This window comes from Maylandia zebra, linkage group LG23, assembly GCF_041146795.1.
Source record: "Maylandia zebra isolate NMK-2024a linkage group LG23, Mzebra_GT3a, whole genome shotgun sequence".
Taxonomy (NCBI): Eukaryota; Metazoa; Chordata; class Actinopteri; order Cichliformes; family Cichlidae; genus Maylandia; species Maylandia zebra.
The window spans coordinates 10517127-10624408 of NC_135188.1; the positions used below are offsets into that span (position 1 = coordinate 10517127).

General features: G+C 46.3%; 10 protein-coding genes across 18 annotated transcripts in view; 4 read left to right on the forward strand and 6 right to left on the reverse strand.

The window, feature by feature from the left end:
- Positions 1–4056, reverse strand: part of palm1a (paralemmin 1a) — a 10204-nt gene extending 6148 nt beyond the window's left edge. For both annotated transcript variants that reach the window (XM_004557030.6, XM_004557029.6), the window contains exons 1-4: positions 4022–4056; positions 3555–3599; positions 1214–1259; positions 835–915 (exon numbers count right to left, since the gene is read on the reverse strand). In XM_004557030.6, coding sequence (XP_004557087.3) covers positions 835–915; positions 1214–1259; positions 3555–3599; positions 4022–4041 — 192 coding nt within the window. In that variant the 5' untranslated portion in view covers positions 4042–4056. The remainder of the gene's footprint in view (positions 1–834; positions 916–1213; positions 1260–3554; positions 3600–4021) is intronic.
- A 6927-nt stretch (positions 4057–10983) lies between these two features.
- Positions 10984–21590, reverse strand: map1sa (microtubule-associated protein 1Sa). Its single transcript, XM_004557026.5, has 7 exons — positions 21317–21590; positions 20150–20251; positions 17666–17748; positions 17346–17486; positions 14092–17257; positions 13673–13896; positions 10984–13596 (listed from the first exon to the last, which is right to left on the reverse strand). The coding sequence occupies exons 1-7, from the start codon at positions 21468–21470 to the stop codon at positions 13441–13443; spliced, it is 4026 nt and encodes a 1341-aa protein (XP_004557083.3). The 5' UTR covers positions 21471–21590; the 3' UTR covers positions 10984–13440.
- Positions 21591–21743: 153 nt separating this feature from the next.
- trmt13 (tRNA methyltransferase 13) lies at positions 21744–30657 on the forward strand. Of its 2 annotated transcripts, XM_076879820.1 has the most exons (13): positions 21744–21880; positions 21959–22152; positions 23769–23821; positions 23924–23990; positions 24077–24136; positions 24536–24605; positions 25026–25132; positions 25242–25427; positions 25711–25783; positions 25852–25926; positions 26222–26582; positions 27327–27520; positions 29874–30657. In XM_076879820.1, the coding sequence occupies exons 2-12, from the start codon at positions 22042–22044 to the stop codon at positions 27508–27510; spliced, it is 1347 nt and encodes a 448-aa protein (XP_076735935.1). In that variant the 5' UTR covers positions 21744–21880; positions 21959–22041; the 3' UTR covers positions 27511–27520; positions 29874–30657. The 2 variants fall into 2 exon arrangements, with proteins under 2 accessions (XP_076735935.1, XP_004557084.2); XM_004557027.6 differs by lacking the exon at positions 29874–30657 and having other exon boundaries at positions 27327–27610.
- Positions 26906–32826, reverse strand: lrrc39 (leucine rich repeat containing 39). Of its 2 annotated transcripts, none has more exons than XR_191345.5 (9): positions 32573–32824; positions 32130–32283; positions 31471–31579; positions 31240–31396; positions 31021–31157; positions 30775–30920; positions 30013–30165; positions 29617–29938; positions 26906–27879 (listed from the first exon to the last, which is right to left on the reverse strand). XR_191345.5 is itself a non-coding variant. In XM_004557028.4 (9 exons), the coding sequence occupies exons 2-9, from the start codon at positions 32264–32266 to the stop codon at positions 27842–27844; spliced, it is 1059 nt and encodes a 352-aa protein (XP_004557085.2). In that variant the 5' UTR covers positions 32267–32283; positions 32573–32826; the 3' UTR covers positions 26906–27841. The 2 variants fall into 2 exon arrangements, 1 of the variants encoding a protein (XP_004557085.2); XM_004557028.4 differs by having other exon boundaries at positions 29757–29938; positions 32573–32826.
- A 54-nt stretch (positions 32827–32880) lies between these two features.
- Positions 32881–39603, reverse strand: dbt (dihydrolipoamide branched chain transacylase E2). The gene is made up of 11 exons (XM_004557025.6): positions 39452–39603; positions 38344–38473; positions 38052–38127; positions 37216–37397; positions 37012–37139; positions 36675–36927; positions 36413–36579; positions 36251–36328; positions 35974–36165; positions 35812–35883; positions 32881–35157 (listed from the first exon to the last, which is right to left on the reverse strand). Exons 1-11 carry the CDS (start codon positions 39497–39499, stop codon positions 34990–34992), a joined length of 1494 nt encoding a protein of 497 aa, XP_004557082.2. The 5' UTR covers positions 39500–39603; the 3' UTR covers positions 32881–34989.
- A 2614-nt stretch (positions 39604–42217) lies between these two features.
- Positions 42218–51817, reverse strand: tubgcp5 (tubulin gamma complex component 5). 2 transcript variants are annotated; one of them, XM_004557024.6, is made up of 24 exons: positions 51794–51817; positions 50947–51243; positions 50819–50872; positions 50459–50567; positions 49821–49917; positions 49265–49344; positions 47847–47982; positions 47519–47636; positions 47247–47336; positions 47049–47142; positions 46715–46967; positions 46390–46592; positions 46192–46307; positions 45842–46110; positions 45452–45650; positions 44974–45162; positions 44708–44890; positions 44547–44631; positions 44343–44463; positions 44112–44263; positions 43651–43776; positions 43184–43266; positions 42979–43079; positions 42218–42415 (listed from the first exon to the last, which is right to left on the reverse strand). In XM_004557024.6, the coding sequence occupies exons 2-24, from the start codon at positions 51078–51080 to the stop codon at positions 42369–42371; spliced, it is 3039 nt and encodes a 1012-aa protein (XP_004557081.1). In that variant the 5' UTR covers positions 51081–51243; positions 51794–51817; the 3' UTR covers positions 42218–42368. The 2 variants fall into 2 exon arrangements, with proteins under 2 accessions (XP_004557081.1, XP_004557080.1); XM_004557023.4 differs by lacking the exon at positions 51794–51817 and having other exon boundaries at positions 50947–51691.
- A 217-nt stretch (positions 51818–52034) lies between these two features.
- On the forward strand, positions 52035–59057 carry chst7 (carbohydrate (N-acetylglucosamine 6-O) sulfotransferase 7). Its single transcript, XM_004557022.4, has 2 exons — positions 52035–53437; positions 57939–59057. The coding sequence occupies exon 1, from the start codon at positions 52170–52172 to the stop codon at positions 53418–53420; it is 1251 nt and encodes a 416-aa protein (XP_004557079.1). The 5' UTR covers positions 52035–52169; the 3' UTR covers positions 53421–53437; positions 57939–59057.
- A 917-nt stretch (positions 59058–59974) lies between these two features.
- Positions 59975–80363, reverse strand: slc9a7 (solute carrier family 9 member 7). The gene is made up of 16 exons (XM_004557020.6): positions 80020–80363; positions 77076–77278; positions 76925–77002; positions 76100–76176; positions 75910–76022; positions 75718–75823; positions 75450–75591; positions 74700–74805; positions 73696–73784; positions 72750–72863; positions 72062–72173; positions 71831–71984; positions 65881–65944; positions 65318–65400; positions 64476–64581; positions 59975–61675 (listed from the first exon to the last, which is right to left on the reverse strand). The coding sequence occupies exons 1-16, from the start codon at positions 80249–80251 to the stop codon at positions 61412–61414; spliced, it is 2043 nt and encodes a 680-aa protein (XP_004557077.2). The 5' UTR covers positions 80252–80363; the 3' UTR covers positions 59975–61411.
- A 3356-nt stretch (positions 80364–83719) lies between these two features.
- On the forward strand, positions 83720–89999 carry rp2 (RP2 activator of ARL3 GTPase). The gene is made up of 5 exons (XM_004557019.6): positions 83720–84032; positions 86818–87486; positions 88212–88326; positions 89045–89130; positions 89221–89999. The coding sequence occupies exons 1-5, from the start codon at positions 83868–83870 to the stop codon at positions 89302–89304; spliced, it is 1119 nt and encodes a 372-aa protein (XP_004557076.1). The 5' UTR covers positions 83720–83867; the 3' UTR covers positions 89305–89999.
- A 3247-nt stretch (positions 90000–93246) lies between these two features.
- Positions 93247–102653, forward strand: jade3 (jade family PHD finger 3). Of its 5 annotated transcripts, none has more exons than XM_012920757.4 (13): positions 93247–93491; positions 95038–95099; positions 95198–95257; positions 95935–96017; positions 96097–96254; positions 96766–96956; positions 97583–97794; positions 97940–98107; positions 98294–98410; positions 98589–99047; positions 99267–99384; positions 99964–100635; positions 102330–102653. In XM_012920757.4, exons 3-13 carry the CDS (start codon positions 95209–95211, stop codon positions 102392–102394), a joined length of 2292 nt encoding a protein of 763 aa, XP_012776211.2. In that variant the 5' UTR covers positions 93247–93491; positions 95038–95099; positions 95198–95208; the 3' UTR covers positions 102395–102653. The 5 variants fall into 5 exon arrangements, with proteins under 5 accessions (XP_012776211.2, XP_004557073.2, XP_012776212.2 ...); XM_012920758.5 differs by having other exon boundaries at positions 93250–93491; positions 99964–100095; XM_004557016.5 differs by having other exon boundaries at positions 93248–93491; positions 99964–102653.
- The last annotated feature ends 4629 nt before the right edge of the window (positions 102654–107282 follow it).

The window sequence follows — 107282 nt, forward strand, 5'->3', positions numbered from 1 at the left end:
AGAGAGAGTTACTCTTTATTTTTTCTGGTGAAAGACAAACTGATAAGAGTCATTAATGAAATATGATCTCATATCAAAGATCAATAATAGATGAGAGAATTTACTGGCAGAAATAAATTTTCCACAGCACTTCAGTCTGGAATATACAACATCTGAACGACAGGTTTCTGTCGTTGTTCTGAGAACACAACAGAGAGCCGCCTATCAGAATAAAACAGGAAATGACCACTGACCATCTGAAAGAAGGACATGAATAAAAACATCAGTGTGAAAGAGCTGGACTCCACAGAGCATTCAGGTTTTGGTTTCGTTTATTTAGTGCACAAAAATGTTTCTTTGTGGTTTGGCATCAATGTCAGCTTTGTAGCCAACTCCACACCGACTCGTCTCAGGTCCCGGCGTGGGACCTGAGGGAGGGAGGGAAACCTCGTTAACACAATCATCTCCACCTGCCCATCAGACTTCATGGCACAGCCCCTTGAGTGCACTGCAACACCCCTCCACTGCAGCGGAGCCAGAGACCACGCCCCTGCCATAATCAGGCCTGGATCAGACCCAGATCAAACCTGGATCAGGCCTGGATCCGATCTGGATCTGGTTGAGTCATATCTGGATCACACCTTGATCAGACCTGGATCTCTGCAGCAGTCTGTTTACGTGCCTGAACAGACTCAGAGCTCAGAGACATGAGGTCTCAGTCTGACTCGTGTTTCTGCGTCTTCACGCCTCCTAGCGGCGCGATTTAAAACGGTACGAAGGCTTCAGCATCTTGCTCACCTCTGAGTGCACCCGACCTTTAAACAGAAAACAGGAAACAGGAAGTGGTGGGCTCACCTTCAGGTGCTGTAGCGCCCTCCTGTCGTCCTCCAACTGACGCTTCTTGTTCTCGATCTCCGTCTGCCACTTCCTTTTCTCCTGCAGCATTATGGAAAACAGAACCAGCTGCTGATTGGGATCAATAATCCAATCACACTTCTGCTCTGAAGTAATCCACTGAGGTAATCTGATTACTGACTGCACTCTCTTAGTGTGGGCTTTTATTTTGAAATAAAATAAAAGTGTGTTTGTTTAGATAAAGTTTAAAATTCAGAGTCAACATTGATAACTTCGAGCAATAAAACTTACTGGGGTGGGGTGGGGTCTCACACACACATCTGAATCATTGATACTAGGTGTGTGAGATGCTGCATTCACTGACTGTAAGTAAACTCACCACAATGAGCTGCAGTCGATCCTGCTGATAGAGAACCTCGCTCACCCTGAGGGAGAGACAGACAGACAGGTTAATGATGTCACTGTGACATCACTGAATCGTACGTTTCCTTGTTCCGCTTAATACACAGATGCTCGATGCACAGCTCTGTTTACACTTTAACCTCACACACTCATTCATACACTGACTAGCTATCTCACACATACACACGCACACACTCTCTCTCTCTCTCTCTCTCTCAAACACACACACACACACACTCCAGCAGAGTCTTGAAGCGATCAGCTAACAAGTGCTCAACAGCGGTGAGTCATCAGTTATTTGCTGTAAAGATGGCTGCCCTTTATTCAGTTTGCTTGAGCTGAAGGCAGTGCGAGGCCTCAGGCGGTCTGTGCTGGCGGAGCTGCTGCTGGTTGGTGTAGCACTCAGGAAACCAGAGTTCACCAAACAAGGAGCAGCCAGACGCAGATGCGGCGTTGGTCCCGCCCTGATTCCTCCCTGAGTATAATGGGAGCATCGCACCCAAAGTAGACTTCATGTTTTATTCAGTGAGACTTCAACTGGAGGCTGAGACCATGAACTCATCGGGACAGAGGTCACTGGGTTCAGAGGTCAGCTCGATCCACCTCTCCTCTCTGGAGGACACACAGTATGCTTTACACTTTAAACTTTTCCTCTCAGACACCTCAAACAAAGCTTCACTTTATGGTCTCCATGGAGACCACAGTCCACTGCAAGGACCGACAACACCAGCAGCTAGAACCCGGCCCACTGGGAAGCAGTTCAGACACAGCGCCCTGACGAGGAGGAGGTACTATAAAGGCTCAAACTGAAGCTCAGGCTCTTTCTGTGTTTTTGTCCATGCCTGCTCAGCAGCAGTGAGATGTATTATAGAGAGGGGCATGGCAGGTAATGGGACAGGAGCTCAGACTGATGATTGGATGATATTAATTATTGATCAGTTTGTGATCCGTCTGAGAGGAAAGGGTTCCGGTCAGTCAGCAGGTGTGTGACTTTTAATTGAAACGCCGCATTAGAGGCAGACAGGAAGTCCATGCACTGCAGTGATGAAGTACTTGCAGTAAAAACAGAAGAGTACAAATACTCAGTTACATGTTAGAGTAAAAGTACTCTCAGCTTAGCCTTATAAAGTAAAGATAAGCGATAAGATCAGATAAACCTTTATTAGTCCCACATTTGGCACTAACACGTGGTTCTGCTCTGGGCTGTGTCCTTGTCCAGACACCACATCCTACTACTGCCTCTGAGCCTCCACCAGGCTGCAGCAGCTCCATCAATCCCACAGGCACACCAAACAAGCACACAGGAAGTGCACTTCAAAATAAAACAGCTGCTGGGATGAAACTCAACCAGCTCCCAGATTCTGATTGGCAGTCTTTTCTGAAGTCTGGGTTTATAAGTGGCTGTGAGGAAGGCAGGAGGAAATAATGAAGAAGTCACAAAGAAAACAGATTTCTGCAGAACATGATGGAAAATAATACAGATAAAAAAATTCCCAAAACACAAAGTGGTAAGAAACCAATGATTTATCTGCAGCTTCCTGTTTACCTGCATCAGTTAAATCTGATTATCTGATGAACCTCAAACATGACGTACAGAAACATCAGAACTCATCTCAGCACCATCTGACACCTGGATCTGCTCCCAGGTGTGACTCTTCCTGTGGGAATCATCCATTGGGTGCGTCTCTGCAGGTGTATGGTAACTCCATAGTGAGTGAGACTTTGTGCAGGTGTGTCAGAGCAAGTTTTATGTTGACGTTTCTGAAAATTCACACTTTGTGGTAATTCTTGTAATTCTGTAAGTGACATCGTGACATCATTAAAGAGCCTGCCTTGCTGAATTTAGAAAACTGAACCAATCGGACTGGGGCTTAAACCTTATATTGTGAAGAACCCCGCCGGAAGTCACCCTCTCCTCACACGTCCAACTTGACGGAAGTGACTGAGCTCAAATGAGGAACACAGAAACTGATCAATATGCAATCATAGACGCTCGTGCTGCTTATTGATCAGAGCTGGTGCTGCTTCCGCAGGGGAAAGTAGAGCACAGAGAGGTTTGATCACTCCGCGGGTCCGCACGCCCTTTAACCCATCACCTGCCGCTGCGGTGACTCGGACACCCCCACCACACCCCCCAAAGTCTCCAGTTTGGTGCAGTTAGCCCCCCACCCATCCACCCCTCGGTCCTGACTCAGCGCCCTGATGCCGCACAATGACGACACGAGTCTCAGGTACGTCACAAACACAGAAAAACAACCAGAAGAAGAAAAGAGAAGAAGGGAAAGAAAGAAGAGAGAGAAGAAATAAAGTGTACTCACTCCTCCATGTCCGACGGCAGATCAGTCCGCAGCAAAATCAAACATCTGATCCACATCCGAGAGAGCAAACAAACCCGCCCACCGGGGAGGACGGAGGACAGGAGGGAGGGGGAGGAAAGGAGAGGAGGGTAGGAAAGGAGAAAAGGGTAGGAGAAGTTTTGAATGTTGAACCTTTTTTGGTCAGATTTTGACGTCACAGTTGAAAGTGTGCTTGCAGATTCATAATCAAGAGATGAGAGTGAGGAAGACTTTTACTTTGAAATCAGTCCAACATGCAAAAACGCTGTTATTGAATCCCAAAAGGTTGATTCTGTTCATCTGGACGTTTTCAGTGGGAGAAACGTTTCGTCATCATCCAGGTGACTTATGCAGTCTCAGCTTACAGCAGGTCTCCAACCTTATAAACGGTTCCTCTGCACAATGACTGAAACTAGCCAGACAGAATCAGCCTTTTGGGATTTACTTACCTGGATGACTGAGCATGCATCAAGAGGCTGTTATTGATCAATTGACTAATGGATGGAGGATCGATTTTAAGAACTGTGAGGTGGACGGGATGAAGATGTGGAGCTCCTGGTCTCCATGATGACTTATTATTTTTATTACTGCAGCTGTCACGGGGACAGACTGGGACGTCAGACTCGGTAACAAAGCCTTCTGCTTCACACGAGTACTTCCTTCTGCACTCTCCATGTTTGCTCCTCGTCCTTCATATCATTTATCGTACATGTGAATCCATTTTTCATGAGCTTAAGTTTTATGAAGCTTCCTGCAAGTCATTCACATCATGAAAGTGATAAACACACGAATGAATCCAGAATTATCATCCAGTACCAGTAAGTACTCATACTTTAGTTACTCTCAGTGTAGTTGGAGTGCTTTTTAAACTCAGTGTTTCAGTAAAGCGCCAGGATGAGGCGCTTCATTTTGAATATAATGTCATATTTATGTCGACACTCCAGATATTTGGCAATGAACATGTTAAAGTTTTGTTTTTGGTACAGTTTAAAGACAGACATTTATCCCGAGGACAGTTTGTCTCATTTTCTTTTCATTTAATTAACACGGAAGGTGAAGCAATAATCCTGCAGCAACACCTAGTGGTGGTTGGAAAGAATTTTTTTTAATGGTCGACTTCCTGCAGACCATGCTTCTTACTGTACCATAGCTGGACTGGCCATCGGGCATACCGGGCATTTGCCCGGTGGGCCGCTGGCGATTTTTTTGTTTTTATGGGCCGATGGATATTTTTTTATTTTTTATTTTTATTTTTTATTTTTAGGAAGGGTATATATAATGAAAGGTGTTGGATTGGCCAATTGGTCATGATCGACTCTGGGCTGGACCAATTACAGCCGAGGAGGCTGGATGCACCCTCCCCCTTGTTTAGCAATCACGTGATTTTCGCGCATTGCATGCCGGGAACTCGTGGCAAAACAATCCAAGTACCGCATCAAATGCAAGCATTTGCAGCACCGCAAAACGTTCATTCTCCGGTTCCAATACCTTCTTTTTTTTCTTTGCCGCACAAAAAACTAATGTACAAAACAAAAGGAGAACAATGCCGGTCCGTACAAAGACAGACTCGACGAAAAGACAAAGAAAAGATACGAGGAAAAAATCAAAGGAGTGAAAGGGTCAGACCCTTACGAGCACACAGAGTGGACAAAAGACGTCAGTGTGCTGCCCACTTTCACCACGCTCAGATTTATAATTACACGGTTCTTGGAGTGAGTGCACACACTCATGAAGTTTAGTAACTTCAGGTCACTGCAACAAGCCCAGGTACAGTTTACCGACGGATGGGTGCAGGACCTTGAAATGCACCGTGTAGGACGAAAGACTATTGTACGTATCATAAGTTTACCAGTCTCACAAATCGTCTTCATAAATACACATTCATTAACAGTTTATTAATAGGACCTTTGAGCTCAACGGTAATTAATTAGTAGTGGAAATAATTTCTGGTAGTGTAACAGTGTTTGTGGTATTATTCCACTTGCCACAAATATCAGTGTAATGGGGAAACAGCGCCCCCCCGCTCTCAGTGTGGCTGGTTAGGTGAGGCTGGCTGCAGTAATCGCTGCCAGTCTGCCGTAGCCATACGAGAGGTGAGTTGTATTGTTCCGCACACAATATAGCTAAGTAGTACAGACACATAAAACATGTCTGATTAGCTGACGAGCACCGAGTGTAATAAGTGCTTAGTGGACACATGTCCAACACCAGTTTTATGTACTTTTCATTTGTGTATTACAGTTTTTTACAGACGCTAGGACACATTTCTCAATACTTAGGTCACGTTTGCAAAACTCCTCACACAGTGAGCACAACAGAAGTCTATGTGGGCTAAACTGAGGACCAGTTATCATTGTTTTGGCACAAAATGCATTCAATGACTACATCTCTCAAATTACATGAATCATCTTCTCACTCAGACACAACAACTGCCAAAAAGCTTTGTACGGACAGGACATTTTGCATGTGCTTACATACTGTTTTCAAAACTGTTAAACTCATGGTCAAAACAATAACACAATGCAAAACTTGAAAAGACAGCAAAATCCAACGGCAATATTTTACTGAAACATATTTTAAATCTAACAATGCAGTTTAACCAGCCACAGCTGATTCTCATTGTGGATGAACATCTACACAGTTGTTACTCCTTCAATTTTTCAACTCCTTCAATTCTGGCATGCCAGAAGATTCTTTCCTTGGTGTGTTGCCCAAGATGACATAAGATGTGATGTGGATGAGAACCTGTGGCCAAATGGAGAAGACCGAGTAGATTAGCATTACTATTGTATGTGTATCAGTGGATGGTGTGTATACGAATTCTTGTATTTTGGGATTACTTAGTGCAAAAAAATAAAAATACATAAACATAAATACATGATGTCTGATTCATTCCAGTAACATATATTGAAATTATAAACAGAGATGTGTCCTTGTTTTACACAGGAAAACACTGTGTAATGCTACATGTTGTTAGTGTTTTTTAGGTCATTGTTTTGTGGGTGACAAAGTGTGTTTGTCGGCTGTCAACCTTTGCTAGTGTTCTGGAGGAATGTTTTTATTTGAGACCTGAATGAAGTGTTTTGGTAGTTGTAGTGCATTTTGAATGTGGAATGAACTGCTTTGCCAAGCTGAGGGTCAGTTAGGAGAATTGTGTGAAGAGTTTTGCAAAAGTGACCTAAGTATTGAGAAATGTGTCCTAGCGTCTGTAAAAAACTGTAATGTGTGAAACTGTATGCTAAAGCGGAATGCTAATGAGATGTTCTGCCGTAGTGTGCTGTGCGGAGTGGTGTGTGGCGAGCCTGTGCACTGATAATACACCGTTGTTTCCATTCAGGTACATAATTTGTTGTTGCTGTTATTTTATTGTATATTAGAAATTGTAATATTGCTGCAGTAATCGCTGCCAGTCTGCCGTAGCCATACGAGAGTGTGCTGTGCGGAGTGGTGTATGGCGAGCTTGTGCACTGATAATACACCGTTGTTTCCATTCAGGAAATAAAGTGGCAACGATCGATCAGAGACTCCTTGTCTTTTTAAAAACACTACACAACGCAGAGTCGAGGAGTCTGTTTGGGCCGAACTGTTGCAGCGGGATGAAGCAGAAACCGGTTACAGTAGCATTACAGAAATGTAGCAGTGACAATAATATTGTATGTTGTAATCGCAATGGACAATAAGTGATACAAAACAACTGTTTTATCCTGTGAATAAAAGTATATGTTTTTGTCAATGTACCATGGTAATAACAGAAGCGAAACACAATATTGTGTCAGGACAATTTACTATTTATGCACAATAAATAAAGGAGCATAGCGCGACAATTTCTGTTCAGCGCCAGACTTGCTTGTAACCTATATCACCAATTATGTTAAGAAAAATGACGTATTAACTACTAAAAAACTCTGACCTTTGTGGGAATGCTTGGAGCAGACTAACATGTGAGCTGGAGTGTTCTGAGACGTTATATTTGGTATATCCAGACCATCCGTCGGCTCTTACTTCGGAAACATGGCTTAAAAAATTTCTCTTCAACGACGTAATCCGATAAAAAAAAAAAACGATCTCTTTACCCATCGGCTTCCCGTGGCTGTCATGCGACCGGCTATTGAAGTTAATAATACAACAGCTTCTTGCCATTTTTTGGGTTTCTTTTTATCACTGTGTAACTGAGTTCAATTGAAAGCCTGCGTGCGCTAGTACCTCTTGCCACAAGTTCCCAGAATCCTTTGCGGTTTTATCCCTGAATGACGTCACATTTTCAATCTTTATCCTGGTGGGCCGGTCTCTAGTCAAAATGCCCGGGCCGATTTTTTTGTCCCAGTCCAGCCTTGTACTGTACTGACAGTTTTACTACTCTCATCACTTCAGTGTGAGGAGTGGAGGTTCAGGCAGAGCTGGAAGATTGCTCAGGTCACTCTGAAGTCTGACAGGTACTGGAGACAGCTGAGGCTGCAGAATGGTTTATTCTGAGAAGAGGAGGTAGAATGTGAGTGGAAACAATGGTTTGGTTTCACTTGATCATATCTGAGGGCGTCTCTGATGGAAGCAGACGTTTCACGCATGGTAGGAAAGTTCACGAAAACCTCTGGACGGTGTTCCCTGCAGAACTTCTGACGCACCACGACCAACACAGGCCACCAGGGGGCGCTACATCAATATGAGCATATAGGCTGTGTTTAATGTGTTGTAATATAAGCGAGCCCCTAAGAATCATCAGCAGTAGCGGTTTTAGATTCGGGCGACAGGGGCGGTTGCCCGGGGCGGCATCGTGGTGGGGGGCGGCATCACGGGCATCGGCAACAACAAAAAAAATGCTCATACTCATACTGCCCGACGTCAGCCAGCGCATATTGGGAATGGCATAGGCACCAATCGGTTTTCTATCGCCCATTTGCTGGGAGTAAGGGCGCCCTTCGTTTGCGAGGTGCGCCTGATGCTTGCGGCGCAGAGAGGAGAGGGCGGGGCGGCGGGGGATTCTCTGACCGGCTGGAGCAGCATCTAATAACCAACTCGGAAAATAAAACAAAATAAAAACAAACCAACAAACACGAAAACACCAGACATTATAATACAGACTTATAAATTGCACCAATGTTTTTTCGAAATTCTATACACGAAAAGTGAGCGCGAGAGCCCTCGGTGCGCCTGCTTGCTGCTGAAGTCAAAGTAAACTTTATTGTCATCTCCGCTACAGTCCAGTATATAGAGAGACGAGATGACGAGGCTCCAGTTACAGCAGTGCAAGTAAACAAACAATATATATAAGAAGAGTAAGAAAATAAATATACACTTTAGGACTCGGGGTAAAGGGATCACTAACAATTTAAAATTTACAGTTTGATGATTTAAAGTCTCACACACAACCCGTCAAAAGGGGAGAGGGCCCCTGCTGCTTCCAAATAGAGCACATTTAATTTATAATGATGTAAATCCAAGTCCATTATGTATTCATGATTTGAATCCTGGGTTGTGTGAAATCTCAGAAATGCACCCTAGACAAAGTGAATCTGTGAACTAAGGTGTAGGTGTGTTAGATCATGTTGTGGTGATCCTCAGGTTGAGGGATGGGTGTTCATACTGGAGTGAAAAATTAAAACCAATGGAAGATGGACAAGAAAAGTTCAAAGCCATCAGGTCCTCAGTTAAGAAAAAAGAGAAAAGAAGAGGAAGAGAAACGAGCAAAAGATAAAGGTAAGCAGATATCGTCACCAGTGGGAAGCAGCTCTGCTCCAACACTGACCGTGTGCAGATTGTGAACTTTCAACGTAGTTTTACAGGTTTTCCTGTTAATAAAGAGCCCGCCTCATTCAAACAGCATCAAAGGAATTAAGTCACAGATAAACAATTAAATGGGGGAAATGTCCTTTTTTCACTTTTACAGTGAGTTCACAGAAAAAAAGACATTTTCTTTGAATGAGAACATTATATTTTATAATTACAGGACAGTGTGGGCAGTGAATTGCCAGAACTACTTCTGTAATTTTACACATTTATCGTGTCATAAATGTCTGGCCACATTAGGATCAACGTAGCTTGTACGTGGCCCATGAGTTACAATGAATTTGATGTCCTTGTATTAAAGCCTCTGTGAGTGATCACTCTGCTGTTGTTAGAGCAGGTGAAGGCATCTGAGGGTCATCCTGCCATCTTTTCATCCCGACTTGACTATTTTAGCCATATTTGCTCAGGTCAATCACTCACTACACAGATTTTAAACTTGTATTGTGTAAGTCTGCAGGGCATGTGCCTCCCTACCTCACCTCTTTATTATTTTCTCTGCTCTGCAGCACTTTTATCAAGCAGCTGTTTTTAAATGTGCTGTGAATTAATCTGACTTGAAATCAGCCTGTGTGTTGGGGTTGATCAGTTTGTGAGGACACAAATCACACTGCACGAGTGCTTTAAAGACCTGGATCACCTCTCATTTCTACAAAAGAGAATTAGGAATGCTAAAAAAAAAAAAAAAAAAAAAAAACTTTTTCACCATTCTTAAATAATAAAATAAGAAATACAAAAGCCCCCCGCCCACCTTTTTCCAGTGGTCTCAGATAAAACTAAGCTTATCATATTTGGCCCTACAAATCTTAGAAATATGATGCCTGTGAGGACTCCTGGAGCTGTTTCTGACCAGGATAGGTCTTTCTATGCGCATATTAAACAAATATGCAGGACTGGTTTCTTTCTTTCTAACAACTTCCTGTTTTTGCACTCGCTGCCTCTCCTCCATCCTCACTGATGCATCTTTAAATTTGTCTTCTCTCTTTTTCTCCTCATCTCTGTGCTCCCCTTCTTGGGCCTCGTTTCCTGTTAAAAGGGACTTCTTCATCCCCACTGTTGCCAGGTGTTGATATCGTGCAATCGTTCCACTTAGCAGCTTGAAGCTGTGTATTGGTGCTAATCAATGACTATAGAAAAGATGGCGAACCTGGCTGCACTTCCTCCCATTGTACAAAAATGAAGCCCGCTTGAAGGAGCTGCCATGTTGCACTTTTGGAGCCCGAGTCTGCACGGTTGTGACTTGAGGTAGAGCATCAGCATCATTCACCCACTGGACATGACTGTTAACACGCCTCCCTACACTTTTTTCGTAGCCCGGCTGCTCCGGTCCATCTGCTGATGGGTTTACAGTGACTCGTTAAATACAACCACATCACTATTATGAAAAAGACACAACTTATCATCTCATAGCTCTACAAGTTTTCTACAGTCAACGGTGCTAAATGAATAAAACTGAAGTGAATATAAAGGAATGACCATGACTTCAGAGTGGAACTCACTGGCACACAATCAAACTTTTACGAGACCTTGCTCTTTAACAGAAGGCTTAAGTTTAATTGAGTTTAATGTCAGCAGTGATTGATTTAAACTCAGATCAATTTCACTGATTTTCACAATAAAACACTGCATACACTGTGTGAAAGGGACATTTATTTTGAAAGACAATCATTGCAGTTAGTGTTTCAATGCACAAATGATTTGTGTGTGTGTGTGTGTGTGTGTGTGGATGTGTGTGTGTGTGTGTGTCTGAGATTATCAGTACATTTTTTTCAGCTCTCATGATTTCCAGCTCATTGATTGGTTGGATATTAAAAAATTGTCTGCAGGCACAAAGAAGAAAATCTGAAGAAAACAAACAAACTAAAGCTGAAAATCATTTCCTGGGTAAAAAAAAGATAAATTTAAAGCTTTGCGAATAAAAGTTAAAAGCTAAATGTTCACTGTAAAGATAAAATATCAGAAGGATTTGATTTTAACTTCATCTGTTTGTTCTTCAGTCGCTCCTCTGGGTGGGACGAACACAGCGGACTGTTCCTTTAACGGTTGATCAGCTCCATGCTGATTGGGTAGAGACGGGCGGCAAGCAGCTCGTACCAAACGTCACGTTTGAAGATTTATTTGTAAAAATGTTAAATTAAATAAATAAATTACCGATGAAATGTTTTGACTTTCAAAAATCAGTCAGAGAGAAAATCCATTGGTTCTCGAAGGACTACACTTCCCAGAGTGCACTGCAGCAGGCCAGCCAATCAGCTGGTAGCAGTCTGACCCACAATTCTCTGCACGGTGTGAGAAACACCCGAGGGAGGGGGTCAAAGGTCAAACTGATCACAGACTGTATTGAGACATGGCTTCTGAGGCTAGTGGGTAGTGTAGTACTTGAAGCACACCAAGGAAGAACGGGGGAAGATCTGTGCTGAGGTCAAAGCAGGAAATGCAACTGGACCAGAACCTTCAGGACAGGAAGTTGAACGACCGTCGTCAGGGAAACCAGAGACACTACATCTCCGGTTTCCCTGACAATCTTCTGAAGATTATCGGGAACGAAACACCACTACTTAATCAAACGCTTACAGTCCTGTGACCTCTGTGTGCTTTACTGTAACTGAGGGACAGGAACATTCCCACTGAGATAATCAGGTAATCATCACAAGGTCTGTCTTAAATCACTGCTGAGGTTAAAGGTCAGACGAGTCACGGAGTGGAGCACATCCACAAGCTAACCAACTCTCATCCTAACATCAGACAGACCCAATCAGAGATGTGAACAGCTGGTTTTACAACTACAATAAAAAAAAAAAAGGCTGTTTGTTTACTTCAGTGTCCGTGACCCGAGTTTGATTACTGTTCGTTACCCTGATGATGCCGATGGTAAACAGGAGGTGGAGCTTAAGTTAATACATTTTCATTTATATAGCACCAAATCACACCAGTCGCCCTTAGGCGCTTTAATGACACCAGCCTTACTGATGTCACCTGAACGTTGAAGTTATGTCGGATATCTGTCACAGCCTCACACTCTTTGTCGCTGACAGAATCAACCTTTGGATCTCGTGCTTGAATCTTCAAATGTTCTCTGACTGACCCGCGTCCACCATCACACCGGACTGCTTAACGAGCACACCTCAGAGACACAGTGAAGTCACCCTGATGGCGATGATAACGATGGCGTTAGTAATCACAAACTTGTTGTCGTTCTGAGAGGCTCATGGTCTCATTTACTTGCACAGCCCAGGATCAGATGATGGAGACATGACCAGGTGTTTATACGACCTGCATTAAAATGCAATAAAACTGCCTCCACTGAGGGGGCGTCGGTTCATTTTCCCCGCAGTGTATAAGCTGATCCAGTCGCCGTTTTACCTATGCCACGCCCCCTAAATCGCCTAGTTTTCAGTGTGTTCACGTAGCTCTTATATTTACAAGGTTTCACTGCTTTACCTGGAGCAAGTGCAAGACTCCATTTGCAAAAACAGGAAGATTACCTCGCAGAAAAGGAGAGCAGATTGTCTGATTGACTCGTTAGTCCTTTGGTCTTATAATGTCTTCGTTTGTAAGCTCACGAGTTTAGAGATAAACCCCACCTAGCGTGTTTCCTGTGAGGTAAAAATCTAATTGGCGGCTCTGACAACAGCGAGTCATTGTCGGGACGGTCTCCTCCACCCTGCAGGAGAACCTCGAGATAAGCTTAAAACGAAGAGGCAAGTGGGGGGAGGGGCTAAACAGAGAATAGTAAATCATAAGACACTGACACAACCTAACTGAACAGACACATCATGCCAGCGTCACGCTTCTTTGATAAAAATCTTTCTTGTCGTTCGCTTCTTTATAAAACACTGATTCATTTTAACCTCCGTGCCTCGCCCAAGCCATTGTGTTTACTTGTCACACGGTTTTTCAACTTTCTGTCATGCTACGTGTTAATGTTTGCTCTTAGGTGAGATGAAGGTGCTGATCCAGCAGGTGAGAAAATGTCGTCACACAGGTGAGAGAAAGTGTTTCTAACTGAGCATGCTCACAGCCAGCCTCCTCATCACGCTGGTCTGGGTGCAACCGTGGCAAAGGGGAAGGGGGTGGGGCTTCGACCTCAGAACTCGACCTTGCAGGCAGGGAAGGTTTCCTCCTGCATGGCGACGGTGCTGTTGCTGCCCAGCACGGTGACTGACAGCTCCCGCTGCCTGTCGTGGGTCTCCTGGTACCACTCGTGCATCGCCAGCGAATCAAACGTTGGGATCAGCGTCACCTGAGAAAAGCCCGGAGAAACACCAATCACAGAGCAGCTCGTGAGCAGATGGGAAGGTGAAGAAAGTGTCACAAACCTGGATGTCCGGCCAGCTGCTCTTCCCCTCCAGCAGTGCATCCAGGATGCTCCTCATCGCCGCCTCCTTCACCGGGTCGTCTCCACTCACAATGTAATATGAGGAGCGGAGGCGCCTGAAGAAGTCCAAGTCCACAGTGGTGGAGGCAGTCCCGGACGGCAGGTAGGCCAGATCCACATAGACCGCAGAACCCTCAGACCCGGAGGAACCCGAAGCTCTGGAACCTGGATCCAAAAGAAGAAACAAAAAGAACCATGATCATAAACCAGGGTTTTATGATCTGCTATCTTTATTTAACTCTGAGTGAGGCAGTTTGTGACAAGCACAATAAATCAGTGGCCATGCTTTTTGATTTCCTGATTAAGCCTCAGTGACTTCATGCAGCAGGTCACTGCGTGGGTTATAATCTGAAGGCATACCTGAGGATTGAGGTTTTGCAGCTCCGATTCTAGATCCACCCAGTGAACTCCGGGATGAGGGCTTGGCATCGAGGCTGGACGCCATCTTTAAGGACCCTGTGGAGCTGCCGACCTTCGACCTTCCATTCTGGGCCACTGTGCTCCCTGACGACATTCTCTGCAGCGGTTTCTTTGTCTTTCCGGCTGAGCTCTTCTTGTCAGGCTCTGAGTCAGCCATACAGGCTCCAGGCTGCGGCGGTAGAGGAGGGAGGTCCTTGACCGGCGCTGGCGGTGGGTCGTGCTGCCCTGCCCTGTGGGTAAAGTGTGATGTAGGATGTTCCTGTGGTTGGGTGGGTGGAAAGAACCCGCTGGAATCATCTTCAGAATCAATGTCGGCTGTGATGGAAGGACAGTCCTCTGTGCTGGGGGGGATATCAGAATCAGTGGTGGTGGGCAGGGTGCCGCTTACTGATGTGGGCGGAGTCTCCTGACTGTAGGCTGAGGCGTGGTCGCTGCTGCTCGCATCCTGAGAGTGGTTGTTGTTATCAGAGACGTCTGGAGACGTTCCCGTGGCGAGGCTGGGGCTCACGTGCTGCTGATGGTTCTCCGAGGTTCTGGGATGCTGGAACTCACATGGGGAAACCAAGCAGAGGTCGACGTCGTGAAGAACATCCGAGATGACCTCTGACATCCCATGGATGTGGTCCTCTGATCTGTTTCCACAGCACCCATTATGGGCAGACCTCAAGGCTATCCCAGCACTGGAGTCCAAGTCAATAACGTGGCCGTTGGTGCAGACTTTGGGGGAGGCAGCAGGGGGGGGCAGAACCTGCTCTAAAGACACTGAAAGTGATTCATCAACCTCTGTAGAGTGAGGTGAGCCAACCTCAGCCGGCATGGAGGTCATGGTTGGGGAGGAGTCCGGCATGATGTCCTTAAAAGGACTGAGGGTCAGAAGGCTGGACGGTTTATCTTGAGAGGATGTGGAGTTTTCCAGACCTTCAGGCAGGGAGCTGAGGTCAGAGGTCCTACATGAACTTCCCTGATTGTAGTCCTCAAAGCCTAGACTAGACCCTCTTGCCTCGAGGCCACTGTCCTCGCCCAAGCCACGAATGTCCTCTTCGAGGGACTGGTAGAAAGGGGTATGTCCAGCACTGTTTGGGGCAGAATCTGCAGGAGAGACCAGCTCCAGGGTCTTTTCCTCCATGCAGACATCGGGTCCATTTTTCAAGGATCTGTCCACTGGCTCATATGTGGTCTGGGTGAGGTCAAAGTTCACACTAAGATCACCTTTTGGAGTTTTAGCGACCAGTGAGGAGGCAGTGACCATATCATGATCAGTCTCTGAGCAGCGAAACTTCTCTGGACTCTCTACTGCGGAAGTCGGGTTCCCGTTGGACTTTACTTCGTCAGGATTCAACCCCCTGGACTTTGCACTTTTACCACTATTCCCATTCTCATCTTCCAATCGAAGTCTTTCAAATTCAGCCGTCATGTCCTCAGGTGTGGACACCTTAGAGCGAGCCACCTCCTTCTGGGTCTCCTGCTCCTTTGACACCGGTTTTCCTTTCGTCCCTTTGTTCAAAGTATCTTTCTTGGGAAGAGTCCCATCCTTCTTCAGAGTGCTGGTCTTCCCAGACGGTTTTCTTATTTCTGCACTTGCTGTTGAAGCTGCACTTGTGGCTTTCTTCACTTCTTTAATGGCTGGCTTTGCTGCCTTCTTCTCATCGCTCTTCACGTCCCTCTTCACGTCTTTTTTTGGTTCAGATTTGAAGTCTTTCCTTGGCTTCATACTTGGGATTTCTTTCTTTGTTGCTTCTTTCTTTTTCTCTCCACTCTCTTCCTTCTTGTCTTTCTTCTTCACTTCCTTCTTCTCTTCTTTTAAAACCTCTTTCTTTGGAATGAGCTTTTCAGCAGATTTCGCTGGCTTCGATTTAGCCTCTGGTTCCTTTGTTTTGGGCTTTTCTTCGGCATCCTTTCTGTCTTTAGGTACAGAGTCAGCTGCTACCCTAGGCTTGGTTTTCATCTCTTGTTTTTTGGCATCCACTCGTCCAAGTTTGTCTTTCTGTAAGGCACTACTGGGTCTGAAGTCCTTAGACTGGGACTTAAGGCTTTCTCGACTGTCTGCTCGTTTTGGTTGCTTTTCGATTTTGGATGTTTCCAGGTCCTTCAAACACACTGCTGGTAGTTTCAGGAAATCCAGATGTTTGAGTTTCTCAAGTCCATCCAGAATTTTGGTCTGAGGCGTGCACCCTGGGAAGAGCACACGGATGATTTTCTCCTGAGGGCTGGACGGGTGCCAGACCAACAAAGCACAAATGGAAACAAGGCATGGCAGTGGAAGATCTGAGCCCTTCACATTCGATCCATTGTTTGGCCAAGTCTGCATCAAAGCTTCGAGCTCTTTGCTACCGCTGACCGGATTCAGAGTGTAAAGCTCCAGACGACCAACTCCCATCTTTTGGAACAAGATCACGGGTTCTATGCTAGGTCCGTTAGGCCGGTTCAGGGGTTCTGGTCTGATCGCCAGTCTCTGCAGGTGCTGCAGAGCAACTGTTGCCTGATCGCAGCTCCGCAGCTCGCTTGGATCTTCCTGGATGAACTTCAGCCTGTCGGGAACATTGAGAAAGACCACCCCGATCTCAGGGGAGATGAGGTTTTTCATCCAGTCCTCTTCGGGATGGGATCCGGCAGCCTCGTCGTCCTGCTCGGAAACTTTTCTCAGCAGCAGACTGTTCACGCCCGGCAGATTGTCCACTCCGATGTGTGTCAACAGTACAGCGTCAATCCTGTCCAAGTGTCGAACCAGTTTCCAAAAGCTGGAGCGTGAGTCAGAGCCGCCGTTCACCAAGACATTAAAACCGTTAACAGCGAAGAAGGCAGAGTCACCCCTCCCGCCAGGGAAGATGTAGCAGCAAGGTCGAGACAGCTTCAGGAAGCCCACGGTGCTTGGGGGCTCCAGTAGGTCGAAGGGAGACTCGGGCTCCAGAGACTCCAAAAGGTACTCTACGAACTCTTGCAAACCCTCCATCTCGGGCAGGACTGGGGGAGGGTTGATCCGAATGTTTATGAAGTCTTGCAGATTGTGTTTCTCCAGTGCCGGCTCCTTCCAAAGGCCAGAGTCTGGACAGCTGAGGGTGAGGCTAGGCTTCACCGCTGGGCCTGCCGAGCTCAGCAGTTCACCGACCTGTCGACACAGAGTCAAGCAACTCGAACATCAGCAAGCACTTAAACATGCTGTGTAAACAAAACCAACAAAGACACAGTTTGCTTACCTCCTCGTCAGAAAAAATCTGGATGAGGTTGCTGAGGGAGAAGCAGCCTTTCTGCAGTACAATGTCGCCGCTGCCCTCAACACACTGACCGGCGAGAATCAGCAGTTTGCGGCGCGATGGATTGCAGACAAGCCGCCGCACCTGAAACAGGAAATGCATCATCGGTGCAGCTCAGAGGAAATAAAAACATACTCAGACACACACCTAGCAAACTGAGCCAGGAAGTATTCTCAGATATACAGGAGATCAGCTAATCTCCGTGTACGCGAGAGCCCGCCAACAGCTGAGAAAACATCTGTAAAGGTTCACGTCTGACTCACCTCTGAGGAAACAAACTCTGAGCCTGGATTCACCACGACTTGCGTGTCCAGGACGTCCCCGCTGTGCTGGAGAGTCCGCTGACCTGAAACACACAAACAGGACAAACGAGTGTCAGGGGGAGATCTTCCCTCAGGTTTGCCCTCATTCCTGCTCACTCTCCTGTTCTCTCCATGAGTGCTGCAGCTGCTCATTCATTGGCGGGACATCGCTCAAGACCACATCCACCCACCACACTGCCTGCCAGGTTCCACTGAAAATACATCCATTGAAACTAAAGCTCATCATCTGTGTGCATGCGTGTCTGTCTGTCTGGGTGCGTGTGTGTGCGCACGTATAATAATAATAATAATAATAATAATAATAGATTGCATTTATATAGCATTTTTCGGGGCCCTCAAAGCGCTGTACAATTCCACTATTCATTCACTCTCAAATTCATACACTGGTGGAGGCAAGCTACAGTTGTAGCCACAGCTGCCCTGGGGCAGACTGACAGAAGCGAGGCTGCCATATCGCACCATCGGCCCCTCTGGCCATCACCAGTAGGCGGTAGGTGAAGTGTCTTGCCCAAGGACACAACGAGGGACTCGAACCGGCAACCTTTTGGTTACAAGACGAACTGCCAACTCTTTGAGCCACAATCGTCTGTATGTCTTTGGGCGGCTCAGCAGAGTCTCAGCTGACTGTGTTTGTGTTTGGATGGAACAACCAATTATCTGTCTCTGTTTAAAGCCCCTCAGACTGATGACTTCACTCCGTCCTGTTGGATCAACTGTGCCACAGTCTGATTTACCCTCTGTCCGTGTTGTTGCCTTTAAGTCGCTGACCTGTCCCAGGTCAACTTTCCTCTTAGGTGAGGCAGAGGGTAAACACCTGGGCCATCAGCTGTTAGTCTTTCAGATGCACTGAAATGCCTCAGAGGAGCTGAGCAGAATTTGAGGAGCCTTCAACTCCTCAGTTTAGACCATGTGTTAAGATTGGGAGGGTCAAATTAAAGGAAAACACAGCAAAGTTATAAAATGTCAACTTTAAACCCTCAAAACTGATGATGATGATGATGATGTTCATCTTCTTCATCATTATTATGACCACCAAATTTTGACGACACTCAACCTCCCCATCACCGCTTTGCTCTGGACTCCCCGTCAGAGAGCTGCCCCTCACCTTGCCTTCATATTCATCATCTCTGTGTCACGGTGAGTGTCAGGAAGCTCGGCATCACGCATCACAGTGGACGGCAAGCTCAGTTTGGATACCCCATCAGTAAGGTCACAAGAAGTACCGTCTATCTGTGGTTATCTCAAACTGATTCTGAGGTCCACGTATCTGTGTCTATGTGTTAGCCCTGTGACAGACTGGCCACCTGTTCAGGGTGTACCCTGCCTCTTGCCCTAAGACATCTGGGATAGGCTCCAGCCCCCGCAACCCAAAAAAAAGAATAGGAGGAAGAGAATGGATGGATGGATCTTTGTTTATCCATGTTAGCAGGACCTGTCAGTGACAAGGATATCTCCCAGTCACAGGTGATATGTGACTGGTTCTCGATCGTTTCAGAACAAAACACGTGGAACATTCTGTAACCAGCATCCACAGAAACCTGTTCATTCTGAAGAAAACTCCACTCGGATCCTTCAGTGAATGAAGCTGGAAGAACGTCTGCAGAGGAAATTGGCAACTGCTGCACGTGAAACTGCATCGCTCAGACTGAGACGGTCAGGTGTTTTTAAACTGTTATGACCTGAGATGGACCCACATCCCACCCCGAACATTAATAATTTAAACTCAGCAACTAATGTCTGATCACTGTCCCGTTACAGAGCTTCCTGTGAGCTGACGGTGAGGTTTTCCCACTTTAACGTTTCAGCTAAAAGGGAACGAAAACATGAAGTACGGTTTCTTTCAGAGGTTCAGGGAACACACACACACAGTCTGACACTTGTGCGAACCTTCATCCGTTTGGTCACCCTCACAATCCTGCACACATCTAAAAGTCCTTGTGATTTTCTTTCAGACTCCAGGTCATGTGACACAAGCGGCCGTGTTTGAGGACTCGCGGTTCTTCACGCCTCCTGCAGAGTCCTGAGCTGCTGACAGTTTCTGTAAAGCTGTCCTTGCCACCTCAGTCTGAGGTCCTGTTTACAAAAAAACAGAAGCGCTGCCTCACGCCATCAGCTTGTGGCCATGAGCACAAGTCACAGGACAAAACTGCTTTTCATTTGATCTAAAACACCCCATCACAGTGTGCCATCATCCTGCTGAACAGAAATTAATGATGCTATTGATAAAGGCATCAGCGGGACTTTCCTCTGCTGATCGAAAGCATTTCATGCATTTTAAAATCCTCCGAGGCCGCCAGGCTCAGCATCAGAGAACACATCAAACATGGAGGTCCACAGGGTACTGGCTTAAGAGGCCCGGGTACAAATCCACCCCGAGTGTCTGACCACTCCTCTTTCCTCCAATCAATCCCAATACAGGCTTACCTCGCACTTCTTCTGACAGGAAGGCTGAATGTCTCGACACAAAGAGCTTCAGCTGTTGATCCAGAACGGAGACGTCCAGATCCACCGCCCAGCAGCGCACACCTGGACATTAATAAGAAACAAAAAAGGGCTGAACATTTTCATTTTAATGACATTATCTTACATGGCTGCTGTGAGGTTACTGTACTTAACAGGCCATCCAGGAAATCTGAGCTCCAGTTAATAAGTTAATAAGGGCTATTAAAGGATTTTGATTGGCTATCACTAATTAGCAGGTAACTAAGTCTGTACAGAGTCCACGAAGCAGTGGGTGAAATCACCGAGGTTACATCTTTCATATACAGCTTGTTGTTGGCGTGCTATGGCTGTGAAACCTCAGATATCAGCCGCACATCACTGTCAGATAGACCATTTCTACTGCAAACAGGAAGTCAGTGATATTTAGTAACACAACTTCCTCTTTTTGTGCGAGTGGACAGAGAGTGAGTTTGTACACGCACACTCATCATAAAACAGCTGTAATAAACAGGCTGAGAGACAAGTGTGTGTGTGTGGACTGTGATCAGTCTAAAGGTTAGACAGTGAATCAGCTCAGCGTGTTTCAGAACTCAAAACTCTTTCAGATGAATCAGAGATCGCATTAATCATATTGAACAGATATCAAATTGTCCTCCTGATAGTTGCTCTGTTCGTTTTCTGTGAACCTACTTTTACAGAAAGTCCGGAAAATTAAGAAACACAATTGCCCACTTCCGGCGAGACGCATTTTCAAAAAATAAAATAATGACTCAGTAGTATGCATTTTATGTTTTCGGATAAAATCCGGAAATAAAAAGCTTAGACCTCGTCACAGAGCTCAGTGTGAATCAGTCTCAGTTTCTGCGAGTCTCTAAAGTGACCCGAAAAAGAAACCTGCACACTGGACTCGTTAAACAGCTGCACCCGAACCGGAAAAGGTTTCATAAATGTCAAATAAAACGAGGTGCTAGTTACTCTTTACAATTATGTTCAAAGTTTCTCTGCATCAGCTTCAAAGCGATAAAGTCTCTAAAACTTCGGACCGGGCACAGCTCATTCTAACAACAGCAGCCTCCCGGACTTTTATTGTGAAGGGCTGTGGGGACCTCCGGCCCCGCAGCTCTATTCTCCTGAACTTCCAGAACTCACCTGTTTCTATTTGCTGCAGTACCCGCTCCAGCAGCTCCGCGGGTCGCAGCGTTCCCACCACCACTAGGACCGAGTGATCCGCCGCAGTCCGGGAGGCGCCGGCAGGAGAGCCGGGAGGAGAGCCGGGACCGCCGCCCCGCTCCGCCGCCATCATGGCATGGACTGTCCACCGCTAACGTCACAGCATCCTCAGCCACAGCCCCACCCCGCCGCTGCTAGAGGCGGGATAATGATTTAAATGGCACATCAGTCGGCCAAAGAGAATGGACAGCCATGTAGCTGTCCAATCAGAAGTCAGAGCTGTTTTCAGGGGCAGCTCGGGAAAAACGAGTTTTATAGTTTCGTAAACCAAAGAATAAAGATCAAAACGTCGAATAGTCTTCACCAAACTGAAGCCTGCTCAGAAAAGTAAACTCTTAAAGTATAAGGACACGTTTCTGCGGATTCAAATTAACTTTCGACTTTAGTGAAAAAAACTTTAAGAGCTGGATCATCAGATTGGTAATTTTAAATTGTTCTTTAAGTTGACCCTGAGAAACCCAAACGGGATCGCGAACCATACAGGTAAAACTACAGTAAAATCATTTCAGTGATTTATAAAAAAAATACCATCTATTAGACAGCCGTCATGTTTTTACGCAGTAAACCACGTGGTGTTCCTTCTTCGGTGGTATTTCCCACACTCCATCGGGCCCCTGAAGGCAGCTGCTTTCGTGTCCTACAACATGGCGGCCCCGGAGCCCAGCCGCTGCTGTTTCTTCGTGCAGAAGAAGAAGCGTTTCTGTAAGATGGTGGCGGGAAAAGGCAGAAAGTACTGCGGGGAGCACGCGACCATGGTGAGTTCACGGATACAGTCGCTTGCTCAGGTGTGATCTGGCTCCAGGTGGACCGGTCAGGAACAAGAAGGGGCCATCCCCAAAGTATGCCCACAAAGTCGCAAAGATGAAAGTGTCCAAAGTGTGTCGGTCTGCTGAAGCATGATGAGTTCCTTTCACTGGAACTAAGGGGTGGAACCCGACTCCTGGAAAACACCCCACACTCTAAAACCCCCTCCCCCAAACTTTACGCTTGGTACAGTGAAGTCAGACAAGTACCGTTGTCCTGGCAACCACAAACCTACTCTCATCCATCGGAGACGCGTGATTGGTCACTCCAGAGAACACGTCTCCATGGCTCTAGAGTCCAGTGGCACATGCTTTGCTATTTGTTTGGTGATGTAAGGCTTGGATGCAGCTGGTTGCCATGGAAACCCATTCCACGCATTGTTCTTAAGATAATCTGAAGGCCACGTGAAGTTTGGACGTCTGTAAAGGTTGACTCTGCAGAAAGTCTGTGAACTCTGTGCACCATGATCCTCAGCATCCTCTGAGTCCGGTCTGTGATTTGCATGGCCGACCACTTCATGGCTGAGTTGTTGTCGTTCCCAGTCGTTTCCACTTGGTTATAATCCCACTAACAACTGGCTGTGGATATCGCAAAGACACTTCTAGCGTCCTATCACAGCACGACGCTGGAGCTCACTCAGCTCCCGAGAGCGAGCCATTCTTTGCAAATGTGTATAGAAGCAGTCTCCATGCCCAGATGCTGATTTTATACACCCGTGGACATGGAAGTGATGGAACACCTGAATTCAAGGATTTGGACGGGGGAGTGATTACAATATAGTCTTAATATCTCACTGTCTGGAATGAAGTCGGATATCTTATTACAGATCAAACCACAGATCATGATGAGGTGTGCACTACATTAATGTAATGCATGCACACACAGAATGAAGATCTCTTTATTCAGACTATACTGTACACCTGTATATACGGCACACGTGTGGACATACCATAGGAATCATATAGCTTGCAATGGCATGATGATGATCACAAGGTTATGCCTGAAGAGTCTGCGGTGGCTCAGTGCAGGTGAGCCGTTTGTAGCTGCTAGAGTTGGATCATTTGAAGCTGCATGAAGAAATCTGATGCATTCATTTATTTGCAGGCTCAGTGCTCGTGATTGTGAGGTAATGGGGTTCTGTATGAGGTTTAACAGCACGGGTCAGTCTGCGCTCTGGACTCACTGCTGCAGATGTCTTTGTGGGGATTTGGCACTGGGCTTGCCACCGTACTAGAATACAATGGTCGATACCACGGAGAAGACTTTGATCCTATCCTGCAACAATAGAAGTGATGAAGAAGAAGTCGTAATTTTTTCTTAATTTTTCCAGATCCGAACTTGCCATGGACACACCGGACAACGTCCTGAAAAAAACTCACCGTGGAAAGCTACGAGTATACATGAAGCGATGACGAGTTCATCCAGATTTCAGAAATCAGTGGGGTGGTCTGAGCTCACATCTGAGCAGGCAGACTGACCCGTGCTGCAGATATCAGCGAGTTTGAGAAGATCAATGATGTCGATCAGCTGTGATGTCATGAGCCTGTGATGTGTTTCCTGTTTCCAGGAGGAGGACGGGGGTGGCAGCAGGAGGATCGTCTGTCCTCTGGACCCCAAACAGTGAGTGACAACACATCAGTCATCAATCAGGTCATTGATCGGCTGACAGGAAGCTCATCACTGGTAGCTATTGATCCTACTCTGCTTGTTTATGTGTTTCAGCACCGTGAGTGAAGACAAACTCCAGAAACACTTGAAGAAATGCAACTCCAGAGAGAAAGCCAAACCGGTGAGACGCTATTGATCCATCAGTTGATCAGCGATTGCGTGTTTATCCAAGTGTTTCCACAGAGATGAACGTTTGATCTCCTGCAGGTTTACTTTGTCCAAAACATCAACGCTGGATCAGCTGATGGAGATGAGACGCTTCGACAGGTAACGACTCACCTGCCCCGTGGCTATTTAACACGGAGTCTCAGCTTACAGAAAGCTGATTCGTGGTTTTACGTTGGTGTTTTGTGGTCGAATGCTGATTGATCAAAGAAGAACTGGTAAAGTAAAACATCTGCAGACGCTTTGATTCACAGTGCCTCATCCAGGCAGACATTCACTGATCTCTAAAGACCAACAGCAGCTCGATTCACACACACACACACTGTCAGGAAACAGTTTGTTTCACAGCAGAGGAAGCACCGAGAATGGACAGCAGCGTCTACACACACAATCACACACTTCTTCATTACGCACAAACCAGCACAGTAAATACTATAATAACCACTGATGACAGTGATGGTGACATCATGTTAGTGACATCATAATGGTGATGTGTTACAGGTGAGTCTGTCTGAGCTCAGCAGGACTGAGTTGGAAACTCTGGTGGATAAACTGAAGACAGCGTTCAAAGGTGAGCTGCTGAGATCCGGTGATCAGTGATGGCTGAAGTACTCACAATCTCACACGACTGCTTCAGTTTGGCTGATGTGACACAAAACATCACAAAACTGACAGTCTTTTCACTGAGTAGGTTAGGATTGGGATTAGATTCAGTTTATATTTAAACTGGGTGTAAATTAAGTTTAGGTCAGGGTTAAGTCAGCTTTAATTTGGGTTCAGATCAGCTTTAGTTTTGATTTATTTGGGGTTAGGTCTCGTTTTGGTTTAGTTTCAGGTTAAGGTTTAGTTTGAATTTAGGTCAGTTTTAGTTTTGGTTCAGGTCATGTTTAGTTCGGGTTTAATTTGGGTTAGGGTTAAGTGTGACTCATAAAGTTTTTGGACATTTTGTAAATCCGCGGATGTTCTCCTGGTGTCCCTGCTGTTGTTGTAGGACTGCAGTGCGATCTAGAGGACAGCGTCCAGTCTCACCCCGCCCTCCACGACGAGCTCCACAACCCAAAGAATGGAGACTCCGCCCACAAACACCTGAAGCAGCAGGTAGACTAGGTGACAGCACCATTAGTCTGTGTATTCATCTCATTTCCATGCTGAAGAATTAAACTGAGAAGTAAAACTAATCTCCGTCTGACCTGCCGGGTGTGCTCAGTCTTCCATCTTAGGTCACATGGAGGAGCTGGGGCTGCTGGGAAGGGGGCGGTGCTTTGTGGAGTTCGGAGCGGGTCGAGGGAAGCTGTCCCACTGGATCCACGAGGCCCTGAAGACTTGCGAGCATCTGAAGACCTGTGAAGACCTGCAGCTGCTGCTGGTGGAGCGCTGCAGCACCCGGTTCAAGGTACAGCCCTGATTCTGAAATCCACTTCACCCTAAACTCAAACCCAAACCCCCGACAACCCAAGTACCTTCAGAACCCCGCCTGCTCACCTGCTGCTTTCCATATTTTCATTTCTGGCTTTAAAATAAAAGTGGAAGCGTCGCTGTCGCATGTCGGCGTTCCTCCGATTCACACCTCACACACTGATGGTGTGTTCATCTTTTATGTAGAGACTGTGATCAAGACTGAAAGCAGCTGATCAGTTTGATTGATTGATAGGTGAAACAGGTGCGTTCTGTTGCAGGTGGACGGGAAACATCAGGATGCTGGAGTTCAGTTTGAGAGGCTGCAGGTGGACATTCAGCATCTGGATCTAAGTAAGACAGGAACATATGGACACTGTGGTGCTCTGACCTCTCCTGACCTGTTTCTGTGATGCTTTCAGGTAAAGTCCCTCTGCTCTGCGAGAAGAAACTGCCTCTGGTCGGAGTTGGTAAACACCTGTGTGGAGCGGCGACAGGTGAGAACAGCCAAAAAACTGTCAGCTCTGATTGGTGGTAAGCAACATCCGGCTCATAATTCCACAGTAACTGCTGCTCTACGCTGGTTCCTGCAAGCTCCATCCTGCTCTCTGATGGCAGTACACCTCCACCTGTGCTGAAGCATGATGGGTTTGGTTTTACCTGGCAGGGCAAAACCTGGAGATCAGTTTATGTTTTTCTCAGAACTTCAGCTGAAGTACACCAACATCCACCTGGAAACTAGCATTTCTGTAGTACTTGTCTAGTCTCATCATATTCTGGTTCCGTTCTCAGATCTGGCTCTGCGCTGTTTGCTGGAAACTGCAGGACAGTCGGAGGAAGAAGAACCGCCCCATAAACGCCTCAGACCATCAGAACCATCTGAGCCAAGGTCAGGAGGGGGTCTTGGATCAGCACCAACAGGTTGTGGTCCTGGCCCAGTGCTGGGCCTGACAGTGGCACTGTGCTGCCACCATCGCTGTGATTGGCGTCACTACGTCGGGCAGCAGTTCTTTCTGCAGAGAGGACTCGGGGCGCGGGAGTTCTCTGCTTTCTGTCGGATGTCCAGTTGGGCCACGTGTGGACTCAGACCGACCAATCAGAGAGGAGATGGCGAAGAGCACGAACCAGCAGAAGAGACAGACGCTGTGAATGGGTAAATATTTGACCTCTGCCCCTGAAACCTGTCACCGATGGCTGTATGGACCCAGCCCGAAGTAGAAAGTTTCTGTAGTTCAGAAAAAAAAATCAGATTTACTCAATGAAGATTTGTAGAAGTCTTCGTTCCTCTGGTTTTATTTTAGAGCAGCTTTGCATGATCCACAGTTAAGAATAATCCCTCTTTACTGATTCACATCAGCACCTTCAAACACCACATCGAGCAGCTTGTGCTGGGCTTTAAGGAGGTTTAACCAACCTATCAGCACAAGTCAGCAGCATGTCAGTGTTTTATGTTCAGAATCAGCTGCAGAGACAAAGTGAAGGACAGGAGAGTGGATTTATTTCAGTTCACACATGTGATCCATAGATTCATGAAGCAGCTGGAAATCCTTTTTCTAAATATTTATTAGCTCTATTCAGTGTAAGGTCTGTGACGAGCTGATGTCAGCGTGTCACACAGGCTAAACACGGAGGACTGACACTGCACATACTCTGATCTCATCAGTGAACAAGTGATGAACATGAAAATCAAGCTTCGGAGCAGGAGGGTCTACAGGAAGAGAAGGAGGGGCTATAGGATGAGATGGCGGGCCTACAGGAAGAAAAGGAGGGTCTACAGGAGGAGAAGGAGGGGCTAGAGTTTAATGTTCCTAGTGTATAATAATCAGGACTGTCTGCATGTTTACACTGAACTAACACACTGTTTGTGTGTCTGTGTGTGCACGTCTGTGCGTGACAGGTTTCTGTCGGCTTCTGAACGTGAGCAGCTCGGCCGTCTATGCAAACAGCTGATCGACCACGGCAGGTGTCACTTCCTGCAGATGAAAGGATTCAGCAGCAAACTGACTCGTTACATCAGCAGCGATATCACGCTGGAGAACGTCCTGCTGACCGCTGTACCCCTCACCCCCCACTCCTCCTGATTGTTTGATTGTAAGCTGCAATTTTGAGTTTTAAGTTACAGGAAGTCAGACTGAACATGCTCAGGTGTTTTCTGTTTATATTAAAGTGTTTTTTTCCTCATGTACATAAAACGTTTGCAGTCTTCCAACAAGCGACACTGAGCATGCTCACTAAAATCTGCCTGTCACATGGCACAATCATATATTATTCTATAGCTGGAAAACTTCTGGAGTTTGACTCGTCCTGCTTGTCCACTTAAAGTCTTTCAAAATAAAAACACAAGTGTGGCTTTGTGGAAGTGTCTTCAAGAGGGAGAAGCTCAGAAGAAGAAAAAAGACATGGGGCCGTATTTCATGCTGAGGATTCGTCATTGGACTCACCATCGGACTCTGAAACATTCAAAGAGAAAATCATGTCAGCTGAAACCAACAAAACATTCAAATGATGTCGGGTTGTTCCTCGTATACGGTGCCATTTCAGCCCCAAAGACAGAAATGAGGGTTTGATATAAACACGGGCCAAATATTCTGTATGCCTCCATTATTTTAGCCTAAACTGAGTCAGTGATCTGAGTTCTTGAAATCCAGACAAGCCCAACTTAGAATATTCTACACCACATTTTTGTATGAAAACACTTTTAATAATTAAAGTCTTTGTGTCGTGTCCCTGAATTGTTATGGAGATCCCTCTGAAAGGGTCTCCTGATTGGTCCTCTGGGACAGTTTCCCTCAATTACAGTGTAAACATGTTGAAAAACCTTGGTGTGGTCTACACGTGAGTAATAATGGCTGATTTAAGCATGAAATGTCCTGCTTGTTAATTTTTCTCACAGTAAAAGGTTATGCATAGTTTTAATGAAAGCATGAGTTGTGGGCTGCAATCTCTAAAACATTCTTTATATTCTAAACATGTCAGGCAGCAACAAAACTATTCAAAACTAAATGTTAATTATGATAAATTCAAAATGAACTGACATTTTTTTTATGTTGTGCTTTATATATAATTTATATAAAAATGTAAAGGGTAGAAATAATAAGCTTAGTGGCTGGTTGGGTTTTGCAGCTGTGCAGTGATACAACTAATGTAAAACTAGGAAAATATGAATTTATCATCAAATATTTATCCAGCCATCCTTTTATCCTTTTCAGGGTTGTGAGGGGGTTGGAGCCTATTCCAGCTAACATAAGGCGAGAGACAGGGTATGGCCTGGACAGGTGGTCAGTCTGTCGCAGGGCTAACACAGAGACGAACAACTGTTCACATTCATTCACACCTATAGGCAGTTTCCAATTAACCTAACCCCACTAACTGCATGTCTTTGTACTGTGAGAGGAAGCCAGAGTTCCCGGAGAGAACCCACGCAAGGAACAGTGCTAACCACCGTGCCCCCATGCTGCCCCAAATAGCTATGTAAATTTAAAGTTATACGTGTGCTGTTGGTATCAAACCCAAAAGCTGATACTGGTGAGCACCTTCAGTTTAACCTGCAGACACTGTGAGAGAGTCACTTCATAAATCCATAAAATTTAAATTCAGGTTTATACATCCAGCTTCTAAAGCTCTTTTAGATGTATTTTTTTTTTAAATGGTGAATTAAGGATGGTAAACACCTTAATTCACCATCTGATCTGATCGATCTAATGAAACTCTGTTGGGTATGGGGCGAGGTTCTCATTGGTTGTGTACAGGGCAGGGTTCTCTGTTTTTTCACAGTGAACTAAATAAATTTTTTTCTATGTATGTTTATGGTTAACTGAAGTGAGTAAATTTAATTAAAAAAACAGGTCAAATTTAATTCAACTTCCTTTTTAATCATAAAAACGTGAAGTGGAATGACTTGATCATTCCAACACTTCTTCAAACAGATTTACAGAGTAAGCAGGAACATTTCAGCTCTTAGAAAATGTAAATACAAAAGTGACGCCACATTTACAACGCTTATAAACCCCACTTCTGGAACAGGAAGTGCATATCCTGAGCTAGTCCAGTGTATTATTCTAGTATTAAGTAGCTGTTGTTCACGTGAAATGCTGAAGTGTGACTTTTTTCCCCCCGTTCTCACCCTGAAATGGTGCCGAATGCTAGGAACAACGCAGTGGTTATTGTTGACATCACTCTTTAATAACCTGAGGTCAGAGGGGGTCAGTTGGGGTTTAGCTTCCTGTTTGTTGACGTCATCGAGGGTCACTGCCCCCATGAGATGTTTGGCACACACACAGGTTAGCGTGTTAGCGCACGCAGGTCAGTGAGCATGCTCAGTACTAACGGTTGACGCAGTGCACGTTGAGCACGGCGTACGCTCTCTTTCGGGCCTCCTGGATGTACATGAGCATGAACTCTTTCCCGAACATCTCCCTGTCATCTTCCTCCTCTTCCTCCTCAGCCACCGCCTTCCTGCTCGGCAGCGTCACGTCCAGAGTCAGGGGGTTATCCCGGAAGTTCACAAACCTGCTCCGAGGAAGCGAAGAAGTGAGTGATGCCAGACAGACGGAGGGCAGGTGCGTGAGGATGGCCAGACTCACCTGAGGCTGGACATGCCCTCCATGAGCGGTGGAATGTCTCTCAGCCTGTTGCTGCTGAGCACCAGCGTGTCCAGGCTCCTCATTCTGGCGATGTTCTCCGGAAGCTTCTCCAGCTCGTTCCTCTGCAGCCACAGAGTGTGTAGCACCTCCATTCTGAGGAAAAACACATGATCACTGGCTGTTGACAGAAAGGCGGTTGAGTGTTAAGTCAAATTTTGTAAAATTTCTAAAGTCTTAGTTTAAACTATAGGATCAAAGACATTCCTTTGTCTGACCACCTCTCCAGCCAATTTGGTGCTGGGGGAGGCTGACGTGGGTTTTATTGTAGATACATCGTATCTGAAGGTTCTGTTTGATGTTTGGTAAGCTTTCTGTTTTTATGATCCTTTTGGTGAGCAGGAGGTCACAAGTTCTTGCACACGTGCTTACACGTGCACACACATACACACAGTGCCTTGTCTGTTAGAACCATTGGGGGGTTTTACGGTGGGAGGTGCTTGTGCTGTGATGTATATTGTAACAGTTTGTCAATAAATAGCTGCGAGGAGAGCTGCTCTTTGAAGGAGTTGGTCTGGAGACAGGTGAGGAGCATTTAGCTTCACACCCTGGTTCTGACCAAGCCTTTCCTCGTTAGCGAGTAAAAGACCGGTTGAAGATGTTCTGTCTTGTTTTTCGTTCTTCATGAGGAATAAGTCTCTAAACTAGCAGTGCCTGTGGAAACACAGACTCAACATGGAGCTTAGGCCATGTCCCAGCTCCTACCTGTGTATGTCTTCAGGTAAGTGATGCAGGCAGTTTCCTCCCATGTCGAGCCACTCGAGCGCCGGCAGGGCGAGCAGGCAAGCAGGCAGGCAGCTGAAGTCGTTCATGGAAAGATCAACATGCTGCAGCCGCGACAGCGTCCCGAGCTGAAGGTCAGAGAGAGAAGCACACCTGAGCTCAGACTGGACCAGAACCAGGCCTTACTTTTCAGGTGTACGGTAACGAGGCATAGGTTCAGGCACTCACCTGGTCTGGTAGCTCATTTAGGTCCCGGTTCATTGCCAGCTCCAGCCTCTCCAGGCTCTCACACCCGCTCAGCTCTGCCGGGACAAACGGGATTCTGTTGTAGCTCAGCAGCAGCTCTCTGAGCCGGGTCAGCTTTCCTGAGACCAAAACCAGGTGAGGTCACAGCACACAGAACCAGAAAACGTGGCTCACAGGCAGATTAAATCGAGGTGAGCTCACCGATCTGTTTGGGGATCTCAGCGACTCCGTTCCGGGACAGATCGAGCACCAGAAGGTTCTGGAAGCTAGAGATGAAGTGAGGGATCTTCAGTAGTCCGGTCCGGTGGATCTGCCACTCCTGGACCTGACTGAGCTGGATCAGGCAGCCTGGCAGAACCTGGAAACCAGAGCAGCGAGCTCACAATGCGCTGAAGTGACAGTTCAGTGTGCTTCCTGCGAGGGGGGCATTACCTTCCACTCCTCCTGCTCGATCCGGAGGACCAGCCGGCCGTCCTCAGTCTCCAGCTTCTGCTTTAGCCGGGCCAGCGCCGCTCGGTCTTCCCAAAGCCCGACTCCAAGTCTGGACCAAAATCACCAAGTGATGAAACCTCTTCGGTCTGACTTGGGACATCACTTCAGTTACCTTTTTTTCCAAACTTTATTATTTCGTTTTATTTTCTCGTCATGTTTTTGTCTTTAATGTGTTTGATCTTTATGACTTTATTTTTTACACTTTTTTGTTTTAAATAATTTGTTTCCCCCAGTCTTCTCCTTGACTGGCTGAAACATTCTGTCCTGATACAGTTTGACTGATGCAGAGATTCAACATGGCTGCTTTCAGACAAGACTGTATGTAAGAGATGGACATAACCACTGGGTTCATCCCCCCTCTGAAACTGACTCATCTTTTTTCAGGTTCACCAAATTTTCATTTACTCTATGGTAGAAACACTGCGAGAGAAACAGGAAGTGGGTGGGACTAGAGGTCCCAACACTGAAGATGAACCAGTTCAAAGGATTATGGGTAATTTTTATAAGGTTCATAGAGCAGTTTTTGGAGATCCCCACTTTGACCAGCAAGCACTGTATACCAACAGAAAGTGTGCTCAAGTGACTGGGTGTGGTCTGACCTGCCTGTGGCCCCGCCCCTCGTGGTCCTCCTCTTGTGCTCCTCCTCATGCTCCTCCCTCCTCCTCCTGATCCTGGTCTCCCACAGTGCTTTGATGGAGCTCACCGAGCTGCATGCTACCACCACGCCCACCATCATCACCACTTCCTGTCAGCCTTGTGATGTTACAGCACACAGGTGGACATGTAGGATAACCTATCTGAGCTGTAGCCCATCCCCACGCTGACCATCTTGTGACACTGATTATTGATCTCCAGCAGAAATCATGTTTCAGATCAATTTACTGACCATTAATTAAAAACCCATCAAATTCACTCTGCTCAAACATCAAAAACAACCAGAGACAGTTTCCAGCTACTGAAGCAGAGAAGTTTCAGTCCTGCAGTAGGAGCAGTACCAGTACAAACAGCAGTATTAGTACTGTAGCATTATATGAAGTATTACCTGCTGTAGTACACGGATATTACTCGTCACCTTGTGGCCGAGCTGCAGCTCTCCTCCATGCTGCGTCCTGTCTGCTGAAATCTGACCTCGGCTCTCCTCGATAATTATAGCCTTCAGGTGACACATCACATGACAGATTACAGACATGCGGTCATATGACCGGCTGTTACTGCATCTGAGAGACCCACACTAAAAATACCATCAGCTGATCGGGACCAGAGCTGCAGGTTACTGAGGGTTACCCCCCACCCCCTTTCCCCAACATAGGCTCACACACACACACACACACACACACACAGCGAGTCGTGTTCAGCTGTATTCAGAGGTTTTATTGAGTTTCACACATTTTGAATCCGACCCACTCCCAAACATACAAAACACTTTTTACACGTTTACATTTCATCTGTCGCTAAAACCGACGACGCTAACAAAAAGAAGACGACGTGACACCAACATAACCCGACACCGTGCTCTTTACCCAGCAGCCACCAGGACAGCGAGGAAGTCCAGGAGGACCGACCAACAGCTCTGCAGCGCTACATCATGGCTCCATCACCTCAGATATAGTTATCAGGTTATAGCTGAGGTTTAATTGAAACCAGCTTCCTGCTCTGATGTCCAGAGTCAGCGCGCTTCTGCCCAAGACACATAATGAAGGTCCGGACTGGCGTTACCGAGAGAATTTAACCTAATTCAGCTTTATAAACCTGATATAACAAAAGAAATTCTTACTATTTTTGAAAGCACAAAGAAATTCCCGAAATAAAAGATCCAGTGCAGTGTGAAGCTGTGCAGGAGGAGGGGAAAGAAAATCCCACATAACACCATTTACATTTAAAACGAACCATAATCCTTAATTTCAACTCTAATCTCAGATTATTTGCCGTGTCCATGCTCCAGATGCTGAGAAGATGGAGTTTAACAGCTGGCAGACTCAGTGCGGTCTGCAGTAACAGTCACTAATAAATACGACGAGCAAAAATAACGGAGTCAGGTCAACAGGAAGAGCTCCACAGCAGCAGCTTCAGAGGGTTAATGGTGTCACACCAAGGACACAAACCCCCCTCCACACTGACGATAACTGTCATTCCCACTGGTGCGCTGGCATGATACCAACAGTTTCCTGCATTGGTCACAATACAAACGTGGTCAAGGCTCATGAGCGGGACTGTGAGGAGGATTTTATAATCAAACAGAACCAGATTGACAAAATGAACTAAAAACACCAAGGCTCTACTCACAAACCGCCGCGATGATGTGAGCACACCACGGATTGCTCAGCAGCAGAGAAAACTGCCATCACCATCCGACCGACAATGAGTTTGCCTGACTGATCCAACTGACACGAGCACGATCCGATCCAGCAACGTTTGCTTCGATCACGCTTGGTCACATGACTTCACAGTACATGAATATGTGGAGTTTAATGCTCAGGATTTTAGAGTTTCAGGGCAGCTACAAACCATCGAGTCACCTCCTCCGAGGGTAAGCGTACGTGCGGATGCAGTCTGCAGGTTTAACCTGAACCCGGTGGGTCGGGCTTCGTGTGGGCAAGATGGAACAGCCTGTGTTAAAACTGGGCCTCGGCGGAGGAAATTCAGACAGAGTGAAAATGAATATTATTATTTAACAGTGACAGGACATCAGGTGTCTGCAGGTGAGATTCTGTGGATGACATCACGATCACATGAGTTTATTTAAATCTGCTCTCAACTCTGAGTGAAACCTTCTGACACGCTCACTGTGCAGCTACAGGTGTTTCCCCTCATCTTCCAGCTCATCTCAGACTTGAGCATCTCACCTGGACACCTGACAACAACTGCTCTGCAGCATCTGACTGTATATAAAAGATGGACAGAGAATTTAAACCTGCATTCTCTCCGCTGTTTTTTCTCTGCTAATTTTAGCATCACACCACAGCTTCTGTATCACATGGTATAAGGCTCTGCTCTTGTCATTTGTTGAGCATTTGTTAAAAACCCAATTTAAGGTGTCACCAACTGCTGGGTGATAGCATGGTAGCCATCTTTTATATACAGTCTGTGATTTTAATGCATTAAAACGCAGTAGCCTGCATTAATTTAAAAAAAGGCAAATTATCTTGATTTATTTCCTGAGGCTCCAGGGCAGGAACAGGAACTCAACAGGAACTCACTTCCTGTTTCTGGTCATTTCCACCAGACTGGACCTGCAGAACCCACAATCATGACCCCAGTTCACACTGTGTATGCCCTCTGATAGGCTGACCCCTTCTCCTCTCCTCACAGTGCCTTGCTTAAAGGCAACAAGGAAATGACAGTTGGCATTAAGGCCTCAGACAGAAACAGGAAGTGAAGGCAGGGAGAGGAGAAGGAGGCGGAGCAGCGAGGTCTGTTAGCGTGGTGTCCCGCCCTCCCCGGGACTGATTGGGAAACTGTTTATTTGAGGTCCAGCACCATGCTGGCCGGGTTCTCTAGGTACTCCCTCCACAGGTTGGAGAAGCGACACATGGTGGCGCCGTCGATAATGCGGTGATCCGCTGACCAGCTGACCTTCATGATGTGAGCTGGGACCACCTGACCAGCAGTGTCGAACCTCGGCAGCACCTGGACAGACAGACAGGAAGTCAGCAAGTGTTAAAAAACAAACAGCTGCTCTGTAATGCCACATCCTCAGCAGCAGGTAACAGCGTAGCTGAATGGATAAACTCCTGAATTATGGTCCATGCACCATCTCCTGCGGTTTCACAGAAGAAAGAAGAACATCAGGTGGGTATCTGAGCATGCTCAGAGCCTGCCAGCTGATTGAACAGTCACCTGATAGTCAGACGGTCCGGTTTAACTTCCTGTTGTGATTCACGAAGAAACCACAAGCACACCTTAGTAAGTTTTCCTTCCTCTGAACAAAATAACAGTTTATTTTTCAGAGTGAGGAACAAAACCCTCCTCCGAAAGCCAGAGAACATCATTCTCCTGAAGACACTGATTTAAATAATTTATAAAATATTTATAAATATTTATATGAATTTATAAAATAAATTCATATTTAATATTTTACAAACCAGGTCAAATGTTTTATATTCTTGAAGATATTGAAATAGAACAGGTAATCAGAGTCAAGGTGAGGTACACTTTAGACCATCTTCTTGTTCTTTATTGCGATCCTTGATATCTTGTGCTATTCACCCTTTTTCCTCTCATAGTAAACTAAAACACACCTGAGTCTGTCTGTGCTGTGTGTTCGGTCTGACCACGGCTCACCTGGATCTTTCCTAGCGCGCCGATGGCGACCTCGGGTGGGAGGATCACGGGCTTGGCGTACGTGCCTCCGATCTGGTTAGAACACAGCAAGCAGAGTGAGGTCAGTGCAGCTTCTCTCAGCACTGTTGTGATATTTTGTGTCGCTGTTGTTTTCAGACTCACAGATCCAATGTTGGACAGCGTGAAAGTGCCCCCCATCAGGTCGGCAGTGCCCAGCTGACCCGATGCTCCGAGTACCTGCAGGCGGTTCAACTCAAGGGCAATCTCTAACACGCTGAGCAGCTGGACATTCTTCACGTTGGGAACCAGCAGACCCTGACTTGTGTCCATTGCCAGGCCGATGTTGTGGGACGCCTGAATCACATGAAACACTACCATCAGCACTAATGACGCCACTGAGCAGCCAGGGAAACAAAGCCAGCTCAGAGCGTGCTCTTACCTTGTAGGTGATGTTCTGGCAGTCCTCATCCACCGAGGCATTGAGGATCGGGAAGTGGTGGAGACCGAGGGAGGCAGCCTGAGCCAATGAGAGCACAGCATTAACTTCAATACCAAACATGGGATCGATCGGCAGCTCGTGCATGGCGCCTTAACCCCCAACCTTGATGAAGAAGGGCATGTAGCTCAGTCTGACACCACGACTCTCGGCGAGAGGTTTCAGCTCTGACCTCAAAGCCACCAGGCGACTCAGATCAACCTCGTCACAGTAACCGAAGTGAGGAATCTTCAGCGCCACAGTCATCGTCTTCACCATCGCTTTCTGGAAACCTGAAGAGCCAATCAGAATGTTTACAGAGAAAAGAGATGACATGCAAGGCTCGCAGTGAACAGCGCAACACTTGGGTGTGACAGCAATCTCTGACCTTTGAGGGGCTCCGTCACGTCCTTGCCAGTGAAGACAGGTTTAGGAGTAGCGGGTGGAGGTTTCACAGCCGCCTTAGTGCTCACAGGCTTGGCAGCAGCAGGAGCAGCAGCAGGGGCCGGGGGCGGAGTCTGGATCTCCTGGAAAGGTGTTGGAGGTAAGATGGCTCCTGTTTGCTTCGCCAGGAAGTTCAGGATGTCCTCCTTCAGGATCCGACCATCTTTGCCAGTCCCCACCACCTCACTGAGCTTTATCTGAGGGCAAAGCGACACCTCAACTGGGAACACAGTGGGACAGACTGGGACAACCCGATGGGGACAAATAGGAATCACACTTACATTGTTCTCGATGGCGAGGCGTCTAACTGCAGGCGTGGCCTGCGTCTTGTGACCTTTGATCTCCTGGTGGGTGTGTTCTTCTTGAGCCATGGCGGGCGTCTCTACCACATCCTCCTCCTGGATCACCTCTGAAGGGTAACAGCAGTGAGACTTTCAGCCGTGAACTTGGACGGGCAGACGAGCGAAGATCTGCTGATATCTCACCTGAGCCAGACTCTGTTTCGATATCCACCAGCGGTTTTCCCACAAAGGCCGTGGCATCTACATCGTAGTAGAGCTTTTTGATGACCCCATCATAGCGGCTGGTAATGGTGACCGATGCCTTGTCGCTCTGAACCTCACAGATGCTGTCAAACTGAGAAACTTTGTCTCCTTCCTTTACGTACCTGCCAGAGGAATCCAGTTTTATTTATGCACTTTTAAATCACACGAACTGAATATGCACAAGGACATATCTTGGTCAAAAATGACTCGAAGGTTCCTCACAGTGTTATTGGAGGCCATATTTCTAAGATTTTCTGTCCCAAGTACAATAACCTCAGTTTTATCTGAATTCAGAAAATTAGAGGTCATCCAGGGCTTTAGGTCTTCCTGACATTCCTGCAGTTTAACTAATTGGTGTGTGTTATCTGGCCTAATGGATAGATAAAGTTGTCAGTGTGTCATCTGCATAGCAGTGAAAATGGATGCTATGCCTTCTGATGATACTACCTAAGGGAAGCATGTATAATGTAAACAGAACTGGTCCTAACACTGAACCCTGTTGAACTCCATATTTAACTTTAGTGTGTGAAGAGGACTCTCTATTTACATGAACAAACTGGAGTGTAACGAGTTAACAAGCTATACTTCATCACAGGTTACAAGTTACAAGTAGTACATCCTAATCGCTTCATATGTTCACCTGTTTGTTCTTTTACAAACTCTGGGGTTTCAGGTTTGCTTCATTTTAAAAACAAAATAATACCAAAATTTTGTCATGACAATAAAAACGGGTGCTTGAGCTGTTGGACTCTTATTTTTTGGGGGGGTTCACGTACCACTCCTTGACGGTCACCTCCATGATTCCCTCACCGATGTCAGACAGTTTGAACTGCACGATAGGTCCTTGATTCACTGCCGAACAAAACAAAACAGTGACATTATCAGAGAGGGACAAAACAATCTGCTGATGGAGGTCAGCGTACACCACCATGAGCGATCTGCCTCAATTCTCCCAGAGTCCATCACACAGCTGAAAACCCAGAACAGTTCACCATGATACAGATCTCCATGGCAATAGTAGAGAGATCAGAAGAGGCCAGGACTCAGGTGCTGCCGGTCTGGACTTACCCACAGCGACATGCAGCCTTCTGCAGCTGAACACCTGGAGCTTCCTGTCACACCTGAAGGTTATTGGCTGCAGAGTCCTGTCACATCTGAAGCTCTGCAGCTGGAAAGATCTGCGGCTCTGCTGACTCAGCTGATGGGAAAAGAGCAGATAACAGAGGTCACCTGGACCAGCCAACACACAGGTGCTTCAAAGCCACGCCCCCTGATATTCAGGGCCTGATGGTACTTCCTTCAGGTCCTAAATGTCAGACCAGCACCAGCACTCTGAAACTCAAACATGAAACTCCTTCAGGTTCTAATAAAGATGCATACAGGTGTTATTTTAAACAAGGTGGCGATGTAACCCTAACAGAGAAAAAATGCCAGGCAATAAACAAAACAACATGCCTCTGACACCGTGGCACCAGATCTATGTTTCCTCATCTGCATGAAAATGAGTAAACAGAGTGAGTTTACACTGATTTAGTCACTGAAAATAATGCTGAGCTTGACTTTGACACTTTCAGGAAGTGGGGGATGATGGGAAATGGCCTACAGGCTGTCACCTGCCGACAGAAACCCTGCTCAGGTGTTTTCTTATTACAGGCTTCCTCTGAATTTCTCGAAGCTGACTCACTCCCATGTCACTTCTCACTAAATAAGACAGGAAATTCGCTTTGAAAGTTATCCCCATCACTGGAGGACCACCTGTCAACCACGTCGTTTCCGTCGTTTGAAACCACATCTGCTCCTGACGTCTGGAACAAACACCTGTCCTGGTGGCAGCAGGTGAAGCAAGTTTCACCTGCAGGACAAACCCTGAAAATTACTGAGCTCAGATCTGAGTCAGAACCCGTACACAGCCGGTTCTGGTTCTGACCCATACCCTGACCCGGAAACAGCTCCTAACCGTCAGGAAGCAGTCGCAGTTGTTAGATGTTAGCCACAGCATGCTAGCTCAGAGGCTGTCTCATTCCATTAGGGTTAGCATCAGCTAGCCCATTGGCTAGCTATGCTAATGCACTGAGCTTGGTGACGTTGCGCACGCATGTCCGTTAGCATTAGCCGCAGGTCAGCATTAAGCGCTTACAGAGCCTTTGAGGAGAACACGAAGCTTGTATTTGCTCACCAGCAGCCGCCTGAACGCGCCGAGAGAGCCTCTGGTCATCGCTGCCATCTCTGTGCTCCGCCGCACGCCCCTCTCTGCAGCCAATCAGTGCGCAGCGCCGGCTCTCTTCTTCTGCTGCTTCCAGCAGGGCTCTCAGACGTCACACAGGTGTGATGGCGCCATGATCAGGAGAGCTAATGAACAACAAATTAATTTATCAATCCTTTTCTGGTTTTTACAGCCTTAGACGTTCCACAGTTTTTATCCATTATTAATAATAAAATGATTTGTTATTTATTTAAAGACGGGTCAGCATCATGACATCGGCAAGCTGCCGTTTGTGCACCTGTCCAGATAAGGTAAGATAAGATAAGACTTTATTGATCCTGCGGCGGGGAAATTTGTGCATTACCACAGCTCAGGTACAGATAGTAGAAGAATACAAAGAGTATACCAGAATATAAAGACAAGAAATACAAAATAAATAAGATAATACAATATATACAATGGTAGATTGTACACGCACACTCAGAATGTGTTCTTGATAGGAGTTGTAGAAATATGCAAGAAATAAATTAAAAACTATTTTACTACTACTACTATTACTATGGCAGAGAAATCAGACAAACACTGGCTTAAAAGTACTTTAGTGATGTTAAGCCTTTTAAAAGAATTTTGTAAACAACACAGTATTACAACAGGTTTTAACAGAACTTCAAGTATAAAATTTTGCCCCAAAGTAGCAAAAAAATAGAATAAAAATAAAATTGTGCACAAGTAAAAGAATTAGTCCTTTTAAGTCCAAATGGTACCAGTGGGGCCCATGACAAACAGGTGTATTGCATTAGAGTCCATCCAATGAGGAGTGTGTGTGTGTGATTGTCTGTCCTACCGTACTACTTGTACAGTAGAGGATTGTAGTCCATCAATGTGCAAATGAGTGTGCGTGTATATGTATATCGTCTCCTAGGATCTTGGGTTGGCTCGCCATCCAGTGAACACTGGAACACTCTGGGTTCTGGAATCGCTGACCTGGTCTTTGGATTCGTCCCATACAAAAACCTGACCGCTGTCAAGTGGATGGTCAGCGTCTACGTGAAGCCACATCTCAGTAAACCTTCCGGTTTCGCTCTGCCCTCGATAACAAAGTTTTAGTCTGCCTGCTCAACTCTCAGCTTTCCATCAGCAGGTCCTTCTCTACTGGAAATTAATCTATAAATATAACTTTACTCCTCACAATACCCCTATATGGAACAACAGGTATATCCGTCTGTGTAGGAAATCTGCGTACATGGATGAATGGAGATCTAAAGGGATTTGGGCTGTAGCTCATTTTATGGACAAGAATGGGGTCTTATTAAAACATGAGACGTTTTGTGAGAAATTTGATGTAAGATGTACTGCTAAGAGATATAAATCCCTAATAAAAGCCATCCCAGTCCCTTTGAGATCAATGATAAATGAAGATATTGTGCACTCTAAAATTTCTCCTGGACTGAGACAGCTCTGCATAGCCGGAGTTGAATTTGGTGACAGCAGGTTTACAAACAAGGTGATCAGGAATATTTTGATAAATGAAATTTGCCCTAATCCGGTTAAAAGAAATTATATTCTTAAAGAATTTGAGACCATGGAGGTTAAGGCGATAAGAAGAAAGTATATCTCACTTCCTCTTTCCCCTAAAGTAAAAGAGGTTAACTTTAAAATCATAAATGAGGTTTATCCAACCAATGAATTCTTAAGACGGAAATTTAACTTAGATGTGAACGCCTGCACATTTTGTGAAAATGATATTGAAAGTCTAGATCACTTGTGAATCAGTGCACTCCTTCTGGATTGACATGTGGAGCTGGCTACAGTCCAGGAGAATTCAGTTACCACATTTGACGGTGACAGTAATAAAATTTGTAATACTTGCTGAGAATGCAGATTTTGACTTGTTGATTAGGACGTTTTTGTTACTGGAAAAAATTTTTATTCACAAATGCAGATATTTTAAAGCTAAACCATGTATAAACAGATGTCTGAATGACTTTAAACTCTGGGCCAAATCGCTGAAACTTGTCAATAACAAGAAAGCTCATAAACTTGTTGTATTATTTAACAAGTTTAATCTATGTTAAAAAAGAAACCTCCCTATTTAATGATCATGACTGCCCTTTTTTGTTCATATTGATTTTTGCCTTTAGTTTCAAATCCTTCAAAGACTGTTCTTTCTTTTTTGTTAACTCTTTTGGCTTTGTGTTTGTTTATTGTTTAGTTTTTTCTTCCTCTTTTCTCGTTGTAACGCTCAACCGAGGATATTACATATTCGGATTAATGATGGTGCCTTGTATGTTATACTGTTGTTTATAAATAAAGTTCTAAAAAAAAAAAGTCTGCCTGCTCTGTTCGGCTGTAGAAACAAGCGACTGAAAACTTGGGAGGTGGTACTAAGGAGGGACAAGAGCTGCCAAGAGCTTCACCGATTGGCTGACACACAAGAAGTGAAGTAAAACAATAGGCTCTCATCAGAGCTCATCAACCCTCGGAGAAACTTAACCCTTGTTTAACCAGAACAAATATATAAATCAGGTGGACATGATTAAACTAACGGGGTTCCTCCCTTCGTAAAGTGAGGGTGGAGACTGAAGTGAGACAGTATGCAGACAGCTGGCGATTGTGTGTGTGTGTGTGTGCTGAACTAGGACGTTGTACATGAGTGCAAAATCAATTAAAAAACCCAGTCTGTCGGGTCACGGTCCTTTACACAACGTAAAGTGAATAACGGAGTCAAATGTCAGCACATATTGTCACATCATCTTTATTCTGCCTCGTCACAGACGTTATTAATATTAAAATACAAGCATTCGTGAAATTTGTGGAGAAGCATCAGGCCGGTCTGAGTCCGTCTCAGCAGACAATGATATCGTCACAGAGCGTGCTCGTGTCCGGCTCGTCAGCACTGCTCGAACCCCGCCATCAGAGAGAGCGCCAGAGACTCCACTGCACAACAAGAGACAGACGTCATCAGCTCCTCTCTGCTCACAGCATACAACAACACACCGGACATCTACGGTGGCCCAGAGGTGCCAAACACATATTTCACTAACTGGAAAGGTTTTCAATCATTCAATCCTGTGTGCTGACAGGATGACCAGCACAAACATCCTATTTCTCATTTATTACTTTCATATCCTGTTAAATTGACCTCGAAGGATCAGATTGCAGGAGACTTGTGGTTCCTGAGTCTGAGCTGATGCAGATGTCAATAACTGAAGGTTGGCTTTTGTTGGCCCTTGGAAGACTTTAACCGCACACGCCCGAGCCCTCGAAACGACATTTTCAGGCTGAAAATGTTGTGCGGATATCTCGTTATGAAGTCGATCCCCTCTGAACTGCGGACACACTCTGTATGGAGGAAACACAGAGCGCTGCAGCTGGATCCCAACAGCCTCGTAGCGTTGACCGATTTTACATTTAAGCTTTTCCAAGTCGGATGTTCTGCACCTTTGGACCACCGTACACAATCACTGCGTATGACATTATTACCCAGACGACAGACTCACAGTGAGGGAAGGAGCCCCGGCACACCGCCTTATTGAGGATCGTCACAAGGAACATGTGGCAGTTTTTGAAATCAGATTCCATTTTATCGATGGACTCGATCCTGAAAGAGAAACAACATTTAGCTGCAGAGCTGGTGTGTCGTCTCTGTACCTGGATGCGCATAACTGTCACATCAACACCACTGAATAGACGCATCACTCTTACTTCCAGGCTCCAGCCTGCCATCTGTCCGAGAAGATGAGCACGAGATTCAGAACCTTCATTATCGCCTCCTTCACAAAACTGACCTGAGAAAAGACAACATGTAGAAACAGGTTGAGTCTGAGCAGGGAGCCAAAGTGAGATTCGGCCCACTGAAGGTTCTGGTCCCACCCACAGTACAGTGTTTTACAAGTTTTCCTGGAAACATAAAGAATCACTGTCTTATCAGATCCAATTTATTTACTTGCCCGCCATCACACACTACAGTGAGGTAAGTACAAGCAGCAGTGCTGATGGTGCAGCAGCATTTTTTGTACTAAAGCAGGAAAACTGAGAAACACCTCAAGCTGCTCATCGTGTTCGTAAACGAACGAACGCTTTTTCATCATCTCAAACAAACAGGAACCTTCTTTACAGCTGATTGCGTCAGCAGTCAGACTGGTGGTGACGGCACCATCATAAAAGTTCACCTTCTCCCTCAGCAGGCAACGGTCGTGAATCGTGGCCAGGTATCTGTAATGGATCTTGATGAGCTGGTCCAAGTCCTTGGCTTCCTGCACTTGGTGCTGAAACTCGAGTCCCGTGCTGTGCAGAATCTGACGAGACACAAAACAGATGAAGAGCCAGAGTTGGTCAAACTGAGAGTGCAGTGAGGACTCACCTCATCCTCACCGAGCCTGGTTCTGCAGGAGGTTTCTTCCTGTTAAAAGGGAATTTTCCCTTCTCACTGTCACAATTGGCATGGTCATAGGGGGTCATAGGATTGTTGGGTTTTTCTCTGTATATTTGATTGTAGGGTCTACCTTACAATATAAAGCACCTTGTGGTGACTGCTGTTGTAATTTGGTGCTGTGCAAATAAAAATTAAGTGAATTGAATGTCATGGGTGCACTTCCTGTTTGCAGGAGGTCAGTTTGGTGGCTTGCCTCACCCTCGTCATGATGTAGTTGTGAAGGCTGTTGACAAAGTGCATCAGTTTGACCCTGAGCAGACACATCCTGTGGATCTGCTGGTTCACGCGCTCTTTGACCTTGACCTCCTCGGCTGTGGCGCCCTCCAGCTTCTTCGTGACGTCTGTAAAACCTACGAGTAACAACCATTTATCAGAGAAATGACTGAAACGGGCTTATTTTCAGTTTTCAGCTTCACGTGGAGCTCGTACCACTGAATCGAAGCGTGTCCAGACTGTACTTGGCCCATTTGATCTGCAGCAGGAGGAGGAACACTTGGTTGTAGATCTTCTGACACTCAGAGCTGATCACAATGTCCACGGGCCAGGGAACCTGTGCAGACACGTACCAGGAAACGTCAGGTGGCGGATTGAACAACGCACCGACACACACAAAGCACAGACTGCAGTGTTCACCTTGTAGCTCAGCGTGAGGACTTCCAGGTTGTTCACAGGCTGTTTTTTCCTGGAAGCGTCGATGGGCTCCAGAAACACTGACAGCCTGGGAAACAGAGATGCCTGATCAAACTCATTCTAACATAAATAAGGAACTGTGTCACAGCAAATGTGCACTGTACCTGCTGCTGTCCTCCGGGTAGCGCTGTCCGACCGCCTCTTGCAGCTGCACGTTCAGAAACGACGGCTGCTGCCAGCTCTCCTTCTCCTGCACCTTGTCAAAGATGGCCGTGTAAAAATCATACATGGTGTCTCCAGCTTCCAGCAGGAAGTAGTTCCTCATCGCCTGAAGGTATTCCAGCAACCTGCAGACACGCCACAGAGCTCAGAAGCTTCCCTTTCCCTGATTTTGGAAACAGGAAAAGCGTAGCTGAAGAGCCGTGCTTACCTGTAGTCTTTTGTCAGAGTCTTCATCAGGTTCCCACAGCACTCAATGTACCTCCTCTCAATGTGCGGGTAGAGACAGGAACGCAGTGTGAGCTCAAACGTCTGGCAGGTGACCGACTGGGACGAGCGGTCCACGCTGAAATCCCCTCCGGAGAAACACTCCTGGAAGTCGCTCTGCTCCAAGTACAGTCTGAGGAAGAGGAGGGCAGACAGAACGCACTCAGACTCGGGAATAAAGAAATCTCGCTCGTATCCGCGCAGAGCTCGGAGGAGTGGAAAACAGAAAATCTCACATCACAATTTGTTTGTCACGTTCAGAGCTAAAGACAAACTCTGAGCTCCGAGTTGTCCACTCTTCTAAGACGTGAACAGCTTACATTTCTGACAATCTGCATCTTTATCCTGCGATGAATCCCAGACTTTTTGTTGATCCTCGCTGGACATTTGCTCAGAGGCTTGTAGAAGAACTATGGCATTACCTGGCAAAATTGATGGCCAGCAGCGGGTCATGGACATCGTCAATCTCGAGGTGCCGCGCCATGATGGACTGCATCTTGATCAGACTCCTCCTTGTGGATTGCTGCTCCGTCATGCCATCCGCCGGGGACTCCTCTCGGCTGCAGAGGCGCGACTGCACGGACTCCAGAAAAAGCGTGTGCAGACTCTTCCTCTCTGCGTCTGCAAGCAAACATCCAGGACAGACAGCCCAGGTTAGTGAGGTCAGCTCATCGGCAGAGGCATGGCACTCAACACACCCTGAAGACATCCGGGAGAGCAGAAGCATAGAAAACCCCATCTGTGGTTTGTGTTGACCCGGTCAATGCAGCGCCTTCCTTTACTGAAACAAACAGACAGAACGAAGCACTGACCTCTGGAGGCTCGCTGCGACTTCTCTGCCTCCTTGCAGTCCAGATTCTTGAGCAGCTGCATGGACTTCCCGGCCATGATAATCTGCTTGAGGACAGGTTTGAGGAAGGACACCATGGTGAGCTGTCTGCCCCCCGAGGCCTGATCCCCCCCGGAGCTCCCGCTGGCCGCGTCATTCAGCTTCTCCTCGCTGTCCACCGTCTCCGATACGCTGTACAGCGTGTAGGTGGCGTACCAGAAGTCCCTGTGATTCACGGGCACGTCTTTGTTCCTGCAGCGGGAGAAAGAAACTCAGCCCACAAAACGCTGCTGAAGTCACATCACACGCACACACACGGTTTCTGCAGCGCACCTCTGGATGATGAATTCTCTGGCAGGGTCAAACAGATGGCCGTGAACGATCCACTCGTCTACGATCTCCAAATACGGCCGGACCGTCTCCGTCCACAGGGAGAACAACAACGCCACCTGGCAGACAGAGAGAGCAGATGCGTTTGTTTCCTTCCACTAAATTGCCCCCATGTCACAGTATCCCACGACGAGTGCTCACTGCCTGCTCCGATGCCTCGCCAACGCTGTCATACTCGATGATGGCCTTATAGAGGGTGTTGAGCAGGTGGGAAGCCCGCACAACGTTGGGGGTGGCGGGCGGCACTTCGGCGACACCCGTGCAAAAGACCCTGTGCAGCACTTTGATCTGAGCCAGGTGAGGGCTGAGCCGCTCCAGCACTGCAGACAGAGTCACTGTCTCATCTGCAAACAGACACGACGCAGATTGGGAATCAAACGAAGGCGGCCGGGCTCAGGATGACAGAACAAGAAAACCAGCACGAAAACAGGAAGCCTCAGTGATTCCTAAACAAGCTTGGACTTACCGTTGCATATGAGCTCCCTCTCGATCATGGTAAGCTCCTCCTTGAAACTTGTGAAGTACTTGTTGAGTGCCCACACGAAGGCCTGGTAGGTCCTGAAGGGAGGCTCGGAGGCCTTCTTAGAGCCGTAGGTGGACGCGGTGCCCGGCGGGCCCGGCTCCGAGCTGTGGCCTGTCACCTCGTCGATGAACCTCTGCAGCCTGAACACAGCCTGACCATAGACGGCGATGTGCTCGAGGACAGAGCGCAGGCAGTTCTGCAGCACAGAGGAGAAAAACACTTTTCACTACAGCTCGCATTGCACGTGCTCAGTGACCTCCGTCAGATGTGAACTCACGCCGGTCAGATGAGTCACCACCACATTACTTCTGACTGACACCTTTCCGTCGTGCTGCTGGAATATGAAGTGTTTATTGACCCCAGAGAGAAGCCTGCCGGAAGAAACTCACACAGTCAGCAGGACCCTGAACCCACTCTCAACACAAACCTGATCTCGGCGTGTGGCGACCTGCAGGCGACTGTCGTCATCTCTTACCACAGCGTTTCTCGAATTACTTGCGTCTCTGTGACGAAGGCCTTCTCTTCTGGCAGGTACAGTGGGTCCGTGTTATACAGGTGCTGATCCCTGAGGGGACAAATGCAGCATCAGCACCAAATACTCTAATTTCAAACTATAGCTCCTCCCCCAACTGCACCCAGGCATCCCTCTCCCAGCTCTTCCCCTGGGGGGGCTTCCATGTCCAAATGTTCTCCCCACAGGTAGGACGCTGTATATTAATTTTTAACTATCATTGAGGATGAGCTCACCACACATTGAGGAGGTTGGAGTGCAGATGCAGGCTGTGGGGAAAACGAGGTGCATGCGATGCCCAGTACGGGGTCACCAGATGCTGCTCCAGCCAGGCCCTAGCGTCAGGCTCCCCCACTGAGAGGAAACATGGGGAAAAGGTTCAGCGTGACAATAAAACACCCTCCATGTCCGAGTCGCTTACACTGCAGCGCATTCTGGGTAGTGACATCAACATTTTCTGTTCAGCTTTTGTGACTGAACAGAAAACAAACCAGAAGCTCCTTCCTCTCATTTGGTGGAAACGTTATAAAGACCTGCACCTTCTGCTGTGTGACTGCTTCGCACCTGTCCACGTGACTGGAACGGTTTTGTTGGCGTTGTCCTGGTCCTCCTGAGGCGTCCTGTCCAGCTGGATCCCAGAGTCCTCCCTGCTGATTGGCTGCTGACTGTCATCATCCTCGCTCTCCTCCTCAGACCACTCCTATGAAACAGGAAACACTGATGGGCACAGCTTACCTGTAATACGCCTGTAGGTACTGTGCTCAGTATAATACAAACCAGGACACTTCCTAAAATATATAAAAGCAGAATGCAATGATCTGCAAATCCCATAAACTCATATTTTATCCACAATAGAACACAGAAAACACAGTAAATACTCAAAATGAGACATGTTACTGCTTTGTGACAAATCTGAGCTCATGGGGAATTTGGCGACAGCGACACCCTAAAATATGGGACGGAGCAACAAAAGTGTGTGAAAGTCAGAGATGCTAAAGAGAAGAACAAAGGTGAGCTGGCAGCAGGTCGGTCACGTGATCAGGTAGAAAAAGATCATCTCAGAGAGGCGGAGCTTCTCAGAGGTTCACCAACCTATTTAAGAATCACAGTCCACGCTGTGAACATCTCATCATCTACACAACTTGACATCATCAGCACACTCGGAGGATCTGAGTGTGCTCTCTGTGCACAGGCTGATGACTGTAACCTTCAGCAGAAACACTGCTCTGTGATAAATCTGTGCACGGCTCAGGAATATTTCCATAAACCAGCGTCTGCGAGTAGCTCGGCGTGCCATCCACACATGCTGGTTACAGCTTCGTCATACTGACACGAAGCCACGTGTGACCATGATCGAGAAACGGCGCCGGCTCCTCTTTAAAATGGACCAAGGCAAAGCAGAAACTGATCTCAGGTCAGAATCATCAGCATGGCTTCAGAGGAGAAGAGTCTGGCCCACCTGCAGTTCAGACCTCTGACCGGCCGACAACATCTAGAGCGTTGTGAAACAGGATGAAACACAGCCGGGACTGCCGAGCAGCTGGAATCCTCAATCAGATCAGACCAGCTGCTGTCCTCAGTTCACAGACCATCACAGACTGATGTCAGAGAGGAAGCACAGACCTGTCCTACTTTACAGACGTGACGCTGCCGTCAGATTCAACATAAGTTCACGTTTGATTCAAAACAGCCTTTTCTGTTCTACAGTGAAGAAAATGTGACTTTCTTTAGGTTTTTTTAGCGTCTGACTTTGTTGGAGCTTTTCTGGGTTTGTACTTGTGGGTCAGAAATGAGTTTTGTTTTTCTGCCTGTGAACACAGGTTAGTGATGATGTTAAAGTCATGTGACTGTGGTGTGGTGTTCATGTTGCACCACACCACAGTTGCACCAGATCACCCTGAGCAAAAACCCGCTGACACCGGGTTTTCGATCAGAGAATCAGAAACAGCTCTGCATTCATAAAGGTGGGCTCGGTGACTCACAGGTGTGTCTGGGTACGGCCCCATGTCTGCATCCTCGCCCTCCATCAGATATTTAGCCCAGTCAAACTTGTCCTCCGGTTCTGCAGACATAAGACTGAAAGATTAACATAAACTGTGTGATTTTTAGCCTTCAAGGCTAAGTGCTAAGGTTATCTGGAAACAAATCATTTGGCCTTTGACATGAAGTGAACTTATAATCACTGCACTGATGTTGTGCAGCGAAACACGGTGGGCAGATTTCCTGCTGCTGAAGCTTTCGCTCTGACTCTGAAACAGAAACATGGGCGCGACTGTGACGACGTCACTGGAATCTGTTCATCTGATCCTGGTGTCAAAGCATCATTAGCATCTGTAATGTGGGATTCACTAAAACAAAGCTTTGGTTTAAAAGGTTCTACTTTTAATGAGAGAGAAAAAACTGCTTTGGAAGAATATGTGAAAAAGGTTCTGTTTGTACTGTTTGTGTTTCCAACTCCAACCTGAGAGAAGCAGAATTAATGAATTCAGAATGTGTTGACACGTTGGTCACAGATAAAGGGAAGAATGCGGTTCTCACCGGCCTCCTTCAGCCTGGGTCGCTCTGTGAAGTCTGTGTTTGAGGGGGATCCCGACAGGCAGAGCAGCAGTGACAGTATGCTGTAGTGTGCATCGGTCTGAGGAAACACAGATCACGTTTCACTGAGATATTCTCACATCATTGCAGTCATGTTTCAATGTTTGAGCCCGACACACCAGAAAACTGTGTGTGTAACATGTGATACTGACCCATTAGGGCTGCGTCATCTGTCAGAAAACTAGCGCACACTTTATTACTGTGCACTTTTCTCTTGCACTGCTGTGTCTGTATCGTTCTGTCTTTGTTTTGGTTTCTTGCACACTTTATGTAGTCTTGTGTTGATCGTCTGATATATGTATCACCATGGTCTTGGAGGAATGTTGTCTCGCTTCACTGTGTACTGTACGACGACGCATGGTGGGAATGACAATAAAGCTACTTGACTTGAAAAGACTAATGTGACTGTTTATTGATTGCAAGTTTACACTTATTACCTTCATCCATCCAAAATCCCCTCTGACTTTCGTTCACAAGTTTCACGCTAGAATATGATGCAGCATGCCAGCATTGACTGGTGTCTCGCATGAGTATTGATCGCGTATCCGTCTGTGATAGAGCAGAAAACAGCTGTGCGCTACCTTTTCCCCATCTGTGTTCGGTAAAGGTGAGTTCAGGAATTCTTCAGTCAGTCTCATCCAGCTTTCTGCTTTCTGTAGGTCCGAGTGCACCACGAGCTTCTCGTAGATTCTGGAAAACAGGGCAGACTGTCACTATACCATAACGTTAGCTGGAGACGAAGAGCGGAGGATGACGATGGAGCTGCCAGGCAGGAGGAGAAGAAGAACTCAGGGGAGGTTGGTGGATGTAGCGAAGGGGGACAAGCAGAGGGGTGCAGTGACAGAGGAGGATTCTGGGACAGGAGGACATGCAGAGCCCTGAAGGAGAACATACACATGTTTAGTTTGCTCAGACTTCACTGTTTTGAAGGAGTCACTCACCCGCTGACACTGCGCTCCACTTTGTGGCTGTCTGTGTCCAGATATCGATGAAACCTGAGGAGACACGAGGCGGATGTTAGGACGCTGTGTGCAGCAGCCTGCTCCCCCGCACACCCGTAAAAACTCACTTAAAGTTGGACCAGGCGAATTTGAGCGCCAGCTGGAAGTTTTGGTCCTCCTCATCCTCGATCCCGCTGAGACACCTGATCAGCCGCTTCGTCTCTCTCTCACTCTCCTTTTCGAAGGTGCTCCAGTGCGCCATGTTGACGCTGTCAGCCGGGCTGCAGTCCCCGTGAACGGGCACAGATCGAAGCGGCCTGTCGGTCTGCTTCCAGCCCGCGGTTTCCACCCGCGAACAGGCTAACAGCGCCGGAGATGTCTTAAATGCGCCATTATAGACAAATGGCTGTCTCCTCCATTGATTCCTACAGGACCGCGCAGTGTTAGCCCCACCTCCATAACAAACAAGTAGCACTGAGCATGCGCAAAAACAAATCAAATAAGTTTCCGTTTTTATTTTTTACTGTTTTAAAGTAGTTAAACCTCGTTTCTCAGTCGGTACAAAAAATGACAAAAACTGAATATTCCACTTTCTGTGAATCTACGTAGGAAAATGGCGGTAATGCATCCGTATGAGCAGCAGAGGCCGCACAGGCACTAGTAAACAAAAAGCACTGAAATACCTTAAAGGACTAAAATGAGTACGTGAAGATGCTTCTAGACAGCAAGTCCATGGTTTAGTTCTTGCAGTGACCCGGATAATGCTCGCACGGGTCAACGAGAGGACGCGCTATCTTCATATCGCCTGTTTACCAGGTGAGGAGCGCAGTCAAAAGCCCCCGTGGTGATGGTGATGATTCTCTGCAGATGCTCAGGTCATGCTCACATATGTACAATAGAAGATTTTACGAAAATAAAAGCCTGTAAATAACTTTTGATTTGACTGTATTTATTTCTCTATATTCGAATACTTACACATTCTTAACACTCTATGTTTCCAGAAGAAAAAGGTTCATAGCAGTTTTGTTCTACAGCTATAGACTCGCTAGCGCCCTCTGTGAACTCATGAGCTATGCTTAAAGCGCTCACAGAAGGCGGCGAGTGCGCTGAAACACTGGGGTTCCCATAATTCAGCGCGCTCACGGGCGGGTGCTTTTGGTGGACGCCTCTTTCCTTCGATGCTCTCTGTTGTCGGCGTCAACAAGTCCCGCCCCCACACTGCGCACTCATAACTCACAGAGACGGTGGACAACAGTAGTACCGGCGTGAGACAGCGGTGCTGGTGTTTCTACTCAGACGAAGCGGCAGGGGGCGTGGCTAACACTCCGTACAGCAGCGACCCTGCGCGGAGATGAAGAGGAGGCTAAACAAGAAGTACCTGCTGCTGATCCTGGCCTACACCGGACTGCTGCTGCTTCTGCCCTACGTGCTTGACTCTCGGGACCGGGCGACCCGGCCGGCGGCGCAGCTCCAGCCCCGCTGCCCGGAGCTGGAATTGCCGTGGGAGGACGCTGGGGGTCCCAACGGCAGCGAGCCGGCGACCGAGCCCGCCTCTAACCGCAGCCAGCCACGGATCCATGTCTACCTGCACGCCACCTGGAGGACCGGCTCCTCCTTCTTGGGCGAGCTGTTCAACCAGCACCCGGACGTGTTCTACCTGTATGAGCCCATGTGGCACATCTGGCAGGCGCTGTACCCTGGGGACGCGCAGAGCCTGCAGGGTGCCGTGCGCGACATGATGAGCGCACTCTTCCGCTGTGACTTCTCGGTGCTGCGGCTGTACGCGGGCGGGCAGAACGTGAGCAGCGCTTTCATCTTCGGCTGGAAGACCAACAAGGTGCTTTGCTCCGAACCGCTGTGCCGCGCGCACCGGCGCCACGAGGTGGGACTGGTGAAGGAGGAGCTGTGCGCGCAGTGTCCGCGAAGGGAGCTGCGCGAGCTGGAGCGCGAGTGCCGGAAGTACCCGGTGATGGTGATCAAAGGTGTGCGTGTGCTGGACCTGGGCACGCTCGTGCCGCTGATGCGGGACCCCAGTGTGAACCTGCGCGTCGTGCAGCTGTTCCGGGACCCGCGCGCCGTGCACAACTCGCGTCTGAAGTCGAAGCACGCTCTGGTGAAGGAGAGCATCCAGGTGCTGCGCAGCCGCAGACAGAGCGACAGGTACAAGCGGTTGCTTGCGCCCGCGAACCGTGCGACGCGCGCGGAGAACTACGTGTCGGGCGCCCTGGAGCTCATCTGTGACGGCTGGTTGCGCGACCTGCTGCTGCAGCTGCGCGCACCGCCCTGGCTGCGCAGCCGCTACCTGCGCCTGCGTTACGAGGACCTGGTGCTGAGGCCGGCCGAGCAGCTACGCAGGCTGCTCCGCTTCGCTGACCTGCCCGCGTCTGCCGCGCTCGAGAGCTTTGCGCTCAATATGACACGCGGGCACGGCTACTCTTCCGACAGACCATTCCTCATCTCCTCCCGCGACGCCAAGGAGGCTGTCCACGCCTGGAGGGAGCGGCTGAGCGTGGAGCAGATCAGTCAGGTGGAGGCGTCCTGTGGCGAGGTCATGAGGCAGCTGGGCTACCAGAAGACGCACGAGGAGGACACAGCGTCCTGACAGAGCTGTGGGCCGAGGTAAGCTGACAAGCGCCTGTTTATGTTGCTGATCTGAGACCTCTGACCTGACCTGCTTGGATCACAATACAGGTGAAACTAAGACTTTCATACATCACAGCCTCCAGTGATGACAGGGCATGTCACATGTCTTAACCCCAGACTGTCATGTAGCTGTTCTTCCTTCAGTTCGATTAAAAAAAACAAAGGAAATGGTTTGTTTATCTCAGAGGAGATGATGCTCTGGCAAGAGCATCTTCCTGTTAATGACAGGAAGTGACACGAGTGAGGCGGGATGCAGTGAAATTTTATTTCTGACATAAAATGCAAACAAAAGGTAGTAGCAGATAGTAATGGTCATAATTGTGTCACCAAACAGCACAAAACCAACAAGAACATCATTTAGATTCAAAATTTAAATGGTAATATTCTATAAAAGCAGATGTTTGCAGGTGGTTTAGCTGTGTCACAGTTGCCGATGGAGCTTTCGCTCCAGCGTTGAGCCCAGCTTCGGGTCCGAGTCCTCGTCTGGTGAACAAAACGAGAGAAAAAAAATAAACTGAACCAGACTCTAAGAAGTGACAGCCAGATTACCCCGTCGCCCGGATTGTTGTTGGAGGTGATGTGAACATGAGAGTCGATGAGGGCATGAATTTGTGTCTGTGGGTAAAACCTGTAAGTCTGTAACATCACCTGTATGCACTATAGTTCCAGGTTAAAGCCGCGTCAGTGACAGCGATACAATCCACAGCGCTTAACAAAACTCAATCAGGACTGCACTCACCTGTTCACAGTGTAGTGTCTAACAGCTGTTCCTGCATCAGGAAACACACCTACACAGACAGGATGTAACATGGTGACCTTATCAAGCTCACAGTAAGCAAAGAGGTCTGAGGCTGCTGGGTGTATGGGGCATATTTAAAGATTCAGGTGTGGTTGGAGACAGAGCATTGGGCTAAGAAAGGAAGCAGGTGTTAGAGGAAACTTACACTTGCCACTGATGGCATGAACCGTGCAGGAGGAAGTTCTCTTTCAGGTTGTCTGCGTGTTAATAGGAAGCAGCGGTGTGCGTGCAGAGCTGATGACGTTGTGTCCTCGGCTAGATGTGGAAACATTGTTTCCAATGTTTCCACATCAAAACACAACATCAAAACACGACCACAAAGGTCAGAGGTCAGACTGTTTAAATGAAGGCTGGGTCGAGTCTGTGTGTGTCTCTGTCTGTGTGTGTGTGTCTGTGTGTTTCTAGGAATGTGTGTGTGTGTGTGTGTCTGTAGTTCATGTGAACAAACTCGGTGTGGATGTGTGCAGCGTGACTCCTGATTTGTGGGCTGTCAGCCTCCCTCAGATACAGGTACCACCTGTAGAGAACAGAAGCGCTGACGTTAGGTGTGTTGTGTAGTTCGTGTAGTGTGGTTGTTGGAGCGTGTGTGATGCTGTGATGTGTTAGTGTGTGTTTTCTGAAGCACAGGTAGGAAAACAAGCACTGCAGAACTCGATGGGAACATGGAGGAAGGCGATTTGGTGATTCCATCACAAAGACCTTATGGGTGCGGGAGTCAGGGATGTGCGGTTCTGTGGAAGAACTAAAGCGTGTTTCATGTTTCGATGGTGCTGATTGAATTAAACTTTAATCGTGTCGTTGATGGTTTACAGCAGTGTTTTGTGTAAGCGGCTGCACTTTGCTCTGATGGTCAGATAACGATCCCGGTCTGTTAATATGTCCCAGATTTAACTCAGTCAATCTGTAAAATAGCTTGTGTGGCTGAAGAAGGGCAGGAGACAGATGCTGTCCAGGGTAGCAAATGATTTGTTTAACATCACTGTGACCAAAAATATTTACAAAAATAAAGAAAAACTCAACTCCGAAGTTAACTTGGTAGAAATAAACATAACTGAACTTAAACCAACAAAATTTAATGTCAAGTGCACTCAGCTAAACTGACCTGGTCCTCTCCTTTTGAACACCTGAGTTCTTCTACTTAAATACTCAAGCAATCTAAACAATATCCTCCTCCGGACTATTCCATTCAGTAGGTAAGATAAACATTACCATTCTCATAAACTCATGATGCTACTCTTTACTAGCAATAAAAGAGACTAAGGTGTAGCCAATACATGTTACATCAATATATCTCTCTCAAACAAACATAATCCTAAAATTGACTCTATTAAATTAAACCAGTTCTCCCCCCTCTTCACCTGTTCCCTTCCCGTGACATCAGAAGCTAAACAGGAAGCTATAAATACAGGAAGTGAGGCAGCACTTCCTCCTTTTGCTCCTGGAACACCGGTAAGTCAGGTGAGTTCAAACCAAATAAACCAGACAAATTAACAGTTGAAATAAATAAAATGTTAACTTAACAAACTTGTCAATGTTGATTTAAACCAAGATGTTATATTACATAAACTGTAAAAGTGCAAAACATAAACAAACCCGGTATAGTAAATCTTTGCAAACTACAGAACAAACATATGGTATGGCAAAATCAAAGCAAGAATGTTAACTAAGAATAGCAAGCTTCAAATCTGGACAAATGGTGTTCTCACCCACTTTGTCATACAATCACAACATGTCAAAGACAGAGAGAGAAGTCCCCCCTCCCTTTAATGACCTGCTCCTCCATAGAGGCCTCTTTGTTCTGTCTCTGGCATTGCTGGCTCCTCTTATGAGGGGAGGAACTGCAGCGAGCCGTCAAGAAGGGCATCATTGTGTGAGACTGTACGTGACTGGGTAGAGCTCCAGGGCGACAGCGCGGCTGTCACCGCAGGCTCCCACAGACACGACCTTTAAGGGTGCTGTGAGAGCCACGCAGGCTACAGAAACGTCCCCACAATGCCTGCGCAGTGTTACGTCACAAAGTCTGAATGTTCCAAGAACGTCTGAGGAATGTTTGTCATTTAAACGTTAATGGTTAAACGTTCGCTCTGTTGATTAGATATTGACCTGAAGTTGGAATCATTTTATAAAACGTCCCCACAGTGTTATAGAAGAATGCTGAAAAAAAACAAACAAAACACTTTATGACCTTTGACCCCAACAACGGTCACAGAAATGTCTCCTTTATTAGCAACCTTCTTTATTAATCCTAATGTTCCACAATGTGTCTCTGTGTTTTTTTCTCTTTTACCACCTACGCAAGAATCACCTGAAAGAGTATGGAGAGAGTTTACGGGTGAGAAGCAAAAAAGAGCCGTCAGGTGCTCCAAATAAACCTTAGACTCAAATGTTAGAAGAGGCTTTTCCCTGCAGCACGCCATGTAATAAATACTCTCAAAGAAAATAGAAGCCGTTACAACTTATATCTAAAAATATATCGTTTCATGCATCGGTCAAAACACTTCACACAAGTAAAGTTGCCCGAGATTCGCAGAATTTACAGAAAATGCACTATTTTGTGATATTTATCGTTATCGGGATGAGAAATGTCCTATATCGAGATATAAGATTTTCATCATATTGCACAGCCCTATCTCTGCCCTGTCTTTCTCACCAGCAGATGACCGCCCCTCCCTGAGCCTGGTTCTGCCGGAGGTTTCTTCCTGTTAAAAGGGAGTTTTTCCTTCCCACTGTCACTAGTGTGCTTGCTCATAGGGGGTCTTGTGATTGTTGGAGTTTCTCTGTATTATATTAGGGTCTTTACCTTACAATATAAAGCGCCTGGACTGTTGTGATTTGTTAAAAAAAAAAAAAAAGCAGGTTATTCGCTCACTGTTTTCACTGGAAACGCTTCATATAACATTGTTTTTATTCTAACAAACATCCTCAGAGTGATTCAGGCTAATTATTTAAGACTTAAACGTTCCTGTCTTCACAGATAGATCATCATCACTGGTTCTGTTTTCTCTGTTTTGGTGGATGTTTGACCCTGAATAAGATAATATGGATGGATGAACGAGTTTTGGTTCCTTTTTTCTTTTGTTCAGATTCGTCCCTCCGTCTTGTCCTCGTGTCTCTGGTTAAGTTTGTCTTGGTTACTTCCTTTTTGTTATCAGAGTATTTAGACCTTTCTCGTTCTCTCAGCTGCTTTAGTCTGCATGACAAATATTCTTGTGCAGGACACTGAACCTTCAGAGTGTGAACGTTAGAAAGCCTTAAGCATGGAAAAAGTGCTTGTGTGAATGTGTATGAAAGGGTGAATGAGGCATGTTGTATAAAGTGCTGTGAGTGCTCAAGTTGAGCAGTATGATTATGAAGCCATTAGTACCAGATCGACTGGCCACGGTTTTCAGGGTTTTAGTACCTGATACCAGGTACTAGAATGTGACAACAGGCTGCATGCCACCGATTGGCGGGTCAGTGGCATCATGAGAGCATCTTGTTCACAAAAAGTTTTTGAAACCCCATGACGAGGAAACTGCTACAGGAAAGGACGCCGTGTTCCCCGAGTGACAAACAGCCACTCATTATCGTTCTGTGGGAACAAAGCGCCTTCAGGGCTCCTAGTCTTGCTGACTGCAGCTCGCTCACAACTTCAGATTTATTTTTAATCCTCAGCTGATTTTTTTTTTCTTCTTCCAGGGTCGTGGTGTTCAGTCTGAGGTCAGAAGGTGGTCTAACTAAACGAGCAGCTGGAATGTGTTCCTTGAGGAGTTCTCAGGCGTGACTCGAGGACTGTTTTCCTTCGGCCGAGCCGGGCTGATGAACTGGAGAAAATCTGAGCAAAAGAGCAGCCAATCACAGGCGGACAATTTGGAACAAGGAGGCGGCGGCTCATTTTTCCTGGTTTCTGTTGGACACCAGCCCTGCACGCCCCGGATGTTCCTCCTCAGGAGGTGACTGCCAAGATCAGAGCGCCGGCTTCGCTGTCACCTGTGTGACTCATCTGTCTGGCTTGCGACTCAGCGTGGCAGAGATCGCCAGTGTTTGTGGTACTCACTAATAGCACTAATGTAGAGCAGTGAAGAAGAACTGCAGTATTTTGGAGAGGCTACTCTCCTCTCTAACCCTCCCCCCGGCCTCTCAGGAATGTGCACTTCTCTGACAAAACACTCACATGGGTGTAAGATTCCTCCGTCCTCACACAGTTTAGGGTGCAGGGCCCTGTTGTTTTCTTCGAAAATGCTGTAAATGTTGTAACCCAAGCCTCCAGAAGGGCTTTAGTGTTTGAGATACCCCTCTCACCTCCAAACCTCCAGCAGCTTCTGTGCACAGACAGACATGGACCCAGGTCTGCAGCCCTGTAGCCAGCTCACGGTGCCAGACAGACAGAAAGCTGAATTTTTTTTTGTGTATTTAAAAAGTTGATTCACTGTTACAGGATTCGTACAAACAGTTTGTTACGTGTGTACACTTGGATTTGGCCGTGGTTGGTTCAGCGACCAATGAGCTGTTGTAGCTCACAAGGTTAAATACTGTGGAGCAGAAGGGCAGGTGGGAGGTGGAGCACTTAAAGATTTGATAATGGAAGCTCACACAGCAGCACAGTCTGTGAGCAAAGTCCGCTTTATTTTCCTCAGCTAATGTCCTGCGTATGTCTTTGAAGACATGACTCGGTGGTAGGGGTATCTCAAAGTCTTGGGAGGTTGCCTCCACCTCCCATATGTGAGGCTCAGAGGTTGTTTCTGTACTTTTGTTGGCACTGAAAGAAAAATAACTTCAAAGCGACTCAAAGAATAAAAAGCTGACACACTCCATAAAGAGCTTGTGTATGATTGTTAATGCTAAGCCACATTATCTGTAGGTTCATTTATCAGCACGTCAAAGTTCATTCATATTCATTTGTTTGGCTGTTCTGGTTGAACTGAATGGACACAAACTCATCTCCAGCTCCAAGTTTCTGTTCTCGGACTCTTACAGAGCAGCTTAGCATAACTCACAAAATAATCCTTCTTTATCTGATACCAGGCCTCAGGTCACTCTCTGAAGCAAGCTCATTTAGCTCCTCCCAGTTTGAGGGCTTCCTGATTGAATGCCCATCACAAACAGAAGCATGAAATGAGCATATAAGGACGGGAATATTCGGTGTATCACAGTAGCACAAGGTACTGAAGCCGGAGAGAAGGGATTAGCTCTGTTAGCACGTGAGCTTCACATTACTGAGAAGATCCAAATCAATCCTGAAAGATTCAAATTATTTTGTTATTTTACTGCCACGATTACAACATAAGTGCAGGCGGTCTGTGTGATATGTGGGTGTTCCAACATGAACGTCCTGCTTGATTACCGCAACTCAGAATAAGCTGCATCACTCTGATGCACTCGGGTTAATAATACAACAGGACTCAATATGATCTCGTGAAATATTCAACTCATAAACTGGACAGGTCATCAGACTTTACACTTTGATCTCAAAGGAAGTGAATCTTTTTTTTTCTTTTTTTCTTTTTTTTTTTGAGAGCATCGTGAAAACAGGTCAGCTGTGTTTTAATAACATCACATATCAGATAGTGTTTACACCTTTTTCATTTCCCTGACTGAATTTTTATTTTGAATGCCTGAAAATATCTGCGTGTTCAAAAATACACCAATCTCCTGCCTCCCAATCTGCTGACACACACACAGCCACAAACACGGAGTGCGAGTGGATTTGTAAACACCACAAAATGCGGCAGCACTGGGTGAGAACTTAAGATTTTATTGACATGCTGACATGCAGACCACAGTGGATGCAGACGGGCTGCAGAGCTGCTACTAAACACAACAGTTGCATACATTGACAGTTAGGCTACGCATCACATTTCTCACGTACTCCTGCCGACACGGGAAGGTCAGAGACGGTCTTGCTTGCTTCCCACGTCCTCGCAGAGAGTGCGCCGAACATGCCAACTGCCTTTAGGACTCGTGCAGAGCAGCACGCTCACAGTTTAGTGCGCTACCTTTCACATGACAGAGGGAACATGGCTCCCCCATGAGCTCACCTACACAGTCTCACACCAGCGTCAGTGACCCTCCCTGCAGAGCTCGGCTTACAGAAGCACACTCGTTTCCTGCTGTGCATCTGAAAGCCTCGTGCTAAGCTGGGAGCCGTGCTTTTCACACCTGCTCCTGCGCATGCACACACCAGCGCAGCAACCACAGCGGGGCCATCTGATTCTCTGCTCAGACACACACATACACAAACACACAGAGTGAACTTTATAGAAATTATGCACAGCAGCACGTTTCTAAAACAAAAGTGTGATGTCACTCCTGACAATGAGTCCAGAGGGAAAAATAATAAGTGAACCGTGTGTTTCGAGTGAGTATGGAGGCTACATAGCAGACGCACACACGCCTGTTTACCTGCACACACAGCTGACGCAGGTGTGTGCTGCTCGCCGGGGTCACGTTTGAGCCTGCAGAGGGTCGCTCTGTGAGATCTGCTTCTAAAATCATCTCTGTGCACAAGCCTGAGTGACCGAGCTCCGCCCGCTCTCTTCGGCTGACTGCCGAGGATGAGTCAGCTTTGCCAAACGTGCATGGGGAAAGAGAGGGAGGAGAACATAGAGGAGGGAGCTCTGCAGCATTAAGGAGCAGTTACGATGGGAGGTGCCCGCTCTTTGCAGTCAGTAAAGCCTCTCAACACCTCCTGCTCACTGGGGATCCATCCAGAGGTCACCGAGAGCCTGCTGGATGTTGGGAGAATCATCCATCTTTGCATGCGTATCATCAGTGAAAGCATTTCTCAGCTGCTGCGCTGCTTCTGATCCTCGTCCAAAAGTTGAAGCTCTGCAGTCCGACTGCACACTGCATGTCTGTTTTGAAAAATCAGCATTTCCTTTGGAGACATAATGAAATACAAAGTTCTTTAACTGCGTATTCGTCCAGAGCAGACACCCGGACACTGTGTGGAGCAAGGAGGAAGAGGAGTATTCAGACATAGGCGAGTGCAGCGATGCCCGTCTACATGACAGGGTCACATGACAGAATGAGTCAGAGAGACTTTGTCCAGCTGAGGTGTTGTGATCCCAAAGGAAGTTCAGAGTCACTCTGCAGGACCGCCCTCCTGGATGTGGAGAAAGCTGAGGATGAGGTGGTTGGGGGGTGGGTGCGGGTGGCGGGGACGGGTGGGGTCAGATATGGTCCTCGATGGGGAAGACGAGGCGCGTCCCTCGGCTCAGCAGCTCCTGCTCGCGGGAGTCCAGCTCACGCTCCAGCGCCTCCTCTGATGTGCTGCCGCTCCTTTTCCCATTCGCGCTCCAGCCCGACCCCCCGGCAGTGTCCGCTCCACTGCCAGACGCCCCGTTGGCGGTGATGGCGGTGTCCCCGAAAGTGAAGGTCAAGTCTGCGTCGCCACGGATCAGGTCAGAGTCCGGGTCTCTCAGCTGCTCATGGTTCTGAAAACAAAGCCAAAGCAGAACATGAAGGGGAAGAATGGGACCACACGAGAACAGATGTGGGACGCATGTGGCAAAAACGCGCATGACCACACGAGCACGCTGACATGAGTGCAAGGGCTCACAGAGGACACAGTGGATCTACACGGGGGAGGGGCAGATTTAGGCTGGATTAACCTCCAACTGTCGCCCTGCTTCTCTGAGCTGCCTCTAATCAGAGAGAAATCACACATCTGCCCCTGCTTCTCAGACTTTCCAGGCCGGAGAACTGAAACTACACGTATGTTTTTATTTGAGTGAATTTTGTTGGTAATTCGTCTTTGTGACAGTTTTCAGGTACTTCAGTGATATGAATTTTCAAAGGTCTGAGACGCACACAGAGTCGTGAAAACAGGATTTCTCTGTGAAACATCAATGAGCTCAGTGATATCGCTGAAACATTTGGGTCAGCTTCCTGTGAGCATCTAAAGCTCCAAATCACACGCTGCACGGCGCTCGAGTCCGGGTCTGAACTGATTGGCGGATCAATATTTGGCCAGGGGTCCCCCAGGGAGGACGGGATGAGTTAACTCGGGGGGTCAGTGCGGGGATTACTCTCACAGAGGGATCCAAGAGAATTACATAACACTTTCTCTGCAGCAGCAATCATGGCGAACCGAGCAAAGCTTTATCTTTTTAGTTGTGAAACTAAGCCACCGCACTTCCTTTTGACTTCCTCTGTGAACACGAGCAATATGTGAACTACGTATTTGTGAGCCACTTTTGAAATGAAAGTGTTCGTCAGGAGGGTTAGGGTTAGCGGCGCATTGATGCTTTCACTGCATTTAGCTCCTTTACAGACCGTGAGACATCTGCTGTTCCGAATTACATTTTGAGCGATCGCATTTCACGTGTTTCGTTCCCCTCTGTGTTTTATAAAATTTATAAGCGGAGGAGAAAGCAGACGGGGAGCTTTATTTAATCTCCTGTGCCCACACAGAGTCCTGGATGGGCCTGATTACATGAGCCTGGCAGCCAGCCGCTCGCTGGCAAACAGCAGCAACAAACTGGGAGGGGAAGCGTTTCTGTGAGCAGACTCGGGATAGGAGGCACATTCAGATAAATAAATGAAACGAGAAACAGTCAAATTACAGTTCAGATCTCTGAATGCGAGCCAGCTCTGAGGGCTGAACTCCTCTTTGAGCAGGAATCTCTCAGAAAATGAAAAGAGGAGTTTGCCAGAGTCCATCCAAGTGTGACCGCGCCTTCAATGGTTGCTTGTGTGGCTGAAATATCTTTCATTACAGTGCTCATCATTGAGGCGGAGCTGAAAAGGCCCTTTGTGCTCGCTGAATGCCAAAAGGCTTTTCCACCGTCCAGTTACTCTGCCGCTGAAGGCCTCGGCTCTTTGTGTGCTGGCTGGCAGGCTCTGAGAGCTTCAGTATTCACAGGAAGCCTTCTTGAGGAGCCGGCTCCCCACTGAGCACAAAGAACGAGAGAAAATGACTCCTAACCACTCACTGTGTCCCAGAACGGCTCGGAAATCACTTCCTGTGGAAAAACATCTCCTAAAGAAGTTTTTCTGCGCTGAAACGAACACACACAACACCACAATCAGCTGATTTTTCTGTAATATCATGCTGTAAATATTTACAGAGTTACAGGTCCTGAAAGGTCCTGGAAGAACAAAATAGTGGGTTTTTGAACAAGTCTAGATGATTTTTCCAGCATTTCAACTTCATGAATCCAGCAGAGATCTGTTATCTTCAGGGCTAAAAACACTGAATCAGTTTAATAAATAAATGTAGTCCAGAAATATTCACAGTGTAAGTTACTGTGTAGTGAATATAACAGTGTGAGCTGGGGGGTATATATGTCTGCTGATCGTTTTGCGGTTTGTCTTTGGGAAATGTGCTGACTCAACCAAAAAAAAGGCAGACACTCAAACTGTAAATAAAAAGAAGCGACAGAGATGCTAGAATGGTCCGTGAACAGATGAAAATAATGGTGGCATCGTCATGTACTTTATTATTATTATTTATTTATAATTATTTATTTGTAGAATTCTTTTAATACACTTAACAAATTAAGGGAGTGCTTTTTAATCAGAGTGCAGCATCAAGTCAGTTAAATTCCTGGATATATCAGAGGGGGGTGCAATAGAGGGGCAACAACCCCAAACCAGGAATGGTTTTCAATTCCCCCTCCCCGTCTTTTATGACTGTTTTTCACTAGTCTTGCATTTGGCTAGGGTCAGTGTAACTGCTCGTAGCATGAGGTAACACCTGGACCCTACACAGGCTGCAGAGGTCATTCAACTCCTCCAGCGTGGCACATTAATACGTGCCACTGCCAGCAGGTTTGCAGCTTCTCCCAGCACAGTCTCAAGAACATGGAGGAGAGCTGGACAGGGCCGTAGAAGGCCTTAACCCATCAATAGACCAGTATCTGCTCCTCTGTACACGGAGGAAGAGGGCGAGCACTGGAATAGCTACAAAAAGACCTCCAGCTGGTCACACCACGTCTCTGATGAACCAATCAAACACAAGCTTCATGGGGGTGGCATATGTCAGTCAGGTTCACGGTGCCTTCTAGTGCACTCACTGCACGGCACCGTGGACCTGACGGACATTTGCCATAGAACGCCAGAACTGGCATGCCCACCACTGAACTTGAGCTTGATCTTGGTTATGAAATCAAGTTTTCCTTCAGTTTTTTATGTTAGAAGGCTCTCTGCATCACCCTCAGAGGTGTTCTACACTTCATACAGACTCACTGCTCACTGTGAGTTTGCTGTCTTAGTGTGCACGTGGACACTCACCTCGTACGCCCGGGGGGTGGTCAGACAGCTCGCCAGCGGCCCGCAGTAGCTGGGTAGGGTGGAGGTGAGAGGCGGGCCACTGTGGGTCAGAATGGGCTTCAGGTAACTGAAGGTTTATTAAGGACAAGCAGCTGACTGAGTCTTAAACACTTTAAATGGTAATGATCCACCCACCTGTCAATCCATCCATCCACCTATTCATCCATCCACCCATTCATCCAACCATTCTGCTTATCAATACTTCTGTCCATATGTTGGAGAAAACTAGGATGTATCAGTGGTTATGGCGACTTTAGCTCATCAATGATATTTATGCTAGTCCACACTGTGAGGCACCTTTACTACACTTAAAGGAGATCTTAAAACTGAAGTAATGGGGCTTTTAACCCTAACAGCGAGTGTTAAGCTCTAACACCTGTGTCAGCTGTGATGACCCTGACTCCAATAAAAAAATGTATAAACCTGATAGTTTAAGGTTAGGGTAATCTCCAGTGACTAACAGGTTTAAACCAGTTGAACATAAAACTTTTAGGTTTTTGTCACTTTTGTCACACTCTGGGAAAAGGCCGCTGTGGACGCTGCAGGGAGGGGCAGGCTGCCCATTTGTCTCACAGACAAAGCCACTGCGGGGGTTAACTGGAAAACACAGTCAGTCACCGGGGAAACCGTCGCTCAGCAGAGGGGAGAAGCAGGGAGGGACCAAGTGCACGAGGAGCTAAACACCTTTACTGCAGCCTGTTAGCAAGCAGGGGAACATATTTTATGGGCTTGTTAACCGAGGCGATTCTTTGGACACAGGACAGAACCATCCTGGATGAGACCACAGAGCTCTGAAAGGATACTTGTGATCGAACGTGTACCACAGTCTGAAGAGCCATGCGCTCTCCTGCTTGGTTTTACTTTGTCCTTCAGCCTGAGGCCCGTCCTGGACAAACACACACAGATAACACAGCTTTATACTCACGGGAAGAACAGCCTATCAAGATAAAATGCTTCACCTTTTAATTCACTCAGCCAGGCTGAATGAGCGGGCTTTTTAAAAAAAAATACAAACAGAATGTGAGTTAAATATCATGAATAATCATACTTATTGGTAATCTCTGCAGAGACAGACTCAGACTCCATGACAACTGACACATGTAAAAATATTTTCTCACATCAGTGAACCAGCAAAAATATTACATTTTTATTAATCAATCAATTTAAAAAAAAAAAATCTGTGTATACTTGGTGATGTTTCTGGTTCCAAAGGTCTGAGGTTTTACGTCATAGTCACTTATATATGAAAATAATTATTCGTAGTTCATTGTGAGGCGTGAATAAACTCATGGGTTTGGAAGGAAAACTCTCACTGATAACCAATAACTCTAATAACTGCACAGAAGCATGTGTGAGTGGTGCTCACCCCCTGCAGGACCTGGAAGCTGTCTGCAGACGGCTGCAGGTCTTGGTCTGGATCAACATCGACTCTGAAACAGAAAAGGACAAAGAGATAGTTAACAATCATCACAATGCTGTTTTTCTGTGCGGTTAATAAATGACTAAATTTCTCAAACTGGGTGCTGCGTAATTATCTGTCTATATCCATCCATCCTTTTGCTGCATATCCAGCTTGGTTCAATGGTAACTTTATTGTCCCCAATGGGAAATTGATTTGTAGTATGTCCATACAATCACAACACATACCCACAAAAATAAGCCCAACGGTAACGACCTAAATTTTATCTTCAAAAAAAGTGCAGTGTGCAATGGCAACAACCCTTATGGTTTAGTGTTAATAACCATGATAATAGCGCTAGGTACAAAAGACAATTTATGTCTGTTTGTCTTTACTGCAGGCACTTTATACCAACGACCTGATGGAAGCAGTTGAAAATCATTAAAGAGAGGGTGATCTGAACACAACATGACAGAGGTTGCCTTCCTCAACACCTGCCTGTTATAGAAGTCCACAAGCTGGACCTGAGATCTCTCTGAAATCCGACCAGCCACTTTAACCAGGTTACTAAGTCCGGCCTTTTTATTCAAAGACATATTACCATACCAAGCAGTGATACAGAAGGTTAAAACAGATTCAATAAAACTTTTAGAAAAAAAGAGTCATCATTTCAGATGAAACATTAAACCTCTCCCAGCTGAGAGACGTCCTCTCTGCAGTAGGCGCTGGGTTGGCCCAGGTCCTCCTGTTCAAACACCTGAAATCACCTGAGCAGCGGCTCCATTCGCCCCATGAACATTTTAGGATGTTATTTGTGTTGTTACTGTAATGATATTCCCTTTTTAAACATCTCTCCCATCTTTCATATGACGATAAATTAGCTCTGAGGGTTAAAAATGTTTGTGTGGGATGGAAAAACACTAACGCTCATATCACTGAGTGAAACAGCGCCCTTTTAATGTAGTGGACTACAGTACTACACTCTCACTCGGAACCAATAAGCTTCCCCTGAAGAAAATAAATAAAAAGGCTGACCGGCCAATCAAAGGACGGTAATGTGTTCTTGACCTCGGGTTTTGATCTGTTTTGCAGTGTAACAGGTGCTTTATAGCTCACGCTGCTTTTTATCACATCACTGATGGTCCACAGATTCCTCTGGGTTTTAGTTCACAATTCCACGACACAGTGACATCACTGGGTAGGTCCTTCAGTGACAGGCTACTTTCCTGCTGCGCTCAGACTATATTGTGTGTAATATTCCATAAAACACTGTGAAATCACACAGGACCTCTGGTAAATACGCATTTACAAGCTACCTCTAATATTTAACTTTTTATTAAAATGAATTAATACTTCTTTTTCTGTTTAGCTGTTATTCATAGCGCCTGTGATCAGAAATGAAAGCAGGCCGGTCTCTGGGGGATAATTCTATTTCTCTTCCCTGTAGTTGACGAAAAACAGAAGTGAAGAGCGCGAGAAAGAGTCTCCTTTGACGTAACCACACTTACACAATGCCACTCACTGTCCCAGCATCTGCAGACTCCGCCTACTTCCTGCATTGCTGTGATCATTACTGTCATACCTGTAAGGAGCGAGTTTCATATTCACAAATTATCTCTGCTGGGGTGCTCACAGACTGCACTGACCTTTGAACTCATCACATCATTACTGCGGGAACGCAGACAGTCACGCCCCCAACTCTGGGACAAACATCCATTAGACAATCATGAAACTACAGATCCACATCTGCTCTGATCTCAGGGCGAGCGCTGTCACCTCGCAGCAGCACGGTCATCCGTGATGTCAGCCTGCACCCGACACAACTCGGCCTTCACACCCACACAGGCAGATTCAGGGCATTCACAGCGCACGCTGCACTCAGCTACATACACATTAATGTGTAAATCTGATCCCTGAAAATAATCATCATTATCGTTTCAGTGTGGTCTCCATACCATACAGAAGCTTCAGCTGCGATCACAGGGAACATTTCTGCTTTGCCAGCATTTTATTTTAATTGTGACTAAGCAAGCCACTCGCAGCTCTCAGAGGATTATTACAGCCTAGCCTGCCAACTGGTGCTACAGAGAAGTGAAAGCTCCAACTTCCGACTCCGAAAGTTCTTCTTCCAGATGCTGACGTTTCTTCCAGCAGCTGCTTTCACACGCCAGTCAGCGTGTTTTTGATGGTTTCTATTTTGACTTCCACTTCCTCTTCTTTCAGCATCAGTTTCAACATGTTTCGGCATTTTGGTTTGGTTTGGAGCCTGAAGCTCCAGCACAGAGCACGTTTAAATAAGCTGTCTCTGTGTCACTTGTTCACTCACAGAGCACGTTTGGATGCAGTCACACTTTAATAATAATGGATTGGATTTATATAGCGCTTTTCAAGGCACCCAAAGCGCTTTACAATGCCACTATTCATGGTAAATGGTAAATGGCCTGTATTTGTATAGCGCTTTCTAGTCCCTAAGGACCCCAAAGCGCTTTACACAACCTGTCATCCACCCATTCACACACACATTCACACACTGGTGATGGCAAGCTACAATGTAGCCACAGCCACCCTGGGGCGCACTGACAGAGGCGAGGCTGCCGGACACTGGCGCCACCGGGCCCTCTGACCACCACCAGTAGGCAACGGGTGAAGTGTCTTGCCCAAGGACACAACGACCGAGACTGTCCAAGCCGGAGCTCGAACCGGCAACCTTCCGATTACAAGGCGAACTCCCAACTCTTGAGCCACGATCGCCCCTTATTCATTCACTCTCGCATTCACACACTGGTGGAGGCAAGCTACAGTTGTAGCCACAGCTGCCCTGGGGCAGACTGACAGAAGCGAGGCTGCCATATCGCGCCATCGGCCCCTCTGGCCAACACCAGTAGGCGGTAGGGTGAAGTGTCTTGCCCGAGGACACAACGACCAGGACAGAGAGCTCGGGGATCGAACCGGCGACCTTCCGGGTACAGATACACTTCCCAACCCCCTGAGCCACGGTCACCCCAAAAACCTTTATTTAAACAGGAAACTGGAAACTCCCAGCCTGAGAGACAACGGTGTTAACCGTTGAGACTGAGCTTTATTACAACATTTCTGTGTCTCAGTTTTAAATGTTTTGCTCAGTTTGTTGTAAAGTATTTCTGGGCTTTTATATTATTCCTCATATTTCTAATGTTGGCGTCTCTCGTCTGCGTGCTAGTGCCTTTGTCTTTGTTCCCTGCCTGCTATGGATTGACTTCCTGCCTCCTGATTCGCTGCTTGTTTCCACCTGTGTCTGAATTTTACAAACCCAGCTGAAGCGGAACTGTAAGACATCACTGCCTATGGAGCTGACAGCTGGCACATCTGGAAAGGCTCCATCAGTGCTCAAAGGTACAAACAGGTGTTAGAGCAACATCTGCTCCATACAAATGCTTTTTTCAGGAAGGCTGCTGTGTTTGACCGGGATGATGCTAAACTGTAGACTGCATCCATTCCAGCAGTACGGCTTCAGAGGAGAAGAGTCCAGCCGCTGGACAGGCCCACCTGCTCTGCAGAGCTTTGACCAGCCAAGAACATCTGGAGCATCATGAAAGCAACAACAGCAGCCAGGACTGCTTAATCCTACATCAGACCAGAACAGCTGCTGCCCTATGTTTTACTCAAAGACTGACTTCATAAACCTGAAAATACAAGCTAAGCCTGAAGTTTCCTCCTAAAGCTAACAGTCTGTGATGTAAAGGCCTCACATCCGCTCCTTGTGCTCCTGTTTTTCTCTCTGATCCTCAGCTTGTGTTCGCCCAATAACATCTAATTTCGTATTGAAAACTCCACCTCTCTCCACCTGACAACTTTACCTTGACTTTCAGCATCAAACACAGAGCAGCAGCTTCATGACTTTAAATGCTCATTCTCCTAAAAGCTGAAACCAGCACCCTGACTGTCCCACTGTGGTCACAGATTAGTCATGCCGCTCGGTGATAGGCTGCCTGCTTCCAGACCGTCAGGACCAACACTGCATCAGGTCTCACCGTGCCACTGTTAATGATCTGCACAGAGGGAGGAACACCGTCTGAGGCTTGTTTTTAACCCCACCACCAAGAGGCAAAACATAAATTTACACACACATCACTGCAGAGAAGGATGCTGAGAGCACAGAGCAGCACGGCCGGTTACTGTCACCATAGCAACGAGTTCACAGGGTGAAAGGGGCAGAATCTGGCAGTGCTCTAAACCTCCAACATAATACTTCCTGCTCCGCCCTAAGACACAGCACACATATTAAATACACACACACACAGTTGTGTTTTCATATCTTTGTGGGGCCATCTAACTGATATTATGCTTTCCATAGCTGCTTACCCTAACCCCACCCATCACAATAAACGCCTAACCCTAAACCTAACCATAATCTAACTGTAACCCAGTCACTAAAACCACATTTTGAGTCTCAAAAATGCCTTCAAAATGTCCCCATAAGGGCTGTTGCTCCCCACAAGTATAGTGGCATTCCAACTTTTGGGCCTCATAAAGCTACCTAAACTTTGGTACACACAAATACACACACACAGCACACATGTTACAGTTTTTCTTGATTGCTTTGACCTGCCTAAAGAAACTGGGATCCACTCAGTTTTCAAAATTATTATAATTAAGAAAAACTGTAAACACACACACGCATCCTGAAGCTGAGCTTCTTCAGAGGAGCAGCAGGAGGTGGAGGGAAAGCAGCAGAGTAGCTCTGGCTCCATCTCCTGGACGCTGCGGTGTCTACTGTGCAGCCCTCTTAAGACCTCTGACAAACAGTCAGTACTTCAACGTGAATATTAATACCTTGATGAATAATTTTTCTTGATGCATGCTCAATCATCCAGGTAAGGAAATCCCAGGTCGATTCTGTTCATCTGGATGTTTTCAGTGTGAGAAACGTTTCATCATCAACCAGGTGACTTCTTCAGGCCTGCATGACTCTATTGTTCATTCAGTGGCCTAGTTTCTCCCACTAAAAACGTCCAGATTAATAATTTCCTCTTTTACACCCACATTCACATGTTTACAAACCACATTAAGGATGTAGTCATAGGATGCAGAAGCGGTATAATAATACAATTTAGGTATAATAATAGAAAACTTATCTAACTAACAACTAATTACAACTTGCATTAAAAACACAATTTAAAAAGTGTGAATAGAGTCAAATTTGCAACAATTTAATTACGGAGGTCTCAGTAATGTACATCAGTGCCATGATGTTCACCACTGCATACAAAGACTTGGAAACATCATGGTTCCTTAAACTTGGAAAACCTGATTAAATGTGCAGATATTCTACCTGTGTATAAAATTCACACACAGTCCTAGATTTTAGTTCTCGTCTCTGAAATTTTGCAGATTTATCTTAGAAATAAAATAAACAAAAATACAGAATGAAACACACTGCTAAACAACAAAACTTAGGCATATAGAAAAGAGACACACTTCATCCTCTCTCACACACACACAGTTACAGAGTGTTACAATGGGCTGAGCCACAGTAATCCTATAAAGTGTCTGCAGTGCAGGGAGGAGAAACCAAACAGCCACTCCACAAACACATGGCACAACACAACACTCAGCTGCACATCTGCACTGCAAAGGTCAAAGGCCACTCGCCGAAGACATCAATGTTTTTGGACAGAGGACACAGATGGTCTGAAAGAGGAGTAAAGAGCCCATCTATGTCCACTGTAAATGGTCATCATTGACCAAAAGTGGTGGCCTATGACACCGACTGTCACAGTCCACTCTGAGATTCTTCCCAGGTGTTTCAACCACCACTCACACCTTGCTTCAGGTGACCTCAGCAGGTCAGGTCATGCCTTTTCTTTTCTTCGAATATTTAAAATTTTCTGTTATTATTCACAGGCGTGAAGGCAGTGCAGCACTTTGATTTTCTAACCTGATATGCAGCCAGGACAGCATGGGTGTGGTTCCACCTCCAAACACCCACACGGTGAAGAAGACGATGAGCAGCGTAGTGGTGAACATCATCTGACGGGCGTACGTAGCTGTGTCGCGTATGGCCAAGGCGAACGCCATCGCCCCACGCAAACCTGCAGAAAGAGATCCTGAAACCACCCAGCCCGACACGATGAGCTAGAACTACAGAGACAGGAAGCGCTCCTCATACCTGCAAACATCATCATGTGCTGGAAGTTTCCTTTGATCTTGTGCCTTCGACCGAGGTTGAGAAGAAAGGAGAGCGGGTAGATATTCAGAGCTCTTCCGATGAAAATGGCAATCTGACGGCCCGGGTTAAGAAGTTTTAATGCTGGAAAGAAAGGATGTTTGTGGTATATGTGAGGTCACACACAAAAATATCAAAAGGGACAAATCAGACTAGAGCGTACTGAGCTCCATCTACTGCCCTGCCTGGTTTCTTAGTGTTTCACGTACATGTTTCAGATGATCAAATAAACTTTAATACTAGACAAAGATCTGAGATCTGTTCAGTGTCACTGCCACACCCAGGCCTGATCACTGTCAAAGCTGCTGAATCACAAAATAGAAGTTGTCTGACAAAGTGAAGCAGGCTAAAAGATGTAAAGAAACAGCTGAGAAACAAAGTCACTGACCTCTATCAGTCTGGAAAGGATTACAGAGGCAGGTAGGTTTACATAACCCTTTTTCCCTTGAAAATTGAAATCATCTTTTAAAAACTGCCCCAGTTGTCTTTGTCTAATATTAACATTAGTTGGATGATCTGAAACACACAAGCGTGACCAATATGTGAAAAAAGAGGAAATGAGGGTGCAGCAGGTAGCTTTCTCAGCGCTGCAGGTACTACTCTGACAATGAGAGAAGCTCAGAAAGGATACGAAGGCTCCAATGATGAAGACGGGGCTGAAAATGTGATTCTGGAAGGTGAATAGAGCCAAGCCCATGTAGGAGAAGATGAAGTTCTCAGCCAGGAAATGAAGAACCTCAAAAAGCTGCAGTTTAAAAATATTCATCATCATTTAGAATCATAAAATATGTGAATGTGGTTACACAGTAAACAGGATGAGCCCCATCATGCCTTTAGGTTAGCAGAACAGATAATGTTGCATTTAATGATGAATTGCTATAATGATCCACTCTTTGCAGTAACTGGAGACCAACTGAGAAATGTTTAGTTAATCTCAGTTCAGCTGCTTATCTGAAGAAACTTCTAATATTACATTTGTAGTGTTAGTGAGACGATTTAACAGTTTATCACTTCTGTGTATGAATTTTATCTTGTCGCCCACTTCAGGGTTATTACTGGTGTGATAAAACTTTATTTAAGTAAAATAACAATAAAAACGGAACTATACTGTCCTCTATCCAAACTAAGTGTGAGAAAATAAAAATATAAAGGACGTGATTCCAGCTTTAGTCAGCTGACGCAGACAAACACAGAATAAAAACTGTGTTCAAGTTTAAGATAAGATAAGATAAGATAAGATTAAAGGTTAAAAACAGAAATGTATATTGAACCAGGCCTCCTGGGAGGGATCCAGGGGCGTGTGCGCCGTTTGTTCCCTAAAATGACTCTGTCTGAGAGGCAGTAAACTTCCTGCTGCTCCGTGACACCGCCCCTTTTTCAATGGCAGTGCCATGTACAGATCCAAACTGTGTTCCTGCTAATCTCATCCTGTCCCTCAGACCAACCCCCCCACATGGAACTGAGCAGTCAGGGGGGGAAATTAAGGTCACAGCCGGCTCATCGGGCAGGCACCATCTGGCCCAGGCGCCAGATGGCTGGGGGGGCATGCGCGGGGGTGGGGTCACATGTTCACATACCTGCTTGGTGCGCTTTGTGGACTCTTCAGAGAGGTTGTTGTAGGTGTAGTGAGCCTGCGTGATGCCACAAAACAGCACGGCCACAACGCCTGCAGGACAACGTACACACACACACACAGCCAGCTGAAATACACAATGCCAAATTTCAGCCATCCATCCTCTTCCTCTTATCCCAGAGGGGGGAGGGGGGACACCTGGCCTAGCCTGAGACAGACAAACACTCACACCTGTGGGCAATTTAGAATCACCAGTTAAAACCCCACTGACGGCATGTTTGGACTGTGGCAGGAAGTTGGCATAACCGGAGAGAACATGCAGACAGAAAGGCCCCGCCCACATAGTAGTGGCTGTGGAGTCCAAGCTAGAACGTTCTTGCTGTGAGGCAACAGTGCTAACCACTGCACCACTGTCCTCCCACCTCAGCCATCAGATTATTTTGAATATCTGAATCCATTCTGACTCCTGACCACATCTGTGTGTGTGTGTGTGTGTGGGGGGGGGCGTAACACAAAATCTGTGAGGATGCTTTAAGCAGGTGTGTAATCTTTCTGAGGTGCAGTGAACGTAAAGCATGGATAAAGCAGAAATTCTCACTCACACCTGTGCAGGTTGTGTCCCCCACAGCCATCGCAGACAGTCAATGGATGACAGCTGAATATCTATTGTGTTGATGCAGATTTCTTTTTTTCTTGGATGGAAATAAATGGAGCAGTTTTGATTTTTGTAAAATGTTCTTCTACATTTTCAGGTGACGTTTCCTAGCTTGTTAGCAGTGGATGGTGCTGTTTGGATCTGATTTGACAGTGTGCCTGTAACACATCCTTACAGCTGACTGTTTCCTGTATAAGCGCTCTATGAATAACCTTTTATGATGTATTCTGATGATAAGCGTGGGGCGGAACGGAACAGTGTAAATCTGTGAACAGGACGAAGTGCTGCATGTGAAGCGAGTCGCCCGGTGATGGTCAAATGGCAAGGCTGATGTTTGTGACAGGTCAGCTCACCTGTGAAGCCGCAAGCCTCGGCGAGGAGGAAGGTGCTCCAGGACATGAGGAAGAAGAGGGCCGTCTCCAGCAGCGGGAAGCAGTGCAGCTTGGTGAACTTGGTGACGTAAGGTTCCGGTCAAAGAGCGTAAACACAGGACTGAGACACCAGTTGGCAAATGTGAACGTAGCCCCACCCCCGCAGTCAGATGATCTGTCCTGTATAGTAAGCTTACAATATTTACTGAAGACACGTACGTCTTTACCTCTACGTCAAAGGTTCTCAGCATCCACCTTTAAAACCCACCCACTCATCCTCACAACCTGCTTCAGGACCTCTCTCTCAGGACCTAAATTTGTGTGATCAGTGTTATTATACATTAAAATTATTACAATACAATTACAATACAGATTATTATACAGATGTTTGTCCACCTCACAACCACGACCTCCACTCAGGGAGCTAAAATCTGACTATTAGAAAATAATCTGACCCAGAAAAATCACAGCTGGAAAAAGGACTGTTCAATTGCTCTCACCTGAGCTCACATCTGTTCCAACTGCTGATGTGAGGCCGAAAGTTTACACAGATATTAAACTGCTGATAGATCACAGCTGGATACAGGGACCAGGACTGGACGCTCACCTGGGTTCAGCTTTTAAAGGAGTTCACGTGTGTTTTTCAGGTTTATGTGAATATCTGCTGTACTTGGGCGGAGGGTGGGGGTGAGGGGGGTCGTGTGGTGGGCGCTGACTTCTCTGAAAGGATATGAGAGCGGTGACCACTCCCGTGGCCGCGCCCATCACGAAGGAGCCGCTGAAAATGCCAATGAAAACCCCCACAGACTTGAAAAAAGCCGAAGCATCAAACTGGTGCGTGTTGGCGCCGGCCGGCTGGTACGCCACGATGGACCTGAAACACAAAAACACGAGTCAAAGGTGACTTGTGATCTCCCAGCAGGGGGAGCCAGAGCACTGCCTGCAGCCCCCACAGGTGGTCACTAGAAACCACAGCTGGAAAAGCGAGGCATGAACTCACGAGGACAGCACAATGGCTACGGCGTCGTTCATGACGCTCTCGCCGAAAAGCAGCGCGTACAGATCCCCGTCAGCGTGCAGCTCGTTAAAGATGGCCAGCACCGTCACTGCGGAGACACAAAGAAAACACTGAAAACCTTGCTCGCGTTCACACTCATGCACGCCGTCCTCCTTCCCGTGCTCGTGGTCATGCCTGGGTCCGTGGCAGAGATGATGGCGCCAAAGAAAAGGCAGTCAGTGTAGTAAAACTTCCCCGTCAGCTGACCCACTGCCTGCATCAGCTTGACCACGCCGTACATCAGGTTCCTGTGGAGGGAACAGGTATGACACGTCAGTCACGCAGCAGCAAACCGAAGGTGATGTCACACCTGGCTCTTACTCACCCAATGACGAAACAGGAGACGGCGGTGCCCAGGAAGGCGTAGGTGATGATGGAGCCCAGGTTCCTGAAGAAGTGTCTCTGGAAGAAGCAAGAAGAAGAAAGAGAAGAAGATATGTGGTTCTTCCTCACACTCACCCAGCCAGGCAGCCAATCAGAGGCCTCTGCGGCTGGCTGCCGCACGGAGCGCGCTCAGCTCTCTAAGTGCTGAGTCAGGTTTCTAAAGGACATGAGCGTGTACAGGTCGGCGCTCAGTTCTGTTTGCATCCAACCCTCCTTACTCACACATCAACCAAACAGCAACGCCAGACAAAAATGCTCTTCTTACTTCCTGTTTCCTGTTTCCTGCTGAATCAGCAGATCCAGCATGAAAAACAATTTCACAAGAAAAGCACAAAATGCTGCTCACATACTCTTCAGCTGCACAGCACACATAAGCAGCACCACAGTACAGATGAAGGCAGGTGTGTTTACCTGCAGGTTCTTCTGGGTTCATGAAAGATTTTTGGAAAAGTCGGTTAGGTGATCAGGAAAGATGGCCAGGTTCACTCCAATTTCATTGGCTGATATTTTTCATCAGACTTGCCTCCTAGCGACCCACCCTGGAGTGTTATTGGTCAGACTGGAGCACCTGAGCTGCTGGTGGATGTCTGTGTGGCTCCGCCTATTTATTCTGGCGTAACCTTGATATCGTTCATGAGTGCGTTATGTTATCAGGTTAGATGTGACCTTGCTGTGAAAGCATCACCTGCTATGCTTTAAATGTAAACATGGAGACAGGTGAAGCAGTCAGAGCCCCACCCGTCCACACACAGCAGGTGACTCTTACCTTCTTCAGACTGTAGCCCGCATGGAAAATGATGGGAGGCAGCAAAATGTTGAAGAAGACCTCGGGGTCAAAGGTCACCTGGAAAAGACACAAAGTTTGAAGTTGCCAGGCGGATGTGAGCGATGCCAGCGTACTTCCTTGCCTTCCTCACCTTTCGCAGCATGTCGTTCTGCTCCACGTTGTGTATCTCGCGGGAGTTGATCTCTCCTTTCAGCGTGTACTCAAAGAACTTCCCGCTGACATTCAGCAGCAGTGTGCTGGTGGGTCCCTCCCTCAGCGAGCAGCTTGCTGGCGTCTTGTTGTGATAGCTGTTGGCTGGGATGCCATAACGCAGAATCACGCCAACCAGTAAACCTGAGAGAAACAAACAGAAATACCGAAAGGTTAGTGGGGACCTCGTGTCTCTGTTTCTGGTCTCAGTCACAGACTGCTGGACCTGATTTTCCATCAGTCTGTTTTCATAGATACATGTCCAGGAAGCAAAGGGGCCACTTTAACCTCCTAGGACCTGGCGTCCACATATGCGGACATCACATTTTGGGTTATTTAGACCAAAATACTCAACTTTGCTCCACAAGAGCCTGATATCCACTTACAAGGACATTATATTGCTACTGTTCTATCAAAATTTTAAACGAATATCCTCATATGTTCCTATTTTTCTTCAAAACAAAATTAAGGTAAAAAAAAATAAATCTGGTAATTCTTTGTTTTTACATTCATCGGGCCCCAATATGACCAAATATCAAAGAGAAATTAAAAATGCATGCCGTGGAAGAGTTTGGGTCTTAGGAGGTTGAAGAACACACACACACACACACACACACACAAACAGACACACACACACAAACAGACACACACACACAAACACACACACACACATGCAGACACACAAACACACACATGTAGACACACACTGACACCCACACACACCTGCAGACACACACACAAATACATGCAGACACACACACAAAAACACACAGACGCACGCACACACACACACACACACACACACACAGTCACACACACAGACACACATACACACACATATAGAATTAAACCACTTGCTGTTTCACTTTTTCTGTTCCCGGATTTTCAGCAGGAAGTAAAATCAGGACAAACGTCTGAGGCTGCGTCTCATCGTCAACAACATGAAGCTGTAGCAGCATTTCTTACACTATCACAAGTTTAACCGGTGGACTCCACAACAACCCTTCAGTTTTATTTATACACTGCAGTGTAAAGTGATCTGGGATCGGCTCTGTTTTTCAGATTTATGTACTTATGTTGGAGTGCTGGAGGGTGGAGGAGTTCCCATAGATGCTCATGTTAAAGCACTCAGGGCTTCTTTAAGCTTCTGTCCAACCATAGGGGATCAGTACCAGCAGACTGGAACACCGACTGTCTCACTGGCTTCAGGGTGGAGGTTCTTTGCCTCGTGGTTCACTTGTTCCTACCACTGTTAATTTTTTAGATTGTGTTATGTGGTTTGTGTTTTGGGTGTATGTGTTATGTGTGTTATTTATGCAGGTGGCTACAAAGCAAACGCCCCTTGGAGATAATAAAGTTCATCTTGACCTTGATAAACTAGGTAGGTAACCCAAGTTTGTGTTTTAGGGGCGTGGCCTCTTTGACCAGTGTTAGTGTTGAAAATGTTTGACTTTTTATGTTAATCATTAAATAAAGCTGTTTTATTCATTTTATTTATACACTATGCAAATGTGCTCATAAACGAGTTGGCGCTCCGTATTTTAAAGGCTGAGAGCTTCATTCCGCGTTATTGTCTGGATTTGAAATATTGCAGGTGCATGTTGAGTGCAGAGAGATATTTTGCAGCATGCTTACACACACTGATAATGGTTAGAATGAGTCTCTAGGTCAGAAATTCTGAACAAGATGTCCTTAACCAGACCTTAGAATGAGTAGAAGAATAATGGATAACATTACATAATCAAGGCTACTCAGGGTGTGTTTTTGTGTAAAAGTCTCTCTGACAGGTGGATGGCAACACAGTTAACTGTAGCTGTCTGCTCGGCTTCACCTCAGCTAACCAGAGTCCCTGAACTGCACCTCTGGACCATGTTAATTACATCTTCTGACCAATAACACATCTCCTGTGAGGTTACAGTAAATACAGCGTCAGTTCAGCCCACAATAACTTTAAATCGGGGGCCACCTGCTTCCTCCAGCACCCTTTAAATGGTCTGAGGTTCCTGTGTGAACTTGTTCGCCTAACCGGAAGTTAAACGTCACTCAATTAACTGCAGAGTATGGCTGACAGATATTAGTACATGAGGTGTGCATGTATAAGTAGTAATGAAACATGAAACGGTGTTAAAGAAGCAAACGTCAGCTGTGAGCGCAGTGCCTGTTTCCTGTTTTTGACCCTGTGCAGCACAGACACCACACTTGGAAAATCACCAGAGCCATGTTTGCCTTGGAGCTTTAGGTCCAAACAAATCAAAGTCTGCCTTCTTCGGAGGACATGTGTGGTTAATGAGTGACACGCTGGACGGACGGCCTCCATCACTGGGACCGTGCAGATGTGTCACACCAGCAGGCCTTCTGACTAATCACTGCAGGTGATCAGAGACATTCGCACATTATCTGATGATCTTTGTTCATGTCATCATTCTCCATGTTTGCTGAGGCAGGGCAGCCTCAGCAGAAGAACCAGGCTGGGCTGAGGCTCCGAATCAGCCCACAAACAGACACACGCACGCACGCACACGCACACACACACAGTATTCTACCGCCAGCAAGGTTATAACAGGGTTGTTATAAGTGGTGTGTGTGTGTGTGTGTGTGTGTGTGTGTGTGTGTGTGTGTGTGTGTGTGTGTGTGTGTGTGTGATGAGTGTGATGTGACTGCCGGCTGGTGTCACTTGGACTCTTGAAGCAGCTGCTCGGCTGATCTCTGCTCAGTCAGAGAGGTGCGCGCACAGGAGCGCGCTGACACCGAACCGGCAGCTCGATGTGAAACGCGCACGCGCGTCGGCGGCTCTGCACTGTCTTAAAAATAACGGCCGCGTCTCACGCAAAGAGTGCGGTGTCGGCGTGCGCGAGCGTGCCGTTAAGCGTAAAGGCGAGGCTCACCGTAGATCATCGCCAGCCCGGTCTCGTGCAGGAAGCGGACCCGCCGGTGCTTGAAGAGCCAGATGGTGAGGATGGTGAGGGTGAGCAGCAGGATGAAGGTCAGCATGTTAAAGCTGTCCTGCCGGTGGCTCTCCTCCGCCTCCTTCTCCGTGGCCAGCTCCTCCATCGCGAAGTCCTCCGCGCGCATGCCCTGTCCCCAAGCACAGCTCAGGAGGATCCATGCGGCCATCATCTCTGCGCCATCAGCTGAGCCTCTGACGAGCGCGGCGAGCACCGAGGAGGTCTCTCAGCCACGCGCCTGAGTCACTGCGCCTGCGTTGTGACGACCGCGCAGCTGAAAGCGGGCTGAGGCAGAGGAGGAAGCTGCTCACATGATGTGTCTGCAGTGGAAGCAGCTGCACCACCTACTCCACCCTCCAGTGTCCAGCGTGAAAATACAAGGATCGACTTTTTCTCCTCCTCTTTAATCCTACCCGCCCCCAACACCGTTTATGAAACAGGTGTAAACACAATAAACATGATAAAACTATGCAGTCAAATATCACATTTCCACTGTTAGTTGAAATTTTCACTCCTTGACGTGAGCTTGGTTCTCACACTGCTCATCGAGGTCCACCTCCCCCCACCACCTCTACCCGCAGCCTCCATCAGTCCCTTCCTTACTACCAGTTAGATACATAGCTCGTTATGACTGTGGATTGTGGATATGGAGCTGGACTGCGGCTTTTATGTAATACCCTTTTAAACCACAAGATGGCGCAGCGAGTCACTGTAAAGCTACCCAAGGTAACTAAAGGGAGGGGCTAAAGAGAATGGCCGTTTCTCAGCACGCGTACTTGCGTTCTTGCAAAGGAGAGTGGCTAAAAAGTTTGAAATATGACTCTATCTGACACAAAATAAACTTTTAAGATATTTTCAGGTGAGAACTTCTGACTGGTATGGCGTTATTTTGTGCCTCTATTGTGAGCGCACATAAATAATTTTTGCAAGTGCAAATGTTACATTTTGAGGAAGAAATATTTTGAGTGAATAAAAGCTTAATTTGAGCGAACAAAATTTATTGCTGCATGCAAGAAATGTATTTCAGTGTTTGCTATTATCCATATACACAACAGCCCCTCTCACTCAGTTCACCTTTATAAATGTGCCACAAAACCAACCAATCACAGACTTTGATGCAAAAATTGTGATTGGCTCCAATCAGCTAGCTAGCTACTGCATTCTGGAAACACTGTCCATAGTGTAGCTCAACCCATTTAGAGTTATTATGTTTAATTATTTTATTTTAAAATATATAATTTTTAAGACCATTGTTGGTTTTAATCTAGTTTAAACCAAACCACTCCACTGGATTTAGCTACATTTTGGACAGTGTTTCCAGAATGGAGTAGCTAGCGAGCTGATTGGAGCCAATCACAATTTTTGCATCCAAGTCTTTCATTGATTGTTAATGTTAATGTTTGGTTTATTTCAGTTTTTTATTTGTTCCTGTGCTTTCTGTGTAACTTTATGAATCCTAGTAGACAGGATGTAATTTTTTATATAATGTGTAATTTCCATTGCAAATATTAAACAAACTCTGGAGTTGTGATGTCATCAAGTACAGTGCCATTCCAATTGTAGAATGATTGCGTTATGTTCTTGGGAAGTATGGACTCCTGTGTGAACTTATAGCAAGAATGCAAGTACAGACTTGCGTTCTTGAGTACTGAGAAATGGCCAATATAAAAACTTTAGACAGCAACACACTCTGAAAATGTTACAGATGCTGCCCCTTGGTGGTCAAAGTTTCAGTCAGTGTCTGCAGAGGGTCACTGCGAAAAGCACCTTTAAGGAAGCAAACAAGCAAGCAAGCAATCAGAAAGCAGGTTTTTGCTTCTTTTTAATCTTATCCAGCACTTTCTTTTATTATTATTGTGCATATATTATTCATTTTCAATCTTCCTGGTTTTTACAAATTGACGGGTAAATGAATGGGGCTGTGTTTTTGTGTGAGTGGGAGTGGAGGGTCCTACTCCTTCTTTGCATATTTGATTATATCATTCTGTTCATTATTATTCTACACAGCTTATAGTAGTAGGTAGTCACTCCTTGGCTATCTGAGAAATCTGGAGCTGTTTCCTTGAACTTTCTGCTTTTGTGTGAATGATGCTGAAACTGAACTTCTATAATTCCTCCTGATGCACAGGGTTCCCAGCATCTCTACTCCAGCAGGCTGCAGGCAGAACAGGAGCTACAAAGACATCGGCTAACCTCATGCTACTAGATTACCACAATAAACTGGAGTAATATGACACCACAAGATCTAATGAGCATGGGACTTCCTCCCATGTGGATGAAAGTGAAGTGGACACATTAAACAATGTCAGCTCATTCCTGGAATTAAAATCTATCCCCATAGCGATGTTTTAGAAAAAAACAATCAAGGCCTACAATAAGACAGAGAAAACCCAACAATGATATGAGCCCTGATGAGCAAGCGCTTTGGCCACAGTGGATCAGAACCTGATCAGAACTTGATCCAGTGAGCCATTGATGGGCTTTGATCAGTGGTCATGACAATTTGTATATTAATGATCAATTAATGAGAGAAGCTTCAGCAGGGAGAGGAGAATTACCTATAATTACAGTGGCCTGTGGCTTAACTTGCAGGCTAATCTGTCGCGAGCGTGTGTGTGTGTCTGTGTGTGTGTGGTTTTTGGTTGCGCACAGTTAGACCTCAGCACATAAACATGGCGGCCTCAAAGCAGCAGCTTTGAACTACATGATTTTCATGTCAGCGGTAATTATTTACATCACAATAATATGTTTGTGGAAGCTGCTTTCTGGTGTGAAGGAAGCAGCCTCAGGGGCGTGGCCTGGTGTCACTGCTGCTGCCTTTGCAGTACTCTGTAAAAATAAGAGTTTTTAGTTTTCACCTGGGTGGGTGCTGCCCACCTCTGTTTAGGTGTAGATGTGGAGCTAGAAACATTTTCTTAGGGTGGCAAAATCACAGTCATTTCTTTACACATATGCAGGTGTTACATCCTGTAATATGCATTATATATGGTTAAAATACAGTAAGTGCAAACATGTTTCTTATGAACATAGTCTGTAAATTTCTTACTTTCTGTAGCCCAGATAATTAAACATTTCAGTTACATAAAAGATGTGAATTTTGATTTTTATATACTGTATAGCCTGGATAATAAGTTTAAAATCCAGAAGGCTACACAACATAACGTGGTTTGGTTAGAAATACAAGTCTAAGTGAAGTTTCACACTCTTTTGTTACAAATAATCAAATTGTTATATGCTCAAATTTACAAAAAATGTCAGAAATCTGCACCGTGACAAAAAACATCAAATCAGAGTAGAAACAATGTAATTAATAAATTAAATAATTTAATACATAAATCATGAATTAAATGGCCATTCATTCCATCTAAAACATTTAATAAATTGTGTAATATGTATTTCCAATTGTAATTAATAAATAACATATTTAATGATTTATTTAATTAATTAAATATTTAATTTTAGAGCTTCTGGCCTTCCACACTCTTCATGTGCGTGTTTCGCAAACATAAATCAGAGTTAGACTGGTTCTGAGCTCCTTTTTCCTACTTGTCCTTAAACGTCTTGTGAGCGTGCCCCTTGTGAGCGTGGTTTCGTCACTATGCTCACGTCTGTGATTGGCTGACACAGCGACCCTCGGGGTTTCGATTGGTTGCGAAACGAAGCCGTGAAACGGGAAGCTGAAAAATACCGAGCCAAGCAAAGAGTTCCAGCCTGAGCTTCGGCCGCATTAACCGCGTTCTCCGAGCACACAAACCCGCTCCCGCTTGCCCCGTCGTTTCGAGGCCACCATGGGCTGCTTCTTCTCCAAGAAATCCAAGAGAAAGTCGCCGGAAAAAGAGGAACGGGCGCCGACCACAACCTCCGCCGAAACTGCGTCGACGGGCAACGCGGTTCCCCTTGGCAACAACAGCGAGGAGGCTCCGAAGCAGTACAGCTGGGACAAGCGAGAGAAGGTAAGCAGCACCGGGACACACCCACAGCCAGGCTTTAGCGCAGGTAGATCACACCTGGCAAAAGACGCCGGAAATAGCCCTCTCAGGTCACCGACATTTCTGTTCCTGTCGTTGTTCACAGCCAAAACAGCCAGATGTGAATGTGTGAATTTAAACGAAACTTTATGTGTTACAAAAAAAATTAAAGACAGCAGCTCGAAGCTGAAAGCAGAATAATAAGCCCAACAATTAAAAATGCAGAAGAAAAAAAGTTACACTTGAACTCAGTTTGCATGCATCTAATTAAAAAAAGCCACATGATTTAAATAAATTCATCAAAAAATAACAATAAACTCTGTGTATGCTAAATAAAATGCCATACCATGTCCTTATGAAAGGGAAAATAACTCAGCTGAGCAAAATAAAGAATAAGAAGTGTAATGTGCACAGGTCCAGCTGGAGCTCCACAGCTAAAAATGGAAAAAACACAGTGAGATCAGCAAGTCATGAAACCAAGTCCACAAACAAAAAGCTTCAATATATAAAAACGGCTCCATTATGTATACGTATTCGTTTAGGGAAAACCAGAAAATACAAGAGATGAATAAATACATCAGAATGTTGTTGGAAAAGCTCATTATAAAGTTCCAGTTGCCTACGTAAAGCTCCAGGTCATATGTTAATCAACAATAATCTTTGCTCTCATTGGTAGTCTCCCTTTCTCTCCTCAAAATAGAGAAAAGTTTAATGTGTCCATCCTCGTAGTGTCTGTGGCATTCAGTTGCCAAGTCACTTCCTGTTTGGATAGAAGTGGTGACACACACAAAAAATCGGAATAATCGGAACAAATAACACTGCATAAAAAAGTGTGGGCCTAGCACCGAACATCGTCACATGATCATCCCTGTGATGTCACATATCTGTCAGTCTCAGTGATGATAATAGTGACGTTATCTGCACTGACGGTGCTTTCGTGGGCTCCTGTTCTGGAAACATGTTTCCTGCTGTTCGCCAGCCAAAGATTCAGCTTCACGTGTTCGCTGTGAGCCGAGCAGCGAGCTAAGACAGCATGGCTCAGGCACCCCCACCCCTCCCTCCTGCAGCCGGTGTTATCTGATTATCAGATTTACTACCAAACGGCATGTGGTTCACGTGCACCCCTCTCACACATTAAAGCTGCGGTGTTACCCCACAGGAGGTCACACCTTTAAAAGTGACAACCAAAATATCCACCAACCATAAACCAGCTTCAGTTTGCTGCAGGCTCAGAGGGATGTGGTGTCAGAGTCACACATCTCAGATATCTGAACGTGTGACAGGGTCGAGTTTTGGGACCGATATTAGCTAAAAACACATATTTGTGTAGATATATCAAACAAGCATGCTTTAGAAGCTGATGAACCAGCGTCGTGTCTCAACATCACGCACAGTTGAGCAAGGAGCCAGTTTTAGGTTGTGCGTGCTGCTCTTTGTTAGCAGCAGTGATGGGAATAACGACGTTACTAACGGCGTTACTTTTTTCAGTAACGAGTAATTAACTAATTACTATTTCTATTGTTACAACGCTGTTACCGTTACTAACAAGAAAATGCGGTGCGGTCGCGTTACTTTTTTTCAACAAACAGACGGTTAAAGCTGTCTTCAGCTTACCGCACCTTATATCAGTTGCACGGAAGTAGCTGACTACGTAAGTAATCTGGGCACTGCTGCTTTGAGCAATGACATTTGGTTGTTTAGGAAGAGGGGGAAGTTTTAGGAGCGACAGCGAGAGAGAGAGAAAAAGAGAGCGAGTTTTGAGATGTGAGAGATTTGTGACGTTTAGCGTGTTTGGAGTGTGTAGTTAATGTGTTGTCTTGTGTAGTTGGTGTGTAGTGTTGTGGATAGTTTTGCGTTGTGTGTCAGAACAATGAGGCGACTGCTGAATGAAAACAGGAAGAATGATACACCTCCTGCTTTCAGAGCTGCGGGTATCAGGATGTGATGTTCTCCTTTATAGTGGACAGAAAAATTTTTTTGGAGTGGTACAGATAATTTGTGCGGCATCTTATTGAATGCAGAACACCTGATTGTTATGTAAATAGTTTGAAATGGTTATTTTAAAAAGGGTAAAAGGTAAATGGCTGCAAGTAACTTTGTTGTTTGCAAAACTTGTGCATATGATTTTAAAATTGAGAATTTATATTTTCATTTAAAGTTATGAAATATGATTCAATAAACATGTTTGTGGTTGTTACAGTAAAAAAATATAAATTTTTCTACTCGGATTTTATGTTTTATGTCTGATTTTAGATCAACTGTGTTAATACAGTTTGTCAAAATGAAAACATAACTGTAAATTCAGACACATGAGGTTGTGCTGAAAAGAATGATACCAAACAAGGCAAAGTAAATAGTTTTTAAAGGTGAAATGTAGAGGGAAAATCAAAAGTAGTTAAAAATGGCCAATTATACCCTGGAATTTTGTAACTCAGTTACTAACTCAGTTACTTTTTTGATGAAGTAACTAGTAACTATAATTAATTACTTTTTCAAAGTAACTTGCCCAACACTGGTTAGCAGCAGCAGCCTGCTGCAGAAACACATCATCGTTCTTTAGTTGAATATGACACAAATGTCAAAGATGACACAACGTGAAATAAAGTAGTACTTCTGGTCCAGCTGATTCCCACACATCTGTTATCAGCGTGTTTTTAACTCTCAGACTTTGCTTTCGGATCTTTAATGGTCACAGAAGGGTTAAAAATGGTGTCTCTGTGCATCCGTAAGAGTGTGAACAGTGTTTGAATCCTCTGTTCTCTCTGCACAGGTGGACCCGAAGGACTACATGCTGACCGGCCTCAAAGACGTGACGGTGGGCCGTCTGCCCGGCAAACTGAATGGTCAGCAGTTCGTCATCCAGGAGTGCGAGAACTGCAACATCTATGTGTTCGATCACTCGGCGACCATCACCATCGACGACTGCGTGAACTGCCGCATCGTTCTGGGGCCCGTCAAAGGCAGCGTGTTTTTCAGGGACTGCAAAGACATCAAGTGTGTGGTGGCATGTCAGCAGTTCCGCACACGAGACTGTAAAAAGATGGAGGTGTTCCTGTGCTGTGCCACCCAGCCCATCATCGAGTCGTCCACGGGGATGAAGTTCGGCTGCTTCCAGTACTACTACCCCGAGCTCGCTTTCCACTTCAAGGACGCAGGGCTGAGCATCTTCAACAACAACTGGAGCAACATCCACGACTTCACGCCCGTGTCCGGGGAGACCAACTGGAGCCTGATGCCAGAGGATTCACCCGTTCTGGATTTCGTTCCGGCACCAGACCCTGAGTCCGATTTCAAGTCAGTGCGAGTCTCCGCCGACCCCGCGCGAAGCATCGTGCCACTGACAAAAGGTGGGAGGTACAAGGACAGCGAGGAGTCCTGCCTCTTTGTCTTCTTCGCTGGAGAGTACACTACTGCAAACGCCCGCAAGCTCATTGACGAAGTGAGTCCATCGCCAGCTCTGAATTGCAAAAAAGTGAAGTTTACTTGTTAATGATGCGATCCTTTAAATCTCTCAAACACACAGGTGTGTCATACAGACAGCTCAGTACACTCTTTACTTCTGTTGGCGGCTTTATTTGATTTTAGATTATACAGTATTTAATAATGTACAACAGAATGTATACAATAGAGTAGCTTAGCATGAGTCACAGTTCAGTTCAGTGAACAGCTCATTTACAGCTCATTTCTCCGCTCTCTGTGACGTCACACAGATCCAAGAGCAGAAAGCTGAGATGAATGGAGTGTTCTGAGCTTTTGGGCATCGAGGATTGCTATTCATACACACTGAGCTGATTATTAGAACCTCTAGCTGTGGACTCTCGCCATCGGCACCTGTCCTCAGGTAGATAAAATGAGTTGCCGAAGGCCGTAAAGCTGAGCAAACAAAGGCATGTACGATGAACCCGCTCGGTCACGCTCCTGACACAGACTTGCTTCCTCGTCTCAGAAATGTTTTTACCGCTCTGAATTCTTTCAGTTCCGGCTCTTGAGGTTGACAACAAGGTGATGACTCAGTCCTCCATCCTCTGCTCGCTATGTTGAAACTTGTGTGACTCCAGCACTCAGGCATGCGGGACATGCTCTGAATCTGAGCATGCTCACTGACGGTTCTTTAAAGTGTCACTGCGAACTTTAACCTCTTTAACCTCTCTCCGATGTGGTCAGGCGACCGCTAAAGGCTTTGTGCTGATCCAGACGAAAGAAGTGTCGATGCGGCCGGAAGACGTGAAGCGAGTGTTTCAGAGGGACGCCGATGACCTCACGGAGTGGATCACCAAAGGTAAACTCGCTCCTTCCTCACTGATCAGCCGATCAGGAGCTCTTTCGTACTGACCAGAGGGTGTGTGTCAGTCAGTGTGTGATATTTGTAATCACACTCTCATTCATTTATTACATATTTGGGTGACAGCAGGTAAAACACCTGAACAGATACAGCCATTTACGTCATGTTGTAATGTAACACTCCTGGTCATAAACTGTATGTAAAAGATTGACATGACTTCAGTGATGTCACCTGGTGGTTTTGGACTGCACATTTTAGCATCTAAAGGTTACTGTTGTTTCTACAACTGAGAGGGTGGAGCTAATGCTTGTCCACAGACTGTACAAGTATATCAGTCTGACATAGATACCTGCTAATCAGTAACATCCAATCGAAATTCTGTCATTTCACTTAGCAAAGTTGGAGTTCAGCCTTGTTGGACGCTCTGTCACTACTGTGACCTCACAGCAGCCATGTTATTGGTCACGTGATGGCAAATAAAAATGCTCCAAAAGGCTCCAAAAGCACAATCACAGTCCACAGGTCCAGTTCAGGTGAAGCTAGCAGACAGCTGTCAGTCAAAGAGGCTATGCATCTAACAATGCAGACAGGCGACTTATAAAAACAATTTTTATGAAGGGGGGAGTTATGTTTGTATCAGGCTGACTCACAGGTGGAGATGGGGCGGTGGTGCTGTCGGTGTCCTAAAGGTTTGACTGTCGTGTTTTCCCCGAAGGCCCCGTCATTGCCCTTGAGATGAACGGGGACGGAGTTGTTGAAGCATGCAAGAACATTGCCAGTGAGGTGTTCAGCGGGACGAAGGTGAGCGCAGCGCGGTCCCGGCCCGATCCTTATGGCTTCACTCTGCGTTTTCGAAGATGTCACATTTACTGATATTTTTTTGTCTTGCAGCTTTTTGTCTCCGACAACAAAAACACGTCGTCTCAAGACGTCGACAACTTCTTCAATTTCGCCGACATGCAGATGGGCTTGTAGGTGATGTGATGTCACGGTGACTCCGCCCTCCACGCCGTCCAGCTCAGACTAAACTGATGGTCCTTCTGTCCTTAAAGAGTAGAGGAGGTGAAGGAGCGCGTGATGAGCTTGGGTCAGGAACCCCGCTGCACCTTCATTGCTCATAGCTGTGAATATTTATATCGCTCCGAATGTACTCGGTGATGTTGCTTCATTGTGAATGTAGCTCTGTGCTGAACCTGTAACCTGACTGTAGTTCAACCTGCTGCACGAGGGATGCTCGCGCTGCCCGAGAGAGCCAAGCCCTCTTTGTGTGTCTGACCAGGATCTGGGTGTGTTTGAGTCTGTGTTAGAGAGAGGGAGGGGAGTGTGAGCGAGAGGGAGGGGAGTGTGAGCGAGAGGGAGGGGAGTGTGAGAGAGAGGGACTGTGTGAGTGATTCACATGACAGACTCATGTGTGTATCTGATGTATTGATGATTGTTAGGCCAAAGCTGGACTGATTAAGTGATCGCTGTGTGAACAGTAGCTGTGTTTCTGATGTAGGCACTTCTGTGTGATCGTTTTTTAAAGAACAACATTTGTAATATTTGTTTTATACTCTGCTGATGTTTTTATATAGGAACATGAAGGGTTTCAATCCCGATGTTTAGTAAAAGATTCATTATGTGTGGCGTCTTTTGTACTCCGAGAATAAAACAACTTTGTTTCAGGCCGAGCTGACAGACTGGGTGATCCTGATGTGGTCAATGATCGTCTCAAGCCATCAGCACACACTCTGTGGAGTCAACTTTACACAAACACAGCATCTCAGAGTGAATAAGGGAAGCTCTCTTCTTCCTCTTTCTCAGATCACCAACATGTGTAAATGACGAGCTTTAAAGGTCACAAAAAGCTAAAGTGTGTCGGGTTGTTTGTGATCAGGTCCCGTTAGGCGATCACAGGAAGGTCAGAAATGAGTGGGAGGTTATGATCATGCTTCTGTCCTCATTAACTCAGTGTCCAGCGTTCTGGCTTAGTGTGGTGCGTTACTACTCCCTGACTGTGATGTAGGGACATCACCTGTGTTTGCACACTTGTTATACCTGTGCTGCAAGGCTGTAGTCTGTAAAGTAATGTTGTTATAAAAATCAGATTACAAGCTGAAAGATCTTGTTTTCAACCCTTCTTTTCAGTGTAAGTCCGCTTCTGCTGATGGAGGTCAGGGCTTAGAGCATGTTCTCTTTTTGTGTGTGTGTGAGTGTCAATCTAAAGAAGTCAGAGGTCAGTGTTTATACCACGCCTTGCTTTAATGACCATCTTCTTTTCCTGGACTTTATCAGTTCTGATGTGCTTCAGGGAGATTTCTTCTGATGTCTGAAACTTTCTGCACATTCAAAACACACTCACTGGTCACTTTATTAGGTACAAGTAGTACCAGGTTGGACAGTCTGCTAGGAACATGCTTCACATGTTCCACCGCAACGAGGCGTTTCCTCCCAGAGCGCTGCTGCTCGCTCAATACTTTAAACTCCAACCACTTGGTGGGAAAATCCTAGAAACACGGTCGCTGAGGTCACCTTTCTTCATTGTTCTGATGCTCACTTTAAACTTCGGCAGCTCTTCTTCATCAGGTCTATATGCATAAATGCACCGAGCTGATAAGATACATGTGTTAAAGGGAAGATAAATAGGTGTAGCTAATGAAGTGGCCAGTGAGAATACTTACACACGGTGTCTGTATTTTATGAATCAGGTCTGTCTCCACTGTGTTACTGAGGGTTGACCAATATCTCCAGATTAACTGTAAAACCCAGGAAACCCTGACTGATGTGTCTGAGAGCAGAGGTTCAGTGAAGCTGGAGCGAGCGGAGGTGGTGAAGCTATGGAGCCCCCTAAAGGAGGGACAAGAAAGCATTTGAGAGGACAGGTGTTATTGTGTTTTGTTGGCAGCAGTTATAGTTTTGTATTTTCTGCCTAGTTTTATTTTTATTTAGTTTTTTAATTCCAGTTTAGTTTCCATAGCTGGTTTCATGTTTCAGTTTAGCTTTTATCGTCTTTTTTTTTTCCACTTTTAATTTTAGTCTCTGTGACTGTTACTGTATGGAGGGTGTGTGTCAGAGCCAGTCTCAGCACAGATGTAACAATTAAGATTTTTTGACTGCAGTCACTCCAGAGTGCGTCACTCTGTGTGCATCTGAGCATCATCAAGCAAACTAGCAATACTACCGCCAGGCGGCTGGTGGAAAAGCTGATGCTTGTTTCTGTGGACACTGCAACCTGCGAATAGGTTCTCAGCTTCCTGACAAAGTGACAGCAGACAGTGAAGGTGAGCAACCACACATCAAAAACCATTTCAATGAGCACAGGCTCACCTCAGGGCTGTGTCCTCAGCCCGCTGCTGTTTAGTCTGCTCGCACAGATCCAGCACCAACCACACTGCAAAGTTTGGAGATGACACCACAGTGGTTGTTCTCATTATTACAAGTAACAATAATGAGTTCGCGTGAAGAAGCTTGAAGTGGTGTGTAGATTTCAGGAGGTTTGGCTAAGATCACCACGCAGACCTCACCATAAATGGTGCTGCTGTGGAGTGTCAGCAGTGTTCCTTGGTGTGCACTTAGCTGATGAGCCGTTCTTCTCCGCTAACACCATAGCAGTCATCAAAAAGCACAAAAGCCACCCCCTCGGAAGATTCAGGAAAGTAGGGCTCCCAACACTTCGCCTCACAGCCTTCTATAGAGGTGTAACAGAAAACATCCTGATGCTAAGCTTCACATCCTGGTTTAGCAGCTGGACGTCCCGTGAGAAGCGACAACCCAACAAGATCGTAGGACTGCCAGTAGGATAGTAGATGCTGGATGAGTTCTTTGCACTGTGAGACTGATAAATGGACTGTGCCCCCTACCCACTCACACTGTAAGACCCACAAACCAGGGGCGGATCAAGAGAAATTTTCTTTGGCTGGCATGGAAATCAAATGGGGTGGCAAAATCAAAGCCTTTTTTAAACACATATGCAGGTGTTACATGGGGTTAAAATGATTCAAATGCATTAAGTTTACGTTTCAAATAAATATAGTCAATAACTTCATTATTTTCTGTAGCCCACATAATTAAACATTTCAGTTACATAAAACGTGAACTTTGATGTCCTGTATAGCTTGTATAATAAATAAATATGTAGCCCAATAAGTATAAAATCCATAAAGTTACACAATATGGGGCCGTTTTATTTAAAAACACATATCTAACTTATGTTTCACACTTTTTTTGTTAGGAAAAAATCAAATTGTTACTTAAATTTACACAAAATATCAGAAATCTGCACCGTAATGAAGAGAAATTTGAACCTAATTTTCCATGATTTGCTGGTTTAACACTCTGAGGTCCAAATTATAATTGGCCATTTTTACTACTTTTGGTTTTACATTTGTATTTCACCTTTAAATTTTTTTTTGTGTTGCTTGGCATAATTATTTTCGGCCCAATATATATATATATATATATATATATATATATTTTTTTTTTTTTACTGTAAAAACAACAGACACATTTAGTAAATTATTTTATAACTTTAAATTCAAATAATAATTGTAAAGTTTGAAAACGTATGCACAAATTTTATAATCAATAAAGTTTACAAAATCTACTGAAAACTAGTGAAAACAAGAAATAAAGCCGGTCTGCGCCATGGGTAAAACCATTTGTTAACGGTGTGTGTGTATGCAATATATTCAGTTTTAGGATTTATGTTCATTTTTAATTGTTGCTGGGCTCAAAGTGTTAATGCTACCTTATTTTTACTTAAAAACAACACTGTCACATGCAAAGCTAGGGTGGCACTAGGGGTGACAAGAGATAATTTTAGAGTGGCACCCTATGCCAGCTAATGCCACCCCTGCCACAAACGGACTTTTTCATTTTCCAAAAGTCTCATTTTATCGAACAAAAATCTGCCTGGGGTTCACACTCCCACCGCTTGGGGCGGTAATGCAGCGTTAGCACCACTCCGAGGAAGGCGGAGGCTGACTGCGACGGCGGGGTTTAGGACCCGGTGGGCTGCGCTGTACAATAGGGCCGTTGTGGCGTGTTGGTGTCCGGGCAGCAGAGCTGGATCCTCCCGTTGAGCTGCGGGGACAGAAGTACCGAGTCCGGAACCAGAGCCCGGGCCGAGGCCGTGTGAGGACCGTGTGAGCGGAATAACGCGGGCGGCAGCGGCGGGACTGCAGGTATGAGCGGGAAAATGTGAACAATATGGTGGCGAGCTGAGCTCTGGGCTCTGCCCTGGACTGTCCCTTCAGGCCCGGGGCCTGCGCTCTCTCTGGGGCCGTCCTGCCTCTTTACCCCGGTACCACGAGCGGCTGGTAGGCTCCCGGGGTATGAACCCAGCGGAGCAGCACAGATGCCCGCCTCAGAGCCTCCGAGGAAGTGACATGTTTGAGTGATGGAGGCGCCTATGTTTGATTTCCCAGCCCGCGGGCAGGCCTTACAGTTTGGCGCCAACACTTTACACAGGTGTGTGAGGCTTTCTTTCAGGTGAGCCAAGAAACGGCACAAAACAGGAAGAGGGAGGGAAGTAAACAGTGTGTTAGCCTTTTCTCATCGTTTCCTGTCAGATGAGCTTTTTAAACAACCTGACGTCATATCCGTACGCCCTCCCTCCACAGGTTAGATGTCAGGTGGAGAACACCTGCCACACCTTGCTGTGGAGTAATGAGATCTTACATATATGAACCTGTTTGAACAGCCTCCACACACTGTACATGAAAGATGGAGGGAGCACTCATCGTCAGCGTGGAACCCTCAGAAGTGGTAGCTGCTGCCATACTGGTTTTATTTGGGGGCAGAAGTGAGCCCACTGTTTAGTATTAGTACCTACCCGGGTAGGCTCGTCGCGATTTTTAGGGTTCTCTGTTAGGGATAGGTTATAGTACCCGGTACTTTTTTGAACATATTCCACCGTGTTCCAAGCGATCTGAAAAAGTGATGTCAACAGACTGCATGATACCGATTGACTAGTCAATGGCGTCACTTGAGGAGTCATGAGAGTGTCTCCTTCATGAGCCACTATTTTAAAAACCTGGCGACGAGGAAATTGGCAACATAGAAACAATACTGTGGTCCTCGAGTCCATGAGGGAGTCTATGAGAACTAACTCACTGCTGCCGCTGCTGGAAAATAAAGGAACTGCAGCTTCTGGTGCTTAAGGTTACTGAAAAGTCAAGTGGAAAAGCACAAACATGGAGTGAAAATATGATTTTTGTTTATCAGGGAGAACCTGCTGTTATATTTACCAACAGCTTCCAACACTGTAAGTTGACTTGAGCTTTTCACGTGAGGTGTACGCCACTATGATATGGCAAGGAGAGGGGCTCCTGGCTCCTCCTCTTCCTTGTGTCTTTATGGGGAATGTCAGGCTTGTGCCCCCTGTTGAAACAGCGTTCTGTATCTAGGACTGGTGTCGCTCTGGCCTCTTCCACCTCCTGTTTATTGACACAGATATGCTTTAAAAGTTATAAAAACCAACATCACACACAACAGTCTTTGTTGTGTGTGATGAATCACTACACCTGTGTCTGTATGACACCTGTGAGGCGGGTGAGTGCTGCTCCGTCCTTCACAGATAGAGATGCAACACAAAGTAATAAAACAAAAGTGATCATATGTGATGATGACGCGTTAAAAGCAAGTGAATTAGAAAGTTACAGCAGAGATATAATAACATGTAATAGTTGAGTAATTTTATAAATGTCTTTATTTACTTGTGGTTTGCAGATATGAACTGAAGCGGTCTGACAGAAGAATCTACTAGTATGCTTTTCAATTTGAAGTTTACGGTGAGTACAAATTTCTTCTTTGTGTCCACAAACTTCTGTTCCGTTGGCCTTAAAAATCATCAATATTTGAATGTCATCATCTTTTTTTGCTGCTGCAGGATGATACAGGATGAAACGCCTCCGGTCCTCCAGCAGCAGTGACACTTCTGAGAATGAGAGTGAGTCAAGCTTGCCACTTCGTTTCCAGCGTCATCATCATTTCTAACCTGTGACTGCTCTGTAACTATTTCTGTAACAACAGACGAAAGTGATCTGTGTGCAGTCTTGCCTGTTTGTGCAAAAGAATCCCATTTGAATAATCAGTGTGAGACGGCAGCATCATTAAAACTGGAAAATAATAAGCATGTTCCAGTTTTAAAATGTGAAAACGCTCTTCGAGCATTTCAGATTTATGCTATTGGTGCGTCACACTTGTAAATGTGCCTGACGTGCGTCTCCCTGAACACGTCACATGGATGCTGTTCGTGGTTCTGTGGAGACATTGTCTTAACATGTTTAAAGAATTTACCAAGGCCAAAAAGATTCTTATTTAACCTTTCTGATAAAAAAACAACCAAAAAAATTAACATCAAAATCTGATGCCACACCTCAGCCTAACGTCGCCCTCTAGTGATGGCAAGTTTCAATTGACTGAAGAGTGTCGGTCACAGAGAGAAACTGTGCTGCCTCCTGGTGTTTTGGATGTGAGAACAGACGGACACAGGTACACCACTCTCAGGCTGACCACACGTCTCAGGCTTGGGGTCCAAAAACAGTCGCGGCATGGCAGCGTGACCCGTAACCCAGACCAAACTGTCTCCTTCATTTCTTTTTATTCGCCTCTTTCTTCTTTCAGGTCCATCGACCTCGTTCTGCTCCTCCAACAAATATGGGAGCAAACCTGGAACGCCTGCATCCAACCCGAAGAAGCCAGCTGAGGTGCGTATCAGACTTTGCTGAGCGTCAGTAAATGTCAGGATGGCGTTTGACTACCTGTGTGCGTCTCTCTCCCCCACAGGTGTTCAGGAAAGACCTGATCAGTGCAATGAAGCTGCCTGACTCCCACCACATCTCCCCAGAGGACTGCTACCTGCTGGCAGACACCTGGAAGCAGGAGTGGGAGAAAGGAGTGCAGGTACCAGCGAGCCCAGACACCATCCCAGAGCCGTCCGTCAGGTGAGTCTGACCGCCTCCCAAACGTCTTAGTTTGCCACCTCCTCTTCATACAGGTACTTGAGTACGCTGATCAGCGTACTCAAGTGACAAGTTTACACGAGTCAGCCGTAGCTGAGCACATGACCACGTCAGACACAGCCTCAGAGACTGAACGCTCTGGAGGAGCTCCACCCCAACGGGAACCGGCTCAGGTATCTCATGACCCAGTGGTAGGAGCCCTGGGGGGGAATTCACCTGTCAGCTGGATCGGTAATGCTCCTGCGTCTCCTGGAGGAGGAGGAGAAAGAATCTGTGCCATGGCTTCAACATGACCACAGACCAGTCTGAAAGTGCAAACAGGAGAGCAAATACGTTCGGCGTCAGCTGATCGCCTCGCTCTCTCAATCACAGCAGGAGGAGATATCGCAATCATTACAGCTTTGACCTTTAAATGTGTTTGTTGGCTCTCTTTGAAGCAGGTTCTGGTTGGTTCAGCTATTCAGTCTAACGGCTCTCTGCTGTTTCTTTTCAGAGTAATCGCGGAGAAGCAGAAGGAAACGCTGTACACCCACCAGAAGAAGTACATCCAGTGCTGGAGCCAGGAGTCCAAGGAGCCGGGTTTCGTGAGCATCAAAGAGCTGGCGGAGGCCATGTGCCGCTACGACCTGGATGACATGGACCTCTACTGGCTGCACGCGCTCAACCACGAGCTTGAACGCATGGGTAAGACGGGCCCGATGATCCAGCGTGATGCTTAGTGACGCTGCATCTTCCTTTTTTCTGTTTCTGCACATTTGTTTTTGTCTTCTGTTGGCTTTGTATTTGAGGCTTTTTACATGTATTTTAATATTTGGCTGTTTTTCAAAGTTAAACCTTCCTGTTTATTATGGTAAATGGCCTGTATTTGTATAGCGCTTTTCTAGTCCCTAAGGACCCCAAAGCGCTTTACACAACCTGTCATCCACCCATTCACACACACATTCACACACTGGTGATGGCAAGCTACAATGTAGCCACAGCCACCCTGGGGCGCACTGACAGAGGCGAGGCTGCCGGACACTGGCGCCACCGGGCCCTCTGACCACCACCAGTAGGCAACGGGTGAAGTGTCTTGCCCAAGGACACAATGACCAAGACTGTCCAAGCCGGGGCTCGAACCGGCAACCTTCCGATTACAAGGTGAACTCCCAACTCTTGAGCCACGATCGCCCCATTATAAATGAGGGCCATCTGCAGCACCGGTGCTGCCCACTGGGGGGGCACAGTCCACACTTTGAATACTTCAGACACCTCTGTTCTTGTTCTCGGGAGTGTCTGATCACGTGGGGTGTTGCTGTTTGGTCCTGCAGGTGAAGAGCCGGTGGACGAGCTAATGATGGAGCGAGCGATGGAGGCGCTGGAGAGGCAGTGCCACGACAACATGAAGCACGCCATCGAGACAGTGGAGGGTCTGGGGATTGAATATGATGAAGACGTCATCTGCGATGTGTGCCGCTCTCCGGACAGCGAGGAGGGCAACGACATGGTGTTCTGTGACAAGTGCAACATCTGTGTGCACCAGGTAGGAAACGCCTTTCTGCTTTTGCTAGCCCTGACCATGTGACCGGAGCGTGTGTCGGAACCCCGGGCAGCACACTTGTGTTTTTGTGTTGTTTCTGTTGATGTTCTGGTTACACATCACTTGCATCCCGCTGTTCTTTCCGCAGGCGTGCTACGGCATTGTTAAGGTGCCCATTGGTAACTGGCTGTGCCGGACATGCGTCCTCGGTATTGACCCGCAGTGCCTCCTGTGTCCCCAGAAAGGCGGGGCCATGAAGGCGACACGAGCCGGCACAAGGTGGGCTCATGTGAGCTGCGCTCTGTGGATCCCTGAGGTAAGTGAATCCGGGATGAGGGGAAGCGGGTGCAACAACACAAACAGTGACAAATAATGTTTTGGGGTTTTTTGTATCAGAGACTAAGATGAAAATATTTACTGCTTTGGTCTATAGACCTTTAATAAAGGAGCACACGTGCAGAAATGATAGTGATAGTGACAGTGAAAATGTGTGGTCCTGCAGGTGAGCATCGCCTGTCCAGAGAGGATGGAGCCCATCACCAAAGTCTCCCACATCCCCCCCAGTCGCTGGTCTCTGATCTGCAGTCTGTGCAAGCTGAAGACAGGTGCGTGCATCCAGGTGAGTTATTCCTTCCGTTTTATGCCATAGAGATTACTTTAGAATGATTGCATGTCTGCAGACATTCAAGTTTGATTTTATGATCCTCGAAGCGTCTGCAGCAAGAAGTCTGCACTGGAGCTGGACGTAAGCTGGCTTTTCCCTCAAGTAACTCGATCCGCTCTCTCCCCCTGTTCAGTGTTCAGTAAAGAACTGCACCACCCCCTTCCACGTGACCTGTGCGTTCCAGCACAGCCTGGAGATGAAGACGATCCTGGATGAAGGGGATGAAGTCAAGTTCAAGTCGTACTGCCTAAAACACAGCCAGCCCAAAGCCGGAGAGGCTGGCCTGAGCCCGGCTCGATCCAAAGCCCCTGGAGAGGCGGGGAAGGGGGGCCAGCGAGCTCAGCGGCTGCAGGAGCTGGAGGAGGAGTTCTACACCCTGATCGAGCCCGAGCAGCTGGCCCGGGACCTTGGGCTGTCCCCGCACCTGGTGGACTTCATCTACCAGTACTGGAAGCTGAAAAGGAAGAGCAGCTTCAACAGGGCTCTGCTGCCCCCTAAAGAGGAGGAGGAGCAGCTGGTGCTCCAGCCGCAGGAGGACAGCATCCACACCCGGATGCGCATGTTCATGCACCTGAGGCAGGACCTAGAAAGGGTGGGTGCTTCCTCTGTGCCGTGTGTGTGTGCAGCCTGTGTTAGTGGTGATGTGGTTTTTTAGCTTTAGCCTAAAAGATCAGAGCATGTACTCAGTGTCAGAGCAACCATTGCTGATTCAGTAGCATTTATAGAAACTCTGAGGAGTGAACCTGCTGTCACCCAATCAGATCCCATCTATACTGCTGTCTTTAATAAAGTTGTGTGTATCTGGCTGCAGGTGAGGAACCTGTGTTACATGGTGAGTCGGCGGGAGAAGCTGAAGCTGCTGCAGAGCAAAGCTCAGGAGCAAATGTTCAACTTGCATGTGAAGCTCACGAACCAGGAGATTTCTGCAGGTGAGTTCACAGTGAAAAGCAGCACCAGCTCCGTGACTTGCTCTTTGTATCAGCTGACCTCAGAGCAGGTCATGTGACGCAGAAAAATACAAAGCAAAGCTCAGACTCGGCTCAGTTCAGAGGGATCATCCCACATAGGATGTCAAAGCTTTCCAGTGAGAAATTAGTGATTTTTGACCCCTATGAAAAGTTTCTGTGTATTTTACCTGTTAATGAGCAGGTAGAAACCAACACTCGGTATGTGATAAGAAGAACGTCCTGTCAGAATCATAAATTAATTTTATGATTTGGATCCTTTTAAATCAGCCCAGATTTTAAAGTGACTAATCAGAAATGGGGTCGAAGTTCACACTGTAAAATGATCTGGTTTGAGTTTTGAATAATTATGTAAATTAATATATGTAATGCCTGTAACACAATAACTTGGGATCAGCAGGATTTATGATGGATTTATGATTCTTTTTTTTTTTCTTTTTTATGGTGAAGTAAAGGATAAAACAGTTTGTGAGGACTCTTAAGCTGTCTGTGATGTGATTATGGAAAAGAGAAAAAGGGACTGAACATGTGTTTTCTCTGCAGGTCTTCCTGCTTCGTTCCCCTTGGAGAGTGTGCTGTCCCGGCCTCCTCCGAGGATCACTCTGAAGCTGAAGATGCCCAAAGCTCTGGGTGTTGGGAACGGACCGCTGTGCCCAGACAACAGCGGGAACGTGGGTGAGCACGGCGGTGAGGGGGTGGGCCAGGGGAAGCCTCAGCTGCACGGCCGCAGCATCAGAGACGAGCGCTCCACCAGCCGAACGTCTTCGACCAGCGGTGCACCGCAGCACGTTAAACCAAGCGGGAAACCTCTGACGCTGCACGGCGCGCTTCACGGACAGCCTTCCAACAGCAATGGCAGACTGGAGCGAGACCGAGCACGCCTGGCCAAATCTAATGGCGTGCTGGAGAAGGGCGCTGCTCAGAGGGACGGCTCATGCCAGACGCCCGCTGACCGCAACACTGCAAACGAGAAGAGCGTCTTTCGCAAGTCCGCCATGGAGCACTTTGGCCGCTCCTTCAAACAGGCCACAATCAACCTGGTCCGGACCACCGAGGACCTGCGGGCAGACAAACTGTCCCGGAAGAGCGGTGCCAAGGAGAGGCTGTGGGCCAAACCAGCACCGGAGCACCGCTTGAAGAGTGCGCGATCGTATCAGGACAGCGACGGGTACTGCCCCGACGCTGAGCTCAGCGACTCTGAGCCAGAGGCCAAAGGTCAGTGCAGGCGGCCACTCGGGCTGCCGGACATTCCGAGGAAAGGGAAACAGGCACCAGGCTCTAGGCACGCCATGCAGAGGTGACGGCTGTGCAAACTGTGGGGCTGACGGTCCGCACGAGGACGCACGGTGAAGGCGATCGGCTCGCTAAGTCCTAACATACCGACCATGTTTCCGGCCCCAGCATCTCTTGGAGCGCACGTGCAGAAACATACACACCCGGCGCTGTCTTCCCATCATGTGACGATGTTTTTCTCCACCCATGTTGGTCCTGAGAACGGTCAGTGATTTCACAGCTAATGAGCAGATCGCCAAGAAGAGGACAGGATTTCTGAAGGGACGCTCGGGGTGGGAGGCGCTGTGGGGTGGGGGGGGGACCCTAGTGTATTGTGTGCACACGGGCATGTAAATATCACGTGACTCCCGCCCGTCAGCGCTGCACGTCTCCTTGTCTCTGCCTTCACACCGAGGTGCTGCAACTCTTTGTCTACCTTTCTGAAAACACGAATGCCTTCTGTGTGCAGAAACACTCCACACGCTTTAGCTTCCAGAAACAGTTAGAAACAATAGAAACACATTCCATGGTGCGACAGACACTGGACTGAGGTCTTCAATCATCATGATGAGCCTTTATTATATCACAACCTTTAATTGTGAAAGCGAGCTGCAGTTTTTGTTACGAGGTGCAATTCTTGCTGCTCAGCCCAAAAAAAATAGAATAAAAAGTGGGCGTGCTCTTCTCCTTACTTCCTGTCGTGTACCTGCACTTCGTGCTCGATGATCGCGTCAGTTGAGCTCCAACTCCTCTGAACACTCAGTTTATCAGTTTGTTTTTTGTTTTTGTATATCTTTGGCCCTCTGAAGTCACAGAGAGAGAATAGAAACCCCGCCTACAAGCTGTTTGGAACAGCTAGAGGGGCAGCTAATCAGAAGACGATAACCTGGAGCAGTGGTAAACAGCTTGTTTCAGGTGGAAGGGCTGTTGGAGCTGAGAATCACGCAAAGTTGCTGTCATGGGGCGGAGTTTAAACCTCAGCTGTGATCTGAAAATCAGGAAAACGTGTTCAGAGCTCGACTGACGCGTTCGGGTGTAGAAACAGGGTAAAAGACAACATCTGTGCTGCTTCCACATGATCTAACTGCCTCTCTTAGGGCATCTCCACTTGTGTCACTACGAGCAGCCGAGAGGTTCGCTTTGAGGATTAAACCATCTTGGAGAGCGACTTCACTGCGAATGCTTCAGTGTCGATCAGGTTCAGTTATAACGTTCAAATGCAACCTCTGGTGAATGTGCGTGTGGTCTTGAGTCGACGTTCTGACCTTCAGATGTCTGCTTTTGGTTTATTGCAGTAATGATATTAGTCGGCGGTCTGAGTTGAGCTGCGTGCACACTGTCGCTCAGTTTTCGTGTCCTGTTTGCTGCCCACGAACCACTAAAGCTCGAGTGTCCGCAAACATGGCCAAAACAGTGACATCATCTCCAGGACCAAAGCACCAGCAGCGTGACGCGGCGGTCGGAAGCTGGAGGCAAGCGCCATATTTGAAACGAGTCGGTTTCTTTTTTTGGGTTGAGCTGCAGAAACAGAACCCGTCATGGGTTTGTCCTATTTTTCTACAGATGCTGAGTCAGTGCTTTTATTTTATACCTTCATTTTTACCTCATTTTTATGCAGATCCTTCCTCATTTAACAGAAACCGTCTCTCGTGGCTCAGCGTGGTGTCTCCACACAGACCGCAGGCATGGTCACAGGCTGTAAACGGGCCTGTCGGCTCAGCTGCGAGCAGAAGGTTGAATCCTCGGCGGCTCCAAGCAGGTGGAGCGGCTGCAGGAAACACTACATGAAGCCCAGAGTTAAACTTTGACCTCCATCGCTCGCCATTCTGAGCCTGTGTGTGAGAGTGAAGCTGTGCGCCCACCCACGGCGCTCCAACACTAACGTATTCGCAAAGATCTTTTTTTCATGTTTTTTCCTCGTTTGGAAAATCATTTTTTAATAAAGTCTAAATGTTAAAGTCTGATGCTTGAATTAATTGAATGTTCATCAGTTTTCAGGGAAAGTCAGCAAGCAGGTTTTCTGTTTGTGGTTTCAGGTACTGCTGCACAATACTGCAATACTTATGGTATTAATCCAAGGCCAAGTAAGTAGAAGGTCAATACTGCTGGTACTGGTATCGATACTCGTGTAGGGGAGAGCAGTGTGTCGTCATCTATGAGATAAATTTAAACTTCACTCAGTCACAATAATAATAAAACACTTTTCATTCTTTTATCTTTCCAAAGCTTTCAGGACACCGGGCCTGTGAAATGTACAGTACCTGTGATGCTCTTAGCGTGTGTAGTTTAAATAAAACCGTTAACAAAAAAACATTCAGATGTTTTTCACTTCAAAGTTAGTTTTATTGTCGAAAACCACGTGTACAGATCATACACAGGAATTTGAAATTGCATTTCTCCCACACCCCTCAGTGTGACACTTAAGTCTTATATACAACACAATCTTTTATAAACAATAGTGTCAAACACAATCAGAGTTCTTGTAGGGTGGTTGGGTCAGAGGTGGAGGTGGGTATGGAGATGGTGTGTATGATAGAGCAGGGAAAGAGTTCACACCACCCAGTCACCTCTGTCCCGCAGCAGTCACACATTTGTGTTTTATTGGCACTGCCTTCATTTTAATTGTTTCCATTTTAACTCATATTTAATCAGCCAATCACAGCAGCAGCTCAGTGCTCTTGATGATGAGCCGCTTAACTTCAAACTGAGCATTGTTTTAGGATCTGCTGGGATTTTCCCATGACCATGTCTGGATCCATCCTGCCTGGTTCGCGGTGGTCGTCAGCTGTGCGATGATGTCACAATGATCAGCTCTGAAGCGTCAATCTGGTGCTAGTGAGGTGACCTAGTGAAGTGTCCAGTGAGAGTAAGTGCGCATATTTGCAGAGACCCTCTCCCTAAACTAGATGGAACTGTGATCGAGATCCTTCTGAGGTTGTGGCTGTATCCCAATTCAGGGTCTGCAGCCTTAAAGGCCGCATTTTAAGGCCGATTACGTCACAGCGACGAAGGCTGCTCGAAATGCGGCCCTCAAGTGCGGCCTTCATTTCCCTGAATTTTAAGGATGTGGCGGTGTACACTTCGTGGCCCAACATATCCCAGAATGCATAGCGCGGCGGTGGGTGTGGATAATTTTGCCGAAAAAAACGGCGGATGAGGGGCGCCCGAAGAGTGAACTTTAAGTGAGTACTGAATATTATGTCACTTATTTATGTGCAAATGTTCAATAACGAAGAACATTAAAACATCACTGTTGGCCACATGTCGGCAAAGTTATGTGACATTAGCGACGTTTGTACTAACTTGGTTTTAAAGCCTTTACTTTAAAATATACGCCGTTCAATAGCTGACCTTAATCTTACAGAGAATGTGGTGATTTTATGGATAATTAAAGTCAGTCATATATCCACAAACACAAGCTGAAAGTCAGTGATGCTGCTCGGTTTGCAGTCCTGAATATCACGGCACAAGCAGGATTCACTGCACTGTTAATGTTAGCTATGTTATATTGCCGCCTCTGTTCGGTGGGGTCGACCCAAACGGACTTTAACATGTGTTTGAACGAGCTGACGGTTCACTCGTTAAGCTGAAAGAAAGATGCTTTAATCACAGGAGTCACACATGTGTCCACTGTACCATCTGGGAACTCTTCTTGTTTAGCACTCTAATAACACAAACACTAAATCCTCCTTCTCTGGTGCTGTTTTGTAGCAGTGTACACACCTGAGACTGTCACCTGTCTGTCTGTCCTGCACTCTCTCTCTGTTTCTTTCTCTCTGATTGTGGAATAAAAGTATGAACATGTATTTAAAAGTTACACTTGTGTTTGAATCCTGCAGCTTATCACACATTTGATTTCCATGTGTGACAACTGCAAGTGTCCCGAGTGAGGACAGACTGAGGGACCCACTGCTGCACATCATCTGTGAGGCTTTGCACCCCTGATGATCCACCAGGACAAACTCAGCAGTGTGTGAGGAAGAGGAGGAGGAAGAGCCTGCAGCAGCTGACAGATGGAGAGAATAGACAGACTGTTCCCTGTTTGTGAAGGACTGCTAGAAAAGTTTAAAATAACTGTCTGTCCTGAATCAGTCTTATTAGGTAATGTTCAAATAATTTTATCATTCCAGTGTTTTCAGTGTGGGAGAAAGTACTCAGGGCATTCAGGTTACACACTATGAAAGGCAGCAAGAAGTTTAATGTTCAGAAACCTAAAGTATGTATCAGCAGCAGAATGGAGCTAAAAATAAATGTTTGTTTCAGTTCTATGAAGCTTTGAGTATTTAGCATTAGTAGTACTGCTGTGTTTGTTGTATCATCTTGCTGTAATTGTTTATATGCTTTATATATTCTGAGGTAAGTTGATCTATAGTGTTACATCATATTCTATAATGATGTTATGTGTTTGTATACTTTGTGCCCAGTTTGACCCATTTAGCAGAAGTCAGCCTGTTTAAGGCTCTGATATCTATTCTGTATGACGTAAAGCAGTTATGACATGGTCTGATTTTCTCACCCAACAAAGGAATATTTAATATACTCTTCATTCTATCAGAAACAGTTTTCACAGCTCGTGCATTTTCTTTTTAGACATATATGTAAGCACTGAGCCAAATGTAATGTAATGCCAACATATTAAAAGAACAATATTTGTCTCTTATGTATAATACATCTGTATATACACTGTCAAAGGTAATTGTCTTTGAGTGAAGATTTAAGGTGATAGGAAATATAAATAACTGCAACTTGAATCTTTGACCCAGAGTTCAAGCTCACTGCTGTAATATCCTGTTAAAAAAATCTATGTATATATATATATATATATATATAAATGTGTATATATATGTGTATATATATATCATAATAATCTGACAATAACTATAATATTGGCCATATTATATTTACATTACCAAAGTGAGATGACTTTAGTCTCATGAACAACATGAGCTAATTGTTATTTACTAACTAATCTTAAATGACTGTTCAGTACAGAAATGAAGCCCGACTATCATGTTTTACAGTCCTGTGGTCTCAGTCTCAGATACTCAACTAATCAAAGTGATGTCATGACAAAAATGATTGACCAAGAAAACATTTTTCCTCCTTCATTTCTGTCACACAATGCTGTATGAAACGTTTCTCGCGGTTAGTATCATGGTTGCTAGGCAACCTGAGCAGCGTGATGAAGGCTGAACCGTCCCATTTCACAAGCCTCTCACTTCTTGTACATAGTACGTACTGCGCGTATGTCAAGCGTGCGGTCTCTTAATTGGGACACAGCCAGGGCTGGACTGGGACAAAAAATCGGCCCGGGCATTTTGACTAGAGACCGGCCCACCAAAAATGTGACGTCATTCAGGGGTAAAACTGCAAAGGATTCTGGGAATTTGTGGCAAGAGGTACTAGCGCATGCAGGCTTTCAATTGAACTCAGTTACACAGCGATAAAAAGAAACACAAAAAATGGCAAGAAGCTGTTGTATTATTAACTGCAATAGCTGGTGTTGTGCCAAAAAGTGATTGTCTGCCAAAAACTGATTTCTGGTATTTACCAAAAACTGATTGCTCGTATTTAAATTGCTATAAGTAACTTGTTGGGCTATAATATGTGAAACATATGTCAAATGCATCCCTCATGGATGACATAAAGTCATCTCTCCATCTCTCTCTCCTGCTCTTTTATTTCTCTCTCTTGCTCCATCTCTCTCTGCTGCTCTTCTGTCTCCTCTGTCACAGACTTCTCCACTTTTGATGATAAATCAGCCTGGTGCAACATGTAAGGATTGGTGCAATTTGTTAAGATTTTGAGGAGTTTGAGAAACTAACCTTAAGCATAAAATAAAATTTACTATCAGTAACTTCATAGCACCCGCCCAGCAGTATATAAACTCCGTCATGCTAGCTAGTACGCAGTACCAGTTATTCTAAGCGACTGTAAAAAGTCAGCACAACGAAAACAAACTACAACTAAACTTGGTTTATATCTGACACAGATAGACAGCAGGTCATAACTTTTTACCTGAAGTTCAGTTCCTCTGCCACTATGACCGGCGGCCGCCTCGGGTCTCTCCTCCTCTTGCCTCCCCTTTCCCTTATCCACCTGCTGGCCTCCACCACTTGCTGATGTTGCTAAATCTGTGGAAGCTATGCCATAGCTACTGCCAAACAATTCAGTTATTTTTTAAACATTTGGCAGCGTCTGCCTGAAGGGCTTGTTTCTTTTTGGCCCTAATTTTTTCTGCACCTCCTTTCCTTTTTTTGTTCTCCATTTCTTTAGTTCGTTGATTGCTAAACAAGGGGGAGGGTGCATCCGACCTCCTCGGCTGTAATTGGTCCAGCCCAGAGTCGATCATGACCAATTGGCCAATCCAACACCTTTCATTATTTATACCCTTCCAAAAAAACAAAACAAAAAAAAAAATCGATCAGCCCATAAAAACAAAAAATCGCCAGCGGCCCACCGGGCAAATGCCCGGTATGCCTGATGGCCAGTCCAGCTATGGACACAGCCTCAGTGTGCTCACTGGAATGTCCGGCACCTGTACAGTCCCACAATAAACACAGGAAGACCAGAAACCAGACGAGTCGCCC

Excerpts from the sequence above, each read along its gene's own strand:
- dbt (XM_004557025.6), bottom strand. The coding sequence starts at position 39,499 with ATGGCAGCGATGACCAGAGGCTCTCTCGGCGCGTTCAGGCGGCTGCTG. Across the intron at positions 38,474-39,451 it reads GCGCGTTCAGGCGGCTGCTG|CTGAGTCAGCAGAGCCGCAG; the intron begins GTGAGCAAATAC and ends TTTTCCCATCAG. Across the intron at positions 36,580-36,674 it reads CGTGACGGAGCCCCTCAAAG|GTTTCCAGAAAGCGATGGTG; the intron begins GTCAGAGATTGC and ends TTGGCTCTTCAG.
- rp2 (XM_004557019.6), top strand. The coding sequence starts at position 83,868 with ATGGGCTGCTTCTTCTCCAAGAAATCCAAGAGAAAGTCGCCGGAAAAA. Across the intron at positions 87,487-88,211 it reads CCCGCAAGCTCATTGACGAA|GCGACCGCTAAAGGCTTTGT; the intron begins GTGAGTCCATCG and ends CGATGTGGTCAG. Across the intron at positions 89,131-89,220 it reads AGGTGTTCAGCGGGACGAAG|CTTTTTGTCTCCGACAACAA; the intron begins GTGAGCGCAGCG and ends TTTGTCTTGCAG.
- trmt13 (XM_076879820.1), top strand. The coding sequence starts at position 22,042 with ATGGCGGCCCCGGAGCCCAGCCGCTGCTGTTTCTTCGTGCAGAAGAAG. Across the intron at positions 22,153-23,768 it reads GCGGGGAGCACGCGACCATG|GAGGAGGACGGGGGTGGCAG; the intron begins GTGAGTTCACGG and ends TCCTGTTTCCAG. Across the intron at positions 25,133-25,241 it reads ACAAACACCTGAAGCAGCAG|TCTTCCATCTTAGGTCACAT; the intron begins GTAGACTAGGTG and ends GGGTGTGCTCAG.
- jade3 (XM_004557016.5), top strand. The coding sequence starts at position 95,209 with ATGAAACGCCTCCGGTCCTCCAGCAGCAGTGACACTTCTGAGAATGAG. Across the intron at positions 96,957-97,582 it reads CCACGAGCTTGAACGCATGG|GTGAAGAGCCGGTGGACGAG; the intron begins GTAAGACGGGCC and ends TTGGTCCTGCAG. Across the intron at positions 99,385-99,963 it reads GAACCAGGAGATTTCTGCAG|GTCTTCCTGCTTCGTTCCCC; the intron begins GTGAGTTCACAG and ends TTTTCTCTGCAG.
- chst7 (XM_004557022.4), top strand. The coding sequence starts at position 52,170 with ATGAAGAGGAGGCTAAACAAGAAGTACCTGCTGCTGATCCTGGCCTAC.
- slc9a7 (XM_004557020.6), bottom strand. The coding sequence starts at position 80,251 with ATGATGGCCGCATGGATCCTCCTGAGCTGTGCTTGGGGACAGGGCATG. Across the intron at positions 77,279-80,019 it reads CGGGCTGGCGATGATCTACG|GTTTACTGGTTGGCGTGATT; the intron begins GTGAGCCTCGCC and ends TGTTTCTCTCAG. Across the intron at positions 73,785-74,699 it reads CGAGGCTTGCGGCTTCACAG|GCGTTGTGGCCGTGCTGTTT; the intron begins GTGAGCTGACCT and ends GTTGTCCTGCAG.
- tubgcp5 (XM_004557024.6), bottom strand. The coding sequence starts at position 51,080 with ATGGCGCACTGGAGCACCTTCGAAAAGGAGAGTGAGAGAGAGACGAAG. Across the intron at positions 44,891-44,973 it reads ACTCTGACAAAAGACTACAG|GTTGCTGGAATACCTTCAGG; the intron begins GTAAGCACGGCT and ends GCGTGTCTGCAG. Across the intron at positions 43,080-43,183 it reads TGGCAGGCTGGAGCCTGGAA|GATCGAGTCCATCGATAAAA; the intron begins GTAAGAGTGATG and ends TTTCTCTTTCAG.
- lrrc39 (XM_004557028.4), bottom strand. The coding sequence starts at position 32,266 with ATGATGGTGGGCGTGGTGGTAGCATGCAGCTCGGTGAGCTCCATCAAA. Across the intron at positions 31,397-31,470 it reads TCGAGCAGGAGGAGTGGAAG|GTTCTGCCAGGCTGCCTGAT; the intron begins GTAATGCCCCCC and ends TCTGGTTTCCAG. Across the intron at positions 30,921-31,020 it reads TAAATGAGCTACCAGACCAG|CTCGGGACGCTGTCGCGGCT; the intron begins GTGAGTGCCTGA and ends TCTGACCTTCAG.
- map1sa (XM_004557026.5), bottom strand. The coding sequence starts at position 21,470 with ATGATGGCGGCGGAGCGGGGCGGCGGTCCCGGCTCTCCTCCCGGCTCT. Across the intron at positions 13,897-14,091 it reads TGCAAAACCTCAATCCTCAG|GTTCCAGAGCTTCGGGTTCC; the intron begins GTATGCCTTCAG and ends TTTTGGATCCAG. Across the intron at positions 13,597-13,672 it reads GCAGCTGGCCGGACATCCAG|GTGACGCTGATCCCAACGTT; the intron begins GTTTGTGACACT and ends GGCTTTTCTCAG.